Source organism: Desmodus rotundus, chromosome 9 (assembly GCF_022682495.2).
Source record: "Desmodus rotundus isolate HL8 chromosome 9, HLdesRot8A.1, whole genome shotgun sequence".
Classification (NCBI taxonomy): Eukaryota; Metazoa; Chordata; class Mammalia; order Chiroptera; family Phyllostomidae; genus Desmodus; species Desmodus rotundus.
The window spans coordinates 111753722-111890390 of record NC_071395.1 but is presented as its reverse complement, the minus strand read 5'-3'; the positions used below and the strand labels follow the sequence as shown (position 1 = coordinate 111890390).

General features: G+C 59.4%; 3 protein-coding genes and 1 long non-coding RNA gene across 11 annotated transcripts in view; 3 read left to right on the top strand and 1 right to left on the bottom strand.

The window, feature by feature from the left end:
- TIMP2 (TIMP metallopeptidase inhibitor 2) overlaps positions 1–18360 on the top strand; it is a 36710-nt gene extending 18350 nt beyond the window's left edge. For all 3 annotated transcript variants that reach the window (XM_053910395.2, XM_053910394.1, XM_024553757.4), the window contains 4 exons: positions 8575–8675; positions 9369–9477; positions 16639–16763; positions 18046–18360. In XM_053910395.2, coding sequence (XP_053766370.1) covers positions 8575–8675; positions 9369–9477; positions 16639–16763; positions 18046–18243 — 533 coding nt within the window. In that variant the 3' untranslated portion in view covers positions 18244–18360. The remainder of the gene's footprint in view (positions 1–8574; positions 8676–9368; positions 9478–16638; positions 16764–18045) is intronic.
- Positions 18361–27394: 9034 nt separating this feature from the next.
- On the top strand, positions 27395–58004 carry USP36 (ubiquitin specific peptidase 36). Of its 4 annotated transcripts, none has more exons than XM_024553756.4 (21): positions 27395–27505; positions 29608–29773; positions 31486–31747; positions 32279–32500; positions 37204–37314; positions 37953–38055; positions 42728–42795; positions 43328–43398; positions 43964–44046; positions 44921–45032; positions 46901–47041; positions 47434–47534; positions 48320–48458; positions 50223–50894; positions 51503–51633; positions 53417–53953; positions 54323–54534; positions 54785–54886; positions 55425–55540; positions 55868–56014; positions 56203–58004. In XM_024553756.4, the coding sequence occupies exons 3-20, from the start codon at positions 31495–31497 to the stop codon at positions 55997–55999; spliced, it is 3306 nt and encodes a 1101-aa protein (XP_024409524.2). In that variant the 5' UTR covers positions 27395–27505; positions 29608–29773; positions 31486–31494; the 3' UTR covers positions 56000–56014; positions 56203–58004. The 4 variants fall into 4 exon arrangements, with proteins under 4 accessions (XP_024409524.2, XP_045046105.2, XP_045046104.2 ...); XM_045190170.3 differs by lacking the exon at positions 27395–27505 and adding an exon at positions 28032–28073; XM_045190169.3 differs by lacking the exon at positions 27395–27505 and adding an exon at positions 28110–28727.
- A 10253-nt stretch (positions 58005–68257) lies between these two features.
- CYTH1 (cytohesin 1) lies at positions 68258–131366 on the top strand. 3 transcript variants are annotated; one of them, XM_053910741.2, is made up of 13 exons: positions 68258–68414; positions 116196–116278; positions 117251–117315; positions 118873–118939; positions 119126–119244; positions 119655–119735; positions 120569–120681; positions 121274–121422; positions 121780–121892; positions 126603–126681; positions 128234–128305; positions 128877–129031; positions 130464–131366. In XM_053910741.2, exons 1-13 carry the CDS (start codon positions 68393–68395, stop codon positions 130540–130542), a joined length of 1197 nt encoding a protein of 398 aa, XP_053766716.1. In that variant the 5' UTR covers positions 68258–68392; the 3' UTR covers positions 130543–131366. The 3 variants fall into 3 exon arrangements, with proteins under 3 accessions (XP_053766716.1, XP_024409523.2, XP_053766717.1); XM_024553755.4 differs by lacking the exon at positions 68258–68414 and adding an exon at positions 100755–101458 and having other exon boundaries at positions 121780–121891; positions 126605–126681; XM_053910742.2 differs by lacking the exon at positions 68258–68414 and adding an exon at positions 108235–108391.
- LOC139440296 (uncharacterized) lies at positions 93015–98921 on the bottom strand. Its single transcript, XR_011650425.1, has 3 exons — positions 97396–98921; positions 95780–95862; positions 93015–95201 (listed from the first exon to the last, which is right to left on the bottom strand). It is a non-coding gene; the product is annotated as an uncharacterized lncRNA (long non-coding RNA).
- Positions 131367–136669: the final 5303 nt, after the last annotated feature.

Here is a 136669-nt window from a genome sequence, read left to right as displayed (position 1 = left end):
TGTGTGCTCGCCCCCCCGCCCCCTGGCTCCGGGCCTGCTGCCCGAGGGGGTCGCCCTGTGTCCCCCACAGCAGGATGTGCGCTTCGGTGTAGACACGCACACGCCCTGCACTGTCTCGTTGGGTTTTACTTGGGTTTGAACCTTGTAAAGAGGAGGGGACGTGATGTTACGTGTGTCCTTTGGCAGCCCTCTGTGGGCCCAGCACTGTCCGTCTGTCCGTGTCACACCGGGCGCCCATTACTCCTTTTGCTGCGGCTGCATGTTGTCCTGTGGTGGTGCTGGCTTTTGGCTGATGCTCAGCCAGTGCGTTACAAGGCCACCTGCTGCTCCTGTCTGCCACTGCGGGGCCACCTCGGGCCAGGAGGTGCTGTGGGACCGCTGGATTCACAGCCGTGCCCACCGAGGACGCCAATGCCAAGCAACGAAGTCCTCCCAACTCGGCCTGGGAGCTGCAGGTGATGGACGGACCAGCCTGCCTTGGGGGGCTGTTCTCATGCCCCTCTGAGAATCCGTGCTTGTGGTCCATGTGTTCTGGGTGAGGAGTTGTCCCTTCTTGGCCGCCCTTGGGCTAAAAGTGGGTGTGGGGGACGGGCAGCGAGACATCGCGCAGGGTGACTCACCTCTGCCCGGACAGTCACACCTACACTGTCCCCTGGCAGGAGGACAAGGCACTGTGCCCTTTCCCACCTGCCCACAGAAGGCTGAGGGGGGACCGGGTGCTGCTTTGCCCAGGCCAGTGGCGTAGAGAATGAAACAGCCACCCAGGACCTGCCCCCCCTAAAACACGGCCCTCCAGGGGTTGTCACTGTGACTCTCGTCTCTGTGAGGGCCCCCCTTCGCTCCTGTTGGTCACTTGGGTGCGGCGGGACCGAGGTGCCGGGGCCCTGGGGAGCAGCACCTGGAAGATCTCCCCAGAGCTCTGGTGGCCTCGAGGACCCTGGACACGCAGCTGGGTGGGCCCTCGTCCCATGAAGCTCCTCTCAGGCCCTCCCCCACAGGCCTTCCTCCTGTGTCTTCTAGAGCTTTCCATGAGCGTTAGGCCTCTGCTTCCACATTTGGGGGCAGCTTCCCTCTTCCCGTCTCACTCTGCATTTATTAGAACCTTCCTTGTGCAGTCACTTCCTTGCAGCCCTGCTTTCGGCCCAGACTGTGGGGACTCAGGAAGGTGTCCGCGGCCTGTCTGGTGGCAGGTGGGTCGCACTGTCTGTCCAAGGTGTTTCTGGGGGACAGCAGCGTTGGCTGTGGGTGCTGCTGACGTCCAGGGTCCGTAGGCAGGTGCAGGCCACTGGTGTCCAGTGGGCGCCAGGATGGGAGCGTCAGGGACAGCAGTTCACCCCGTGATGGCAGGGCCTCTCCTGCACCTGCTGGGCTCACGGGCATCGTCTGTTTCGGGATGTGACCCTGCGTGCCGTGTGCTGCTCTGCAAGCTGTCACACCTGTCCCCTCCCCTGCCCGGCCAGGTGCACGGCCGTAGCGTATGGGGTGAAGTCTAGGATCTCAGAACTGTAAGATAACGGGAAAACAGGTTTTCAAAGTTGGGGGCCGTCCGTACTTCCGGGGAGCGGGAAGAGGCTGCCACCGTCTGTGCAGGCTTTCTCCCTGGTGGACACTGAGATTCCAGCCTTAGGTCCCCGTGTCTGCCTCCTGACTGAGGGACGCAGTGGACGGGGGTCAGCCCGCAGGCCGCAGGTCTCCGAATCCTCCACACCGTTGGTGCTGCTGGGTCTAAGCCGCGGGCCCAGCCCTCGGTGTCAGCCCTGCCGGAGGCCTCGGCCCTCTGGCCGCAGCGTGGGCTGGATGTGCTGCCCCTCGGTGTCCAGCAGTCCCCAGGCCCCAGCTCTCTGGGCCCCTCCCTCAGCCCGTGCGTGGGGAGAGTAGAGGGGCCTCAGGGTCATTCCTCCGTGCCTGTCCAGGCCCCTTCCTTGCCCCAGTGCGCTCCAGCTCCAGGCTCAGGGTTTGCAGGGCTGAGCTTGGCTGCCCCTCAGGCCTCGGAGGAGAAAGTGAGAGCGGCAGCCCCTCCACAAAGACGCCCTGTTCTCAGCAAATCCTCCCAGGACGGGGCGCATTTTTTTCAAATGATTCAGCAGCACGTGAATGGGAAGGGCTGAGCCCAAGGCTTTGGGACTGTGACCAAAGGTTCTGGCATGAGATCCCGCTGGGCCCGCACGGAGGGGGGAGGAGGGCACCCGGGCTGTTGTCAGGTCGTGCCAGGATCCGCGAGGGCAGCGAGGGCAGCGGGGGTGGAGCTGCTGCTCCACTCTGCAGAGCAGGCGCTTGGAGGAGACTGGCCCCTCCTGCTCCAGGTCGGGGGTGGGGAGCAAATGGACAGGAAATGGAGGTGGGAGAGCTGGTCTCCATGGAGACAGGCATCCAGTGGACAGCAGCTCACGTGTGCACTAGAATCTTGAACAGCACTAGGCAGGCCTGGCAAACCCCCAGGTACCAGGCGCATGGGCAGAGTGGTCCAGGGAGGGGCCGCACCCCCAACACCCAGCCTGCCCGGCCCTCAACCCCAAAACCCATCCACTCTGAGCCACACTGGCCAAGTCCTGCTTTTGCCCTGGAGAGGCACAGCCCTGCCCCTGCAGTGGGTACAGGGGCTGGTTCCTGGGGACGGAGGTTTGCAGGGACGGGAGGTGGGTCTGGTCTCTCACAGCCGCTGCTGCAGGGACACAGGAAGCCCTTGTCTCCCCGCAGCAGCACAGGGCTGTTTTTAATTACTGACAGCCCCCTTCTTTCCTCATTTCCCTAAAAGGAGCGGACTTGGAGGAGGTCTGCTCCACTGCTGACCGAGAGGGGCCCAGCACGGAGGCTGGGGGAGGCAGAGCTGAGTGCCCGGGGACAGCCCCCGGACCATGTCTACTGAGGGCACCTGGGAACGGGTGGGGGCTGGAGGGGTGAGTGGGGCTGGACACTCGCGCGGACTGCCAGGCCGGGAGCCCGCGCTGACAGCACTCGCTCCCTGTGACCTGTCCCAGGCTGCCCCACCGCTCCCGGTCTCCTCCTGCAGTTCAGGGGCGTGGCCGCACACCCGGGGTCAGGGCGGGTCTGTGCTCGCTGCTGTGCGGGGTCCCCTCTCTCAGCTGCCAGCCCCTCCAGTTGGCCAGGTCAGCCCACCCGCTCAGGGAGCAGGCTCAGTCCCGTTGGAAAGGGGCAAAGCTGGCTTTGCTGAGCCCCCAAAGCCCCCAGAGGTGCTGCAGTGGCCTGTGAGCAGAGACCCTCAGTAACCGCGGGGAGGGGCCCCTCCTCTCCGGTGGCATCCGTGGGAGCTGGTTGCAGGCTGGTGAGGACTCCGGTGGCGCTGTGGTTAGAGGGCACGAATGGCTATGCTCCCCTGCTTTGGAGGTGCAGACAGCTGTGTGGACCCTCTGGCCCCCAAGGACCCCAGCAGAGCTGGGCACCCTCAGGGAGCCCAGGGTCCCCCCCCCATGCTGGATCTCCTGTGGGAGAAAGTCGTTGCTTTCAGAAGCCCTCTGGACCAGTCAGCGGGTCATCGACCTGGGGTACAGAAACGGACCACAGGACGCACAGAGCACATCCTCATCATCGCAGCTCAGAAACGCGGGGTCCTTCTCTGCAGCCGGCAGCCCCTGTGAGTGACGCGGCTGCCCCTGCTTTCGAACCAAGGCCCTCGGTGCTCCAGGCCGCCGGTGGTTCAGTCGCGGCAGCAGGACGGCCCCCCGCACTCAGGCTGGCAGGGGCTTTGGCAAATGTTCCGGCCAGTTACAGGCGCCTCTGTCCCCCTCCCTGCTGTGAAGGGCATGCAGCGTGGGCCCTCGTTGGAGGGACCTCTGTGCATTTTCCAAAGGGCTGATACCAGGACCCAAGAGCACCCTGTTCCTGCCCACACGTGCCTCCCGGGTCCGAGCTGGATGCTGCAGGAGGGGGGCTGGGCGGGGCGGTGCCGGCACTGACACTGAGATGCTGCAGGCCAGCCCGGCCGGGCTGAGTCAGTGCACTCGCCAGGCTCAGATGACCCGGGACCTTCCGTGAGACGGATGTTTTTCCGAATCCTGGGGTTCTCGCACGTGGTCCAGGCAAACGGGTGATTTTTTCCTCCACCAGCAGCTGTGCTTCAGCAGGCCCTGGGGGCTGGGAGTCAGGCGTGCTGCGGGCCAGGGACAGGGCTGGGACTGTCTGGGAGTCACATGTCCACACCCACAGGCTCACCTGGCCTTGGGGTGGGAGTTCGTGCCTGCTGGGAAAGTCCCTCAGGGTAAACTGCAAATGTCACGCAGGGTCACCCCAAGAGCAGCTGGGCTGGGGCAGGACAATAAAGACACTTCAGTGAGCACGCACGGGCTGATCTTCTTCTCCGTGGCTCCATGGAGCTTCCCCAGACACGTAGGACTCGGCCATGGGGTGGGTGTTGGACGGGGGAGGGGACATGAGTCTCGGCCTGGGCTGGCCCAAGAAGCCACATCATGTTCTGGGGACACCCGAGGTTTCCAGCAAGGCCGCTCACTGTCCCCCTGCCCCTCAGGACAGCTGCTGGCAGTCTGGCCTCTGCGGGTTTTTCCCGGGGTGCTTGTCATCTCCCGCGGGCTAAACGTAGCCTGTATTCTTTGGACCGTCGTCCGCGGTCTTGACTTTCCACCCGCCCGTTCTTTTCCATCCCCGATCTGGCGGCTGCATAGGCGATTGTTTTTGCAGGCTGCTAGCTGGGGGAAGTGACTTCATGTGGTGTCCACGGCCCAGGGTGGGGGCGGGGTCTGTGGTTGCGTGTGCTTTGAATTGAGTGGACAAGCGTGCATTCCAGTAGCCGACATCTGGCGGTGAGTTCATCAGCCAGTGGGTCACCCTTGATCGCAAACCCAGATGTCGTGTTAGCGGCAGAAGGGAAAGAAGAAAAAAATCAGCAGCCCAGGGAGAGGCCGTGATTCCGGGGAGCAAAGTAGAACCCGAATCTGTACGAAGACTCTCCCTCCTCCTGCTCCCTCTGGCCCCTGCAGCGGGGTGGTGGGGCAGAGCAGGAGCCCATCTGCCCCACCCCCAGGCCCCAACACCAGACCCAACACATAGTAGGTGTTCAGCAGACATGTGCCTGGACCTGGCCTGGATTTTAATTTCTTCCCAGAAGGTCCTTCGGGTCCCTGTGCTCTTCCCCAGCCCTGTTCTATAAGTGGCCTGAGACCCAGCGAGGCCTCCGCCCCGGAGCTCCCAGGGACGCCGGTCACCTTGGGTGCAGGACACGCATGTTATTGGAGGGCTCTCCTTGCCTCCCTCCCGTCCCATCGCTGGCAGCTGGAAGCGGCACTGCTGTGTTCTGGTCCTTTGCCCATCGTCTTGCCCGGCTTGGGTGCTCCCAGGGTCTGACTGAAGAACCGCCCACACCTCCCTCCCTCCCTTCGGCCTTGGGACCACCGGTGCGGCCCGTGCTTGTCGGGTGTGCCCTTGAAAGGCAGCCCCATCCTGAGCTCTGAGTTCGGCATAGAAGACCATCCAGAAGGCAAGGGTCAGAGCTGGCTGGGGGCCAGCGTGACGCCGCCCCCGCCTGCCCTCGCTCCCCCATCAGCCGCCTCCCTTTACAGGTGGGATCCTTGGGCACAGCCTTGTGTCTGCGCCCCCCCCCCCAGAGTGCTGACCCCAGATGGCCAGTCCCTGGCACCGTCGGGACGGGAGTGTGGCCAACCCCCCGGCTTCGTGGCTAGAAGGTGTTGATGCATTTGGGGTGGGGTGGTTTCCCTAGAACTGGCCCTTCTCTGCCTGTCTCGATTCCCATTAGCTCTCATTTTGCAATGTGGGGAGGAGGTTCCCACCCAGAGTTCAGGGAGACCCCGAAGAATCTGAATTCTCGTTCCGCTTGGACCAGCTGAGTTGGAGGTCCTGCTGGCCCCTGCCCCCATTTCTGCAAGCCACTGGCAACCTCAGTGCCGGTTAGCAGTCTCGTGCCGGCCCCACAGGTCAGCCCTGGCCGCTGGACCCACAGCCTCTCCTGGGCCGACAATTTGCAGAAAGAAGGCATGTGGTCTGCAGCCCCAGAACTAAGCAGTACGTCCAGGAGCTGCGTCCAGCACAGACTTGGGGTTGAGTCAACCCCAGCGAGACCAGGACGGGGCCAGTGGGACACAGCTGTCACCCAGGGAGGGGGAGAGGTCTCCTCGGTCCCCTCGGTGCCCTCTGCAGTCTGTCCCATTCTGTCGGCCTGAACTAGATGTGGCCGTGTGTCAGGTCTGTGTCACACACACCACGAAGCCCGTCCTCGCCCCACCCAGCGAAGGCACCGGGGGTCGTGGCTGCCTTCCCTGGGACCACACACGCGTGGGGCCCCTTTCCCATGATCTCCCTGCCTGGGAGCGGAGGGGCCGCTGCAGGAGGAAGACGCACTGGGGCCTCCCGGCGGTCTGGCAGCTGATCTCGCCATGTTTCTGGTCACTGCGAGGTGTCTGTCGTGCGCCTGCTCTGCCCCACACAGCTGCAGGTCAGCGGGCCTCTGGGAGGCAGTTCCGGCGAGTCCCTGCTCAGCCGGCAGCACTGTCCCTTCTGCACCGGCGTCTCCTCTGGCTGCCCCCGGGTCGTTGGCATCGTGAGCTGGTGACGACGCCACAGGACACTTAGGGAAGTGACTCTCTGCTATGATGACGGGTTGGCAGGAACCCTGGCAGGTGCGGCATGGCGGCCACAAGGTGCAGGTTAGGCAGGTGGTGAGAGGGACCCCAGACCACCCTGCCCCGCTGCCGACCCGCCTGTTGCAGGTCCAGCACACGTTCCCTCACGTCTGGGCGGGAGCTGTCCTGGGCCTGCTTGGGGCGCCGGGGCCCTGGGCAGACAGGCAGACAGGTGCTCTCTGCGGGATGGCCCGGCGGGGTTTCCCAGGTGGGCAGGGGTCAGGGGACAAGGAAGGGCGATTCCAGCTGGGCCTTGAAGGATGCATAGCTGCTCTCCAGGCAGGGAGGAGGGGATGGCGCACACAAGAAAGCTGTGTGTCCAGAGGTGGGGACGCCCTGGGGCAGGTCCAGGCTTGGGGGAATATTGTGGACTGGTGGGACCGCAGAGCGGGGGCCACCGAGGCAGCTGACGTAGCGGTAGTGGGGCACCAGGCTGCAGAGCATTTCCTAGTTCAGACAGGGCAGCGAGCAGCTGATGTGGCTGTTTGAGCTGGAAGGGTCGGGGCTATGAAAAGACTCCTGCCTGGTGCTCGAATGGGAGAGGATGCGGGAAACGGGGTGACCTGCAGCCAAGAGCAGAGCCCTCTGTTCGGGGGTGGCCCACTGGGTGGTGGTTCCTAGATGTGACTTTGCAGGTCGGGCTCTGGCTTGGTCTGGGAAACAGGAACCTGTGGCCGGGACCGGTTGTGACTCAGCCCCAACAGAAGACACAAGACTGAGTTTGGCCTGGACAGGCATGGTGGGGCCCTGGCAGGGGCTCTGGTGCCAGGCCAAGGTTCGGAGGGCCCCTCTGGTGTCCAGGGCCATGGGCACAGACGAGGGACCCAGGTACCTGGGCCTCGCTGCTCTGTGGGGACCTGAGCTGCCTGCTGGGGCGGGGGGAGGGGGGAAGCTCCCTTCTGAGGGGAGCTGTCTGCTCCTTATTTCTAATTTCCGTCACATCCACAGCAAGGTGATCCTCCCCAGAGCGGCCCCACACAGTTGCAGCTTGCAGGGCGAGGCTTTTAAAGCCATTAGAGCAGTTTGTGGCCTCAGCTGATAAGCCTCTCAGTGGAAGGAGAGTGGCTGTGCCCAGTGACAGTGTCAGGTGACGGGGTGGAGCGTGGTCCCCGCCTCCGAGCTGGGAGGAAGCCCTGCAGTGCGGGGCTCCTGAGCGGCCGAGGGCACTTGGGGACATTCTGGGACCTTTCCAGTCTGACCTCTTCCCCTGTCCTTCGTCCTGCGTCCTGGCCCAGGATCGTCTTTCTTCCCTCTTGGCCTCCTTGCTGGGCACGTGTCCCTTAGGCCTGCCATGTGAGCATGAGCGCTCCCGCACCCAGCTCAGCGCCCTTTCCTTAAAATGCTCTGCCCCTTCTGTCACGCTCATGATGCTGCATTTGTTATTACGAAGACTGTCCGTAGGGCATTTCTCGGGGACACTTTTAGGACAGATTGGGGGACAGTGGAGCAGGGGAGACCTTTTAGATTCAAGCCCCCAGACCTCCACGGGGTGGGGCCTCTGGGAGGTGGCCCCTAGCCCTCTAGTTCAGCCTGGAAAGGCCTTTGCTGGTGGGTGGCAGATGGATGGCAGATGGGGGAGTCTAGGCATTCGAGCTCGTGACAGGGACCTGGGCTGATCTGTTTGCTCCCCTCCCCCCCAGCCACCATGGCGGGCACCTGGGAGAACATGGAAAGGCCCCAAGGCACTCAAACCCAAACCCCGCGGCCACAGAGGGCTTTGTTCCGATTGATGTCTGCCCCAAAACCGGCAGCGAGCCTAGGGATCCACTGGGCCCTTTGCTGAAGACTCCAGGAGCTAGGAGGCATCTCCGTGCCATCACTTGGACTGCCTGCTCGGCTCGTGTGGCATCCAGGGCTCTGCTGGGGCCCAGGTCCTCGTGCCCCTCGCCTCCTGCCCGTTCCCCGTCCTTTGAGCCAGGACGGGGTATGACAGCTCCGCTCACTTCCGCGTCTCTCTGCATTGCAGTGATCAGGGCCAAGGTGGTCGGCGAGAAGGAGGTGGGGTCGGGTAACGACATCTACGGCAACCCCATCAAGAGGATCGAGTACGAGATCAAGCAGATCAAGGTAAGGGGCCAAGCTGCTGGAGGGCGGGGAGTGAGGCTGGGTCCCCAGAGGTCGGACACTGTTCGGAAGTGTGCCCCCACCCCTGTCTTGGGGTGCTGCTGGATTCCTGGACAAAGTCCAGCCATCCTTGGAGCAGACAGTAAGGGCATCAGGCACAGGCTGATCAAGCGTCCCTTCGTCTGTACTTGCCTGACAGGCTGTGGGGGCGTGGTGTGGCCCCATCAGCTGGGGTAGTTCCGAAATGTGTTCCCTTCGTTTCGATGGGTAAAAAGCATGGCGTGCCCTCAGGTCCAGTCACCACGTCCGCTGTAGGTTCTACGGAACATTCTGTGATGCCCATCTGGGCCTGTGCTCTCACGGGGTGGGGTTCGAAGGCAGCCATCCTTCGTGTTGGGCACAGTCACTTGGAGACACACAAGCCCCTTGCAGAGGTTCTGAGGGGACCTTGTTGGTAGCATGGGGCACACAGGGGGTGCCCAAGAGGGGTCGGGTCCCTCTAGGCGGCAATGCCCCCAGCCTGCAGACAGCGCCACACTAAGCGGTGAGCCACTGCCAAGCATCGCTGTGCGGTCGGAATGGGTGTCTCCTGCCCATCTCTCGGTGCAGGTGGGGCCCCCACCCAATCCTGGGCAGAATCAACCCCGCTGGCTGCGCAGCCCCTTCTGCTTACCTTTCCTCATCCTCGTCCTCCAGATGTTCAAAGGACCCGACAAGGACATCGAGTTTATCTACACGGCCCCCTCCTCCGCCATCTGCGGGGTCTCCCTGGACGTCGGAGGAAAGAAGGAGTATCTCATTGCCGGTATGTGTGTGGGTGTGGACGCAGAGTGTTGCTGGAGGCCGTCCGGGGCGGGAGGTGTGGAGCAGGAGGAGCAGCCAGCGGGGAACCTCTGCGCCACCCTGCCTTTTCCCAGAACTCCTGGCGCACCCTCGCCTACCACCCCTCCCAGCCACGTTCCCCCACTGCAGTAGTGGGGCCGGGGGCTTGGCGGGAAGAAACAGTAACCGGTAGGAGATTTGAGCTCCGGTAGGGACAGAGGTGAGAGTTTTGCCTTTTGTTCCCGAAAGGGAGGCGGGAGGGAGAGCTGAGACCTTGTTTGAAAGCTGTGGGCGTCCTTATGAATCACCATGCCCATCACCACGCACGCCACTTTCCCGGCTCCTACGTTCGGCGTCTCTGTTTATTTTGTTATTGTGGTAAAATACACGTCACATAGAGTTGACCATTTTAACCGTCTTAAGTGCCCAGCTCAGTGGCATTAGGTGTCTTCACGTGGCTGTGCGACCGTCACCACCACCGTCTCCAGAACTTTATTTTCCCCAAACTGAAGCTCTGTCCCCGTGAAGCACCACTCACCGCCCCTCCCCCGGCCCCCAGCACCCACCACCTACTTTCTGTCTCCGTGAATCTGAGAATCTGACTCTTCTAGGTGGGATCATGTAGGGTTTGTCCTCTCGCATGTGGCAGTGTCACTCCAGGTCCCTCCGTGCTGCAGTGGGGGCTGGGATTCCTGCCTCTCTAAGGCGGAAGAGTGTTCCATTGTCTGGTGGCCCCCATGGGTTATTGTCGCATCTGCTTTGTTTATACCGGATTCTGAAACGAAAGCATTTCCCCTGGCTTTCTCCTACCCCTGCTGCCTGCCCCAGGCTGCCCCCGGGAGTGGGGCGGGGCTTACCTCAGCCTGCGGACCTTCTTCTCCTGGGGCTGTCCTGTGCTGGACACTGAGCTGTGTCCCTGGCCTCTACGCATTAACTGCTGTACTATCCTCCCTCTAGTTGTGGGGTCTCCAGACATCACCAAATGTCCCCTGGGGGGCAGAGCTGCCCGGACTCAAGACCTGCTGGTCCAGCAGAACTCCCAGGGATGGAAGAAATGCTCTGTGCTACCTTGCGTGGCAGCCACGTGTGGTCCCCCAGCCCACGCGTAGGGCTAGTACCCCTGAAGAGCTCAGCTCTAATTTGACTTTGTGTCCATTGGTTTAAGTGTCCTGCAAACAGCCTCATGTGGCTAGTGGCCTCCGGCCTGGCTAGCGCTGTGTTGGTCAGCAGGGACCACTCCTGCCCCCTCCCAGGGAGAGCGGGGGTCGGACCATAGCCTTACACAGAAGGAAGAGACAGGCGTCGTGTTTTGCTCCACAGCATAAGTGTAGTCATGTAAATGACCTCCAAACCCAAACCTCCACGACTTGAGGGATTTCCTTCTGTTTAGGTTGATTGTGCCTTTTTCCCCTTGCACTGAGAATATTCAAAATTCAGGGCCCCTAGGGCCTGCCCCTGTGCTTGGGCAGTGGGGACTCAGGACGTCCAGACAGCTGCACCTGGTCCCATGGCAGGGGAGGCGCAGGGGAAGAGATTAGGGAAGATGAGACCGGTTTTGTGTTTTGGCAAATGGAACATGAGTCGGTGCTTGGCGGGGGCAAAGAGGGATAGACCCTCACAGGTGCAGGGGCCAACCTTGGCCGTGCGCCTGCCCACCGGTTGCTGCAGGAGGGAGACTTCTGGGATGTGTCCTTGGGTCTTCCCTCCCTTCCTCCCTCCCCCCAGTGCTCACGTTCAGCGCCTGCCTCTGTGGTGGCTTTGTTGCTACATCAAGACCCTGGCTCCTCTCCTTTGGGATGATGGGAGGTTTTTCCTTCTTTCACGGGCACTCCTGAGCATCCCACATGTTCTGAGAGCTGCTTGCTAACAGTTTTCCTGAGAGAAAATCCACACACCATACAGTTCGCCCATTGGCGATGTGTGAGTCAGTGGTTTTGGCCTTGACGCAGGTGTGTGCCTGTCACCAGGCAAGAGGCATTGTGCCCTTCACTGTCGCCTGCCCAGCCCCCTCTCCCCACCCCCACCCCGGCTCTCAGCAGCCACCCACCCGAGTCCCGACTCCTCGGAGCCCCCTGTTGCAGACTTCACCCCGTGAGGTCACGTGGTGCACGGCCCCCTGTGTCTGGCTTCGGTCACTCCTCTGTGTTTAAAGTCCGGGCGCTCTGTATCAGGCGTCAGCACGTCACGCCTTTTTCTGGCCGGAGAACATGCCACCGATGTTGAGTGGGCACGCCACACTGCGTCTCCCCGTCATCACTCCGTGGACGGGGGGTGGTTTCCACCTCTCGGTGAGCGTGAACGGTGTCGCTATGGACACTTGTGCACGAGCCTTCGCGTGGACGTGTGTTTTCGTTCCTCCTGGGTGGATGCCTGGGGGCGGAATTGCGAGACATATGGCGACTGCGTTTAATCACTTGGGGGACGGCCAGGCTGCTTGCAGAGCAGCTGCCTTTCCGCTCCATCTTCCGGTCCCAGCAGCTACTATTTTTGTAAGAAAAGTGACATCCAGTGGAGAGTCAGGCACAGGGACAAAGTCGGGAGGCAGAGCTCTGACCCCCGACCCCTGCCACCGCTGGAATGCAGGAGGGGCAAAGGCAGGGGGCTGCTGGCGCGCCCGGCGCAGGTGCAGCGACCTCAGCATGTGCCTGAAACAGTGTGGGCGGAAATCAGCCTGCGTCTTATCACCACTTCTGTCTCCTCTTTTCTGCTTTCCGGTGTTGGCTCAGTTTGGCAAATTATGGCATCTATTACTCGCATGGTGAGAAAACTACGATCAGAGAAGAGGAAGGAGACAGAACTCCCACGGTGCTGGGGACTTGTTGCCGCAGCAAATCCAGGGCTCGGCTTCTCCTTGTCCTCTCTCTCTGTGCTGGTCAGTGAGGACCAGCCCCATGAAACCGCAGCCCCGGAGTCCTGCTCCGGCTCCTCACACTGCCCTCTAGGGGCTGTCTGGCCAAACTGCAGCGCTGCAGAAGCTCTGAAGGAGGGGGAGGGCTTGGGCTCCTGGGTGGTAAAGCGACCTCAGTCTGGCATCTACTACAGGCTTTACCGCCTGCCTGTGACTAGACATCGGAGTGCCCTTTTCCTGGCATTGACACTGTCTGCATGCCTTTCGCGCTGAGTCCGTTTAACCCTCACCACCCCTCTGAGGAAGGTGCTGGTACAATCCCGTTTACAGGTGGGAAGACTGAGGAGTGAGGTGCTGCGGCCGTGCGCCCCAGACACAGTGTGGGTGCTGAGCCCACTTCCACGCACCAATTGTTAGATTTCAGTTGACGTCGCGTTGGTAGCTTAAAATTGGCCTGGGCGGGAGCATTCACACCGTAGACGTCGGCATGCGCTGGGCCCTCTAGGTTCCCCTCCCGGGTGCCAGCTGGCGGGCATTCCTCCGCACACCTCTCGGCCTGGGTCTCGCAGCCGGGCGTGGTGCAGCCAGAAGCTAGTACCTGGTCCACCTGGCTGCGGGGTCTCCTACCCTCTGCCACCTTGTTCATTCGGTCTGGGTTGTCGCGGCCGCCCCACCCCACACCTGGCCAGGAGCCCTCTGCCTGCACGGCTCAGCAGAGCTCCACAGGGAGCGTGCAAAACTCCTGATGCACGGGCCGCACCGCACCCCAATTCCAGCAGCATCTCAGGGGTGGGACCTGGGCAGCAGCGTCTTTAAAGCTGTCCAGAAATGTGTGGTGTGCAGTCAGGACGGAGAGCCAGCTTCTAACAAGAACCTTCTCGGCTCCGGGTCGGAGGCCGAACTCCCGTTCCGCTGGGCCCGGAAGCCCTCAGTGCACACTAAGGAGGGCCACGCCCAGGCCTAGGCCCCGCACCTCCCTTACAGAGGCCACCACCTTCCTATTCGGGGTGCTCTCTGGTCGGTCAGACCTGCCTCTCGCCCAGAGGCCCTGATGACCCTGGCACTGCCCCTTACTCCCAGAGGTGGAGAGTTCAAATCCTCAGTCCCTTCGACCGGGCCCGAGGGCCGGGCGGCCCGGGAGATGGCCCCAGCATGCCGTGTCTGCCCTAGGTATGTGGCTCACGTCTGTCCCTGTCCCGCGTACCTCGGAGCCCGTGAGGGAACTGCAGGCCCGCCCGGAAAGTGCGGGTCCAGGACGAGTACTGAGGGCAGAGGTGGTGTCACTGCCTAGTGGTAACCCCTTTGCTGGGGGTCGCTTTGTTTTCTGTCTTTTGGGGGACGTGGTAGGAGAGGATCTGATTTGCTCAGTCCTTTGTCCGAAAGCGGGGTTTCTGTGTCCAAAAGAAGTGGTAAGAACCGAGCACAGAAAGCCTGACAATTTCCATTCATCTCTGTCACACGTCTGTGTCGTGGCTGTCCCCACACATGAACCTATGGGATTGTCCCCAGTTTGAATGGGAAGACAACTCATTATGCCCGGAAGTGTGGCGGCCATACTGGAGGCTCGCTACAGCCGAGCCATCCAAGCTGTGGCTGCGTGTGCCGCCCGAACTCAAGACGCTGGAAGATGCATTCACTTGATACCTGTGCTTGTGACCTCAGCCGGCTTCACGTGTAATATCAGAAGCCAGCAAGTGACATGGGATGCATTTCAGTTCCCTTTTTGGCCCCAAGGCACGGCCGAAGTTGCTGACTCACCCAGTCTGGAGGAAGCTTTCCAACCCAACTTCTTCCCCGGGCTCAGTGATGGCTCCCGGTCGAACCCCGCATGGAGTTTTCTAAAGCACAGGTTCTAAATCTTTTTCTCCCAGAGTCGGGACGGGCTAACCAGAAGTCACGGGGCTGGGGGTGACCGAGCAGCAGCCCGAGGCAGCCCACCCCCTCCGGGGCGATGAGTCACCTTCCCCTGGCGAGTTGGGCCGCCCTGTTCAGGCACTGTTAGAGAATCGGCCCTGTAATTTTCTTCTATAGCCCTCTCCTCCAAAAGGAAAAATAAACCTACCACCCTGAGTTACAGATTTTCATTAATTGCTGTTTGTATCCAAGAACGACTTCGCTTTCCTCCACGGCAGGCTTGAGTAGAATGCTGTAACAGATGGTCTCGTCCCGCACGCCCAGGCCAGTGTTAGTTACCTCTTCCGGAAGGGGTCTCCCTTTCACGTTCTGAGACGCTCCTGCACCTGTCCACAACCTCCAGAGTTCACCTGAGCCCAGCAACCAGGGCCGTTGAAAGGATACAGTTTGCACCCCATGCCCTCGACCTGCCTTTGCCTCCTGTCCACCGAAGCTTGAATTGGTGGTGAAAACCTCAAAAGGGAGAACCTCAGGTAGTGAAGCAAATTGTCGGAACAAATGCCACAGTTGTTGTCGGGGAACTTTTATTGAGCAATTACTATGTGCGAGGAGCTGAGAAAAGGATTGAGACCCAACCTTGACCCTGTGCTTATGATGTGAGGGAGCAAGACGCACGAAAGACAAGGGCCCACAGGACGTGGACACTGAGACCGGTCCGGGAGACAGTAGCCCTGACTCTGGGAGTTTGGGGCGGAGCCAGAAGTGGAGCCTGTGGATAAAGCAGGAGCAGGATAAAGCAGGAGCAGGCGGGGAGGGGCCGCGGTGCACTGCGGCTAGTCAGTGCTGGAAGAAACCAGGCCAGAGGAGTGAATTACCTGCCTTTTGCCGGTGGTGTGCCTTCCTTAGATACTCTAAACTCACAGGAAAAGGCCACAGGTCTAGGGAGGAAAAGTCAGGCATCTAATTTGGAAGCGTGAAGGCCACCGAACACTTCTCTGTTTCAGCTGTTAGGGCTCAGCCTCAGTGTTGCAGGAGCAGCCCTGCTTCTTGGTCCGTTTCTTCCCCCGCAGTGTCCTACGGAGTCCAAACGCATACACAAGGGAAGACAGAGCTCCTAAAGCTAAGGACCGGTGAAAACAGGCACATGCGTGAAGAGAGGGCTTCCCGCCCCCTGCCCGGTACTCGGTGGGGAGGTCAGGTCACAGCGCCCACTCCAGCCTCAAGCGAGCCGTCCGAGTTGCCCCTGGCACAGTTCCGCTACCCATGATGGGGACGCGGTCGTCTGGCCACTGTCCTGCCTCACAGAGTGCAGGTCTGTCAGCAGATTCTCCGTGGCCGGCGCCATGCCTGAGGTCACTGAGCTTGGTACAGCGGCGTGGTCGTGCCAGGGACTTGGGCTCAGCCTCTCAGGGAGCTGCGCAGCACGCTCTGCCAGGCGCCCTGCCCACGGCTGGGTGTTTGTGCTCCTGACAGGGTGCCGTGTGAGCAGGAGGGACGAGGTCCCCTGTCCCTTGTTAGGTTCTGTCATTGGCTGCTGTACTTGCCTGTCATTTCCTGTTGTGGGGCCAAGACCCTCAGCAGCGTGAACTCTTAATTCACGAAGGGGAGGGAGGGCGTCAGGAGCCTAAGGTCCGAGAGGCCAGCAGCAGCCCCTCCTCGTCCCGGGGAGGGGGCTCAGGGGAGGCTTCCGACTTCGTGGGGTCCCAGGCTTTTGCTGCTCGTCGTGGAAAACCCCAGCATTCCAAGTTCCACATCCAATGGAGGAAAAGCGCGTGGACAAATAGTTGCTGAAAAATAAAACAGGAGGCAGTGTCCTCAACCCACCTACGACGGGACCTTTGACGTCAGTGCGTGGGCAGGAGGGAAGACGGGAGGGACACGTCGCCACGATACCTTGTGTAGAGAGTAGGAGAGGTCTGCTTTTCAGTTCCCCGCCTCTTCTAGGTGTGCTGCAGGGAGCCCGCCTTCTTCCCCTCGGAATAAGGAATCCGTGGCGTCTTAGTCAGCTCGGGCTGCTGTGGTAAATACTACAGCCCGGGCGGCGTACACACATTCGTCCCCTCGCAGTGCGGGAGGCTGAAAGTCGAGGTCAGGGGGTTGGCAGGGTTGGTTCCCTCTGAGGCCCCTCTCCTGGGCGTGTAGACGGCCGTCCTCTCCCTGTGTCCCCGCACGGTCGTCCCTCTGTGTGTGCCTGCGTCCTGATCACCTCGTAAGGACTGGATTCGGGCCCGTCCATGTGACTTCATTTTAACAAATTCACCTCTTTAAAGACTCTGTCTGCACACACTGTCACCTCCTGAGCTGTTGGGGCCGGGGCTCCACTCTGCGAATCTGGGGGACACCACTCGGCCCTAGCACACGGTGTCGTTGGAACTGAGCCTCCCCCTGCCCAAGCCACGCCTGGTGCAGGACCTGAGCTCAGGGATCCCTGTCTCTCCTCAGGAAAGGCCGAGGGGGACGGCAAGATGCACGTCACTCTCTGTGACTTCATCGTGCCCTGGGACACCCTGAGCACCACTCAGAAGAAGAGCCTGAACCACAGGTACCAGATGGGCTGTGAGTGCAAGGTAAGCCGGCCCTCCTTCCGGGCTTCACCCCGTCCCCGCCGCCTCCAGGTGGGCTGCAGAGTTCGACCCCCGGCTCTCCAGGGCCTCTCAGTGTGCAGGGTCCCGACTCAACCAGGGCTATGGGGACGTGCGGCCTCCCCACCAGTGAGGTCATCTGGTGGGGATGGAGCCCTGAGGTGTCCCTCTGCTGAGGGGGGAGGGTTAAGGGGTGAGGGCAGTGTGGCCAGGGGCCCGGCGCTTCTAGGAAGGGGGGCCCTCTTGTGGAAGAAGTTTGTGGGGAAACTGTGGCCATGAGTATTTTCTACAATGGTGCAGGGGTGAAGCCTGTGCTGTGTAAGAGTCCCACCCGTCACCCTCTTGCCAACCCCCCGCCCCTTCCACGCACGGGTCCTTGTAAAGGTGGGGCCTGTGTGCCGAGTGCCAGAAACCCCAGCCCCCTTCTACAAAAGTGATCAAAAGCGGCCCAGTGAGGGCGTCACCAACACTCGTACAGGCGTGGAAGGTGAGCCATCCTGGGGTCACCCACCCTGCCTGCCGGCCCTGTCGCAGCACGCGCTGCTGGGGGCCAGGTGCCCCTCTGCATCACCGCGAGCGAGCGAGGGTCTCGGAGGTGCTGGGCCCTGTGCATGTGGCCCTCCTGCCTGCCCTTCGCTCATTCGAGGTGAGGATTCTGACTGACAGCTCTACGTACGTTGAGCAGATGCCCCTGCACCCAACACAAAATCAAAACCAAGTTCTTCTTCTTTACTTGGTCCTGGAGGTTTTGCCCTCCTGTAGACTCAGCTTCCTCAGCCCGAATGCTGCTTCCTGCCCCCACCCCCAGACCCCCACCCAAGCCCAGGTGGCCTTGGGAGCGAGACACAGCCTTTTCCCTCACCTGCCACCCTCTGCAGGAGACTTCAGGCCCTGCGTTGTTGTGACTGTTACTCTCACACTCCCAGGAGGGTGGGCACAGGTAACATCACTTTGCTGTGCTCAGAGAAGGTAGACCAGAAGGCCCACAGTGGAGGAGGACCTGCAGTGGCCAGGGTTGCACAGGCCCCCCTGGTGTCGCCTCCCCGCCCCACCTCAGGCAGGCCGCCTGCTGCTGTTTGGAGAGCGCAGCTCTGAGGAAAGGCTGTGGACGGAACAGGCTCCCTCCCGTCCCAGCTCCCCGCTGTCCTGTGGTCATCCACTCAACAAAGGGCCCCCGGCCACCTGCGCCAGGTGCTTTGCCGGGTCCGGGACACGCCCCCGAGCAGCCTCAGTCCCCCTGAGCCCCACTCTGCGCCCCTCTTCCTAGATCACGCGCTGCCCCGCGACCCCCTGCTACACCTCCTCCCTGGATGAGTGCCTGTGGATGGACTGGGTCACAGAGAAGAGCGTCAACGGGCACCAGGCCAAGTTCTTCGCCTGCATCAAGAGGAATGACGGCTCCTGCGCGTGGTACCGCGGAGCAGCGCCGCCCAAGCAGGGGTTCCTCGACATCGAGGACCCGTAAGCAGGCCGCGGCGCCCCCGTGGCCGACGGAAAAGCCTCCGAGAGTGCAGACTGGTCCAGCTCTGACGCCCCTTCCTGGAAGTAGCATGAATAAAGCAGTCACCCCAGTGGGTCTAAATCCGTGTCGTTCTCCGCCCCACCCCCACCCCTGCAAGTGCGGCTGTGGCTCTGGAGGGACAGGCCGGTCCCACACGGCACCGCCAGCCTGGGCTCCAAGCGTCTCAGTCTTGATCCCGGGCTGGGGGCAGGGGCAGGACACTGGCTTCCTCCCAGGCCCAGCCTTGGCACTGCACCAACGCTGAGCGGGTAGCACTTCAGGGGCTCCTCCCCGGCCGTCCGCCCCAGCATGGTCAGGGCTGAGCCTGGGAATGTGCATTCTGCAGAAACTTGAGGGTCGTTGAGAGACTGTGTAGCAGGCCTACCAGGTCCTTTCATCTGATAGGGGCGTGTCCCTCGTTTTCTGCAGCGTCCACACTGCTGGCCCTGGGGTGCCTCGCCCCGCCCCCTGGCTCCCTGAGCTGATCGGACTCCACATCTGGGACTCCTGTGTCCCAGGAGCAGCTTGTTCCCCGAGGGGCCCCAATCACTCTGATTACTCCACAGAATTCAGTGGGAGCCTCCCTCCGGGGCATGTGGCGATGTGGGCGTGACTGCTTCCACTTCAGCCAACTCATGGCAGCCCCCCCACCCCACCCACGCACACATTCCCCAACCCTTAGGGGGACGTGAGTCCTTCCATCCTGAGGACAGACTTGGCTGCCCTTGCGGCTTAGTCTTGAGCTGCTGAAGTCCCCTCACTCTGCCATCTGTGTCAGAGGTGGAGGCTTTGCAGGAGGCTTTGCAGGGCGCAGCCTGTGGCCTCTGCACCGCCCTGGGGACTTCAAAAGCCAGGTCCTGCTGTGTCTCCCCCCTGAGGTTCCATATGACCACCGCTTCCCCCCCAGACTGGCAGTCCCTGTGCCTGGATTTCTAGGTGGGAAGTTAGCTAGGTGTCCTGTGAAGTCCCAGCCTAGGAAGGACGAATTTTGGCGCAGGCAGCTTCGGTGAAACTCCTTTCCTCCTGGGCCCCCAGGACGCGGTTGCCGGCTTTAAGAGGCACCGATCTCGTTTTTTCTAAAGCTGGCTTCTCAAACAGCGTGTGGACCCACCCTGCAGGCACACCAGCCTCTGCTGGTGTTCCTTGCGGTACCAAGATGTCTCTGTTGAGAAACCTCATTCCTAGAGAACTAGGGAACCTGTTTGTTCCCCAAGAGCGGTTTTCAGATGCCGGCAAAGTGGGGGTTAACACGGGCAGACATTGCTCAGTAAGAATAAAGATAATCTTTTCGATCCTACCTGTTTTGTAAGGACCAGCTGTTCGGAGTGTATCGTGACTATCAGGCACGCACACACACCCACACGTCAGCACACACGCACACATCAGCACATGTGCACGCACACACAGATGTCAGCACACAGCACATATGCACACACGCACAGATGTCAGCGCGTGTGCACACACACACGCGCACACACACCACGAAACTGCGGCCCGCCTGCTGGCCTGCGAGGCTCCCCCCGCAAACTTCTTCCAAAGTCGCCACCTTCCAAGCCCTCCCTCTTCTGCAGGGACCCCACAGTGCCTGTGAGACCCCTGACCCCCAAGTGGCATGCAGCCCCGTGCCCAGCCGGGACCCGGTCAGTGTAGACCCCAATGACTCCCCTTCCCAGGGCAGACTAGGAGAAGAGCCGGGGACCAGTCTGTGTGGCTTCAGTGTGGACGGGAGCACCAGCCTCCGAGCCCTCCGAGCGCTCCAGCCGCCCCTCCTGTCGGCTTCCTGTACGGTGTTATCCTATGTAACATTTACTCCTGTTTCTGCCGACTTTTCCGATGTTTTGGTTGGTTTCTGACACCAGTTGTAATCATTCCTGTGCTGTGATTTTTATTACCCTTGGTAGGTGTTAGACTTGCACCTTTCCTTTGAGGTTTCTGCTCCTGGCAGCGTTGGCCCCAGAGTGGAAAGTGTGGCGCGGTCCCAGCCTAGGGCGGCGGTTCCTCCAGCTCTCGCCCGTAGTTCTTTGAGTTATCGTTGCTGTTTCCACCTCCCATCTTTTCTCTGGTTCAAGGTATTACAAAGACAAGGACCTCTGAGTCGGTTGGTTCTAAGAGACGGCCTTTGTAATTGAATCCACGCACTTCGGTCTGTTAGCCAGGCCGAGCAGGAAAAAAGGAAAGAGCCGAGAGGAAGTGCCCGGGGGCGGCCGAGGGACAAGGCCACTCAGACCCCGTCGCCATACGTGATCGCAGTGTCCACGCCGCGGAAGAAGGCTCTGCGCTCGGCGTTGTTCATGTACGCTCCATTCTGAGTGCCGCGCTCTCCTCCCTCCGTTGTCTTCATGCAAGCGACTCGAAATATTTACAATAAAGTTTACATTGTAGTTATTTTCAAATCTTTGCTTGATAAGTAATAAGCAATCCCGGACTTGCTGCCATAATTTAAAGCTTTGTTGATTTTGTTCGTTTTGTTTGGATTTTTTAAAAATCTGGGGCGATGTGTTTCTGCTGGAACAGCAAGTCTGAGACCTCCCTGTGCTGGGAACCGCGAGGGACGCCAGAGTCGGCAAGCAGACTGCGCGCGTCTCTGATGCTTTGTGTCATTCTGGAGTGGTCGCTTGGGCAGTGGACAATAAATAAACAGTATTATCGAAGTCTTGGCCCTCTCTGTGTGGCTGTGTCCGGCGTCCAGATCCGCTGCTTTCTAGCGGAACCTCTGTGCTCTGAGGCTCTGCCCTGGGGGACGGGCAGGGAAGTGTTCCTCCGGAGAGGAACAGGCCCTGGTGCCCAGAGGCCAGCCCAGGGTGCGGCAGAGACAAGCAGTCAGTGTGAACAGGACTTCCTTAAACTGGCAAACAATGGCATGGGGAGGGGCCCTTCATTCAGCACAGGTGTTTCTGTTCACACTCACACACACACACACACACACACACACCAGCAGAGCCCAGTACCCACCCTGTGTCTCCCACAGTGAGGATTCACACCTGTGCCTTCCCTCTGCACCGGCACCCCCACCCCACCCCCTGCCCAAGATTATGGGGCAGGGAAAGTTCCAGACATGGTACAGGTGCACCTCTAAATGTTTTAGCACATATGTCTAAAAATTAAGAACTTTTATAAACATCCCCTACGATTGCTGTCACACCTGAGAAATGAAGGAGAGCCCACGGCTGTCCTTGAACTCCTGGCTGGTCCTCTGAATGCTGCTCCGTCCTGTAGTGGTTTGAACGAGGCTCCACGAAGGGGCGCATGTGGCACCTGCCCCCTGGGGTTGCTCCTGTTCTGGGGCCCACCTCCCTCCCGCCCCCACTTTCCTCCTGTGCTGGGAGAGGTGGCCCCATCGTGATTTCAACTCGAACCAAGTGTCATATACTGCAAGCCGCCATGTGAAAATTCTTGAGTGATCTAGTTGCACCCCGGCCCACGGGCAGAATCTGTTCCTCCAGGGACTCCCCGAAGGCTGGGTTCCCGTTCTGTGCGGTCGGCCTAATCTGCGAGAACAGATTTACCGATGCCGTTCTGAAGCAGCAAAGAGTGAGCGGGACAGTGTCTGCCGGTGTCTGTGTCCCACGGCATCAACCGCCATCCACTTAATGTCACTGATGGCGAAATATTCCATTGTTTTCCCCACACGGTGACATATACGGAGGTGGGGGTGGGGTGGGTCTTAGCAAACCACACGCCGCGCCCTCTCGTTTATTTCATGTATTCAGGTCAAACGCGATTTTTTTCAGGTGGAACTTTGCAAACATACAAAAACATGAGAGAACGGCATAAAAGCTATGCACCCGTGATCCAGTGTCAACAATTACCCGAATTCTCTTGATCTTTGCAAACAGTGGGGATCAGTGTGGAGACCCACATATGGGGTGACCAGGTGGTTAGGGAGTCCGCCTGACGCTCCTTCCCACGCGGTTTTGCTCATTCTGTGAACGGGCGGTGACCGGGACGGGGGAGGACAGCCGAGGACAGCCGGCCCTCGGGTCAGAACACCTAACAGGGCCGGGGTGGGGGTGCCCAGGGGAGGGAGGGAGAGCCACCAGGACTCGGTAAAATACTGGGGAGTCTGGGGAGCACCGTCCTGTCCCCCTCGTTACTAATGGATGTGTTTACCTGATCGAACTTTGTCTTTAGAAAAGTCAGACCCAAACAGTGGCCCTCTGTGTCCTCTGCTGGGCTCAGTTTTGCGACAGGCACTTTGTTGTTGCCGTAGGTCTTGCGTTAAGACTTTGAAGTGGGCGACCAGGCCTCCCACCAGCCTCGGGTTCGAGCTTTGAGCCAACCCACAATGCCCCTGGTCACAGGCAGGTGCCTTGACCGTCTCGCGTGAAGGGCACGTGAAGGGCAGTGCTTTGACTTGGGAGATCATTTAGCTGTAACAGCAGATTTCCTCCTCCCAAAGCCAAGTTGATTGTGGGGGGGGGGGGGGAAACGACATTTCAGAAACATGAGCCAACCCTGCACACCTCCATGCAGAAACAACTGGGAGAAATATGTCTTTGCGATTAAGCAGAGCACAAACATGAGACATCAAAATCGAGCCTGCAGACGGGGGCAGGGCTGTCGGGCGGGGGTCACAGGGAGAAAGGGCAGTGTTAGGAGGACTCAAGGATGGGATCCAGGAGGGGCGCAGAGGCAGCACACTGCTTGCGTGACCCCGAAGTAAAGAAAGCCGAAGAGAGTGGTCTGTTTAGGCCAGTTGCGTCTTGCTTTGCCCCTTCAGGTGGAGTCAGGGGTGCGGGGAGGGCCAGGAGCAAGACCCCACCAAGGGAGCAGGTCAGAGACTCGGCCCCAGGTTGTGGTGGGGCACTGGTCACGCAGGCCGGCGCCCTCTGTCCAGCACACAGCACAGTCCCGACCCCCAGAAGGAAAGCCCCCGCCCAGCATCACAAACATGGAGGCCCATGAGCCGGGAATGGGTGCACCCTCTGGAAATCTAGGTTCCCGGACACCCACGTGGCAAGCAGGCTTCCCAAGGAGAGCAGTCTCGGGCCTGCTGGGGTAGCTTTTCTGCATGTGCAGGTCCTGCCCCTCTCCGTCCACGGCCTGGCCCCCCCACTCAGGAGACTCTGCCCCCAAACTCCACAGGCCGCTGCTGAGGAAATCGTCCCAATAGGTCTCAAAGGTCCAGGCGCTTTGAACGCTCACTACAAGTCGGGACTTGTGTTACGAGTTTGACACATGGCATCTCCTCGAGCCCTTGCTGACTCTGCTGAATCCGTCCTCTCGTCTCCCCCACTTGATAGACAAGGAAACCGAGCCATGGGAGGGAGTCACCTGGTTGTCCAGACAGGGGCCCTGCAGCTGGGATCTGAACCCAGGCAGAGGCAGACTCCTGGGCCCAGCTCTTCAGTAGCCCACCTTCCTGCCCTCCTTCCTCAGCGTGGCTAAGGACGACAGAGCCCCCTGTGGAGATGTGGCTCAGGTCACATGTCTTCCACCCAGTGGGGACACCTGCCTGACACTCACAAACAGGTGAATGAGATGCAGTGCTGGCCCTTAAGAGTCACGGTGGGAGAGGGAGAAGTCCAGAGAACATTCCCATTGAATGTCTAAGTGGCATGTGCAGGCCAGCCCAAAGCAGTACCAACCTAATGGCAGCGATGGAGGAAATCCAGGAAGACTTCTTGGAGGAGGTGCTGCCAGAGGTGGTGGCTGAAGGGTGGGTAGGAAAGGGAATTTTAGGCCAAAGACCAGCTTGAGCCTGGGGCAGACACAGCCTGATTGGGGTCTGGGGGGCACTTGGGATCCAGGGCAGGGCAGGGCAGGGAGTGGCTGGGGATGAGGGGAGAAAGGCAGGCAGGAGCCAGACCCCAGGGGCCATTAGAGACCAAGCTGAGGATCTGGGCTTTCACATCAGCATCCAGGGACACGGAAGTTTCAGACATGTGCAATGTGTTCAGATAGGCCTTTTGAATACGTTATTCCATTTAGCAGCTTGAGCAGTGAATTCGGCTAGTCTTGATAACGCAGGAGAGGATGGGGGGAGCTACAGCTGGACGAAAGGGAGGGAACGGTTTCAGGAATGTTTGAGAGGTGAAATGTGCAAAATGTGTTCATTGATGATTTACACGGCGGGTGAGGGAGAGAGGAGCCCCAAATGCTGGCCAGGTAGGTAGCTGCTGGGGTTTCTGTATCAGTCCAGGTCCAACCAGGAACACCCAAACCACCCTGGACAGCCTTTACAGTGGGGCTCGCGCGGGGGTGGCCACATCCTGATAAGTGACAAGGGGAATATTCTGAACTATACCGCAGCAGCCAGAGAATGAGAGAGAGGAGTGTTAGTCTGTTCCTGGCTGGGGACCAACTGACAGAGGCCCGGCCACACTCCTCCATCTGCTGGAACTTCAAACTAACGTCCAGGCGCCGTCCCTGCAGGCTTCCTTAGCCGGGTGCCCTCGAACTCCAGTACCCTCTGCTTGCTGTGCACACGGGGCTTTCCGGCCAGCTGCCCACAGCCGGCCCGCAGAGCAGACCTCCTTCTGCCGACTCTGCTGTCCCCGAGCTGGCTCCACTTCACCTCCTCCTACCCGTTTGCCTACCTTAGCCTGTCACCCAATTCTTTCAGCTGGCTCCATCTTCCTTCCTCCTCCCCCTGCTTCATGAGTAAGAACGCTTGTTTTTTCCACCTGGCCAGGCGGCTGGCAGCTTGCACTCCCTGCCCCGAGACCAGCCTTCTTTTTGGCTCAATAAAACTTTTCTCAGGACTTTTAGCTCTGGAAATTCAGTTCAGGGTTTTTTTGTTTGTTTGTTTGATTTTTGTTCTTTTGCTTAACAGAAGAAACTCCCTAAGAAGCCTACCAGGGCACACAGGAAGCTGTCAGCACCTCTAGGGTGGTGGGGCAGAGGCAGCGGCTGCCCCCTGGAGGTCAGGGAGGTGACTTGGGGAGAGGCTCGGGCCAGTGCCAGAAAAGCCATTCTCAGCAGAGGGGAAGGGATGGCCCTGCTTCTCCTTTCCTCTGCCCTCAGTGTTGCCAGTGTGCCCAAGCAGCCAGGCACCCTGGAAACTGGTTCACAAGGCAGCCTGGAAAGAGCTGCAAGGGGAAAGGATTTGGCTTGAGCGCCAGCACCACAGCCCATGTGGGCACAGGGCAGAAATGGAGCGGTGGTGTGGGAAGGGCGGGGCGGTGCTGTTTCTGGGCACCGTGAGTTTGAGGCGCTCCTGGGACTTCTGGGGGGATGTCCAGGAGGCACTTCCTGGACCCAATTCCAAAGACAGGGGCCAGAGGCCCGCCTCTGCCCGTTTGGAGCATGCCAGCCTGCCTCCCTCACTCGGGCCATAGCGATGGATGTGCTCTCACGGTAAGTGCTGCTGTTGCTTAAAAGAAACCTGCAAATGAGCTTCCAGAACGGTTGCTTCATTTTACCGGCCCAGCGGACTTACAGAGGGTCCACATGCTCCCCGTTCTCTCCAACATCCAGGCTTTTTATTTCAGCTGTTCTGGAGGGAGCGGAGCAGACCTCATGGTGGTTTTAACTTGCATTTTTCAGGTGACCTCTGGGCTTGAGCACCTTAGGGAGGACTTTCATGTGGGCCCATGTCAACGAAGCTCCAGAAGCTTCTACCCTGAAGGCCTCTATGAGGGAAGCTGAATATGTGGGAAGTGGAAGGCGGAGCAGGGCCAGAGGGTGGCTGGCCAAAGGCCCCTCCCGGCATCTAGGAAATAACATTCTCAAGCAGCCAGGCTACTTCCTTGTCATCTCATCTCATAAGAACTTCCAGGTTACCTCTGAGAGCGGGAGGTAAAGGTGTGAACTTGGAGCCTAACAAACACCTGGGTTTAAGCTCTCAGATCACACCACCGCTTGTTTGCTGGGATCTTGCACACTCAAGTTTTTGCATCCGTAAAATGGGAAACGGGAACCGTATCTTTTAGCAGGGTTGCCGGGAGGATTAAGTCTGACAGTGCTGGTAAAGAGGCCAGCTGGGTATTTGGCACAGAGGAGCTCGGCAATGGAAGTAAATGCCATCAGTTTTGTTACTAGAATTAAAGAGATGCTGAACGTTATCTTTATTTCAGAGGAGGAAACTGAGGCCCGCAGTTAAAGTGTCCAAAAAAAAAAAAAAAAGAATCCTAGTTAGGACAGAGTTAGAATAAAACCCCAATTACTCATTCCTGCCAGTTGCACCCTCTCCCACTCCCCCCACCCCAACCACTTGCCCCACACTTCTTAATCACTCACACATTGTATCAGGCCTGGAATAGGGAAAAATGCCTTTGTTTGAATCATTGTCTTAGGGCGCAGGGAGGATTCACACCGAGAATTCTCAGGGAACAGGCTCCTAAGGTTTTGCTTCTGCTCATTTGCTCTTTCAAAAAACACCAAGACCCACGTGTTACTACACGGTGCAGGCTGTTCCAAGGACACCCGTTCTCTCTCCGTCCCCACTCCCCACCTGAAAGACTACAAGAGGGACATGAGGACAGACACAGCAGATAGGGCTGTGTACTCAAGGTTCGCCTTTTGGGAAAAGCATTTTTTCCCACCCTTTGCTTCTCTGAGAATACCACCAGAGGTCAGGCTAGGAACTGCTCTCTCCACCTGCCCGAGGCCAACGAAACTGCTTCAAGGGAAAGGGATATTTTTAATACAATATTCAATATTGCAAAAGCAGTGCGTATTTGCAAACACTCAACCAAAGCCTTAAGCAGTCGTCACGGGACGACCTTTTGGAGGGAGGGGTATCAGGGAATTGCGCAGGGCTCGCAACCCCGCCTTTCCTGGGCCGGCTGTCCGCATCGCGCCGGCCTGTCTCGGTCCCTAAAGGCCCTAGTGAGGCCCGGCCCTCCATATCACTGCCTGAGAGCAGGAGAGCCTGAGGCGCAGCCGGCACACAGCCCCAGGTGTGCAAGTCCACGCGCCCCGCGCGCCGGACCCGGAAGTGAGAGCCTCGCGTGCTCTGCGGGAACTCGCCTAGCCGGGGGCGGGGCGCCTACACTGTGCGTACTTGCGTCATTGCGTAGATGGCGGGGCCGCAGGATGGAGAGGTGACGTTTCCGGCGCGTAGAAGCTGTAGGCGGGTCCAGCGAGTGGGGCCGAAGCCAGCCCCTCCTCTTAAAGCCCTCCCGGCCTTTTTGCGTTCTGCAGCGCTGGCAGCGAGCCGCGGTACCTTTAAGTAGCGCCGTGACACGTGTGTGAAGCGTTAAGGGCCCGGATGGTGAGTGTGCGGGGCCCGGGCGGAGCAGACGCCAGTGCCGCGGGCTGCAACGGGCTAGCGGAGAGCCGGGTAGGTTAGGGCCGAGTTTGGGCGGTGCGTTAATCGGGGGAAGGCTGCGCGTCCCCGCCTGGGAAGGGCTTCTGCCAGGCCTGCTGCGCTGGAACCTGCGGCCTGTCGCGGGCGTACCCGGGGGGCGATCCGGGGAAACGTGGGCGCGTGTCCGTGAGGGCTCCCGGATTCCTCGGGGAGGGTCCAGGGCTGCGCGGTCTGCGAGGGGCTCGGGGGTCCGCGAGGAAACGTGGGCGCGTGTCCGTGAGGGCTCCCGAGTCCACGGGCAGGGCCCGGGGCTGTACGGTCCGCAGGGAGGCCCTAGGTCCACTCTGCGGCCCCTCGCGAACCCCGAGCTGAGATGGAAGGGAGAGCTGCCCCATAGGAGCCCAGGCGGGCAGGAGGCAGTGGCCTGCGTCGCTGTGGGGCACAGTCGTTAGGCACAGAAGCATCCTTTACGCAGGATCTAGCCTTGCTCTGGAATGGCTTAAATCAAAATCGGGACAGAGCGTTCCGTTGGGCAGCAGAGCTGAGATCGTATTTGTTTCCCTTTAGTAAGCGTTATGGAGAAGGCTCATCCTTGGAGAAGGTAGGTAACCTTCCTCATGGTCATTGTCGCGGTCACGGGGCATGTGGGTGTTTAAAGTACCGTTGCTTGGATGGGGTACTGTTAGGTCTCCCCTGCGGTCTTAGCTAGAGTAGCATCCTCAGAAAGAGACTTTCTGTAAGGGATGAGAGAATCGACCTCGGAGGAGAGGGACACGCAGCTTGCCAGGCACTGGTGCTCTGCTGAAGAGCCCGGAGGCCCCCCTACCGGTGCCCCCAGGAGGCCCAGCCCGGTCCCTCCGAGGCCCCTCCCCGCCTGCACGTGGTTGACCCTGTGAGTCTCAGTAAGGTTGATCAGCGGTGGGAAAGCCAGTGCGCTTGCACTGAGCGGTGTTTGGTTTGAGGGCACTGTGCCTGAGCACCCCTGGGGCTGGAAAAGGATGAGGAGGAGTGGAGCCCTTCCTGGAGCGGGGGAAACCTGAGCGCATCTTTCCCCGGTTTGGAAACGTGTTCGTGGAGCCTGCACATCGGAGGGCATGCTGGTGATGAGGACATCTTTCTGTAGATTCCCACATCTCAGAAACCGTTTTTACCTTATCGCTCGCTGTGTCAGGTGAAGCTGATTGACATGGAGGTTGACCTTTCTGTCAGAACTGGAAAAACCATGTTTGTTCAAAATCTGACTCCACTGGGAGAGGTGGGCTATGGGATGGGTGCTCTTTAAGTGACTTATCTCGAGTTGATTGGATTGGGTCTCCCAGTTCTGTTCACCCTCTGGCTGCTCCTTTCCCAGATCCCAGACGTTCGACGAAGTGCTCGCCTGTCCCCGCTGTGGTGGGAGTCTTCACCGCAGCAGGGACACCGGAGGCGGTTTTCCTGTGTTTGGTGTTGATGAGCTTTTGCTCAGGGACGTCGGACAGGACGTATCTGAAATTTGCTGTGCAGTCCTGCGGGGACAGGAGAGGAGTCGGGGCCGGCCCTGCGAAGTAGTCATTGTTGACGCAGAGTACGGGGACACGGCATCCACTGGGCTGTTCTCTCCACGTGTGAATGTCCAGACATCTTCACACTTAAAAGTTTTAAAGTATCTCAATTTTCTGTGATCATAGTGATTGCAGGAGGTAATTAAAGGGAAAGTCCACACTGAGCAAAGAGAAAATTTGGCGATTCTTATTTTTCCTTGATTGGGTTTTTTGAGGGGTGGGGGTTCAGTGGTTCATGAAATCTGAAAGCTGGAGGTCATTCTCGATTGCCTCTTTCTCTTCAGAGTGCCGTTTAGACTGGAGCTGCCGGCAGATGTGGGGGTTTTGTTCCCTTGTCCCCTGGTCTTGTCACTAACACGAAAGTTTAAACGTAGAGCAAACTGTGTTTTCATAACATGCCGGTAACTAGTTTGTAGCTACTTGCGCAGTTCCCCTCCTGACTCTTCTAGATCCAGGCTGCCACTGTCGTCCAGCCCTAGGGCAGACTGTTCCCAGTTGGTGTTCGGCCTCCCTGCTCCGCACGGCACCTCTGAGTGGCGCTGATGAGACAGTGAGAGAGAGCCAGCCTCAGGAGGTGCTCTGTTTATCCCACAGGTTCTGACTCCCGTCCTGGACGGCCTGCTCTCGAAGCTTTGGTGATTTAACGAGCCAAAGACAAGGCGCACGCGCCACTTGCGGGCCCAGCCCCACACCCGCCCCGTCGGGCCCAGGACCTGACCCCATGCTGCAGCAGCAGAGTGCCCAAGTTCACACGCCGCAGGTGAGCCGCACAGGTTTCTGCATGTCTTTCCTTCCTGCGTGTGACCCAGCTGCCATCAGTCAGTGTGTGGACTCTTCCTCGATTCCCTCTGTGAGAAGTGCTTTTGTTTCCCCAAGTCAAAGAACTGGTGCTTGCTTTTTCAAAAGTAAGTTTTATGCCTGGGGCCAGGTGGCTCAGTTGGTTGGAGCGCCATCCTGTACACCAGAAGGCTGCGGGTTCGATCCCCAGGCAAGGCACATCTGGGAGGCAACTGATACATGTTTCTCTTTAACTCTCTCTCCCTCTCCCTCCCTTTTCCTCTCTCTCTCTAAAAGCAATAAAGAACTTGTCCTCAGGTAAGGATTAAAAAAAATGTTTAAAGAAATAAGTGTTACAAGTCTGTACTTTACAGACATTTTGATAGACAGAGAAACTTGACCCACGTGTGAAATCATGCTTCATAACGATAAATCGGACCGGTCCTTTCCCTGGAGCAGAGGTTGGGGCATACCCGACTCGTTGGTGCTGCTGTGGCCGGCAGGCCGCCGGGGACCTGAGGGAGTCACCATTCTGATGGGAGTGAACGGTGCAAGGGGCATGTTTCTCTAACTGTGGTTCGGGTGGTTCCGAGCTTCACCTAAGGTGTGAGGGGGGCGGCGGCGGGTGGGTGGGGAGAAGTGGTAGACACAGCGTAGCCGTCAGAGGCGATGGTTTCCTGTTTGTTACAGTTTCTGCGGCTGCCCCCCAGTGTCCGCCCTCACCCAGAGCTTGTTGTCCCACTAACGTCACACCCGCCTGGGGCACAGTTTTTGTCTCTGCAAGGACTGGGAGACTCGTGGAAGGCCTAGCGCTCATCCCTGGAGCGTATAGCCGGCCGCGTGCCAGAGCTCGGAGCCGCCGCCTCCACGTTGCTTACATTTAGGCGCCTTGTATCTGCTGTTGGGTCCCATCTCCGTGCCTTTTCTGCAGGTGACCCGCACAAGCCCTGTCCCCCCTGCTCGTCCGGGCATCATTGCAGGTGCTGCAGTGGCCGTGTCGAGCGGTGAAAAGAAGCAGGTGCAGTTAGGTCCTGCAGTCTGTCTTAGTTAACCTGAGCCGTGCGCGTAAAGTACCATCTCAGCACGAGAGCCACCTAAGCGTCACCGGGGCATTCTGCGTTCTCATGCTGAGCCTTCAGGATCTGGCGTGCATGCTATAACACAGCGCGTTGGGTAGGCGTGGCCTCCTTCCACGTGTTCAGTGGTCCCGTGTGGTCTGTGGCCTTTGATTCGGAGAGTGTGGATCTGGGCGGACAGGTGTGTCCCTCTGACTTGCCGTGTTAGCTCCTTGTCACATGGATTTGGGTGTGTGACCGAGGGTCTTACGAGAATTGGTGTCCCCTGGCTTTGGGCAGACACTAGGACCCCATGAGCACCTTTGGAGAGGAAGTCGCACCCGGCACAGTGTCTTGTGGGAGAGATGCGTGCGCCAAGGCGACCCAGGCTCTGGGCTCCCGTCTGTCTTGCACTGAGGGGGCGGCAGCTCATCCTTTTGAGAGGAGCCCCACGGGCTGCAGTGTCCATGTGGCTACTGATGGGCGCTCACATCTCACGTTCCCTTTGTAGGCTCGGCAGCACCCATGGGAAGCTTTCACGTGGCTGGTGTCCATAATGACCAGACAGGGGCTTTTCCAAGAAGTGCCTTGTCCCTGGGGCCCGGTCATTCATTGCTCTGTGTCCCTCTTGTCCCTGCAGTGACACACCATGCCAATCGTCGATAAGTTGAAGGAAGCCCTGAAACCCGGCCGCAAGGACTCGGCCGACGATGGGGAGCTGGGGAGGCTCCTGGCCTCCTCGGCCAAGAAGGTCCTTTTACAGAAGATCGAGTTTGAGCCCGCCAGCAAGAGCTTCTCCTATCAGCTAGAGTCCTTGAAGAGCAAATACGTGCTACTGAACCCCAAGACGGAGGGAGCCGGCCGCCACAGGAGTGCAGACGAGCCGCCGGCCAGGAGACAGGGTACAGACGCGTCGTTTGCTGGCGGAGAGGACACGCTGTGTGTTGACGAAGTGGGCGGACAAAACGTTGACCCAGCAGGAGGGGCCAGAGTGGAGTGTGGTCAGAGAGCTGTGGGCTTCGCATGCGGTCTGTGGATTGAGTTGCAGGAGTAATGATGTGGGGTTGGTCCGAGAGGGATCCGTGTCCTCCAATTTCCTGGGCACGTGTGTCTTTAACCAGGTCCAGCGGAGGCTTGGAAAAAGGAAAGAAGCGGGCGGGCCACGCAGGGCCAGGCCCCAACTCCTCCGGCCTGTCATCCTCTGCCTCCCTCCCTCAGTCGTGGGGGCCCTGAATTCCAGGCCCATGCAGGCTGCAGGGTCCGTGGGCCGGCCGGCCTTCTCCTGGGCCCTCTCGCCCTTCCAGGAGACGGGACGCTGGTCACCCCTCGCGGCAGGGTTCGGACAAGCGCGTGCTGGGTACGCGTCTGCAGCCTCTTCCTGCCGTCTGCTGCACCCAGACTGATGCCATCCCTCTTTTGTCCCCGTCTCTCAGGCAGCGAGCCTTCGTGTGACAGCGGTGGTGACGGTGTCCCCGCCCCTCAGAAAGTGCTCTTCCCGGTGGAGCGGCTGTCCCTGAAGTGGGAGCGCGCCCGCCGCGTGGGCGCTGGGCTCCACAACCTCGGCAACACGTGCTTCCTGAACTCGACCGTGCAGTGCCTGACCTACACGCCGCCGCTGGCCAACTACCTGCTGTCCCGGGAGCACTCGCGCAGCTGTGAGTAGCCGCCTGGGGGTGGGCTCTGAGTCCCCGGGGCCGCGGCCTGCTACTGCACAAACCCACGTGCGGGCGGCGCTGCCACGCAGGGCCTGAACTTAGGGGTGAAGTTCATTACGCCTAGTAACCGATGAAGACTGGACTTCGGTGTGCCCGCTGCGGACAGGCCGTGGGAGTGAGCCACACGCTCAGTGGGGGGCAGTGTTCTCCAGACTCCCCCGAACGGCGCTCCTCAGACAGAAAACAGGGTTTCCCAAAGGCACCCCCGCGTACAGGGGGCGGAGCAGCACAGTCATGGACAAATGTCCGTGCGAGAATGACACTGCTCTGCGTTCACACAGCTGTGCACCTCTTTCCGCTCCGCCCCGTACGTGTGCTCAGTTATTGCGTACGCTTCCGACCCTCGCGTTTTACCAGCCGAGAAATTAAACCGGTGGTTCAGAATCTTCCCATGAAGAAAGCCCCAGACTTATGTGGTTTATGGGTGAGTTTGTGAGGTTTTTGAGAATGAGGTTGTCTCAGCACTTCACACTCTCCCCCGGAGAGTGAAAAAGAGCAGGCTCACCGCTCATTGCATGAGGTTTTTACAGCGTGGAGACTGAAAACAAACCCTGGAGAAAAAGATTACAGTCTCCTCTTATTCAGGAACATAGATATCAAATTCACACAAAATACCAGCAAATTCAATAGCCTTTTAAGCACCAGGAGCAAAGTGTGTTTATCCTAGGAGGCAAGGGTGTTCCAGCACAGCGGGTCCTGGGGTCTAACTGGGGTGGGGTGGGTGCAGCACAGTGCGTGAAAGCACAGCGAGGGGCCACCTGCGGGGTCTGCCTCCAGCGCCGCGTCTGTGAGAACGCCGCCTGGCTGCCTAGAGCCTCCCGCGCCCCCTCTGCACAGCGGCCACGCCGTTCCCCTCGCAGTGCTGTTGTGGGCCCTGCCTGAACCGCGCAGGGTGCGCAGGGCCGGGCGGGGCGCACAGCGCCCACCATGTGAGTGGGCGCCCACGTCACCGTCTGAGTGACTCTTACCGTCTTAACAGATCGAGGGCAAAGTCACCCGAAAACAGAAGCCAAAAAAGTGTTCTGTGATAAAGCTCCCAGCCAAGTCCCAACGGAAGGGAGTCTTCCTTGGTAGAGGAAGACCCACAGGACGGCATCGAAGTAGGAAAATACTGGAAGCCGGCCCTTTAACCTGCGCAGGGAAGCAAGGGTGCTGCGGTCACCACTTCCGTCTGAGGTGGCTGGGCCGGGCCGGAGCAGTGACGGGGGAGAGAGGAGGAGTGACGCGGTTGTCGCGCTCCTGCCGAGGAGAGCGGAGGCGTCTACAGACAGATTGGAGAGTCAGCTGCCTGAGCAGGTCAGTGACATCGACACCCACAGAAGCAGTTGGGTTTCTCTGCACAGAGCACGTGGAAAAGTTGCTGGTATGAAACAATTTATAAAAGCCACGAAAACGACACACAGTGTCTAGACCTAAATTCACCGAGATGAACGTGGAACACCGTTACCGAAGGATGTCACGTGAGCACCTGTCTGCGCAGACGCAGGTGCGCAGAGAGGGCCCCGCTGGCGTGCAGGGGTTGGTTCTCCCGGCGAATGCAGCGGGCGTGGCTAACGGAGCTGCAGCTGGTTCTCAAATTCACACGGAAAAGAAAAGCGAAGGACCGAAGATCGCCACGACACTTCTGAAGCAGGATCCCAACTCCAAAGTCGTCTCGAGACAGTGGAGAAATGGTCATGTCGGGTCAGGGAGAGACTGACCCGTGGACCGGCACAGAGAGCCCAGAGGCCCGTATTTGGCAGACGTGGCGTTAACCTGCCAGTTTTCACATGCGCGTGTGTGTGTCTCCGTTTTAAATAAATAGAACTTCAGAAAAAACACTTGGGTTTACACGTGAAAAGAACAAAATAGAGTCCCCGTGTCACGGCGCACGCTTGCACAAAGGACCGGAAACCTGGCATCCAAAGTAAAATGCCGTGCTTCCGTGACAGCCGTGGGCGAACATTTCTGTGACCCTGGGCGGGGAGGTGTCACACTCGGGACTCAGTGCCAGCCACGACCGAAGACACTGGTACATTCCGCTGCCATCATGTTAAGAGCTTTTGTTCATGAAGAACACTTTAAAAGGCCAGCAGGGAGCCCTGGAGTGGGAGGCAAGACCTGGGAATCGACTAGGAGAAGACGATAAGTAATTTAGAGATAGATAAAAATCGTGGACAGGCACCTTCCAGAAGAGGGAACCCTTGGCCAAGAAGCCTCAGGGGAGATGCACGCCCTCGCCGGCCACCTACTGCCGATGGCCCCGGTGGGGCGCTGCGCCCAGTGGCAATGGCACAGGTGTGGGAGGCAGCTGGCTCCGGGGAGGGCTGGAGGGCGCGGATCAGGGAGACCCTCTGGGTCTTCCCGGGCTGAACGGGCACAACCCGGGCAGGTCCTCATCGGCCTCCAGTGAATGTGGTTTTGTTGTGCGTCATTTTGCTTGAAGTCTCCAAACCCGCGGGCCACGTTGAGGACCTCCTGTGCTTTGGGAAACAGCCTGACGTTGTCTTTCAAGCAGCGTGCTGCCTGGCAGGTCTGCAGAAAAGCGCCGCCACGGGGAAACCAGGAGCCCATGTAAACGGCAGTCTGTTGGGGGCCAGTGCGGGGGCTGGAGGGGCCAGGGTCCGCCCCCCGGGTGGTGGAAGGAGACCTCTCTGTGAGTGACCTGCCTCACCCTGAAGTGTTCATAACTGGGACTCCTGAGCTTTCTCAGGGTGCGACACAGTCAGACGCCACGGTGGGCCGGGCCTGGCCTTGCCCTCCTGAACAGGTGTGTGAGGGTTCTTCGAGGGTGCTGAGAAGTATTCCCTGGACCCGACAAGGCCCACTGGCCTTGGGGGGCCGCGTGCAGGTCCTGCTGTGGCAGAGCCCCCAGGAGGGCCACATCCTGTCCTCCGTCCACGCTTCCCAAGTCACGGCAGCGCACTGCGTCTTTCTGCACTGCTGAGGGAATGTCCGACCCGCGACCTGTGACGCTTGCTGTGTGTTACCAGGGGCTCGGGAAACCCTGTTGCAGGTGGCTCTGGCTGGAAGCGTGCCTCGGCCTACTTACGAGTGACGCTTTCCAGGCTGCAGTCGGCAGCATCTTACATAACGGGGAGAGACTCGGCTGCAGCCACGTCTGCAGCGGTGTCCGACCCGGGCCAGGGCTGGGGGCGGGCTCTTCGTTCGGCGCTTGCGGGGGCCTAGGGTCAAGTCACCTTCAGCGCCATGTGTGCTCTGCCTGAATTTGAGCCCCTCCACCGCTCTGGTTTTTGAAGTGAAGTAAGGAATGGGAGTGTTTGGAAGAGTCAGGGAAGCACTAGGAGGGGAAACAGAAGCCTCCCTTTAGGTAAAGGCGACCACATGCGCGGGGTTTTGATGTCCTTCCCAGAGGAGTCTTTGGTATAAATAGTGGCATACCTTACTTGTTAAAAATAAAACTTCTCGTGTTGTGGTGAACGCATGTATGTTGTGTCAGACATGCAAGTACATGCGGTCCATGTTAGAGTCACCACAGTCAAGTGCACAGCGGCATCAGATGCGTTCACACTGCTGTCCTCTCCAGAACTTTGTCATATTCCCAGACAGGAACTCTGTCCCCGTGAAGCTCTCCCTGCCCCCGCCTCTGCCCAGCCCCCGCCTCCGCCCAGCCCCTGGCACCCACCGTCTCCTTTGCCTCCGGGGACCTGGCCCCTCCAGGGACCTCGTGTGGGTGGGACCAGGCGGGATTGGCCCTTCTGTGTCTGGCGGGTGGCACTGAGCGCTGTGTCCTGCGGGCCCCTCCAGGGTGTAGTGGCTGTCGGGACCACTTCCTTCTCAGGGCCGAGGATTGTCCCCTGTGTGCCAGCTGAGGACTGTCACTGGTGTTGAGGCGGGTCTAGGGAACAGGCTAATCGGAGCTGCTGCCAGGCCGAGCGGCCGGTGGCTGTCGGCTCCGGCGTTAGGAGCGGGGTCTGCCTGCAGGGCCCGTGCGTGGGAGAGACAGCAGGGTCTTCGGTGCTGTAGGACGTGCTGCCCTTGGGGACAGGTCCCAGGCGCACACGGCCACAGGGCCGTCCGGGGTAGCACGGTTTGGGACAGTGGGGACAGGAGGGGCACGTTCCCTAGCCGGCGGGTGCCGGGCGCTGTGCTCGCCTGCTCTGGGAAGTTCTCCGGGGAGGGGCAGGGTAGCCTGCTGACCCTGTGACAGCTGGGAAGTGAGAGAAAACGTTTCCTAACTGCACCCCGAGCATCAGGCTTAGCCTTTGTGAGCACCATGTTTTTGGGTTATAAGACGCACCGGACCGTAAGAAGCACCTAGGTTCTAGAGAAGGAAAATAGGGAAAAACCCTGCTCCACCACCGCCACCCTCCCCCCAGCCCCCAGTGAGCCAGGTAAGCTGCATTTGGACTATAAGACAAGACGCACCCCCATTTTCCACCCAAATTGGGGGGGGGGTGCGTCTTATAGACTGAAAAATGCAGTCGATACACTAGGGAGCCCTGAGAAGGGCCCACCAGAGGTCAGCGGCGTGCACTCTCGGGGCGAGTGTGGGTTGCACCTCTGGTGGGTTGTGGCACCGGCACCCTCCCCGCACAGGCAACATGGGGCCTGGACCTCTGGCTCCCCGAAGCTCTCCCAGCTCCCTCTCTCTGTCATGGGGGACGGGGTGCCCTCACGTCACCACCTTGTCCCTCTCTCAGGCCACCAAGGAGGCTTCTGCATGCTGTGCGTCATGCAGAACCACATCGTCCAGGCCTTCGCCAACAGTGGCAACGCCATCAAGCCTGTGTCCTTCATCCGAGACCTGAGAAGTAAGTGGGGCCATACTCCTGCCCACTGGCTCCACGGCAGGGCCGGGAGGTGGAGGGAGGGGGTGGCACCCCGAGGCCTCACGGGACAGGGACTTGGTGGGCCTGGCTGGCTGTGCACAGTGAGGGTTGTGGTTTCCAGACTGCCGTGGCCAGAGTCTGTGGGAACAGCTTTAGAGTGGGGGTCAGCCAGGCTGGGGGTGGGGGACTGTGCATGGGCCAGTAAGCGGGAGGAGAGCTGGGCCATGGCGAGCAGGAGAGGCCTCCCCTGCTGGTGACCACATGCTGTCCAGGTCGGGTGTCCCTCCCACCTGGCGGAGCAGAGAGGTGGCTGGCATTGGAGACCCGCATAGGTTGCGGCGTTAATCCCTCGGTGTTGCACCGGCTCCAGGAACACTGGTTCATCGGTGGATTCTGAGTCTCAGTGCAGGGCGTCCCGTGGCATCTGCGCCTTCCGCTTGGTGCAGAGGGTCTAGGCCCCAGTGTCACTGCGGAAATCTCTGCCCAGGGAGCCGGGAGTGGCTGTCAGTGCACGGAGCTTGTCCCCTCCCCACCCTTTGCAGAGGCCTGCTGTGGGCTGTGGGTCAGCAGGGTGGCGGGCGCTCCCCCTCCTGTCTGACGGCCGCCTCTTCCCTCCGCAGAGATCGCCCGGCACTTCCGCTTCGGGAACCAGGAGGACGCGCACGAGTTCCTGCGGTACACTGTTGACGCCATGCAGAAGGCCTGCCTGGGCAGCTATGCCAAGTGCGTGCCTCCCTCGCCGCCCTTCCACGTCGCAGGTGCTACCGGCCCTCGGCCTCTCCCTGGGGTCTCTGCACCTGCTTGTACCCGTGTCCTCGACTTGCTGGAGCACAGCCAAGGGGCTGCACATGCTCCCCGGGGAAGGCCCCTCATGGCACCTGCCCCGAGCCCAGGGCGGGGTGGCCACACCTTGTCCCTATACCTCAGTGGAGGGGTGGCTTTAGCAGATCTTGGGTCCTTCACCTTGGAGGTTTCCCATCTTTTTGAGTCACCCCATTACTTTGGTACGGATGCCTTTATGAGAGCTGGGAAAGGTGCAGGAAGGGTTGCGGGTAGGACGTGGATACTTTTTGACACATCACCCTGCCCAGCGACGTTTCCTAACGACGACTTCAGGCCTTTTGTGAAACAGTCACTGTCACGGAGGCTTTTGTATTGCTCCTGGGCCTGCGGGTGCAGACAAGAGAGAACAGGCAGGAACCGTGTCCTGTTCCGTGGCCAGTGCCTGAGTCCAACTCTGGAGGCAGCGCTTGAGCTGGATGGTGTGTGTCCGTACTGTAGGGGGGGCACTGGGGAGCTGCCCCCAGGGGCCTTCCCACGCCCCTGGTGCTCTGCGCTCCTCTCCTGCAGCAGGAGGCCTCCCCGGGGAATGTGGCTGGGCAGGGAGGCCTGCAGAGGCAGGTGGGGTCAGGGTGTGACTTCCTGTTCTGCAGGGGGGTGCAGCACTTCTGTGCAGTGGGTGGAGCCACCTGGGAGCTCTTAGGACCACAACTAGCCCTGATCCCACACCAGGCACATGAGCCAGCCTCTCTGGAGGCGGGAGAATTGGGGAGGGATGAGGAGAAGGGTAGGATGGGTGATTTGGGGGTTTGGGCCGAGCACAGGGAGGAGTCCAGATTTGTGGTCCAGGCAGCAGGTGGATGTGGTGAGCCATGCACGGTGCAGGGCCCAGAATCAGGCAGGTGCCGCTGGGGCAATGGGAGTCCAGGCGTGGCCAGGCCCCATGCAGGGGGGCGGGACGCTTGCTGAGTGCCCATTGGTGAGGAAGCTTGTACGGGTCTGCAGTGAGAGAGAAATCGGGCACGGTGTGGACTCTGCGCAGAGTGACATGCGGTTCAGTGGGCAGGTCAAAGGGCCTTTCTGTTTTGTCACTTTGAACTTGCGAGCAGAGTGTTACATTTCTGCTTCTGGGGCTTCCTGGCGACTCCCCTGTGAACATTCCCGGTGTGGCTGTGATGAGGCGTGCCTGTGCGTCTGTGAGCCCCAGGCCGCCAATCCACTGTGCGTGTCCCCGGTCTCGGCTGGGTGGCTGTCCCCTGCGCCTCCCGGAGCTGCTGCTCTATACAGGCGGCGGTGGTGAGACGGTCTCAACCCCAGGGCTTCATGGAGAGTGGCGGTTGTCCGCGTCACGGGCGCCCTCCTGTGGCACAGGCAATGCTTCGAGTGGGCTTGGCCTCTGTCCCGTCAGGCACACAGCCCTGCCTCCGGCTGGCGGGCCGGGTGCGGTGCTCCTGGGACATGAGGTCTGGCTTGCCTGTGAGCCAGACTGGAAGCCTGCCTCCTCCATCGGCAGGTTCAGGCCCCTCGTGGGGATTGTCACGACTGAAGTCTGGTCTTGACGTGGCCATTTTGTTTTGCTTTACGGTAACTGCCTGGAGCATGTTGGCTGTTTCCTTCTTTCCCTGATTTGTCTCCGCTCGTGTGTTTCAAGCTCCCGTTTGGCATTTAGGAAGACCTGTTTACTCCTAATTCTCAGTCACCTGGTTTCTTATTTTGTTGGAACAGACAAGATTTGTCATGTTCCCCCCACACTGGGCCCTCCCTCTGCTTCCGGGTCTCAGCCCGCAGGCCCCCGCAGGCCAGGCTGCCCGGTCCAGCAGCCTGAGGCCGGTCCTAGCTCCTGGCCTCGGGATGTTACCATCTGATGTTTTGCTCGGAGGCCTTCAGGACCTGATTCTGTCCTTCACAGTCTGGTGGTTTCCCTAGGAACGGCTGGAGCCCATGGCTGCTGGCCACTTCTCCCGGATACCAGGCACCCGACCAGGGACAGAGGGTGACTGCTGGAGATTGGCTGGGACTGTGTGGATGGGAGAGTGTCCTCACTGGGCAGCTTGGTGGCTGGTGGCTGAGTGCCGCCCCTGCCCCCCCCATCAGCTCGGCCCTGGAGACACTCAGCAGCAAGCCACAATGCACCCCTGACCTGGCTTCTTTGCGAACTTTACACAGTCCGTCCTCTGTTGCCGGGGAAGGTGACCTTGCTCTGCTGGCATTGCCACTGATTGGAAAGCGACTCTTGCCTCGGGGACACATGCTGGGCCCAGTCTGGGGGTTTGTCCTTGTGTGCTCGTTCCGTCTCTGGTTTGACAGTGTGCAGGCTTGTCCAGGCCTCCAGGCCTCGCTGTCCGCCTGCCTGCACCGGCGCTCTGTCTTACAGCAGCCTGGCCCGGGTCACCGTCGGCCTCGCCACCGCCCATCCCTGGGCTGTCACCGGGACCTCTTTTCCACTGGGCCCCTTGTGCTTCAGCCCTCGTTTCTGAACTGATGGTTGTTCTTCCCACGTGTTTCCTGAGTTCCATTAACTTTTTCTTTAAGGAAAGATTTTATTTATTTGTTACTAGAGAAGGGAAGGCAGGGAGAAAGAGAGGGAGAGAAACATCAATGTGTGGTTGCCTCTCACGCACCCCCAACTGGGAACCTGGCCCGCCACCCAGGCATGTGCCCCGACTGGGAATAGAACTGGGGACCCCCTGGTTCGCAGGCCAGCGCTCAGTCCACTGAGCCATACCAGTCAGGGCTAACTTCCTCTTTTTTGCTTTTTTCATTTCTAGTTTTAAAATACCTTATTCTGGGTCATTTTTCATCTCCCCTAATGCTCGAGCCTCAGCTTGGGGTTTTGTGTTGCTCATTTCTTCTGCTTTGTGCTTGTTTTCTGGGGCTGGTTTTCATCCAATGAGGTGTTTGCTTCTGGTTTTTCAGGCTATTCCCATTTGTCCCGTGAATTCAGGGACGGGCCCAGCTGTTAGCCCAGGCGCCCCCTCCTGCCAGCCCGGGGAAGTGCACTCCATAGTGGAGGCAGTGGGCTGGATGGCAGCGTATTTTCATGGCTTTTCAGGCCCGAGTTCCCCTTTACTTTTCTGGCCCTTCACCACCCGGTTTCCTGGGGAGCCCTCCTGCCTGCCTCTGCCCGAGAGTCACCATCTCCAGGCCACCTCCACAGCCGCGTCCTGGTGCCCAGAGTCTCAGAGCCACGCACTCTGTGGGCTTCCGCAGTCCAGCGGGGGGCTTTGCTGCGGCAGGTCGGGCCCCCTCTGGTCTCTGTCTCTCCCTCACTCGCTTTTCTCTGGACCTGCCCTTGACCTGCATCGAGGCTGCAGTGGGATCGTAAGGCGGCTTGCTGGGCGCTGCATGCAGAGTCGGCGCTGTCTCTGCGTCAGGCTGTCCTGGGAGACGGTCCCGTGGCTCTCTCCACTCTCGCTCCAGCCCGCTTTGTCTGGCGACCTGTGGCAGCTGCCATCATGGGAGCCGCCCTGCGGCCGCTCGTGGCCTCGCTGGCCTTGCCAGTTGCTGGAGTTCAGTGTCCCTTCTTCTGGCGTGTGGTGGTGGTCGTAGGTGGCGGCCTTTCATTTCTCATTTCCTGACTTTGCCAGACGAGAATGTGGGGACTCTGCTGGTCTCCCTTGTGCTTTGGAGTTGTTCCTCAGTGAGCGTCCTGGGTCTGGCAGCCCTACCATCAGAGTCAGGTGCGCCAGACAGGAGACTGGGACGGGCGCCCTCGGCACGCTCCGCGGGTAGCGGGAGTCCGTGGTGAGTGCGTGCACCCATGCACATGCGTGTGCAGAGTCCTGGGCAGCTACGCACAGTGAGAGGAGCCCCAGCTAAGGAGTCCCAGAGAGGCCAGTGCCAGTGGAGGGGACACTTGTCCCAGTGGGGAGTGGCCACCCTGCGCTGCTGCCATGCTCCCTGGGCGGTCGCTAAAGCCCACTGCACCGGTGTCCCGGGAGTCGTGGTGGCTCTGAGGAACCGGGCGGGCGGGTTCAGTGGGCTGCCAGTGAGAGCCAGGAGCAGAGGCCAGATGTGGTGTGTTGCTTCCAGAACCTACCTCAGACGAACAGCGGCGGCATCCAGGTGCTGTGCTCTGTGTCCTATAGTTAGTAAGTGGGCTGGGGGATTCAAAGGCAGGTTTGCCCGACCCTGAGCCCACACCTGGGACTGCTGCCATCTTGCTGAGGGGGCGTCCGTGTGAGAATTTTGTCCCAGGAAAGAGGCTGGTATGGCCAGTCGAGGTGGAGGTGACCATCAGGGCTGAGGCGGGTGAGTGGACAGGTGGGAGGGGTAAGGTCACCTTCTGGAAGGACAGAGGGGATTCCGAAGGCTTAAGGGGGAGGGTGTGGGGAGCGGGCTGTGTGGCTCAGAGCAGCGTGGGGAGACCACCGGGCACTGCTGGGTCCCACTGAGACTCAGCCTCAGTGTGCCAGGCTCCAGGCCGTGCGGGGGGGGGGGGGGGGGCACCAGGCTCCTGGCCGTGGTGTGGGGCTCACACCAGGTTCTGGGCTGTGTGGGGAGTGTGCCAGGCCCAGGCTGAGCTGGTGAAAAGGTGGAAAGGGTATGGGCGGGGTGCAGGCTCTGCTTCACCACAGCCTGTCATTCTCCTGAAAGCTCATGGCCTCCTTCCCAGGTTGGACCGGCAGACGCAGGCTACTACCCTAGTCCATCAGATTTTTGGAGGCTATCTGAGATCGCGTGGTGAGTGGGGGCTTCCCTCTGCCGCTCCTGACTGAGGGCCAGAAAGCTAACCGGGGAGGGCTGAGAGCAGGTGCCTGGGCTGGGCTCTCTCCTGGTGGGCAGCCCCTGAGGCCTGGGGCCTGGACTCTGAGCTGCGCCCTGGCTCTGTGTTTTGCCTGACGGGCACACCACTCCTGGGAGAGGTTTGCAGCAAAACATCGAGTGCATGTGGAGTGAGGGCGGCGTGGTTTGTCCTCTGACTCCCTCAGTCCCTCAGGTGGGACCTTTGCCCTTCACTGGGCAGCGAGTGCCCACAGAGGCCATGGGTCAGCCCAGGCAGGGTCCTGTCTCTGGGCGGCACTGGGTTTGACATATGTCTCCTTGTGAACTCTGGGGGTCAGTGAGCTCTCTCCCCAGATGCCGGCATCTCAGGGCTGCTTGCTGATTGGACCTCCCAGTTCTAGGACTCTGACACCTGGCGGTAGTGGGTGGGGACACCTGGGGTGGCGGCGAGGCCGGCCTCAGCCTCCCACCCCTCTCTGTTCCGTGGCAGTGAAGTGCTTGGTGTGCAAGAGCGTCTCGGACACCTATGACCCCTACCTGGACGTGGCACTGGAGATCCGGGTACGGAGCGTGGTGGTGTGTGCGTGGGGCCCCAGACAGAGGGCAAACACCCCCAAACCACAGGCCCCCACAAGGGCGCGGGAGCCAAACAGACGAGGCAAGGATACTAGAGCCCTCGTGCCTCAGAGTAGGACGGCCGTTGTCACATCGTTCTCTGGCCTTTTTTCTGTGTGCTCCGCGCCCCCCCCCCCCCCCCCCCCCCCGTGTGAAAAGTAAACTGTGGTTGTGTCCTGAGGCGGGAAGGTGACCGAGCTGTGCCTGCAGCCAGCAGAGCTCCCGGCGGCCTGAGGCTCAGAGCAGACCCAGCCGTCAGGCTCCTGCCGCAGTCCTCTTCCATGGGGAGGGAAGGAGCACCGTCCCCCAGGGGGACAGCTGCCGCCCCCCCCCCTCCCCGTTCCTGGGCGAGGTGTTTGAGTCCCAGAGGCGGCAGCTCCAGGGCCAGTTTTTATGCGAGTGAAGTGCTGTGATTTGCCACCTCAGCCTGAAAAAGCCCTCGCATCTGGCGTTTCCGGAGGGGCCTTTTTCCTCTGATGTGCATTCTGGTCCTCATTTTCGTCCCCCTCAGCAAGCTGCAAACATTGTCCGTGCTCTGGAGCTGTTTGTGAAGCCAGATGTCCTGAGTGGGGAGAACGCCTACATGTGTGCCAAGTAAGTTCCATTTTGCTTGTGGCCAAAATACCAGGGCGGCCCGAGAGAAACGAAAGTCACCGGACCTGACCCTGCTGTGTGTCCCCTCCCCACTGCCCCTTGGAGGTGACCCGGCTTGTGCTGCTTGTGCCGTGTGCATGCCTTCCAACCCAAAGCCTCTCTGGAACGCAGATGAAGTGCTGGCCGCGGTCGCCATGGCTGACACTTCCACAGGGCTCCCGGGGCCATTCCAGGCACAGAGCAGGCCCTGGGCCGAGGACACTGGGGTGTAGAGGGGCATGCACGCAGCCACGTGCCACGGAGGCCACGCTACTGCCCACCTCCGAGGTGGCCTTGTTCCGCAGCTTCTAGTTCCCAAGTCTCCTTGGCACTTTCCCACTGCAGCAGGTGCAGCTCTGACCCCGCTCCGTCGGGGGTCACGCAGGCTCTGTGGGGGGGGATGTCGGTTACTCTGTATCTAGGTCGTTCAAAAGCTGTGAGGAATCAGTTCCTTAATTTTGCCTCTTGGGTTGATCACTCAGTGCCAGCACCCTGCCTGAGCCCCCACACCCGCCCCTGGCGCCCTGGGAGCTGTCTGTCCCTTTGCCCCGTCCTCGCCCCGGCATCTCCCCGCCTCTGGCTTCACGTGCAGGAAGGCCCTTCGTGACCGGCTGTCCCACCGCGACGCGAGCGCCCCTCATTCTCGTCTTCTGCCTAAAGTCCTTGCTCGTGCGTCTCCGCTCCTAGTGGAGGGGTGGGGTGCGCTTGTTTTTGCTGTCTATCCCTGGGGCAGCTGGGGTGGGTCTGTGTTAAGGGCTGCAGGAGGCACACGTGTCATTTAAGACGACCTGGGGTTGCAGCCAGAGGTGAGGACAGCCCCACTCCCCTCCCTCAGGTGCAAGAAGAAGGTGCCCGCCAGCAAGCGCTTCACCATCCACAGGACGTCCAACGTCTTGACCCTTTCCCTCAAGCGCTTCGCCAACTTCAGTGGCGGGAAGATCACCAAGGTGAGTGTCTGCTGAAGGCTCTGCGTCTGCCTGGCCGGCTCCAGCCGAGAGCCGTGAGCTCCGGTCTCCGCAACACGGCACCCAGGGAGCTGCATGGCTGCGAAATTCCCAGATGATTACTACACACGGTCAAGTTCAAGAACCACTGTCTTACTAGGTTTTTGTTCCCAACCTCTGCCTGTGCTTGGGATGTTCCTGATGTGGAAGGTCCAGGTCTCCTAAAGACTAAGTATGATGGCCCAGACTGGCCGTGGCTCAGTGGGTTGGGTGTCACCCAGCAAAGTGAAAGTCGCGGGTTCGATTCCCGGTCAGGGCACAGGCCTGGGTTGTCAGTTCAGTCCCCAGTCAGAGCGAGTGCCAGAGTCAACCGATTAATGTTTCTCTCCCTCTCTTCCTCCCTCCCTCTCTCCCCAGGAATAAATAAATAAAACATTGTTTTAAAAAGGAATAAATAACATGAACGATGACTGTGTAGTTCTGACCCTCCACGCCCTGTTTGTCTCTGAAACAGGTGTGCTTATGTGCTGTGGCCTTCGGGGAATGTAGAGTGAGGTTTGCCTTTTACACAGCGGCGTTTTAACACCTGTCCTGCCGCACGGAGGCTAGCGCTCTGTCCTCAGTTGTTGCAGCCCACTGCCCAGTTCGGGCCAGGTGCCTGTGTGAGCCTGTTTTCTCGGCGCGACCAGCATTGCCCTAACTGGCGTCCCGCACCAGGGTGATGGCGTACTTGGAGAGAGTGTTCTCAGCTCAGCTGAGGTTTGGAAATGCCAATAGTTCTTTTTAATTGCAGGCCCTCTCAGAGCCTTTGCGAAGCTCTGTAGCATTTTGACTCTCCCCGAGGGGAGTTTATTGTGAAGAATTGCCTAAACTTAACTGTGTGGGAAGTCGTTCGGTCGTTCGTTTTCCGAGTAGTTACAAACTCACTTGGCACTGTGCCCTGCTGGGCACAGAGTGGATGGGAGACAGTCTTGTGGATTTGCCCGAGGAGCTAGTGGGAGCAGTTTTCCGTCGGAGCACAGTTTGAGAAGTGCGGTGTGTTTGCCCTGGGGCCCCCGGCACTCGCGTGCCTAGGGTGTGTGCTGGCTTCTGAGGCTTGGAGTTGGGCAGTACCAGGAGAGCGAGGAGAACACAGACGCCGTGTTGGTTGGAAGAAGCTGGACGCACCGGGCACTTCTAGCTGGCTGAAGGTCACACAGGCAGGACGCGGCAGTGTTGGCAGGGGTCGGAGCGGGGCGGCCAGGGCGCTGAGGGACCTGTGGGGAGTCTTTGGGCTGATGACTCCTCTCGCATGACGGGAACGTGGGTCACAGGGCACGCGTGTTAGCTCTCACGGTACCGCACACGGCACGTGAACCTTGCTGCAGTAGGGGGGGGGTCTGTGCGTGTGCGCAGATGCACAGCGGGGTCTCCCTCCTGTCGTCTACCGAGAGGTAATGTGACAAAGACCTTCCTGCGAAAGATTGGCAGTTTCTGAAATGAACTTCGGCGTGATCTTTGTTCTGATCACTGGTAAAAATGTAACTTACTGCGGCCACTGGCTCTGTGGGGCCAGCACCTTCGTTCCTGAAGGCCCGGGCCCGCATCTCTCCTCCCTTCCCCAGCCCTGGTTCGGATCCTGTGGCGCGGGGCGGGGAGGGGGGGGGGGAGTCAGTTATTCATGTCGCTCAGGAATCCGGCACTCTCTGCCCCGTGTCTCTCAGTGTGGCATGAGGGAGCCCCCTGCCCCCCTGATGTGGCTGTGAGCCGAGCTGCCCCAGGTGGTGCAGCCAGCTGAGTCCGGCATTGTCCGCAGTGAGGACAGAGAGGGCGAGCAGGCTCTCCTGCTCGCTGGTGAGCTTTAATCGCCTCCTACTTGGCCTTTTGAACAGGACGTGGGCTATCCGGAATTCCTGAACGTCCGCCCGTACATGTCACAGAGCAGCGGCGAGCCTGTCCTGTACGGGCTGTATGCCGTCCTGGTGCACTCGGGCTACAGCTGCCACGCTGGCCACTACTACTGCTACGTGAAGGTCAGTGCGGCGCCCCGGGGAGGTGGGCAGGCACTGCCCAGCTCTGCAGCAGAGCTGGGCCCTGGTGTCACCTTTGTGCGGAGGGCACAGGCCCCGGCGACGTCTCGGGGAGGCCGAGCCTTGGTGGGAGATGCCCTGTCTACCAGGGCTGCCGAAATGCCCTATGGAAGGGAAAGCTCGGTCCCGGGCACCAGGCTGAAGGGGGCTCCGAGCCCACCGTGGGTCCCGTTCCAGCTGGACGAGCAGTTAGATGTTTTAGGACAGAATCATTGCTAGTCAGTCAGCACGTGGGTGTGTGTGGTGATCAACAGTAGCCTGTGTTTCCCTTTTTTAAAAGGGTTCTAAAATGCTTGGTTTTGGTTCTGTCTGCCCCACACCCTGTGCTGCTCCAGGCAAGCAACGGGCAGTGGTACCAGATGAACGACTCCCTGGTCCATTCCAGCAACATCAAGGTGGTTCTGAACCAGCAGGCCTACGTGCTCTTCTACCTGCGGTACGCATGCTCCGCCCCGCCCCCTCCGCCCGCCCCTCCGCCCTGCCTTGCACATGGGCCTCCCCAGCCTGGGGACTCCCCGCAGGCGGAGCCTGAGCGCCCCATCCTGCCAGCCATGCGCGTGACTGGTGTCCTGGCTGTTGAATGAAAGCCAGAGCCCCTGGGAAGGCCAAGCGGGGTTCTGCTGCCCCCACTGAGGTGACTGTGAATGGAATAGGGAAGTTACCTGTTCTCTTAGTGCCCCAAATCAGAGACACAGGCTGGCCAACACTTCCGCTGTGGGCAGAGTGATCGCAGTGGGCGGGGAAGCCGGTGCTGGGGGACAGAGGAGGCTCGGTTGTGGGGGGCTGCCGCAGAGCACCTTCGGAAGGTGCCTGTTCTGGGGGCTGGCTCTCACCGACCCGCGGGCTGGAAAGCGTGGAGACCGGAGGCGTTGCTGCGGCTCTGTGGGTGCTGCTGACTTCGGATGGAGCGTGTGGGGCGTGTCTGGCCCACTGGCAAACGGAGACTCCAGTCTGGAAGCTCCAGCTGATTTTCTCCTTGCTTCCAGGAGCCGGTGTCTGAGCTGCGTACAGCTGCACACGGGCTTGGGGGCCACGTGTGGTTTCATAGGCACATGTCAGGAAGGTCAAGGTTCTCTCTGGTTGTGTCTCTCACCAACCCCCCCCCCCTACTTTTTTTAACAGATTTGTAACCTTGACTGTCGTTTATCCCGACTCCTCCTCACAGTGACTTTCTGTCATGTGCTGTGTGAGGGAATCCGGCCTGTTTTCTCTCTCTGGCAGGATTCCGGGCTCCAAGAAGAGCCCCGAGGGCCCCATCTCCAGGGCAGGCTGCGCCCTCGCTGGCCGCCCCGGTGTCCTTCCAGACCACGGCAAGAAGAGTGTCAGCAATGGGACTGGCTCGTCCCCACTGCCTGGAAAGGTATTTCTTCAACGGCACGGGTTTGCCGGCAGATCGCCCCTGCCCCGCCTGTGCGGCTCAGGGGGGAGTGGGGACCAAGGTTTCGGGCGGGGGGGGGGCCTGGCCCGGTGGTTGGAGAGGCAGACTGTCTGCTTTCTCCATGTTCTCTCTTACGCTGGTTACCAGCTGACGCTGGCTGAGCAGGAGGAGGGGACAGTGATGACCCAGCAAATCGAGACGAAGTCACGGTGTGTCCCTGGCTTAGACCATGCAGAAGCACAGGGACAGGCTCGCTGGGCAAGCATCCGGAAGAAAATGTGGTTTTTCCTCCCTTTTCTTCTCTCGTTTAAAAATCTTCACTCGAGAACATGCTTATTGGTTTTTGGAGAAAGAGAAACATCGATTGGTTGCCTCCTGTAGGTGCCCCAACGGAGGACCAAACCTGCAATAGGCCTGTGCCTGACCAGGGATCAAACCCATAGCCCTTTGGGGTAGGGGACGGGCTCCAGCCAACGGGCCACCCCACCGGGCTGTCCTCACACTGCAGCACGGCGAGCGTGGGTGGTTTGTGCGGGTGCTAACTCCTGGTGTACTCCGCGGTTCTGTTAGGGGAACGCCCTTACTCCTAGGGATCCACCCAGATGTGCTCACAGGTAAAAAGGTACCATGTCTAAAATTCACTGAACCGGTTAGGAGAAATGCACACAGAGAGAGAGAATGCTAATGTGGCACAACGTTAGCAGTTAGGAAATACCTTTGCAGTTGTTTTTGTGTGTATTTGAAATTTTCTACTAAAAAAGCTGAGCTCAGTTTTACTAACAAAGTATCGAGTGACCTAAAGGACTCGTTCAGGTGACTTAAAATCACTCTGTCACCTGTGCAGAGGATACCAGTGTCGAGGGGAAGGGAGCCAAAGTTCAATCCCGCTGGCAAATGTGGGATTCCGTTCCTGACCGATCAGCCTGGGGTAATGACACCGGAAAAGAGCGGGTCTTTCGATTGTCCCTTCAAACAATAGTTTTAAGCACAGGCTCCACGAGACCTGGGGAGAGCTGGAGTGGGAGTGGGGCGGATTCAGGCCTGCGGGCGGGGTGGGGTGGGGTGCCTTTGAACTCCCAGCTGCTGGCTTAGAGGCGCTGTCGAGACTACCGTGAGTCTGTGAAGGGGAGGAGAGGTGCCTCCTGTGGTTTCGTTAACTTTGGTGACAACTGGGGAGGGGAGCTTGGCGAATTCTGGGTCCATGAGATGGGAGCAGGCAGACGCTGCAGTTGGCAGTAACTGGGGGCATCACGTGGGGCTCGGGCGAGACCGAATGGCTCCCCGTGCGGCCAGACCCTGGAAGGGAAGAGAGTGCGCCTTCATCGGTGGTTGCGTTCAGGTGATGGGACCTGGGGGATTTGTGTTCCTTTACGCTTTTTTTAACTTCTCGGGACTGTGGTGGAAACATACTGCTTCATAGTGAAGGTGATGATAAGGCGCACACTTATATAGAGACCACACTTACATAGAGAGCGCACTTATATAGAGGTGCACACTTATATAGAGGGCACACTTAGAGGCGCACACATATAGAGGGCACACTTACATAAAGAACACACTTATATAGAGAGCGCACTTATATAGAGGTGCATACCGTAAGTAAAGTAATTCAAAGAAGTATTGGTGGTGTCCCTGCGTGTCCATAAGTGTCGTCATGCTTGACACAGGGCCTGCAGCGGCCGGCCACCCGCTCCGGCCAGGAGAACGCTAGTGTCTGACCACGTCCCCCGCTTTGCTATCTTTCAGAGACTGGACCCAGTGACAATGAGGAAGCTGCAGCCCACCGAAGAGACGGGTGTGCCCGTGTCTAGAAATGGCACCCTGTCGGGCCTGAAGCCTCAGAATGGACATGTTCCTCCAAAGCCGCCCTTGGGGTCCCCTTCCCCCCGATTTTCCAAAATGCCCACACCCCAGCCGACCATTCTGGACGAGCCTGGAAAGAAAGTCAAGAAGTCGGCTCCCCTGCAGCCCCATCTCTCCCCGCCCCTCAAAACTTCTCAGGGGCTCCACGGTGCCAGCGCCCAGAGCGGCAGCAGGTGTGACAGCCACAGGCCAAGCTCCTGGGACAGCAGGGGCGCCAACCTCTCTACCTCACCCAAGCTGCCGGCCGCAGCCACTGTCAACGGGCACGGGCTTGGGGCCACCGCCCCCGACACGGGGGACTCTAGCAGTTCCAGCCCTGAGCACTCAGCCAGCAGCGACACTCCCCGGCCTCCCTCAGCCCCCCGGAGCGGAGCCACCTGCTTCTGTGATTCTCCGGGAAGGACCCCCGTGGCCAGCTCCCCCAGGGCACAGCCACCTGGTGACGATGGGAAGGTGGTGAAGCCACGGTCCCCCGTCTTGAGCAACGCCGCCATGGAGCCTGCCACCACCACGTCCCCTCCACCAGCTAAGAAGCTGGCCCTTTCTGCCAAGAAGGTGGGTGTGGGGGGGTCTCGCCGCTGGTAGCATCAGGAGGCTGTGGTTTGGGGAGCGGGACACTGGGCCCCTGGATCCAGGGAGCGGGCTGTTTGGGGCCTCCCCGGGCTGCTGCAAGTCAGAGGGGCGTCCCGGGATGAGGCAGGCTCAGAGCCCTTGAGTTCCCGCTATCACCGCCTGTGCGGGGACCCTGATGGGGTGCAGGGTGGGCGGCAGGCCTCCCCTCTGTCTGCAGAGGGAATGAGGAGCCACAGAGCGAGGGCCCGGGGGTGGGCCTCGTGGGGAGCGCCAAGCCTGGGGCATCCACAGGACAGGGCAGCGGCCCTGTGTGTGGCGCAGAGCTCCGTGGTGGGGCGGTTGTGCTCGGGTTTTTGTTGGAATTTCCTTCCTCTTTTCCTTTTTGTTTCTAACCAAAAACACTTCTGATTCTTCTTCTACCATCCCCCACCCCTCACGTCCCCCCTTTTTCTCCTTCCGTCCCCTCATGCTGCTTTCTGGACTCTTTCGTTTGTTTATTTTTTATTTGTTTATTTTACATTTGTTTCCCCTCCTCACTCACGGCAACCTTTTTTAGACCACCAAGTTTTCACTTATGTCAATAACTGCAGGCCAGCACCCTGCGGAGGGCCCCCGGCACTGATCGCCGTGCACCCCCCGTCCCACCGCCCTCTGACCTCACCTACCCCAGGGAAGCCACTCACCCCGCCGTTGCCTGCACCCGGCCTGTCGGTCCCACCAGGTAAGCACGGGTTTGGGCCCCCAGGGCCAGTGCCTCTCCCCACAGTTCCCTCGTGCTCCCTTGGCGGCTGGGAGCTGCAGGTGGCCGCCCACAGGAAGGCCAGCACTGGCGGCTGGACAGGTACAGGGTGCCATCTGCGCCCGCTTTGGGGCTCCACCTGGTCTGGGAGCTTCAGCTGCTCAGAGGCGGCGTGGTCTCTGCAGTCCTGGGTTTTGTACTTTTGTCTTCCTTTTCTGTCTGCCTGCCACACGCGTGTGCTGACTGGTGTGCTGGGGGTGGAACCGTCCTGTGTCCCCTCCCCCACCCCAGACAGTCCCCATAGGAGAGAAGGGCGGGAGCTCCAGACAGACCCCAAATGGACTCAGAGGCCTTTGCACTTGGTTCCCCGGCGCATCTCTGAGTGGGGCAGGGTCTGTCTGCTTGGCTCCCCAGAGCCTTCTCAGGTGGGGACCGTCCCTGGCACCATCTGCTTCGAGCTGGCATCTTGAGCAGGGGTCCAGTTCTGTGGGTGCTGCCGGGACTCCAGCCCCCAGGAGGCGCCCTCCCCGGAGGTTCAACTCAGCAGCGCTTGCCTTTGTCCTGGCGCGTGGAGTGGCGGGAAGCAGGGAGTCACGGGTGGAAGGCTGTCCGACCAGACTGCTGGAGGCCTTTGGCAGCTGGGAAGGGTGGGAGGGAGGGAGGGAGGGAGGCGGGGCGAGGCATGAGGTGGTTTGGGTGAGGTTAGTGTGGGCCCTGGGCACAGGTGTGCGCCCCACTTGCGGGGCGCTGTCTGGCCACATGCCCCCGCCCCGGCTCACACTTATGCACTGCTGTCCCTAGCACAGGGCTGTCTTTTAAAAAGATTTTACTTATTTATTGTCAGAGGGACGGGAAGGGAGGGGGAAGGGAGAGAAACATCAATGTGTGGAAGAAACATTGACCAGTTGCCTCTCTCATGGGCCCCCCGTTGGGGGCCTGGCCCACAACCCAGGCGTGTGCCCTGACTGGGGATCGACCCGGTGACCACAGGCTGGCGCACAATCCACTGAGCCACTCCAGCCGGGGCCCTAGCACGTTGCAAAAATACTTAAGGCATTCATTGGGTATTCTGTCTTTGACTTTGACCCCCAAAAGCACAGGAAAGTAAGACACAGTGCAGTTCGTGTGGCCACCACAGTTAGTTCTGGTTTAGATAGTGACGATAATGACCCTGCTTCCTCGGTGACCTTGTGAGACAGGTGGTCTGGCCAGTCACTGACAGGTGAGGAAGCCTCCAGGTGGAAAGCTAGCCTTTCCCGGGTCCCATCGACAGCAAGACGGGGGCCGGAGTCGCACCCACCTGGCGCTAGGGCTGCCGTCCCTGCTGTGCGCCCCGCCCTCGAGGTCGGTTTCCCCGGTTCGGGCCCAGTGTTTCGGGAGACAGTCGTAGTTGAGGACGTGCAGGCCCGTGCTGGCCTTCCTCAGCGGGCTCCCTGCCTGTGCCCGACCATCTCGAGATTTGGGGGTTGGAAATTCATTGCTTAGCAAAGCTTTTCCCTGACGTACTGGCACTGAAACCTGAAAACACTGGAGGTTGCAAAGATACTCGGAGCAGCTCGGTGGCGAGAAACTACGAGGTGCGCAGCGAGGTGCACGAGCTTTGGCGTCCGGTAGACCCGGACTGCGTCACTCGCCTGTCTTCTCTAGCTCACTGGGGTCCACTGGGCGGCCTCTGCTGGAGGGCGGGGCTGAGGGCGGACTGCGTCTCAGAATATCTGTGTCCACAGCCTGACCGTGCTCATAGGTCTGTTCCACCTGCTCCCAGGTCACCCAGCCATCTGAAGCCACCCCTCGGCCCCCACTCGGCGACACTGCCCAGCAGCCCTGAGCCTCTCGGGATGCCTGCCTCTGCTCCCCTGCCTCGGGCCAACGGGGGCTTCCAGGCCCCTCCACACCAGCTGCCGGAGGCCCACAAGTCCCCCCAGAGCCTCTCTAAGAAGAAGAAAAGGAACCGCCTGGGCGAGGCCCAGGGGCAGGGCTCAGAGATGGGGAAGGCAGTGGTGGCCCCTCCTGGGAAAAGGAGGAGGAGGAAGAGGAAGCGCCCAGAGGACTCGGACACCTGTCCCCCGCAGGAGGGGCAGCACTGGAGCCCTGAGCGAAGGAAGGAGGGTCGGGCAGAGCCGCCTGTGGCGAGACTGGAGGGAGAGGGTGGACAGCAGCCAGGGAATGGCCATGGCCTCGCGAACGGCTGGCAAGCGGGATGCAGGACAGGCAGCCCCAACATGAGCAAGAAGAGGAGGTGGAAGGGAGTGGAAGGGAGTGGTGGCGGGGCCTGCCTCCACCAGGACCTGCCTTGGCCCAGGTGAGAGCACGGAGCGAGACAGCCCTGCCTTCCCGCCAACAAAGCCCCGCCCACGCCCGGGTGGGTGTGATCCGTAGACGCAGCATGCTGACCCTTGGTGCCTGGGCGGCACTGTGGGTAGGGTAGTCACCCAACCCTGGCCCGCTGGCTCTGTGGCCACGTCTCCCAGTTGGCACGACTCACCTCAGTCAGACTCTCCAGCATCCTTATGCTTGGCTGTGGCATGGACGGCCAGCAGGCTTTGTCCTGCAAGCCATGTTCGGGTGGCACTCCATGGGGTGACTGCAGGGTGGAGGCACGAGCGGTTGGGGGAGGAGGGAGTGTCACCCTCATTTCACTGGGAGCTGACGGTCACCTCTGGCTTCCCAGGAGCAGCTCTCCCTCGAAGGCCGCTGAGCCAGAGACCACTGCAGCATCTCCGAGGAAAAAGAAAAAGAGAAAAGGAAAGCCGCAGTCTCGGCAGGAAGTAGCAGAGAAGGAGCACCCCGAAGGCTGGGGGGGCGAGAGGCAGAGGGGCCCTGCCGTCCCTGGGAGCAGCCCCGTGCCTGCTGTCAACGGCCAGGGTCCTGGGGACCTCACAGGTTTGTGCACTGGGTGGGAAGGGGCACTGGGGTGAGGGCTGCGAGCAGGTCTACGCTTTGGAGAGGCAGGTGCTGCGGGCTGTCACCTCCTAGGGATCTGAGGGCCCAGCCCATTGTGGGGTGGGGGAGCCAGCCGTCAGACCTGCCTCCAGTCTGCTGTCACCAGTGAGCTCTGGGGACTGCTCCGAGTGCAAGGGGTGGGTCTTTCCCTGTGGGGCCTCAGCACACATCCAAGTGCCTCTGCTCACAGGGCTGCGACTGGCCCCTCTGCTGTCCTGCAGCGGAGAGCGCGGCGGCGACGTGCTCCAGGAGCTGCTCGGGTGCTCGTCGGACCAGGCCTACGGGAAGAAAGGTGCTCTTTGGGGACTGGACCTCGGGTGTGCTGTGCATAGGGGGTCCGAGGGACCCTGTGAGCGCACGAGCCATGTGGCCTCACAGGAGGAAAGGGGCCGAGCATTCTCTGCCCCACAGCCGCTGCGCAGGGTGGAGAGCCGGTCCCTGCGGGGGCTTTGTCTGTGGAAGGGTTCCCAGCGGCTTCTCCCTGGGCCCAGGGTGGGAGAGTGCAGACCGTGCACCATGCCTAGGGGTGGGGGAGGGGGACGAAGCCCTCCGAGGGAGAACGTGAGGTCTTTGTTTCTCCGATGAGGGCAGGGGTTTAAACACAAGCACACTCCGTTGGGGGGGGAGGTCCCTGTGGGGACAGACACTGAGACTTTGGGCGGCGGGCACGAAGCACAGTAAGCAGGTGGCGGGTCGCAGAGCTGTGCATGCGAGACCGATGGCGCTCACTCACCCGCATCTCCCTGGGAAATTCGGCTTTTGGAAAAGACCGGGAAGGGGTCGGGGTAGCGGGAAACCCAGCGGTGCCGACCTGCGTGTGTCTGTCGCAGTGCTGACCTGGGATGGTGCGGTGTCAGCTGTCAGTCTGGACGCCATTCGAGACAGCAGGCTGGCCCGCGCCTCCACGGTGACCGACAGCTGGGATGAGGAGTTCGACCGCGGGAAGGTGGGTCTGACCATGGCTGCATGCCAGCGCCCTGGGGGCTCGGGGCGGGGAGGGCTCGGCCTTTTGGGCGGTCGGAAGTGGCCGAGGGCCAGACTGGAGCCTGGTACCTGGGTCACGTGCTGCTCGGCCACTGTAAGCGGGCAGCCCCTAGGTCCCCAGTCGCTCTGTCCCCTCATCAGTGACGTGGGGCTCGCTGGGCTCCCACAGGCCACGCGAGGAGGGAGTCTGTCTGTCACAGCACTCAGTGAGTCTTGTCTCACACAGTAGCCCCTGGGACCGGGAGACAGCCGTTTGAGGTAATCGTAACATCTGTGCTTCTCAATGTAGGAAAAGAAAATTAAAAAGTTCAAGAGAGAGAAGAAGAGAAACTTCAACGCCTTCCAGAAGCTTCAGAATAGAAGGAACTTTTGGTCTGTGACTCACCCAGCCAAGGCTGCCAGCCTCAGCTATCGCCGCTGACTTGCTGCTGTCAAGGTGGGTCAATTTGGGGTATGAGTGAGTGTGTGCACGCAAGTGAGTGCTTGTGTGTGTGCTGGGGGCACAGCAGTGTGGTTTCCAGCTCCGTCTGAGGCCCCGCGTGGCCCCCTGCTGGACGCATGGGAGGGTGCGTGCAGGGACAGCCCCGTGTCCTTTCTCAGAAGCACTGCTTGCCTGCCCCACAGACTCGTGAAGACGGGCCTCCGTTCCTGGGAACTGTCCCACCTGTGGATTCCGTGGGCTGGGTCACCGGGAGCTGCTTCAGGAGGACGCACACAGAGGCTCCAGCCTCTGTGGTCAGGACCTCTGGTGGCACGACACGCCCCGCCTGCAATGAAGCACGCAGCCACGCATAGGGCAGGCGGCAGCACCGCGGGGAGCCTGTTGGGGCATCTGGTCCGGGCCATGGGGGAGAGGCAGGGAGGATGGCCACCATGCTCTGCTCCTGGTGGCTGTTGCTGCCCTCCCTGTCCCTTCGGCAGGGCTCTGTATGCCTTACCTGTCCACTGCGGAAAGCCAGCCTGAGCCTGGCCCTCCAGCGCATCTGTCCCTTGCAGGGAGCTGGACCCTGTCCCAGGAAAGGAGCAGGCTTCTGTTTGGGGCAGGCTGGGGGTTCGAACCGCCATGCCGACGCGTCTGCTCACCTGGCTGCTGCTTGCTCCAAGGGCCTTTCCCGAACCTTCCCTGCAGCTGCCGCAGCCGCGGGTCTTTATCCAGGTGGTGGTCTTGGGGTGGAATCCTCCTTCACTGCTTACCATGAACCCGTCACTGTGACCGAGCCTGCGGCTTCTGTCAGCAGTGTGCGCCCTTTCCCCGACAGGAGGGTGCCGGCCTCATTCGCTCGGTTTCGCGAGTGCTTTTGAGTTTAGGGGGTTGTGTGACTCCCGGGGAACGCCTCCTTAGCTTGCTCAGGCTGTGCCTGCGAACTTGCAAATTAATGAGAACGGGGAATCCCCGGCTTCTGTTTCCTCTCCTTTCTCCGGGACACGTCGTGCGTGGTGCTGGACCGCGGGCCGCATGGACCCATCCTCACGGCCGTCCTCCTCGGCCCGGGGCTGACCGGTCCCCTGGTGCGGCCCAGCACCCGCCCCTCCCCACAGCCTTGCCTTTGCTGTGGGGTATTTAAAAAGCGTTAGGTTTTTTATACATGAAGCGTGTTTGCTTTTTCATGGGGGCAGTTCTTTTTGAAAAGGTGGGGAGGAGGACAGGGCCAGCCTGGCCGGGGGCGCTTCCGGCCCCGGGGGAGGACGAGCAGGGCTGTGCGGCACCACCGGGAGCCTCAGCCCTTTCTCAGAGGCCTGGCCTCTGCCTGTCAGCCCAGCTTGGTTGGAGACGGCCCTGTGCTTTGTCATCTGCCCCTCCCTCTGGGGCAGGTGCCTTTGCGGGCGGGCTCTGTCCCTCTGGAGGTGCAGGCTTTTGTTCTGTGGGAGCCGACTCCCCAGCCTTGTTGCTCTGCGGAGTTGGGTGTGGAGAAGAAAAGTTCTGTTGCCTCCTAGACCTGGTCCCTGTGCTTCCCCACCCTCCTCTGGGATCAGCCCCTTCCTCCTCGGCTGCGTCACTGCAAAACCTTTTCCTGAGGAAACGTGCTCGTTATCCCGTGGGCCGTGCCGAGCCCCGGCCTTGACTTTCCACAGCCGTATCACCGTATCACCGTCAGAGGCGAGCCCGCCCCTCCCGCCTCGTCATCGGCCCAGAGAACCAGTCCCAACTGTGGATGACACAGACATGTGTGAACATATGTGTAAATACCTAGAGCTTTTATAATCGCAGCCACTCAATCAACTCAGGATCTGGGTTTCATTTAACTTTGAGTTTAGAGTGGGGGCCGGGGTCTGTGGGAGGGGCCTCCTCTCCCAAGGCCCCTGTCCCCTCACCCGCCTCGGTGTGCAGGTCTGTGCCCCCCACGCTCCGCGCCTTCGCTCCAGGGGCCGAGGAGCCCCCGATGTGGCCAAGATCTCGGTGCAATAAAATACCGAGTTTTTGTGAGTCCTGCCCGTGTCTGTTTCTTTTCCTTTGATTTTTAAAAAGGTGCATGCCAGCCCCAAACTGTCCTCCCCGGTTGCAATGACTGGTGGGCTTCTGCATGTCCCCCGGCCTGTCTGTGAATGGGGGAGGGGCAGTGCCTGCGGCTCTCCAGTGGGAAAGTTTAAGCAGCTCCGAGTCAATAGAGGGGAACGAAGAGATTTGTTCAGTGTACGAGTGACACACTCGCTGAAGTTTAAGGAGACAGGACCCCCGGGAGGGGCTCGCTAAGGTGGGCTGCTTGCAGCAGCGCTGTGCTGAGGGAACGAGCGGTATCGTTCCACCAAGGGCCTTGGATTTCCTTCTACCGAAACCAGTTTCAATTTCGGCAGCAAACACAGGAAGAAATAATAGGTTTCTCAAAGCTGCACGTGTCCCTCGTGATTGGCAAGAGTGACACAGCCCCCAGCGCAGCTCCTCCTGCCTGGCCTGTGTGATGGGGCAGGGGTGGCGGGGTGGCTGGCGCCCACCTATCCGCCCTGCTTTGCTAGGACAGCCCAGCCCCTTGGGGCTCGGGGCAGGTGGAGACGACTTGGTTTTCGTGCAGACTGGAACGTTCTGGCCACACAGGAACCAAACTTGGACTCGCGTGGAACTTGCAGCGCTGGTCAGGCGAGGCCGTCTGCCACGCGGGAGGGTCAGGGTCCGGCTGGGATCGCACGTCTGGGAGGTCGGGTGGGGCCAGCAGGAGCAGCGCCTGCGAGTGGGTGACCCAGGACAGCCAGGCTTTCAGAGCGACACGTGCCAGGACAACAGCTGTTACCCCAGTCCAGCGGCCTCTTCCCTTTGGTGACTCCCCACCCTCAAACACAAGGACTCACTTTGTCACCGGGGGTGTGACCAGACAGCTCCAAATGAAGACAGCAGAGTGAGAAGCTGCTGTGTGAGGGGAAGCGGCACAGGACCTGGGCCAGAGCAGTCACGGCGGGGCGGGGTGGGTCCTGCACCTGACCGGGTCATCCAGGCGGATCCTAGCTCTTTGTGTCCTGTTTTCCAAAGTGCTGGGACAGGGTACAGACCCAGGGGGACTACGCCAAGTTCCTCCCAGATGGCCTGTGGTTCCAGGCCAGGACCAGGTTTCGGGTGTGGCCGTGGGGGCGAGGGGATGCTTGGAAGTGTGCAGAGCTGCGGGGAGGCGCCAGCCAGGCCAGGCTCACTCGAGCGACCCTGTTTGTGGCCGGAGCAAAGGCACAGACAGGCGTGTTTTGGTTGATAATTTGGCTCGGACCACATCGTGCAGCCTCTGTTGAGATACGGTGAGTTCCTGCTTTATTTTCAGCAGGGCTGTTCGGGGCCAATTTGCTTTTCAGCGTCTGAGGCCCATGGTGGCATGCAGGAAGGCTTGGGAGGTGGCGTTAGAGTGGAGAAGCCAGGTGGGGGTGACCTGTCAAACCGGCTGGCGGACACGCGTTCCAGGCTGCAGCTACGACAGGCACTGCTGGCGCAGGCTGTGGCCGTGGAGGCCAGGCCCCCGATTCCCCAGGTGTAGAACCAAGGGAGAGGGAGAGGGGGAGCAGGTAGGATGGAAAGGTCAGGGCTGGGTGAGGCGGCCTCCAGCCTGGGCAAGGCTTGAGCGGCAGGGTCAAGTAGCACCAGAGAGGCAGAGGACGGCCTCCTCTGGTGTCAGGGCACTGGGTGTATGACGGATTCCAAGGTAGTAATGCAGCCACGCCCAAGGCGTTTGAATGTTGCATCACTGGCAACCCAGGCAGAACCACAGGTATGAGCAGCCCATGACTGTGAGCTCGGAGTTTCTGATGAAGAAAAAGGCCAGCCCTGGCTGGTGTGGCTCAGCAGATTGAGTGCCGGCCTGCGAACCAAAGGGTCACTGGTTCAATTCCCAGTCAGGGCATATGCCTGGGTTGTGGGCCAGGTCCCCAGGAGGGGGCATGCGGGGCGGTGAGGGGGGCAACAAGGTCAAAGTATCTCTCGTACATTGCTGTTTCCCTCTCTCCCTCCCTCCCTTCCCCTCCCACTAAAAGTAAATAAATAAAATCTTTAAAACATAGAAAGTCCAGGCGTCTGGACACCCAGGGAGCCAGCTGGGCCTTCATCTAGCTCTGGGCCCCACGTCAGGGCGTCGGGGCCCCTGTAGCAGAGAATGTGACCTTCAGTGAAGTGCGGGAGGTGCAGTGGCGTGAGGAAGGCCAGGGGCAAGTCCCTGCCGAGCCCTGTGGCCTGGTCAGCCCCGGGGTAGACAGCACACAGGTAAGACGGTGTAGCCAGGCAGTGGCCCTCTCCTTGGCGGCTGTGAGGGGAGAGACGGTGCTGGCACTTGGTCGGTGCTTGGCATTGTGGGTTTCCCTTGAGCTTGGGGACCTCGTGGCCAGTCCCCTGCACTGGCCCCTCCCTCAGCCCACGCTGGGCTCCACCCCACCCCCAGACATTCTGATTCAGCAGGCCCGGCAGGGCCCGGGAATGTGCATTTCTAACATGTTCCCAGTGGGTGGAGACCCTGCTCCTGGTGGGGTGTCACTCACAGGGAGTCGTCAGAGGGGGAGGGAGCTTGGGAAGGAAATCCAGTGTATGGATTATCCCCCTCGGCCCTGGGTGGGGACCTCCCCTGTAGACCTGGAAGAGGTGGCCCCTGTCGGGCTGGTCCCCCACCTGAGCTCTTGGCCCGCTTCCTTGGGGGGCCTAGCTCAGGGGTGCTCCTGTCCGTCTCTGTCCCCCTGCCTTCTTTCCCGAGCCTGTTCGAGTGTCTGCCACCCTGAAAAAGCCGCCTTGTTTTTGTGTCCCCTCCCAGCCACCCTGTCCCTTGACTCAGCCTCAGTGCAGTCCTTCCCTAGCATTCTCAGCCCGCCCCAGTGACCTCATCACTCCACCCAGTGACCCAAGTCCCAGATCTGACGGGCGTGGGCCTGAAAATTCCTTTCAGGATGTGACGCTGTTCACCGCCCTGTCCCGGAAGGGCTCTTCTCTTTCTGTCCCTTACATGCTGCACCCACAGTCTGCGAGGACGTGCACAGGTGGGCAGGACCCATCAGCACACCCTGCTGACCTGTCAGTGTGTCCTCCTCGCACATGTGTGGCCTGCTCAGGGCCCCTTGTTTGTCCGTCCCCCCGGCCCCTGTGTCCTGCTCCTCTTGTGTCCCTCTGTGGCTGGGACCCCACATGTCAGTGATGAGAGTCTCATCTTTGTACCTGGTTCTCTCAAAACCCCCTGTCTTTCCTGCCCCACCACCTGGCTCCTGGTCTGAGTCGCTGGCCTGGTCCTCCCGGGCTCGAGCAGCCTTCTCACCGGTTCTCTGACCCCAGTGACCCCGCTCTCCGCTCCGCTGTCCTGGCGCCCGGACCATCTGTGAAGACAAGAAACCCCAATCAAAGTGTGCCCTGACGTAAGCTTCCCCACCGCCTGTCCGTGTACAGCCCGTGGCGTTTGGCGAGGTGGACCCCTCTGCCTCTTCTGCCGTGAATGCCCCTGAAGGCCTCTGGGCAGCCGTCCGGCACGATGTCCTGCCACCCTTGGCAGGCGCCCGGGAATGGAGGACAGAGACCCCGGCCTGGTGCCAGGTGAGGAGCATGTCTGCTCTGGACACAGCCGCGGCTCCTCGAGGAGCAGCTGCGGCCTACTGCTCTGCTGTACGCGGACGAAGGCGGAGCCCGGCCGGCCATGGGGTCAGGACTTCCTGGGGACAGAGCGCCAGGCTGGGAGTGAAGGCCTGCTTTCCTGTCGTGGAGCCACCTTGACTTAGCCATAGGCACTTGGGTCGGTCACACCACCTCTGTGGCGGCGGCGTCCTCCGTAGCGGTCACAGAAGGGCGGTCCCTTCAGCAGGTTGTAGGTGTTTAAGTGGCTTCTTACCGTGGCTGGCCCCAGAGCGGGGCAAGTACCTGCTAGGAACTGCGTGCAAGAAATGCACGTGTGTTCCCGTAACCTCGGGCTTCCTCATGGCTGTGTGTGAGGTGAATGTGTCCCCCACGTCGACCTGTGCTGGCCATTCAGATTGCAGAAATGCACCTTCGTGGGGCTGTTTGCTCCTACGGTATTAGAAATGATCCGTAATCATTTTCTGTCCTTTTTCTCCCCTCTACAGGCATTAGCCTGCTGGTTTCTGACCACGGTTGGACACCTCCCACTGGCAGGGACCATTGGGCACAGTCCCCGCAGGGCTCAGGGCTCACAGGCGCCCAGGAAACCTTTGCTGAACGAGCAAACTGGAAAAGCTGGGTAAGGCAGTGGCTTTGGACTCTGCTCAGAAAACGCGCTCCCCCACCCAGCCCCCGCATCAGTGACACTGCCTTGGAAATTCTCCTTGCTGCAGCTGTCCCTGACGTCGCCGCCTCTGAGCCAGACCCCACGACACCCCCCGCCCTTGTTTTCTTTCCGCTCCTCTGTTTGAAGTGAGCCTGCGCTGCGTGGCTCCTGGCCAGCTGTCTGTCGGGTGGCATGGGAACAGTTGGTGACAGCTGGCTACAATCAAGTTCCATTACAAACAGATTTTAAGTGCCACTCACACACGGAAGAAATTGCAAGCTTTAGCAAAAGAAAATCTGGGGGCTTTCAACGCAAGACAATGCCCCAAACCCGGCCTGTGTCAGCGATTCGGTTTGTGGTGTCTTCTTGCTCACGAGAAGCACCCTTTCTTTCCCTGGGCGCCACTGCCCCCCAGGGTGCAGCCTGCAGACCCGTGGGTCCAGCAAGGGCGCTCCCAGGCCTGCTGGTACTTACCAAGGGCACCTGCGTCAAACGCCTGCCTGACCCTGTGGTCGGCCCGCTGCACCTGGGCTTGGAGAAGAGGCGCTGCCCTGCCTTGTCACTCTCTCACCTTGGTTGGGCAGGTGGCGGCTGGCAGGCCCGGTGGAGACATTCTTCTGGGAAGCAGGAGTCACCTGGAGGAATGTGTCAGCCCTGCCGGTCTCAGCAGCACATGGACCTGACTTCCTCCACATTTGCCCTCCATGCTTCTTTCCCTCATCCGTTCGTCGTCCTCGGGGAGTGGGGGCATGTCTCTCGGTGCTCCTGCACCAGGGGACCTGTCCTTCTTCCCTTTCTCCCCAGGACCTCCAGCTGTGCCTCCCACTTGGCATGCCCCCTCCGTCCCTGATCCTGATGGGGGAGGAGAAAGGCAAGAAATGAAAACATTTGTTCTAGAGAAAGGAACCAGATACAAAGTGGCATGATTGAGACTACAAAGGAAACAGTGAAGTACTCTCACACACAATCCGGCACCTAAGTTCTCTCTACAATGTTTATTTTAAAATTAATTTATAATAGTAATACAGGCATACGGCTATAGAATTTAAAAGTCACGTATCTCCCGGAGCTTCTCTGACAAAGTCCCGCAGATTGAGTGGCTTAGAACAACAGGAATGGCCCTGGCAGTTATGGCCTAGTGGGTTGAGCAAGGCCCCGCAAAGCCTAAGGTCACTTGTTTGATTCCCAGTCAGGGCACGTGGCTGGGTTGTGGGCCTCGTCCCAGTTGGGGTGCCTGCAAGAGACAACCAAAGGGACCGATCAATGTTTCTCTCACACGTCAGTGTTTCTGTCCCTCTCTTTCTCCCTCCCTTCCCCCCTAAAATAAATAAGACCTTTTTAAAAAGTAAGTAAATATCAGCAGGAATGCTTCTCTCTGAGTTCTGGAGGCCCTCGGTCTGAAACCCAGGTGTGGGTGGGGCCAGACTCCTTCTGGAGATTCTAGGGGAGCATCCTTCCTGCTTCTTCCAGCTTCTGGTGACTCATGTGTCCCTTGGCTTGTGGCTGCACCACTCCAGTCTCCGCCTATATCTTCACATGAGCACCTTCTCTGTTCCTGTGTCCTAATCTCTTCTTTCTAAACTTTTTGTTTATTGATTTTTAGAGAGAGAGAGAAACATTGATATGATACTCCACTTATTGATGCATTCATTGGTTGCTTCATGTAGGTGCCGTGACTGGGGATCGAACCTGCAACCTTGGTGTATCGGACGATGCTCTAACCAACTGAGCTACCCAGCCAGGGCCCTAATCTCCTCTGCTTATAAGGACACCAGTGGTTGACTTAGGGCCACCTTCATGATCTCATCTGAACTTGATCACATTGGCCAAGACCCTGTTTCCAAATAAGATCACAATTCACAGTTACTGGGGGTTTGGGCTTCAACCTATCTTTTGTGGGGGACAATTCAACCCCTGACCTTGTGGAAGGTCAGGTAATGAAGTCTCTCCAGATCCTGTTTCCCTGGCAACGGCTCACTTTGCAGAGGCAGTGTGGGTACAAGTCCCTTCTGACCCCTGCTAGAGACAGTCCATGCTTGTCCCCAAGGGTGGAAGCCCCTCGGGGGCGGGGCTTTCCTGCTGCCCTCTTTGTCACTGTGTCCACAGCCCCTCAAACAGTGCCTGGCACCCCCCAACCGATATTTTTCGAGTGGCTGAATATACAATTATGAATGCGTCGATGTAAGAATGCCCAAACCTGGGGAGAAGTTTTATAAGATTTCAAATGCTTCCCAGAGTAACAGTTTTGCAGCTTCCTTTTTGCATTTGAAAGTAAGGAGGGAAGTAAGGAAGATCCCTTGGAGGAGGGGGGGGAGCAGGGTGGGGATGGCGCTACAGGACAGTTCCAATTAGGTGCTCTCTTGAAGGGGTATTACCTGGAGGGGTATTAGTCTGGCATTTCAAAGGCGTGTCAGCTCAGGATGGGCAGGGCTTCGTGAAAACCTTTCCCTGAGGAAGTTGTGGGCCTGGGTGTGACCACCCAACGTGACCCGCCCAGTTAGGAATTTACGACCAGATCACCCTTTGAGGTTTTTTTCCATAGATGCCCTTTTCCTTTTTCATCCACAAATGTATATGACACATATAGGAATTTTTATTACAAATGGAAACATATTACATACCACCATTCTGTCCTTGATTTTTTCACTGAATACGGCTTGGGAACCTTCTCATTTTGGTAGATATTGGGTTGGCCAAAAAGTTCATTTGTTTTTTTTTTCCATACAGTGGCTCTAGTAGCGCTTAGTTGTCTTTAACTTCATTTGAAACAATTTTGTTAGATTGTATTGTGACTGCTGTCATATCAGTGTGCATTTGAAACAAAACATCAAAATTGGTGAGTTTGTGTGTACCATTTTAATATTGAAGACGGAAGAAAATATGCAACACTTTCAGCATAGTATGCTTTATTATTTCAAGAGAGGTAAAAACGCACCGCAACACAAAAAGTAAATGTACGATTTGTGTAGCGCACGGAGAAGAAGCTGCGACCGATCGGGCGTGTCAGAAGCGGTTTGCAAAGTTTCGTGCTGGAGATTTCTCGTTGGACGATGCTCCACCACTGGTCAGGGACAGCAGTTGAAGTTGATAGCGATCCAATGAAGACATTAATTGAGAACAATCAACGTTATATCATGCAGGAGATAGCCGACATACTCAAAGTGTCTAAATCAATAAGTTACTGGTGAAAATGAAAAACGTGTCTTTTGTTTTACGGAAAAAAACGTACGGACTTTGGGGCCACCCGACGTACAAGCCTGTGAGTGCTCCCTGGTGGGACCGAGGTGGTTTCTGAAGAAGTTGGAGACACTGCAGTGTAACAAGCACAGGAAAAAAATACACATTGGGTTACCTCTGCTTAAAAGACTTCCTCCATGACTCCAACGTTGGAGATTATGTAAGGCAGGGATGGCGGAAGGGAGGCACCAACTTAACAAAAACAGGTGTTAGGTGGATCAGCTGCACAGAACAAGAGACCACAGTGAGGCCTGCGGGGAGCCCTGAGCCATCTCCAGGGTTTTCTGAAGGACGGTGATACAGTAGAGGGGAGGGGCCTGGGTTGGAAGCGGTGACTACAGTTAGGTTCCAGATCCTCGCCTGGGCGCCTCCGGTGCCTCCAGCTCCCTACACAGCCAACATAAGCATTCTCCTTGTTACGTGCGATGGACCCTGGGTTCCTTTGCATTTATTCTCTCTCCCCCTCCTCCGAAGGTGGTTGGTGCCTGCAGCTCCTGGAGAGCCAGGACCTGTGGGTTGAAGGCACTGTTGTCATGAAATAATGTTAGTTCAGGGAATTTGTAAGCAGTCGAGTATCAGGCTCACAGAGGGTCCCTCCCTGTCCTAATCCACGGGGTTGGGAGTTCAGAGAACAAATTGAAAGGGATGAGAGTGACAATTAACATGTTATCTTTCTTTCCTGAGTTTTGGTCACGGAGCAAGAGTTCTGGTGGCCAGAGACACCGGCCTGCCATTAAGGGAAGAAAGCTGGCTGGGGAAGGCTGTGAACTTTCTGTGAACGCTGGGACAGAGAGAGGTAAAGGGAGCTCACGGCAAACTTTGGGGCGTCTCTGCTCCACTGCCATGAAGAGAGACTCGCCAGGCAAAAGGGGGCAATTCTGAGGGCACCCCAGCCCAGGCTGGTATGAATGAAATGCCATCGGAGCCTTGTGCACGTGGCACCAAAACGTGAGGACGCGGGGCCACAATGTGACTCCCTGCTCGCATGTCACCTATAAAACTCGACAGTCTGGTGCAATGAGTGAAGATGAAACCCATAAATCCCCCAGAATCAATCTTTTCAGGAGAAGGGTGACATCTATACAAGGGAAGGGTCTAATTTCTGGAATTATTTGAAAGCGGCATGGGGTTGGGGTGGGGGACTGTGCCCAAGAAAATAGAGACCATCTTAGACTTTGCGGTGAGTCAGTTGCTGAGTTTGAGAGGGGGCTGTCTGGGAGTGGACCACTTTCTTAGCCTCCGGACAGGTGAGCCGGAGCTGCACCCCCGACAGGACGTCAAGACTAGGGCTCCTTGCCCTGACCGAGTGGCTCAGTTAGTTGGAACTCGGTTAGATAAGGAAAATTGAGACAAGACTACAAAGTATGAAGGCAGTGGACTGGTGACAACTGTCGTTATGCTGAGGTTCAGGCCGTAGAAATAAAGGAATCCAAAGGCTGCAGGTTTGACTCCTGGTCAGGGCACATGCCTAGGCTGCAGGTCTGGGCGTGTAGGGAAGCAGCTGATTGATGTTTCTCTCTCTCTCTCTCAAACCAATACACATATCCTCAGGTGAGGACTTAAAACAAAAGGTTAGGGTTCCTTAGGCTGATGTGTTGGAACCCATCTCTTCTAACAGAAACAGTATCAGCTGTGCAGAAGTCCCATGGAAGACTGCGGCCGACCTGTCCTTTCGGAGATCTGTTCTGGGTGGGAGCCCGGAGTTTGTGGGCAGAGGCTGCGTTTTGTGGGTGGGAAACAGGTCCAGGGGGTTGAGGGGTGGCCCAGGTCACAAGGCAAAGTAGAGCGGGTCTGGAAGGAAAGCACAGCGCTGCCTTGCTCGTTTATTTTCTCCATGGGGGTCAAGGACTTTCTTTTGTTGTCTTGAACAAGTCCCATGAGGCCCCTTTTAGGGTTGGCCAGAGAAGAAATAGCTTTCTGCTCACGTGCGTCTCACCTCCCCCTGATGGAGAGCCCTGCGACATTGGAGAGGCCCTGTGACATTGCCAGGGCTTGGGCCAAGCTCAACTGCAGCGGCCCAGTGCAGGCAAATGGAACACACAGCCAACAGTCTAGAAACGTGAGCACTGAAGAGGTGCGTGGGTCAGGGTCCCTAAAGCCCTGGAATGCTGGGAGATAAGGAAAATGCATACCATAACAGGAAGTAATGAAGCCAGTGGACTGGTGACAAGAGTCATTATGTTAAGGTTCAGGCCACAGACATAAAGGAATCCAAGTGCTCTGCGGCCTCTTGCAGAGACCCAGCCCTCCCGGGGCAAGCTGGGGCCGGCCGGACCTGCGCAGTTGACGTCAGCCAGGACCACCCTGTCCTTCAGTGGCCGCACACGACCTCGGCCTCTGTGCGCAGCTGGGCTGCGGGCTACGGGCCTGGATGGGTGCGCCACGCCGAGGTCCTGCAAGGCCCTTGCGAAACGCGAAACCCGAAACCTGCTGGGGCCGCGGGATGGCGGGGCGGGGCGGGGCTTCGGGCCCGGGGTCGAGGCCTGGGCGGGAGCGCGGGCGCAGGCGCGGGCTGGGAGGCGGCCGCGAGAAGGGAAGTGCGCGGGTGAGCGGGGGGCGGGGCTTCGGACCCAGGGGCGGGGCCTGGGGCGCGCGTGCGCAGGCGCGTGCCAGGGGGTCTGTCGCGTGCCGGGGGTCCAGAGGGCGGGGATGAGGGGGAGTGCGCGCGGGGGCTACGGGGCGGGGCGGTAGGCTCGGGGGCGGGGCCTGGGCGCGCGTGCGCAGGCTCCGGCCGGGAGGCGGCCGCGTGCCGGGGGTGCGGGCGCAGGCGGCGGCGGGCGGGGCGCCCAGCGGGTGGCGCGGGGCCGGGGGCGGGGCTCGGATCCTGGAGCTTGGCTGAAGCGAGCGAGGCCAGGAGCGGCGGGACGCGAGGGGCGAGCGGAGATCCCGGCGCGGAGCCTGGCACCGGCACCGGCGCCATGGAAGAGGACGACAGCTACGGTCAGTACTGCCTGCGGCCCGTCCGGCGGACGCCCCCTCCCTCACTCCCTTCCTTCCCCGGCCCGGCGGCGCCTCGGGCGGCTCGCGTTTCCCGGGGACGGTGGTGAGGGACGGGAGTCTGGGGGCCGGACCGGCTGAGGAGCCGCCGGGGGCCGGAAGGCTGAGGGGCGCTCGGATCTCCGGGGAGGCGGCCGGAGGTCGCGGGGCCGGAGTCGCCGGGGTCGTAGTGTCTGGGTCGCCGGCCGCTGTCACCCAGCGCAGGCCTGGCAGTGCCTCCGCGAGCGTTGAGGCTCCCCTGCGCCCCCGTGTGCGCTCTCCGTAGTTTCCGGCCCTTTTTGGTATTCGCAAGTTGTGTGCCCCGGTCCCTGTCTTTGTCTGAAACGAAAAGGAGAAAACAGCAAACCACCCCGGAGTGGACAGACTTCACCCGGGACGTTTCTGCGGCCGAGTTGCCGGGCGGTAGGGTGCTGTCGAGGGCCGGGACTGCGGCCCCTGGCCGCCCGCGAGGTCCGGGTTAATTATTGCTGACCTCGTTAAGTGGCAACACGGCTGCTGATCCAGAAACGCGTGCCGGGGATGCCTGACGGTGCGGGGACGGGGACCCAAGTTTGCGTTCTCGTCGGTGCTCACGGACAGCGAAAACTTGAGAACGGAGAGTTTCCAGCTTTCCTCCCGCTAACCTCACCCTAGAATCTGCTGGCCAGCAGGGAGCGGTGCCCTCCCAACAATGGCTTGAAATGCTAGGCGTTTCAAAAGGTTATTTGGAGTGCTCTAGTGAATTTTAACATTTTATTCATAAGGAAATTCAGAAGAAAGGCACACGGAACAGTGGTGAACTCTTATGGTTTGCTAGCGGAGAACAGATAGATACGGCAGGATTCGAAATGCTTCTGTGGCCGCAGGGAACCGGGTCCAGTGGCTGACGCGGCTTATTGACCAGTCAGGCGCTGAGAAACTGTTGACTGGTGAAGAGGTGGGTTTATCACCTGCACCTTGACCCTGAGCCACAGACAGGGGGCCTCGCAGCTGCTTGCCAGACCCAGGCACGGCCTGAGGTCCATGCGCATCCGGGATGGGTGCCCATCAGATGTCCCCTAGTTACCTTCCAAGTAAAAGCCACGTGTGCTTTTCTTTGTGATCGAAAAAACCCCAAAGAACCCCAAACCCTCTGGCTGGTTCTGGAGGATTTCTTCCCCTCCCCTCTCTTTCTGCCTCTGAAAAGCCTTGTTCAGCGTTTTCTTCTTTCTTGTCTGCTATTTTCTCGACCTTCTCTCGCCATTTGATCCCTCTCAGACCCAGGGTCCTGCCAGGCTTTCTTCTTGCCCCCTCCTGGTGTTCGCACTCGCCTGCCCGGGCAGGAAGCGGTTGGTGTGGTCGATTCAGCACGGCGAGGGCTTGGCCACCAGGCGTGACCTGAATGTGCTGAGGAAGGGGTCGCTGGAAGCAGGGTGTGCTCGCTTCCTGTGGCGGCTGCCACAGATCAGCAGGGACGCGGGGGCTCAAAGCCACATCGGTCGTTGTTTCGCAGCGTGGAGGTCAAGTCCCAATTCGCCTCACTGGGCCACAGTCTAGGTGTTGGCAGGGCTGTGTGCCTCTCTGGAGGTTCCAGGGGACATCCGTTTCCGTGCCTTCCGCGGCGTCTGGAGGCGGCGGGCGCTCCTTGGCTGGTGGCCTCCTTCCGTCTTCAGAGCCAGCGCGAAGTGTTGTCTCCTGCCTTCCTGACCTCCCCCTTCTTACCAGGGTTGCGTCAGCCCGCCCGGGAGTCCAGCCTGAGGGTCCGCCGCCTTCATTCTGCCCCGGTTGTGATCGCCCCTTCGCCACGTGGGGTACCAGACTCGCAGGCCCTGGGAGTAGCACATGGTGCCTTTGGGGGCAGTTACTCCACCGAGCACAGATCAGGATGGGGCAAAGTTTATTCTTCTCTCTATAAAGTCATCTTCTTTGTGTTTTGAAGGAACCAGAAGGGTTGAATTAGAGGATTCCCCACCCATGGGGCTCATCACACAGAACGTCCCTCGTAGTTTTAAGGTGGCCGTACGGAGAATGAGATTGAGTCCTTCAAGGTGGGCCTCGGTTTCCAGAACTGCCCGACTCCCTCAGAGGTTTTACAGGGAGGTTCCTTTGAGACATACGGCGGCTACTCAGACCCCGCATTTCAAAAGGAAATGTCTGCTACGCACTCAGAAAGCACCTAAAGCGCCCCTGTGGTTCGGGGGTCAGCCTAGGACACGGCCACAGGTTTTCCGTTCGGTCTGGGGACAGGGTTGTGATCTCCTAGCTGCCACTTGGTGTCAGACACGCTCAGAACGTAACCCATTTGTACTATTCTAGAGAAAGCAAGTCTTAGAGGGCCCCTGCCCAAAGGAAACCCCCGCAGCAGGAGGGAAGGCTGGGCTCGCCTCCCTGGAGCCGCTGTGGCCCCGGCTGCCCCCGGGCTCGGAACCCTTCCTGCTGCGGACGCCCTGGAACCGCGAGGTGTTCCTTCGGGGGGCCCCGGGCAGGTGATGGGGTCCCACCACACACCTAGGGGGACGTGCTCTTGCCTGCAGACAAGACGTGCGGGGCTGGGGGTCAGACAAGTCATTTTAAAGTGTGTCTGTCTTTGAAAAATGTGGAATTAGTGGTTTTCTAAAAGCTTAATTGACATTTTAAGAGAGCCGTTCACGCTGCTTGTGGCTGATTGGTCTTTATCCCCCAGCCTGTCTCTGAACTCCGGAAAGATTTGGGAGTTTAGGGTCACGTTGCCTCCTTGTTAGATCGCTGTACTTCCTGGACTTCGCTCCCGGAAGGAAGAGGCGCTGTGCCTTCGTAGGGTGCCCTGTGTGCCGCGAGGCCCTGTGACTCAGTTCCTCTTGCTGACTCTGAACTTGAGTGGAGATTTTTAAGCTGCAGTTGGCTGGTTGACTGCTTCTGGCGTCCTCCGCTTTCGCCGGTTCTCACAGGCCTCCGGCCCCAGGCGTCCTGCGCCCGAGGTCGCCTGTCCCTGAGGACTGGAGTGAGGCGGAGAGTGGCAGGGCCGAGCAGTAGCGACATCCAGGTGTTAGTGGCCGCGGCCCTGTATCCCAGCGGTGACAGCACAGTCCAGTGTGAGCACGGGTCTTCACTTGAAGTTGCAGAGCTGTTCGAGGCTTCTACCTCCTGAACACAGCGTCGCCTCCTCTGGCCTTTCATTAGCTTTTTGTCGGACTCATCTCTGCGCTGTGAGGGAGGGTTGCCCTTTGAGAGACGCACTTCCAGCCCTGGCCGGCTGCTCATTGGTTTGGAGCACCGTCCCGTCCTGTCCACCAAAAGGTTGTGGGTTCGATCCCCAGTCAGGGCAGGTTCCCGGTTGTGGGTTCAGTTCCAGTCGGGGCGCATACAGGAGGCCACCAATTGTGTTTCTCACATCGGTGTTTCTCGCTCTCGCTCTCTCTCTGTCTCTGTCCCTGGCTCTCTCGCTCTCCCTCTTCCCTTCCTGTCTCTCACGTGAGTATTGAAAAGAGAGAGCTCCCGTGGGAGGGAGTGGACATGAGACCCTAACAGGGCGCACACCTCCCGTGGGGCCAGGTGCTGCCTCGGGCTGCTGGGTGAGGGCTCTGGCGCCCGGGGAAGCTGTTGGCACCTGTCGGTGCCTCCCGAGCAGGACCCAACGGCAGCCGCCCAGTGCTGCTGAGGGGGCCGGCCACGGAGCCGGGCTCCCATGGCAAAAGTTCAGCTCGGCCGCTCAGTGGGCTTGTGCGCTCATCTGCATCCCTCCGTCCCAAACCGAGCAGGAACACTTTCTGCCCGTGTGTGACCTGAGGCCAAGCTCGCTGCCCTGGGTCTTCCCTGATACCGACGACTGGCATTCTCCAGCGGAATTACGCACGTGATGGTTTGTCGTTATTGAGAAGAACACAGTTCTGTGAAGTCAGGGCTTTCTCAGAAAACCTGGAGCACGAGATTACCGTAGTCACAGTTCGCGCCGGACGGAGGTCTCCTGGGGGACATTAACGTGTGAGAGGCTGTCAACATTGGAAGAACTCTCGATGCGTGCTGCCCGCTTGCTTTCTAAAGGGCTGTACCCGTCGCCCTGTGCTGAGCGACACGTGGGGGCGCGTGCTCCACTGTCGCTGCAGACGTGTCCCTGGTGAGAACCGGCGTCTGAGAGCTTCCACGACAAAAACACGCTAAATGGTTACGAAACGGCACCACATTAAACTGGATTCTCAGCTAGGTCGGGAAGGCTTCTTTGCGTGTGTGTGTAATGGTGACCGGGTCATTCGTGCGGGATGATGGTTTGGTGTTTTACTTAACTGAGATGAACTCTTTTTATGGCCTCTGTCAAGTGTTTTTCTCACTCATGTTAAGCGTGGGGAAAATATATGTTCATTCTGACTGGGGTTTGGGTCAGATTTTGACCAATTGTATTGGGTTGGCCAAAAAGTCTGTTTGGTTTTTCCCGTAAAATAAAAGACACATTTTTCATTTTCACCAATGACTTTATTGATTTGGTTATTTTGAGCATGTCGCTGTCTCCTGCTATTGGCTTCCAGTCGGGGGAGGCCGGGGTGCTGCTGATCATCTGCCAATGCAGGAGACAGCCCCGCGGCAAAGGATCATTTGGCCCCAACGTCCCTGGTACCAGGACACTTCACAAACCACTTTTGCCACGTTCCATCAGTCTCAGCGCCTTCTCCACTCACTGCACAAACCTTTTGCGTTTCAGTTGCATTTTTACTTTTCTTGAAACAGTAAAGCACAATACGCCAAAACATTGTATATTTTCTTCCATCTTCTGTATTAAAATGGCCACTGAAGCCCTGGCTAGTGCAGCTCAGTGGATTGAGCGTGGGCTGTGAACCAAAGGGTCGCCAGTTCGATTCCCAGTCAGGGCACATGCCTGGGTTGCAGGCCAGGTCCCCAGTAGGGGGTGCGTGAGAGGCAACCACGCATTGATATTTCTCTCCCTCTATTTCTCCCTCCCTTCCCTTCTCTCTAAAAATAAATAAGATCTTTAAAAAAATTTAAAAAATGGCTACATAAAAATTCACCAATTTTGATAAGTTTTTAAAAAATGCACACTGATAAGACAGTTTTGTCACACTACAATCTAACAAAACTGTTTCGAACGAAGTGAAAGGCAACGAGGAGCCACTAGGGCCATCGTGCGGAAAAGCGGAACGGGTGTTGTGGCCATGCCAGCGGGAGCCACTTCATACCTTCCTTCAGCTTTTGTCGTGAAGAGTGCAGCTCTCTCCACCGGCACACTGCACTGGCTTCGGGCAGGCACAAGCGTTTCCTCTGGAGGGGAGGCTGCGAGGGAGTGGCTCTCACTGGTCCGGGGCCTCACCGCCAGTGCGGCAGTTCCTGGGCCGCCGGGTCTGAAGGCTCGTAGCTGCTGCTTTCTAAATGTCCCCGGTGTCCCTCAGAACGGTCTTGCCAAAGAGGGTTTCCTCATATATCCCACGCGTCCAAGGTCAGGGGACGTTCTGTAACCAGGGGAGTGCCTTCTGGTTCAAAGGTGACAGCAGGTGAACACGTAGGCCGCTCGGCAGAGGAGGAGGGAGGGGCCAGGTGAGGCAGAGGCTGGCTGAGTCTCCCCTCCTGAGGGCCCTCGCCCCTTCTGTCCACCCCACCCCCAGATCAAAGGCCTGGGCAGCGGGCTCCCGAGAGAGCACTCGGCTGAGCCGTCGTTGCTCCATTGCCTCACGCTTTCCGATGGTCCCTCGAGTTACCGTTGCTTAGTTTCGTTTGCAGTAACGGAGGCCTGGAGGAGGTGGAAAATTATTTAGAAACAGTCAAGAGGCGAGTCCACATCCTCCGAAACTGCTGTGGTGGTGTTTTGCTTCTCTCGGAGCGTTGGCTAGGACGGCGCAGTACAGGCTGACGGCCGTAGGGGCTCCCGGCGCTCCTGCCCGCCCAGGGTGGTGTCATACTGGCCCTCTGGCCATGGGGAAGTGGCCGTCAGCCGCTGTGCGAGGCCGGACCCCCTTAGCAGAGGGTCGGGGTACCGCCGTCCTCGTGTGAGTCTTACGTGGGCCACTTCTTCTGTCTTCGGGAAGGTTTCCTTTCGGAAGCAGGCCTCTCGTCGTCCCAGTCCCACTGTGGTGGTTGGTGCTGGCGTGAGCGCTGGAATCCGTTTGGTGCTATCAGTCACTCCCCTGCAGCAGCGCCCTCGCAGGGTCGTGGACAGCGTGGGCGACCCCCGCGCACCAGCAGCCCCGAGTCATGGATGCTCTGAGCCTAGAAGGCAGGTTGTGCGCGGAGGCCTCGTGGCCAGAGGGAGCAGGCCTGCCTAGCGCTGGGTGGAGCCGGCGTGGGCAGAGGACGGCTCACCGACGAGCTGGGGCTGGGAAGAGGGGTTGGTGCCAATGAGGTGAATGTGGCAGAGATAGCTTCAGGCCAGAGAGTGGGCAGAGGCCAGCCGGCCCTGGGAGCTGCGGGCCGCCTTCGCTCTCCGCTCCAGGCTCCTCCAGGCTTCCCTGTGACTTTTTCCTTTTTAACTTTGAGCACCGTCACCGTTTGCTTGTCACCGCAGTTATCCAGGCTTGAAAAACACATTCGGTTCCTTTCCCCTTCTTGCCGTCTGTGTTGTTTTCCACCTCTCAGATGTGTCTGTCTGTCCAGCCCGTCAGGGCACCTGCCTGAGGCTGGGCTTTGGAGAGCTTTGCAATCCAGGCCCTGCTTTCAAGAAGCTCCCGGTGTAGGGGCTGACACGCAGGAGGACTGCCAGATGGCTCGGCGAGGGCGGAGGGAGCGGGAGGACCCCCGTGTTCAGCGCTTTTCGAGTGAAATACATTTTTGCACAAACTGCCTATTGAGGCCAGAGGGGAGGAGTGTGCAGGGCAGGCGCTACCATGGAACTGTCCCTGCAGTCGCCGTGGTGACCTGCTGGCCAGCACCGGACTCAGGCTGACGTCCTTCCACCATCTCCAGGTAAGGAGCCGGAGACCTCGAGACTGGTGTTTGTGGAGGTGACCTGGCAGGTCGGTGGAGAGACGTCAGAACTGACCCTTGGGCTCCAGTCTGTGCTTGATCACCGCGCCATCCTGCCTGCTCTTCCCACCCTGTCTCCTCGCTGCTGTAGGCTTGTGCGCCTTCCTCCTGGAATCGGGCTCCAGAATCCACGTCTTGATAGCGTTTGGACAGTTTTGGGTTCGAACCCGTGCTGCAGGCCACAAACAGATTGATTGAAAGAGCCCATTGTTGATCTTAGGGTTGAGATCGGAGGGCTGTGCAGGCTCCTGCCGAGAAGCCAGTTCTCTGTCCCTGGCCTGGGGGGCCGTACTGGGAAAACTGGGGCAAGTGCTGAGGTCACGGAGTTGTGCAGCCTGGCCCTGACGGCCCCAGAGGCAGGACTCGGGTGGCGCTGGGGCAGCCAGGATTTGCGCAAGCAGTCCAGGTGGCCAGGCGCAGGTGAGCGTCCGCGACCGTGCCTCTCACGCCCCCTCATTGCAGCGTGTCCCTCAGCCACGCACAGCAACCTTTCCACCTGTGGAGGTGAGCCGGGAAGGGCCTTTGGAGGAAGAAGCTTGGTGATGGGGAGGGGCAGCACGGGGGCAGAAGAGGGTTTCTTCAGGGGGTCAGAGCGTGTTCGGGGTCTTCCCACCCCAGGCTGTGGCCGCGGCCTTGTCTCCTCGCAGGAGAGACGGCTTTTTTTTTACACAGACTATTACATTGTGTACTTTTATTTTATTTGTAAACATTTTATTTATTTGTTTCTTAGAGAGATGGTAAGGGAGGGAGAGAGGGGGAGAGAAAGATCGAGGTGGGAGACGTCGATTGGCTGCATGCGCCCCAACTCGGGACCGGGCCCGTGGCCCAGGCGTGTGCCCTGACCAGGAAATCCAACCGGCGACTTGCACTTTGCCGGACGATGCTCAGCCAAGTGAGCCTCGCTGGCCAGGGCAGGAGAGGCTGCTTAAGAACAGGGCCCCATCCAGGTGACAGCGCCTTGGTGGGGCCGGGCCCAGACCCCTGACCGTTCGGGGAGAGCGCTGCTTCAGGACTGTTGGAGGGAGCCCCACACGCCAGCCTGCAGTCCCTTGGCCACTGTCAGCCCAGCTGTAGATGCACCTGCAAGGCGCCTGCAGTTTGGGGGCCTGGGACACGCCTCCTGCCTTTATGTGGGGCCACCCTGCCGGGGTGACACCTGCCGTTACAGTGGAGGAGGAGGGTGGCTTCTCAGCCTGGCGGCCTCTTCTGCACCACCGATGGGCCTTCAGCCTGTGCAGTAACCTGGGCCGAGACTTCTGCGGGTTTCTCTCTGCGTTCAGACAGAGCATGGAGGAAATGAAACCCTGGAAAGCCCCTGGGATTGGAATGGAAAGATTACTTTTGCATTTATAGTGTCCCAGTAGAATCAGGGATGCCACCCTGGATGGTGGTCTTACTCCAGAAAGAACCCCCTCTCTGGTAGATCCGTGGTGCACAGGAGGGGCTGCCGATGCCTCAGGGAGGCCCCAGGGAGCTGCCCCTCATAGAGCTCCGCCCCCACCCCCAGCTTACGTCTCCCCCCACAAGCTTCTCTCTAGCCGTTCACTGAGTACTTGTCAACTCGCATCCTCGTGGCTAACCCTCTCTTACCAGCCTTTGCCCAGATGCCCACTCTTCCCACACCTCACCCGATTGCCCAATTAATTACGCAGCCTGGGTGCCCCCCCCTCGCTTGCCCCCATCCCTGCTGGACCCCCCGGCACTCACTGCCTTTGGTGCATATGTTCCTCACCCGTGGAGGCTCTCTGGCAGCTGAAATGGGAAGCTCCCAGAGGCAGAGGTCTGGTCTCTCATTGTCAGAGGTGTGCCAGCGGGTCCCCATTGTAGGCTGAGTTCGTGAATGAGTGACCCTGACCCCTGCCTCCATCTGGTTTTGTATGGGAGTGAAGGTCATCGAAATCGCTAGCATCCGCCTGTGACTGGTGAGTTGCATTTGGAATTGGAAGGTGTTCCTCTTGCCTCCCAGGTACGGTGCCCGATTTCAGTCTTCTGTCGTCTGTGGCTCATTTGGGGCTTGGTTTTGCTGCTCTGTTTGAAGTAATGACCAGTGGGAAGTTCCTCAGTATTGACTTACTGGGTGGGTTATGGGGACACTCTCTATGCATTGAGAGTTTCAGTACAAATCTTTAAAAAGGGATATTAGAAGAAAAATTGGGTTATTCTGTTCCTGAAAGGTGAGTGTGGTGAAGAAACGCGTTGGCAGGGGCTCATGCGGCCCACGGCAGGTGCTCTGCGGTGCGGGTCCGCGTTTCGTTCCGGGAGTACTGAGGGGTTTGGCGAGGGCATGTGTCTTAAAGGAATTTAAAAATGGTAATGGCTTTTCTTGTGATTACAAAGACCAGGAAAGCTGTGCCTCTCACAGAACGCGGCTTTGACTTGAGGTCTTTTCTGGATGTTCTGGAGTAGTTTCTCACGGCTGCTGCGACAGTCACACAAGTTTAGTGGCTTACAAGGACACACATTTATTACTTTACTGTCCCGGCGTCACGAGTCTGCGGGGGCCTCGCAGCGAGACCGTGCTGTGGCCGGCGGCTCCTTCGGCTCTGGGGGCAGTCCGTGCCCTTGCCGTTCCCACCTGCCAGGCCCTACCCACGCCTCTTGGCTTGTGGTCCCATTACATCTGTGAAGCGGGCAGTGGCTGGTCGCATCTCTGTCCCATCTCGTCACTCTGACACTGGCTGTCCTGCCTTCCTTTTCCATGGTTAAGAACGCTGCGCTCATGTAGGAGCCACCGCCCAGCCCAGGGTAATTTCCCGTCTCTGGGTCAGCTGACTGCAGCTTTGATTCCATCTGCAGCCTTAGTTCCCCTTGGCCATGTCGCAAAGCAGGTCCATGTGGTCCAGGAGGAGCACGTGGACACCTCCGCATCCACGCTGCTGCTTCTGTGCCCAGGGCGCTCCCGCCCTCCCGGGATCAGCGGCGAGACCTCGGTGCGCGTCTCTTTCTCCTTGGGGAAATGTCCCCGTGGGCAGTGAGGGTTATGGTATTGGCCCAGCCTTGTTCTCGTTTTGGTAGGCGTTTCTGGTGCTAGAAGAGCGCTCCGCCCGTGGAGGCAGGGTGGCAGCGCTGTGACCCCGCATGCGTCCGTACCTCTGCAGCCCACGGTCACCAGCCCACCCACACCGACTGTGTCGTTCTGTCGTCGGGCCAGAGGTGCGGGTGCTCCTTGCCCATCTTAGAAATGCTTTTGTACTTCCTCTGGTGGCAGAGGGCATGTACCCTTGTTTCAGGTGATGGAAGCGTCCCTGAGCCCCTAGCTGGGCTGGAGGGGCGGGGCTGGAGGGCAGGGCTGGAGGGGCGGGGCTGGAGGGCAGGGCTAGAGGGGCGGGGCTGGAGGGGCAGGGCTGGAACACACAGGCCCCAGGGGACTTGGCTGCACTTGCAGACCAGCAGCCTGGAGAAAAGCAGAGCCTCAGATCAGCTTGGACTCAGAAGGCTGGGAAGTGCGGCTGTCCTGGGACACGCGCTGCAGCATCGCCACCAGAGCCCGGTGACACACGTGTGCTGCAGTCACCTCCTGGGAGTGGGCACACGCGTGTGCTGTAGCACCGCTGCTTGTGAACAGGGGCACGGGGGCACTTTAACATTGCCCCTGGCTGCGAGGGTGTGAGCTGTGGCTTTGCCAAGGGGGTCGGAACTGGGGGACCACTCGGTGTTCTCCAGGAAGAGGCGGGGTGGCCCACCGCTGTATATTTACGTCGCAGGAAGTTCGGTGCCCCTTTGGGCAGCAGGGGAGCTGCCTCTGTGGGCATGCAGGATGGCCATGTGATGCCGAGTGAAAACCAGGTTGTTCATAAGCCCTGTGTATTAAAAATGCACGTGTTGTATTTTAGCTGACATCGGTGCGGGAAAAGAAGAACCTCTGTACGCTTTCTAAGAATTCCCTCACGGTGAAACCGAGGCTGAACTGTGGGCCAGGAGGGGCAGCAGGGAGAGGGGATGGGCCAGGCCGTTTTAGTTTTTACGGACGGGTGTGGAAGACGCAGAGAAAAGCAGAGTCTTTGTGGTAATCAATAAAAATTAGGGTGGCTCCATAATGCTTGTATTTGGGATGAATTTTGATTTCGAGACGTGATGTCATCAGACTTATTTGATATCTGTGTAGAATTACTTTTTATTTCTGTTTAAAAATCTTAAGACTCGTAGTGGATTTTCGTTTGCTTCAGAAAAGGCATTTTAAACTAGTAAAATGCCACTGTGTTCTCTGTTAAACTGTGAAAAGCCTAGTGATTTGGATGGGAGGCCAGGGTCACACATGCAAATCTGTGAAAGACCCGGGCACTTCGCAGGCCCGCGGGGTCCCGTCTGCAGCTGGAGTTGCCGGGTGCCCCAGGCAGACGGACTACAGAAGCGGCTTGTTTACTGTCCCCCCCGAAGCCTGCAGTCCAGACAGTTGCGGCCCGGATGGCCGTTCCCATCCTTGACTAATCTGCAGGCACACCTGGGGGAGGTTTTTAAGACGCAGTTTGTTCTGGGGCCCCGCTCTAGCTGTGCCTCGTGAACCGGGATCCTCCCGGGGAGGCCCCAAGGAGGAAGGAATGGAGGGGGGAATGCACACGTTATTTTCCAAGCCCCTGAATCTGAGAAGCCCCCGTGTGGAAAACCCGTCTCAGGACCTCACGCTGCCCTCCTCGGGGTCCCGGCGCATGGCCCTGGCCTCGGCTGGCCTGGCCGGAGAGGGTCCCCTTCGTGTCCTGGGTCCCTGGTGTGAAGTGACGGCCTGATGCTGTGCGTCCAGGGCTGTAGGAAGAGCTGGCTGCCTGTTACATCCTTTCTTCCGGCTGTACCAGGCTGAGTGATGTGGTTTCACTTTGGGCCATTCAGAATCCCCTTAGAGGGTTTTGCACTTTCAAGCAGAGGTTTTGAAGTAGAGGCTCAGCAGATCAGAGAAGCAAAAAATAACCAGGCTTGGGTTTTTTTTTAACGCCTATTATAGCTACCAAGTTTATCTACTTCCCCTCTTCTGGGTCCCAGTCTATGCGGTGTATTTGTTCCTTTCATTTATTTTATTTTACTTTAAGATTTTATTTATTTATTTTTAGAGAGAGGGGAAGGGAAGGAGAAAGAGAGGGAGAGAAACATCAATGTGTGGTTGCCTCTCGCGCACCCCTACTGGGGACCTGGCCCACAACCTGGGCGTGTTCCCGGACTGGGAATCGAACCAGCGACCCTTTGATTCTCAGGCCCACACTCAATCCACTGAGCCACACCAGCCAGGGCTACTGTTTGTTCCTTTGAGAACACACCTTCTCTCATTCGGCTCTGGTATCAGGCAGCCCGGACGGTGCCATCTCGAGCCCTGGTCTGGACAGCAGAGGAGTGACCAAGAGGACCCGTCCCTGTCCCATTTGGGACAGGGGCTGCCAGGCACAGACCTGTGAAGAGCTGAGGCCCAGCCACCACCCCAAGGTATCTTCTGAGGAGCTTTCAGTCTGTCCTCTAGGGCCGCGGGAGGTAGTCTGAAAATTAAGTCACTTTAAGCAACGGTGGTGCTGGGATTGGCTACAATTGTGTGTGTCTTCACTTCAGCACTTGAAAAAGTTGTTACTGCGGAAAATTGCAAACACATGCAAAGCCGGGGGAGTGTGTAACAAAGCCCCGTGGGGCCAGAACCGTGAACATTTCTGTGTAATTTCCTCTCGGTTTTTTTCTGTACCTATTCCCACATGTTCACCCGCCATAAGCTCTTTCTGGATATTATTGGGTTAATGAATAGGTTAAAAAATTTTTTCAACTTCAGGATTAAAAAATAAGCTTAAAAAATAGCCCCAGCCGTTCTTTGGAATACTTTGTAGGTTGTTCAAGTGTATGTGTTTCTTAGCCATTGGGATGTGAACGTGGACAGTGTCCCTCCCAGTGGCACCTGGGAGGGAAGGAGCCCGTCCTCCTCATGGGAGGGGCAGGCAGTGGCCGGCTCACCGCGGCTCCAAGGGGCTGGGGCAGGGGCTGGCTCTCACCGGGTCAGAACCAGGCTGGTGACGACACGCAGTGCAGCAGAGCGCGGCTTCCCCCACCCCCAGTCCCACGGGTGACAGGAAAGGGCCCAGACGGTGGCCAAGCTTGGACAGTTTGGTCTACAGTGTGGAGTCGAGGACTGGAACTGGCACCTTTTATAGGGGAGGCCTCCCGGCCCCTCCCCGGGGAGCCCACAGGCTGTGCTGCGGTCTCTTTGGCTGGCTGATGTGACAGGTGTGTGGGGGAGCTGGGGCCCCCGCGGCCCGTCTCTGCCAAGCGAGGCCCGAGGCCCGAGGCGGGGCGGGTGCGCCGTAGTTAATGGTTACTTGGAAGTTTCCTTCATTCCTGTAACAGACAACCCTGTAACGTTGTTGGTGGTGACAGTTTGCACACATATCTGATTTTCTCACACCGGTTCCTGGGAGAGGAATCCCTGGGTCAGTGAGGTCAGCCTCTCTGTTTTCAGTCTTGATATGTACTACTAAATGGCCTTCCAGAGAGTTCTGTCCGCTCACATTTCACACCAGTATACATGATAGTTGTTAATTTGCCCTTCCCGACATTGAACTGTTTTTGAAAACTGTTGGCTTTTTCATGTAACTTGACTGTGCTTTCCTCTCCCTCCTCCCAGCGTTGGTGGGGCGGGCTTGGGCAGGCCTGCGGCCTCGCCTAGTGCCCTTTACGTCAGCTTCTCCCCCGGTCATTTTAATTCACTTACTTAGCTGACGTTCCTCGAATGCCCCTGAGGCCCGGACACTCTCTGGGTCTCGGCTGAGAGCTGCCCCAGTTCTCAGGGACCTTCCATTCCGGATGGAAGGACAACCTGGCCCTCCCCGGAGGCAGAGCTGGCTTCTCTGTGCAGTGTGGGCTCCACCCCCCGCCCCCCCCCCGCGCACCCCCCCCCCCCCCCCCCCCCCCCCCCCCCCCGCTGAGCCCAGGCCAGCGATCTTCCGAGCTCCAGCTCCCGTGAAGTGAGGACGCACCTGCTGCCGCCTGGTGGCTTGCTGAGGTCCGATTGCTGCCGCGTTTGTCGGGCACGGGCCCTGCTTGGGCTTCGTGTTCCAAACTTCTCGGCGTGCGCACGTCCCCTTGCAGTGAGTGAGGCCTTTGTGTGGACATCTGCATCCCCAAAATGTGTCAGAGACGTTGGCAGTGAGCCCACACAAACCGTGACTTAGTTCTGCAAAGGTGGGTTTGGGCTGCTTTCTGTCAGACAGGGAGGCAGGTTCGTGCCGGCCGGGACTTCCTGGCTGAGCGGAGCGCAGGCCTCGCCCGCGGCCTCGGGCTGCTGCTGCGGCCCTTTGCCCGCCACGCTGCCGCAGGCTGTCATGGGTCAGCCACGGCTCTTAGTCTGGCTGCTCCGGCCTTGGACCCACGACCTGTCTTCTCTACCGAAGGGCACAGAACTGGGGTGACGACGCGTCAGACCTGCCTCTGGGCCCCCTGGGAAGGGTCCAGCGAGGTGCCTCCTGCACACCCGCTGGGGGTCACCACGCAGCAGGGGCCCGGGCAGTGGCAGCCGCAGCGGCCGTCCTCCATAGGCACAAGGGCTGCAGGGAGCGTCCACGGCAACCTGAGACGCCAGCACTGACCTTTAAAGGTCACGAGTGGTGATGAGCTGGTTGTCTGTCTGTCTGGTAGCCGCACAGGTTGCAGGTTCCCCCTTCCTGTGGTTTTAAAAAGTAGCCACGTGAAGGTATAATTTGCGCCCAGTGAACTGTGTCCCTCTCAGGTGTCCGGTTCGCTGGGCTCTCCTCCGTGGGTCTGTGCCCCTGCCCATTTGCAGCCCAGCCCAGCCCAGCCCAGCCCAGCCCAGCCCGCGGGTCAGTCGTGTTTCCCCGGATCTTGTACGAACGGGACCCTACAGAGGGCGCTCCGCACGCAGTGTTGGAGGTCACCGTGGGGCCGTCAGTCGCGCCTCTGTTCTGCTGAGGGGTGCTCCACGGTGGGGTGCTCCACGTCTCTCGGTCAGCCCTCCTGGCACGCCAGCGTCACTGTGTGCAGTTTGCGGTCATCATGTGGACGCTGTCACTTCCCTTGGGTGGTGCCCGTGAGAGGAATGCCAGGTCGTACGGTTTTTCTTTCCCCTTGAAAGTGTTTTATTGTGTGTTCAGTGTAATGGAGGGAATAAGGAGCGGTGTGGACAGGTGGTTTGTAACTAGTTTTAAGATAAGTCTTAGAAAAGCTTTTATTAAATGTAAGCATAATATGTGAGTTTGTTAAAGAATGTTTTTAATATGTTATCGTTCTGCATCAGTCAAAAAAAATCTGGCTTTACCTGAAAAAAAAAGGGGGACATAAAACTTGAAACAGTCACAAACCGAATGAAAAAAGTGTTTCTATTCTTCCAGTAAAAAATCACAGTTTCGTACTTCCTTAAAACCGGGAGGATGCTTCGTGCACAAATTGACAAGCACGGATGCGCGTGGGTGCGCAAGTCCGCCTGGGAGCACTGTGGGACTCGGGCGACCGTGTGGCGGCCGTCCGCAGAGTTCCACCGGCTTCCAGGCCACCGCTCAGGGGTCCCCTCTGTCTGGATGAGCTTCCCGGGGAGCTCGTGGCTGTCGCCCGTGCCGTTCACGAGACAAACACATCAGGGCAGGGCCTGGACCGCCGCTCTGCCCCCCAGGGTGGGGAGTGGGGCGCAGCCCTTGCTGCCCACTTGCCTGGTGGCCCCGCCGGCACACAAAGCGGGGAGTTTCCTTTAAGGGGGGGGCGCTTAGTATTCTGTTAGAAAAAGGGGCTGCCCTAGAACACAGTTTCAGGGCAGCTCTGTCATCGAGGGGCTGTTGGAGTTGGAGCTACTGAGTGTGTGGTCTTCGGCTGTGGGAGCGCCGTGTTCATCGAGGGCGGGGGGCTTTGGCCCCCAGTGAGTCAGATGGCAGGGGCTGAAGAGGTCAGCTCGGTTCGCATGGGGAGTGCCGGTCTTTCTGTGACTGCGGTACAGGAAGCCCCTCAGTGCCTTCGCGGGCGCTGCCTTAGCTGCGGGTACTGCCTGGCAGGGCCAGGCTACCTGCTGCGGGGCTCCCTGGGTGGTTCCCTCGGCGCTTGGGGTGTGGCGGGATGCCCTCAGGCCCAAGACACTCTGGCCCCTGTGCCCGTGCGGACGTGGCAGAAACAACTGGGACAGACAGAGTGGCCTTTGGGGCAGAAGTGTGCTAACCCTGAGCAGACCCGGCTTCCCGGCGTGTTCTTGGCGGTCTCGTTTCCCAGCCGAGATCACACATGCCCTTCGTCAGGACTGCCTTGTGCTGGACAGCAGGAAGTGTCATGCCTGCAGTGCCACCTATGGGCCGCGTCCAACCAGGCTTCTGGGGGTCAGGGCCCAGCTCACGCCCCGCAGCCGCGTGCGACATCACGTGCGCGTGCCCAGTCGGAGTTGCGGGCCGAGCCCGTGCTTCTGCAGAGTTCTCATTGTTGTCCTTCCTGCGGGCAGCACTGGGGCCTCGCGCCCGGCAACCAGACAGTTGATGACACCCCCTCCCGTTAGGCACTTTCCGGGCGGCTGCTGTGGAAGCCCTCACGACGTGCATGGCAAAGCCCTCTCCATGGCGGGGGGAGAGTGGTACCTGGAACTTCTTCCTGCCCGTCCACGCTCCAGACTGCGGCGTGGAGGACGGGTCGGAAAGCAGATGGAGGCCACCCTCCCCTCTGTGACTGGTGACGGAGGGAGACAGAGTCCTCTGACCGCAGGCACTGGGGACAGGTTGCTCCCGGTTTCGTCCCTGGTAATGGGGTCTTTTGAACGTTTGGGATGGTCGCTTGGTGTAGCCAATAGCTTGACGTACTGCTGGTCCCCGTTGTTCGTGGGTCCGTGTCTGGGAGTTTGTCTGCTCACTACCCTTGGTTCATAACCCCAAGTCAGCACAAAGTGCTTTTGCAGCCGTGTGCAAACATGCGTGCGCAGGGCAGGGGCTCCGTGGGGCCCTGCCTTCTCCCTGGGGCCCTGCTGCCGTGAACAAGGGGCCTTCAGCGCGTTGCTCAGTGCCACACTTCTGCGCTTCCTGCCGGCGGTCAGGCTGTGAAAATGGCCCTGGCACCGGAGGACTGAGCCGTGCCCCACGCAGAAAGCCATGTCAGGGGTGAGTTCGATGTCCGTGAGCCGGCAGTGGGACGAACAGGGTGTCCTTAAGTAGAAGTACCCCTGGGGCGACCTTGGGTCCGGCCGGCTGAGGAAATGTCGAGGGGCCCAGCCCATGGGGCCCAGCCCACACTCCTTCTGGAGCACGGGTTCAGACTTCGCCGCCTCAGCCTCTTTCTGGGACAGGACCCCCGGCCCCAGGCTTCAGGCTCCCAGAGCCCTCTGCGCCACCTGCCCTGCCCCGTGCCTGAAGGTCTCCCACGGTACCGTCCCTGCCACCAGGCCCACGTCCCAAGAGCGACGCGTCCCTCCCGGCAGGCGCAGGCCAGGTGCTGGGATGTCACCCGATCTCTCCTGTCTCCTGTTGGCCACAGCCGGTACACCAGTGGTGTCGCCCTTTCTACCTGCAAGCGCGCTCTGAAGCCCCCTTCCTGCCCTGTGCGCCCAAGTCACTCTCACCCCCTTTGGGAGTTTCTGCTGGCTGTGGACAGCTGGTCCCTTCCCGGCCTGACCCAGAGCAGACAGGCCGAGTCGTGGTTCCCACGGCCAGTGTTTGGTACTGTCATGGGAGCGCTGGCATTTCTCTGGGCGGCGGCAGCTTCCGTGATTGAGAACCACTTCCAAGCCCGGTGGGGGTGTCTTAGGGACAGCAGCCATCTGAATGATGGTTTGAGTAGGAGCTTGAAGGGGGCATTGAAGGAACGCCCTTTTAGGAATACCAGTGACAAACCTATCAGGACGGCGTTTGGCCCTGCCTTTGCCTCCCTCATGCGGCCCCACTGTGACGCTCGGGCCTGGCCTGGCCTCCCCCAGATCCTGGCACGTGACGGCGTCCTCTCCACGGCGCAGCTTGCTCTCTGTCAGCAGAGTGCAGGGGAGGGTGCGGTGCCCGATTTTGTAACGCTGGTCTTGTGGTTTGACAGAGGAAGGGAGCGCTGTGCAGTTAGTAAGGGAGGAGGGAGGAAGCTGTGCATCCTGTGCACCTGCGGGGACAGCCGCAGGGACGACCGCCTGTCCTCACTGCTGTCCCAGGACTCCGCGCTCAGAGCCCATGGAGGCAGCTCTTCCGTGTTCAGCGAAGGCTGGGGTTTTTTTTCTAAGAATTCCTGATTGCATTTGGTTTAGTAGTGCGCACTCGATACTAATTTAACTACCCCCCCGCCCCTGTTAATTTTGTATTCCCAGTAGTGATAGTACCAGAGAGACCGTATCCAGAAGCAGCCGTATTTACAATAGATGCCGCTGACTGAGACACGTCACTTCAGCTCGGTTCAGGAGTGAGCCTCAGTGGTCACTCAGGCACCACGGCCCCCGCAAAACTGCGCAGGCTCATTCGACCTTTAAACATTGTCCGTGTGACCCAGGCAGGGCTGGAGCACTCCACTCATCCCCGGCGGGGTGACGAGGGCTCCTGCTGAGCTGACGCCATACCTGACAAGCCTGCTCTGTGGTCACCTGCACGCTTGCAGAGCTGGCTGGGCTGGCACTGGGCGCCCTTGAGCACGGCCCGGTGCGCGGAATCACGGCTTGTTCAGGGCTGAGGTCGCCGTCAGTCCGAGTCACCACCTCCAGCTAGTTCACGGTGCGCGGGGCGTGTTGGGTGGGTGGGTTAAAAGATTGCGCACCGCACAAAAATACACGTGCACGCTCGTGATAACAGCATTACCGTAATAGCCAAACGTGCACCCCTGGTCAGTGCGGGCGGGCGGGCGCGGACCGTGTGGGTGAGCACCGCGGCTGGTGCGGCCCGGCTTTCCGGGCGGGCGATGAGAACAGTGTAGAGGTAGGCAGTGGTGACAGTGGCAAGCCCTGCAGAACTAAAAACCACTGGATTGTGCACTTCCAGAAAGCGGAGCTTGTGGTTTGTAAATCATATCTCAATTTTTAAAAATTCTTCCTTTTGGGAAATTTAACATCCGACACAGTTTTCATAGTAAAGAAATCTTTGAACTACAAAGTCGTCACAGGAGTGGTGGAACCGGCACCGAAACCAGCACCGGTTCCATCTGCTCGTTCACATTCGGAAGAACTGCATGATTTCAGCCCCCTATTAAAAACCTAATATTTAAATAGGTCTTTTAAATAACAAGCGCAAACATTTGCTATCTGGGAGCGAAGGAAAACACCACAGAACTAAAAGGGTTATAGTGAGAAGCGGCCCCGCTGGGGGCCCCTCTCCAGAGGCAGCCATGCTGCATGGTTCAGCTGCTGCACGTGTGTCTCGGGGTCCACAGGACGTGCCCCAGCTTCCTGGCCACCATGCTCACACACGGTCTCTGGGCACGCCCGAGCCGTGCTCTATAACCACACTGTCTTTCCTGTACAGTTCTTTGTGTTTCCTGGAGCTGGTGTAATTGCCTCCGTTTGTCCTTTGCCTGGTGGTTTTCTTTGAAATCAGCCGTTGCTCTCTAAACTACTCCACCTCTGCCTGGAGCTAGTCTGTGATGCTTGCTGTGTGCCTCAACACGCCAGTCAGCTGTCTCCCCTGGCTGTGCCCGCCTTTTCTGCTCAAAGGGAGGTTGTGGCTGTCAGGCCCGCTGTTTGGACTTCCCTGCAGTCACGCTGGGGCTGCCCCTCTGTTGGGTCTCCTGCTCCTTCGTCCGAGTTTTTCTGGTCTGGGTTTACCTTGAGTTTGCAGGAGCACGTCTGAGAAAGCATCCGAGGAAAGGGGGTTGGAGGGCCTGTGTTCGGAGTCAGCGGGTCAGAGCCTGTCTCAGTCTGCCCCTGATGCTTTCTCCTGGGTTTGGCAGAAGGTTCTTCCAGTGAGGTTTCCTTCTAACTTTGGAGGCTTTTTTTTTGCTCACCATTATGTCCATGAAATTTATCTTACTTCACCTCATGTAGCCATAGTCTGTGCTTCATCGTTCGGATAGGCTACGACTTATAAAATCGGTTCCACTTTTGGTGGGCATGTAGGTGGTTTCCAGTGCGGAGCGGTTGCCACAGTTCCTGCTGCGACTGTTCAGTCGTGTTTCCTGGTATTCTGTGCGCATGCACCCCCGGCAGCATTTATAGAAAAAGAAGTCTGCTTTTTCCTCCGCTGGTCTTTGCCCGCTGTGTCGTATGTCAAGTGGGTACGTCTGTGCAGGGCTGTCACTGAGTCCTCAGTTGTCCCGTTGGTCTGCCCCAGGCCAGTAGCACACTATGCTATAGTCCCTAAACCAGCGGGGCCTGCTGGGCTGTGCTTTGCACTGGCCTTGAATCAGTGGGTCATCGGGGAAACAACCGGGTCTTTAGTCCGCAGAGTCAGGAGTGCAGTCTCTCCCTCCGTTCATTTAGGGCCTCTTGAGTCTTTCAGTAACAGTAACATTTAAAATTTTTTCCATAAAACTCTTGCACATTGTTGATAGATTTGTTACTGGGCACTTCAGTTGCTGTTGTTTGTTAACGTACTGAAATGCACTGGGTTTTATATATTTATTTTGTAACCAGAAGCCTTGTTAAACTCCTTACTGACTCTAACCATTCTTTCACCTGCCCTGTGTGGACACTGGAACCCATCGTGATAACGACGGTTTCACTCCCTCCCCTTTCCAGCCCTCTTCATGCCCTGCCGAGTTGGCCAGGGCCACAGGGCCGAGCGCCCCTGGCTGAGACAGGCTGGGCTCGCGGGGAGTGGCTGAGAGCGGGCGCCTCTCCCTTCGTTTCTTGAAGGGAAAGCTCTGGACCTTGCCCCCCAATGGACAGACAGCATTTATTGTGAGTTCCTCGTCAATACCCTTTACCGTGTGGGGAAAAAAAAAAAAGCTTTTGTTTCTAATTTGCCAAGAAATTGTGTTTCAGTCTTCAGTGGACATTGGTTCTTCCAGTCCTCTCCCTTCCTGCACACGTGTGACACTGGTTCCAGAAGACACAGCCACACAGTGAGCTGGCCATGCCACGCGCCGGCTGGTCTGCGCGCCACGCCGCGCCCCGCACGGCTGGCACTCCAAACACACGGCCCACCGGGCTCCGAGACCCCCGCACGCAGAGCGCGTGCCACTTGCTGGTTACTCGTCCTGCCGGTTATCTGTGTGGAGGGCGGTTTTTAGATGTATTGGGTTAAATAAAACATACTGTTAAAGCTAATTTTACCTGTTGTTTTTGTTGTTTAGTGTCTGTTAGAAAATTTTAAATAACATGTCATATGTTATATACGTGTACACCTAGATCCATTTGTTTTTTTTTAAATATAGAATGACAAAAAGTATAAATATGTAAAGCCATATACTTCTCATACTCGTATATGCATATATGTAAATTTTAGTAGTTAAAAAATTTTCACCCTCACCTAAGGACGTGAGAGGACAGAGGGAGAGAAACGTCCGTCGGCCGCGTCTTGTACGCACCCCGCCTGGATGAACCCTCAGCCCGGCCCTGCGCCCGGACCGGGGACCAAACTCCAGACCATCGATGGATGGGATGACGCTCCAACCTACTGAGCCACGCCGGCCAGGCTCGCGTGTATATTTTAAAGTGAATATTTTTTAGTTTTTTGGGGGAAGGAACACTACTTCCCAAGCAGGGAAGTCATAAAAGAAAAAACAGTTGACAGACTTGACTTCATATAAATGAACTTAATACATAAGTACTTATGTATTATTTTTGCGTGACAAAAGCTCATAACAAAGTGAAGACAGGCAGCATAGTTGTAGAAAATATTTGTAGCACTTGCGAGCAAAAGATTATTACCTAAGGTCCAGGAAGAGTTGAACGAACCAGTGAAAAGACAGACAGCCTGACGGCAGGACAGAGGGTGTGGGTCTTCCACGGAGCAGACACAGCTTCCCAGGGAGCTCCCTGTTCAGTCTTCTGGACAGACAGGGAGACAGACAGGACAGCAGCCACCAGCTTAGAAGACGCTGGTTGGGGAAGGGGTGTGGGGACCCTCATGTGCGGGAGTCGCTAGTGCAGGCACCCGCAGGGCACACCCGGTGGCCGGGTCTCCATGTCTGAATACCCTTCTCCCCTGAAAGGGCCCAGGGACTCTGGGGAAATGGTGATTTCAGCGCTGGGGTCGGAAACAATGCAAACTGAGTGTGCCCGGGAAATCTCGTGAGGGCAGGAAGCGAGGAAGTGCTGGGAGAGGATGGGGATGGGCCGAGAGCCGCTGGAGCCAGCTTGAGGAAGTCCACCGCCAGGGCCACTGAAAGGGGCGGGCAAGAATGGCAACGAGGAGCGGGCACCCGTGCCTGAGAACACGACTCACTTTTTGTGCCATTCTTGCCCCAAATGCACAACCTCTCAAATTAGGAGAAAACTGCAGGCCAGTCCAGGTTGGGGAACATCCTACAAAGTAAATGACCAGCACCCTGCCAAGTGTCAAGGCCACCACACAGTGGCCCCAGGAACTGGCACGCTCAGAAGTGACTAAGGGGACAGGCCAGCAAAGTGCAGTGGGGTCTCCGGGCTTGGACTGTGGACCGGAATCCAGGGGTGTTGGTGAGAGAGCTGATGCTGCCCGCTGGGGTGGCCGGGCCGCTTTCTGCTGGTGTGTCAGTGCTCATTTCCTGGTCTCAGCGACTGTCCTTGGCTTATGTAAGCTGGTAACCTTAGGGGAAGTTGGGGGAACTCCGTGTTTTGGCAATTTTTCCGCAAGTCTAAAATCATCCAAAATAAGTAAGTGCCCACACCCATGGACTCTGTGACTCAGCTTTTCTGAGTCCCTTCCTCGCACAGGTGCCCGGACAGGCACAGAGACTGTGACAGCAGAGGGCCGTCAACCCCTTGGAGGCCCTCCGCAGGGGGCCGGAGTACGGCACAGACTTGCTGCGGGCACGTCCCAGGTTTAGAAGTCCGGTGGACCCGGATGCTCTGACACGGGGAAAGCTCGGAGACATGTTCATTGAAAAGCAGTACCGTGTGGAAGAATGAATGGTGTGGGACCTTGGCAATGCAAGCAGCCCAAAAGGACTCTAGTTTTGAGTGCTGCATGTGTTCAGCTGCCTCCCTCCACCCCAGACTGCAGGGACCGGTGTTTCTTCTGCGACTGGAAGACAAGCAGAGAGCGAGTATGGTGTGTTCTGCCTGCAATGAGATCATGCTTGTGTGTTAGAAAAACAACTCAGGGTGATCATTTAGTATTTATACTTTATTTCATAATCTGGTTTCTTTTTTTTTTTTTGAGATTGTATTTATTTATTTTAGAGAGAGAGGGGAAAGGAGGGAGAAAGAGGGAGAGAAACATCAGTGTGCGGTTCCCTCTCGCGCCCCCTACTGGGGACCTGGCCTGCAATCCAGGCCTGTGCCCTGACTGGGAATCGAACAGGCGATCTTTTGGTTTTCAGGCTGGTGCTCAATCCACTGAGCCACACCAACCAGGGCAAGCCATTTACTTTGATAAAAATAAACGAAAAGACCGGAATTTAGCCTTTAGGAAAAATTTTCTTACTGCTTCACATTTGTGGTTCTTTAAACTCGTTTCGGTGGAGAGGGGTTGTCATTAGGCAATTTCAGAGCGAAGGGACATCGCCAGTGACGCTGTGCCCGCTCTGTGTATCTGGACAGAGCATGCATCCCGGTGGGGTGGCAGTCACGGGGCACAGGTCTAGGGGTCCCGTGACAGCGCTGAGGGTGCACGCCCACTGGGAAGAGCTCTGCTGGGCTCCCGCCACTCTCCCCGTGTCCTTGGCTTTCTGCGTCGAGAGATGGGCATGAGGGTGACGGTCGGAGTGGTCCCCTGCTCCGATTGTGTTGAGGCCTAAGAGCTTCTGTGTGTCTGTGAAAGTAGCTGTTTCTTTGAAAACGACACCGCTTTCGAGGCGCCTGCGTGACGGTGGTGTGGTGGCACGCGTCCCGGCGGGCAGTGTGGCCGGCCTCACCAGGCTGACCCAGAGCTCTGTGGGTCTGGTGCTTGTTGGCCCTGCCTGTTGTTCTACCCTGAGCCTGCATCTCCTAGGTCTCTCTGTTTGTGCCGATGGCGTCCCAGGTTGGTCTCCTGGCTGGGGAGAGACTGAAGCCCAGCTGTCACGGATACTTTTTCTATGACTTTTAGTATAAAATTACTTTCAAAGACAGCAGGATAACTGGGCTGAGTATTTTCTCAGTGGAGGAGAGGGAGGTGGGGGCCAGACCCCTGGGAGGGTGGGACGCCGCTGTGAGAGAACAGAAATGCCAATGGGCCGTGTGGGTGGAGTGATAGGAGGGCCTTGTGTGGTGAGGCTCTGTTGGAAAGCACCCCACCCCTCCCACACAGGGCCCAGCACCCCGAGGGGCAGTCTCCACTGCCTGCAGGATCCCGGCCGCACAGGGGTGTCTGAATCTCCCAGACCTCCTACATGGAAGACCCACCACACTGTGGGTCTTCTCCAAAGGCACTTGCGTCTGGACTGTGCCCCTCACCCCCACCCCCACCCCAGGACCTGGCGTTCGTTGTCTTCCTCCAGCTGCGGGCCTCCCAGCCTCAGATTCTCGCCGCTCACGTGCCCTGTGGCAGCCACGTGAGTGCGGCCATGACCCGGTCCTCCCACACACCGGCTCGCATGGCGCTTGCCACGGCTCACCAGGCAGGGTGTAGACTGAACACGGTGGAAGGCAGAGTAATCAGCATGGACATCTTTTTAAAAAATTTTATTCATTCAGTTTTAGGAAGGGGAAGGGAGGAAGAAAGCGAGGGAGAGAAGCTTTGATGTGTGAGAGAGACATTGATCAGTTGCCTCTCACACCCCCCCAACCTGGGGCCTGTCCTGTAACCCAGCACGTGCCCTGACTGGGAATTGAACCAGCCACCTTTTGGTTTGCAGGCTGACGCTCAGTCCACTGGGCTGCACCAGCCAGGGCAGCGTGGGCATTTGTTAAAGTGGTGAGTAATGTGTGTGTGAACACCAGCTGGAAAACGGGAGCACGGGCAGTCTCAGTGTGTTAGGCCCCGCAGGTTGGAAGTGAGAGACCCAGGGTTGCCGGTGATGGGACTTGCTCCTAAGACAACACAGCTGGCAGCGGGAGGTGCGGGGCCTCCAGGTCCCCAGCCGGGATCTCTTCCTGGGAAAACGGCCTTGGTGACCAAACCGCGTAGATGCTGCGTGGCCTGTTTCACTGGTCCCCATGGGCAGGGCAAGGAAGAGAATACGCATGTGTTTCGTGCACCGCAGGGTTTGAGAGGGGGAAGCCTGTCCACTGCGCACAGTCTTTCTGGGTTCTTTTTTTTTGTGGTGGTGGGGGTCACATTCTCAACGATGCCCGCTCAGACCACCATGTCCCAGGCTTCCGTGACCCTCCCTCCTGCACGTGCACCCAGGCCTCTGTCTGTCCCCGTGCTCCCACTGCCTGGACCGCTGGCCTGTCCACCACTCTCTGTGCTGGGCTGTTGCCTGGTCCAGAGCAGCCCGTGTGTGTGGGCAGCGGGCACAGTGACTTTAATGGGAACAAAGCCTCTTCAGCAAATGCGTGCAGCCCCCTCCTGCTCCCTGCACGAGGACACTCCAGAGGCACTTGGATGTAGTGGCGGAAGTGGCTAATCACAAACCTTTTTAGAAACCATCTCTTTGAATGGTCAGCAGAGGGCAGCACAGGTCGACTGTATCACATCCACTACTTTTGACGTTTTTTATAAGGGCATTAAAACTATTGTAACTGCTTTTGGGTACGGTGTGAAGCTTTTCACGACTTGGGGTTTCTTCTTATTCCTCAAGCAGGTTGTGTCTCCGTCTCTGTGGAGAAAGATGCCTGTTGGCGTTGGGAACGTGGCACATTCAGACTTTCTAAAGCACATGCAGCACGTTTCCGGGTGTCCCTGGGACCGTGGTGATGGTGACGATGGCTGCCGAGGGGCATCCCTCAGCCAGCGTTCCCTGGGGACAGCGCTCCCTCTGCCCACTCGTAGACAGACGACCTCGTCCCCAGACAGATGTGCCCGCAGCGCAAGGGTCCTCTGGGCATCCGATGGGCCAGTCAGCGCCCTTCTCAGCATAAACGCGTCTCAACTCAAGCCCAGCGCGCTCTGTGGCAGTGATACGGCTTTTCATGGACAGTAGGGTCATAGACTGTGGAGAATTGCACCTTTTCATTCTTACCTTTTTCTTAGAAAAGTTGGTGACTTCTTTCAAAAATGAAATTCAAATTGTGTACATAAAATAAAGGGGAAAGAGGCATGGTTTGGACTTTGGGGTTTTGGGGTTGATCTCTAATTGAGTTTGACTTCTTCTTTTGATGATGAAAGTGGTGACAGTTCTGCCCCACAAAGGCACACGTGAGCACACGCAGTCAGAAGTCCCGTCGCCGGCTGTGCCAGGCACAGGGCAGACGGGCACACGTCGCGGATTCTTCATTTGAGCTCTTGGTGGCACGGGCATGCTTCTGTGTCCCCGAGTCTTTCCTCCCGGACCCGCTCTGTGTGGGCTTTGTCACCTCCCAGCACAACTGGCGGGTGCACCTGGGGCCTGCAGGTCCCTGCGTGCTGTGTGCCCCAGGCCCTCTCCCACGAGCAGCTTGTAAGGGGAGATCTAAGCCTGGGAGTGGGGGGCATCAGGAAGCACAGTGATGTGCCCCCAATTCCCAGGGAGGCTGCGAGGCATGGGCCCTCTGAGGATGGAGATGCAGGCGGGGCTCAGCGCTGGTGGGAAGTGGAGAGCGTTGCTGTGAGTGGCGAGTGGGGCTCAGGGCTGTGCTCTAGCCCGGCAGCGAGGCAGCTTCTCTTCTAGTTCTGGCCAAACGCAGCGGCTTGGTTTCTCCAGGAGTGTGTGAAGGCGTGGAGTGAGTGGAAGCCCAGGAGCTTCCCATCCTTTCTCTCTGGCTGACTCCCCACATGCTACTGGCCAGTTTCTAGCCCACGAAGCCCCAGGGAGGAGACTGGAGGACACCTTCTTTTGGTCATTAGCCTAAAAAAAGGGCTTGCGGTTATTGCTCTATTGTTTTATGATGACACCTGCCCCTCGTGGGCCACGGCCACCACCCAGAGCTTCTCATCGGTGTGCCTCCGCCTCTCCGTCACCGGTCGGGGGCAGCCTACGCTTGTGAGATGGTTAGGAATAACCTGGGTGTTAACGAGAGAACAAGGCAAACCGGAGAAGCAATTTGGGAAACCCAGTCATGGAAGATGTAGAAGAGAGCTTTGAAGACTATATACTTACAATCTCAGATACTTGTCGATGGAACAAGAATAGGGTGCTATCAAAACAGAGTACTCAGGGATTAAGAGTGGGTTCTTGCAAATTCAAAATAGCAGAAGTAAAACATTTCGTGGAAAGGTTAGAAGAGAGACTAGAGAATTATCTTAGTTTGGGCTGCCATGAAGAGTAGCATGGACTGGGTGGTGCGAACATTCACTTCTCGGAGTGTGACGGCTGTCCCCTTGCCCTGGCCGCACGTGGTGGGAAGAGACCACGTTAGCCCTCTGGCGTTTTCTTACCAGGGCGCTGGTCCCTTCTCCGGGGCTCCACCCTCACCTCCGACTCACCTCCTGAAGGCTCCACTTCCACCAGGTGGGCGGTTCAGCACAGGAGTTTTGAGGAGAAGCATTCAGTGTTGTAAGAATATTTCCTAGAAGGTAGCTCAAAAGGAGATAAGAGTAGAAATGACAGGTAAGAAAAAAATAAATGATCCGCATTGGAGATCCAGTGTCTAACGAATAGAAGGTCAACAAAAAAATGAGAACTGAAAGAAAGAAGGTAGGAAATTACTAGAGAACGATAAAACTTGAGGACTGGGGCTACCTAACGGCTAACATAACCTACGGAAAAAGACTCAACCTCACACCCTTACTAGGACATGTCCCAACATCGAGGGAGGAGGCGAGGTTCCCACAGCTGTCTGGGGCCAGAGGGTCACATGGAAACCCTGGGGCCCGAGCGGCACCGTCTCTAACAGCAGTGCCGGGCCGGAAAACTGTGTCTCCGTGGTTCCGAGGACAGTGATTTCATCGTGGACTTCCATACCCAGCTGAGAGCCAGGAGGGAAGGAAGGGTCACGGGTTCAGACATGCACAGTCCACAACAACACGGCCCCACCACCCTGGCTCTGTTGGGCAGTAGAGGGTGTGCTCCACCCGAGTCAGCACGTGGGCCAGAACCAGAGAAGGCCGCGCCAGGGATGGGGATTCTCGGGGCACTTGGAGGGAGAGCCGGCGCGGGGCAGCGAGCCCTGGCCACAGTGGGCATGGGGGGGTGGGGGCCGTCTGGAGAGCGGATCACGCGGTCTGCTGGCCCCGTGGGCGGTGTTACCCTTGGTAGCCAGCGTGGCCACCAGCCGGTAACAGAGAGGACTGGGTGAGCAGGACAGCAAAAGCCACGACTGCCTCCGTGGTGGCTTGGACCCCAGTGCCTGCTTAGCTGCGGTGTGGGCAGTGTTTACGGAAATGCCCAGACAGAAACGTGTACGGGAGCGTGCCCGCGGGTGTGCGTGCCCGCGGGTGTGCGTGCGCGCGCTCGGTCGCGTGGGGGGGTGGGGGGGGCACAGCCTAATCTCTGTCTCCGAGGCCCGCAGCGCTGACAGCGGATGGCGTGAGCCTGTTCCTGAGAAACGCTGGGCTGGTTTGCAGAAGCAGAAGCTGAGGGAGCTTCCTCTGCGGGGCAGGACCCGAGGGCGGGGTGGGCCCGGGCAGGAAACTGTGGTTTTCAGGCTCAAGCTGTGGGTGCTGCTCTCTTTTCATTGGCTGTTGCTGTGTTGTTTTGCTTAAAGGCTAACCCGGGCACAAGCAGTGAGAGCTAAGGGTCCGGGGGCAGAAGGGTCAGGTTGAGGGGGGAGCCTTGAGACCTGGGTGAGGAGCTGAGGCTCGGTTAGCAGATGAAGCGGCAGCTCCCAGCGTCCGCACTCGGTGCAGCCCCTGCCTGCCATCTGCTGGAGAGCGACAGGGCAGCGAGGTCCAGGGCTTGCCCTCCCCCCACCCCCCCACCCCCCGCCCCCACTGGAGCTGCTGGCTGTGGCCTCTCCCGTCAGCCCCCTCGTCCTGCAGGCCTGGCTTGGAGGACGGCTGCACCATCCGGCCGACCCTGGGGGCTCTGTCGCTGCCCTTGGCCTCCCCAAACCCCGTCCTCGCTTTCAGAGATGATCCCTGTCCTAACTGTCCAGACCCACTTGGAGCGCATCTCTCTCCTTGGGGTGATGACCGCTGAGGCGTCACGCTGCGAGAGCCTTCGGCGGAATGTCGCGTGTGTTCCTGTCAGTTTGCTTCCTGTGGGTCCTAAGCCGCTGCGTGCCTGTGCGTTGGGGTGAAGGGTTAAGGCTAAGTAAGGTATGTTGCTGATTGGAAATAAAAAGTGTCTTGAGTTAAAACACCTGCCTCCAAGCAGCGTTGTGTGGGACTCTGTCCGAATGGCTGTGGTGTCGCCCGCCCCCCACCGTGGGTGTGGCGCCCGTCCTGTCCCCTCCTCTCGTCAGGCACCGCTCCGAGGCCTGGAGCCTGAGCTGGCCTGTGACTCATTGTTGCTTTTCCTGGTGATTTCAAAGTGTCCTTTGAACCTCTGCACGGCTTCCGTCTGAGCAGCTTCCTTCCCTTCCCTGTGCTCGGCGGGGCCCGGGCTGCAGGCGCACTGGGGAGCCTCGATGACTGGCTCTGTGCAGGGCGGCCCGCTCTGTGCCTGGTGGCTGACGTCATCCTGAGTAGCACCCACTTCCAGACTCAGACAGGCCCGCATTCGGGTGACGAGCCACACAGTCACCGCCCCGCGAGCGAACGCGCAGCCCAGGGCCGCGGACTTCTGTTTGCGGGGGTTGAGGCATCGCCGTTCGTTCCTCACCCCCTCCTTAGACAAGCAGTGTGGTGCGGCAGTAGCTTTGGCACCGTGGAAACCACACCGAAGACTGGCTTGGGCCAGGTGTGCCCGCCCCGCTCCCAGGGTGAAGGCCTAAGCAGCAGCTCTTCTGCCAGCGGCTTGCAGGAGCCAGACGGAGCCCTGGCTGGAAGGCTGGCGGTGGGGTGGCGCCGCGCACAGACAGGAAGGGTGGCCATTTAGGGTCCCTGTGGTGAGCATGTGAACTGGGCGGCGTGGCAGGAGCGCAGCAGTGAGTGGGGCAGCAGAGACGAGTGTCACTGGCCGGAGGAGCTGAGCGGGGACGGGCTGCAAGTGGACAGAGCGATGGGGCTGTGAGGCAGAGGTGGCACGTGGAGTGGGGTGGGGCCTGTTCCCGAAGCCTCGTGCTCCCCCCACCCAGTTTGAAGCTTCGGGCTCTTCCACGACCCTCTCATCCCCCAGTGGACTCCATGGCAAGTCCTGGGCTCTGCCTTAAAGTGGACAGAGCGGGAGTCTGACCACTGCCGGCGCAGGGCGCCCGGCTGTTCCCAGGGTGGCTGTACCAGCCTCCCGAGGGCTCCATGCGCCCGTCCTCCTGCCCACAGCCTGCTGTTCCTCAGCAGCTGGGGAAGTCCAAGCCTCCACTTTGGGCCGGACCCTGGCAGCCACCACCCAGCTCACCCACCATGGAAACCAGAGTCCTTAAAACAGCCTCCCAGGCCCCGGTTGGCCCTCCCCATCCTCCTCACTCACCCCTCCACCTCACCGTGTTATCTCTGTGCCGGCCACGCTGTCCTCCTGGCTGTCCTCCGTTGCTGATTGTAAATAAAAAGTGTCTTGAGTTAAAACACCTGCCTCCAAGCAGTGTTGTGTGGGAGCTCTGTTCCTGACCACGCCACCCCCACCCTGCTCCCAGGTAGCCTCTGTCATCCGACATCCTATCCAGTGGGTTTACTGCTCGCTCCCCTGCTCTCCCAGCTCCCGATGGCGCGTGCAGGCCACAAGGGTGGTGCGGGCTCCCTGCCGTGTCTCCAGGACTCGGCACCCAGGGTGCCCGAGAAGGCCGACTGAAGCCAGCGAGGACAGGATTGGGGATTTGACTGGCACGTTGCAGCCTCTTTGAGACAAGAGATAGCACAACTGACACTAAAATAAATGGTAGGTTGTGAGAAAAATATTTGCAGCGTATACAGTAGGAGCCTCCAAATCAGTAAGGAAAGATAGCTGGTTGGAAAATGGGTGAAGGATGTGAGCACGCAATTCACAAAAGAGGAAATACCTCTTCTTTAATTTAGAAAAGATGTTCGGCATCTCGCTCAGCAGGCCGTGCAAACTTTGGGCAGTGAGAAGCCGTCGTCCCCCTCAGACTGGCAGGAGCAAAGGGCCTCCTGTGGGCCGCACGGGCCTTCGGCGGCGTCTGTCGGAGCAGGAACGCTCCGCCCCTTGCCAGTCTGCAGACGGTGGCAGTGACCGCAGGCCCCGGCCGCGGTGCTGGAGGGCGGAGTTGCTGACGTGGAAATCTTAAACCTGGGCTTCGAGATGGGGCAGGATGAGGCTTCTCCTGGGGCTTTCCCTGGCGGGAGGATGGGAAGGAGGAAGCATGACTGTGACGCCAGCGTACGGGATTCAAAGTAAAGAGTCGGGCTTACGTCAGTACCTCCACGAAACAGAGTGGTTTTAAAAATACCGGGGCGGGCAGAGGAGGCCTACAGTTGTAACACAAATAAACCGTAACCCAAGAACAAACTCGGTTTTCGTGCTCACAGCTGTAACCCTCCTTTCCCCCCCACTCCTGTCCAGGTGTGTACAGTTATTATCTGGCAAGGAGGAAGAGGGTGGCTCAACTCCGTGCCCTTGAGGTGCCGGTGGCACCTGCAGAGGGCGGCTGGAGGTGGTGCTCCAGGGTCTTGCTGCAGATCTGCTGTTTCTGCTGCAGTGAGGACCCCGGACAGCAGGAGGGGACCCAGCCCAGGACAGCTGGTTCAGGCCCCCACAGGCCTGCTTCAGGAGTTAGCATTGCAACCAGGACCAATGCGGGGGGCCACCGGGGCGTGGGCCCTGCAGCCATACACAGGTTCGAATGCCAGGCCAGCTGTGTGGTGTCCCTGAGTCTCAGCGTCCTTATCTGGGAAGGGGCTGGAGGTAGTGACACTCGCCCCACGGGGCGCTGTCCGGGTTGCTGAGCTGGGCCAGGCCAGGCCGACCAGAGTGAGCAGCTCTCGAGGGCTCTTGACGCGGTGATGCCGCTGCTGGCTGTCCCTGGTGAGTGGCCGTGTGGGAAACTGCATGTAGGCCCAGCAGTTCTGCTTCTAGGGGTGTCTGCTAAGGAAGTGATGAGAGATGAGACTGGTGGAAGCCGAAGCTACTTACAAGACTCACCACGGGGCGGGGGGGGGCTGGAATGTTACATCCTCGTCGTGAATCACGAACAGGGTGCCGGACGGCAAGTGCTTGTGATGGGTGCCAGGAGCTGGTTGTGAAACGGCTGTGAAACAGCCAGTGCCCTCTCTGTGTGTCCACGCATGTTTATCTTTCTGTGCGTCTCTCTGTGTGGGTCTGTGTACTGATCTCGAGATAAATACATCTAGTGGGAGACACACACCTCATAATTATACCTGAGCGACGTTGGCGGGGGAGAGTGTAAACACACCGAAAGGCTGGCAGAACCGGTTGTCCCGGGTGGCAGGGTGAGGGTGCCCCGTGCTGCTGTGGCCCGGTCTCCGCATCAGGCGTGTGTGCAGACTGTGCGGAGAAGCGCCCTGCGTGGCGGAGCGCACCAGACCGGAGAGTGAGGATACAACTGAGCTCACGTGGGGAGTGCGGCCCTCAGCTTTTCTCTTGCGTCTGTAAAGTGCGCCTTCCGCCTCCTGCCTGTGACCTTATCACGCTGATCCGGGGTTATGATTTCTTAGTCATTCTCTCAGGAAACGTGCTGTGTTGCCCCGTGGTGAGGACGGGGTTTTCCGAGACTCCCTTCTGAGAAAGAACCCGAGAGTGGAAAGCTGCTGTGGTCGCCTCTGAGGAAGACAGAGCGCAGCTGTGAGCCTCCCGGCCTCCAGCCTGAGGCCGCTGGTCGCTGGCCCGGAGGAGGGGGTGACGCCTGGGGACCTACTTGAGCTTGACTTCAGGAACTGGGTGGTGGCTGTGAGCAGAGCAACGAGTGACGAGTGACGCTGCGGGAGGCTGGCAGCTGATTGGTGCGGGAGTGCAGCCAGCGACTTCCTGGGCTGGGGAAGCAGGCTGAGCTGTTCTGGTGGCCAGACAAGACCGCCCACAGGTGCTCCCGGCCCCACCCAGCCCCACCTCCCGGGGAACTTCTCTGAGCTCCCCTGGGAAGAACCAACCGAGTATTCGGGGTCCTGCGGTGACCGGGGGAAAGATGGTCCTAAAGACTGAAGAGGAGGACGGTGAGTCCGGTCCCGGCCTGGGTGCGCAGGTTGGGGTCTCCGTCTCTCTCGGTCAGTGCATGAAACCCTGTGCCCACGGCTTCACTGCCTTCCGGGAAGAGTAACAGCCCAGCCCGCTGTGTCTCACTGTTCTCCGGAGGACGGCTGGAGAGCACCTTAGTGATCAGAGGCTGAGGCTCGTGTGTGTGTGTGTGCGTGTGTGTGTGTAAACCAGAGAAACCCCCAGAGAAGCTCTGCCTCGGCGATGGCGCCTGGACTTCCCGCACCAGAGCAGCAATTGTCAGAATCTCTGGGAGTCGCGCATCTGTCCAGAGCGAACTCGGCACTGAGGGGTGAAGACGTAGAGACCAGGAGGAGGCGCTGTGAGGTTCAGGGTGGTTGGTGTCCGTTTTCTGAGACACAGGGTCACGAAGGGGGCGCCCGTAGTTGACTGGGTCGGGGTCTTATCCTGGGGGCAGAGACCGTCTGCCCCTCTTCCATCCCCACACCCACAGGTAAACGGTGACGCCGTGAGGAAAAGGGTGACAGACTCTGTGGCTTATAAGTCCCAAAAGGTTCTGCAGAAGAGCCCCCTGAGCACGCCGGTCAGGGCTCCCCGCCCTGCTGGGCTCACGGGGACGTGTGTGTGGTTACTGCAGGGGCCCCCCCGCCCGAGGCCCCGGTGTAGGGCACAGCCGTGCACGCCGGCCGGGAGCCAGCAGTGAGGGAGCGAGTGCGTTCAGCTTAGACATCAGGCTGCGTGCGTCTCGGCGTGGATCCTGCGGTGGTTACAGCAGACTGGGGGTTTCTCTTGTGTTTTTCCTTATCGGGTTCACTACAAACCACATCTTACAGCTGCCCCTCCCGTTTCCCCTCTGGACGGTTTGGGACCGTGTCTGGGTGACTCGGAGAGCTGCCCCATGTGCGACAGGCTTCGGGCAGGGCCAGATGCGTGCGTACAGGGACAGCACTCGACGGGCAGTAACCCAGGCAGTTCCAGGTTGGGGTGAGCGTCCACATGGGCGGTGTTGTAGCTGGAAGGTGAGTCCATAAGTAGCCAAGGTCTCTAGTTCAAATGGGAACACGTTTGGCCCTGGCCGGTGTGGCTCAGGTGGTTGCAGCATCGTCCAGTAGAAAGAAGTGTCGCAGGTTCGATCCCGGTCAGGGCGTGTGTGAGAGGCAGCAGCAGCTTGGTGTTTCTCTCTCACGTGGATGGTTCTCTCTCTCTGTCTCTCCTCCCCCCCCCCCCCCCCCCCCCCCCCCGTCTCCTCTCTCTGAAATCAGTAAGCATGTCCTGGGGGGAGAGGATCAAAATACTTAATTAATTAGTTAGTTAATTTTAGAGAGTGGGGACACTTCTGAGAGTGGAAGAGGACACCACACACTTGTCACTGATGGTGCTGGGACAGTGGGTGTGCCCAGCCTGGCCTGGGCAGACAGTAGCCGCTGTGACTGTCCCCTTCCACGTGAGCCTGGCTCCGACCCCGCGAGGAGGTGCTGCTTCATGGTCATTTCAGAGTCTCAGCCAGGGCCCGTGCCGTTGGCTTCCAGCCGCCCTAGAGACTAGAGACCAGCGGATGCGGCGTCAGCCCTCCGTGTGTGCTGGGTTCGGTGGCCGGGGCAGGGCGCCACTTCAGCCGGGTGTGCAGACCCGAGTGCGGGGCAGGGTTAGTGACGGCACTTCTGCTTTGACTAAGGGGCCATTTTCCCCCCGGGGGTGTTCGTGCCTTCTGCCCTTCACGCAGTACTGAAGGCGATGCCTGCGCGCTGAGATGAGGCGCACACACAGCCGTCCTCGGCAGGTGCCCGAGATCCAGCAGGGGAGGGTGGGAGGCCTGAGCGTCAGCCATGTGCTCCACACACAGCGGCTTTTCCTAGATTTGTTCCCGGGGGAAGGGGCTTAAAGGAGTCAAACCCTGTCCTGCTGCCCTTGCCTCTGCCCCTCCCCGGGCACTCGCTCATCTCTCACCCCAGGGGCCCCCAGGTGTCTGAGTGAGGGCTGGCCCTGCACTGCCGTCCTCGCTGCCCTGAGGCGGTTTCAGCTAGGCCTTCCTCCCTTTTTAACGTTTAGTCCCTTTGCTTGGCCTTGGAACCTCCTCTTTGTGGGGAATCCAGGCTCCTTGCTGTGTGGGACTCCGGACCTCAAGGAACATGCTAGACTCTCTTCTGCGTGCCGCCCCAGCCCCTGCGCGTCCTGGACCCTGCCCCGACCGGGGCACGTAGCCACTTCCCCGCCTCCCCGCCTCCCTCCACACGTGCGTCCCGCCAGGCTCTGCTTCTCCCTTTGGGGCATCTGTTTGCCACCCTTCAAGTCCTGGCCCAGTGGCCTGGAGGCCCCAGCGGGAGCAGGCACCCGAGCGTTTGAAGCCCAGCCCCCAGCACAGCTGGGCCTGTGCGCGGCTGGGTGAGCGCCCAGGGAGCCGACGGGAGCGGCCTGTGACAGTCAGAGCGAGGGACGCGCTGAGGGCCGCAGCCGGGGCCGGGCGGGCACGGGCTCTGCCTGTTCGCAGCGTGCCCTGGGCACGTTATTTGTGCCCACGGTTGGGCTTGGTTGTGAAGTTCTAATGAGCCCAGGAACGAAAGCGCGCCTGCAGCTGAAAGCCGCGTGGGGATGGAACAGTGTTACTTGCAGGGAGATGCTCCTAAGAGAGCCCCGGGCCGTGCCGCCCTGCCAGGACCCTGGGTGTCCGGGCGGCCTCTACAGCACGGCCCCCGTGCTGACCCCCACCCCCACCCCATCCTGGCGGCGTTCTGTGCGGTCTTGCCCGCTCACGTGGGCCGGGCTGCTGCGGCCGAACTGGGTGTTGACAGGACAAGTCAGGCGCTGCAGCTGTAAACTCATGTTCCCACAGACAGTTCCCACGCCCTTTCTGATGGGCTGAGTTTGTGTTTTGCAGACTCCAGAGTGGTTAGGTCTTTATTTTTAAGCAGGAGCGCCTGGTGCACGAAGCGCACGTCACAGCAGAGCGGCCGTCACCGTGGCTGTGGCGGGTTCTGAAGGGGCCTCGCTCTGGTCTGAATTCCCCAGGCTGTCCTGTGCAGCCGGTGCCTGTGGCGCTGGACAGAGGGTCAGAGCCTCCCTTCCCCTGGTGAGGAAGGCGGGCAGAGAGAGGCAGGGTCCCACCACTTGTCCTGGGCTCTCTGCAGCCTCCCTGGCTCTCTTGTTACGGGCTATGGCCGGTGGGCAGGTAGGCCGGGGAGGTGGCAGGGGTGGCTGTGTGTGGGGGCTGGCTCTTGGACAGAGGCAGGGGGGTCGGCAGGCACAGGTCCGGGCCACGAGAGCCCTGTCAGCTGCAGAACATCACTGCAGCAAGGACGAGGCAGGGGCCATGGATCTGGGCAGGAGGCACCCAGACCTAGGAAATGGGACTCCTGCCAGCTGTGGTGGTCCCGCCCTCCCTGTGGCTCTTCTGGAAGGTTCTCAGAAGTGCGTTAGTGGAGGCGGCTGACGGCACCTGCCTGCAGTTTGCTGCTGGCTCCCTCAAAGGCGGAACCTAGGACTTGGAGAGATGTTTAGCAGTGTCTGTTCTTCACGTCTCTCTCAAACTCGACAACCCTCCAAAGGCACCTTTCCTGAAGTTGCCTTGTCCTCATCTGCTCAGCTGAGACGTCCTTTGTAGAGAAGGACTCATAGGCCTTCCCCTGTGTACCTCGTGAAGAGCTTCGGCTTTGGCGGATTCAGGTGGGTGTCATCTCGCAGCTGGGACCCTCGCTAACGGGGCCACAGAACGTCTTACAAGTGACCGGGTAGAGCCAGTCAGCTCTGCTGGAGAGCCTGTGGCAGGCTCCCGGAGGCACATCAGTCAACCAGGAAGTGAAGTTAAAGTGCACGGTTAAGACATGACGATCTCATGACCTCCCGTGTTCCCCCGAGCACATGCTGGACTTAGATATGTAGGTCTCGGGGACGCACTGACCCGGGAAGGCGGAGGCAGGGAAGTCAGGCCCTGCTGGCCCCCCGAGCGGCCGGGCTCAGGGTCGCCCAGCAGGCTCCATCGTCTCTTGAAGGACTTCCTGACTTGGGGGTGTTCTTCCTCACTCCGCAGAGAAGCTGTGGAGGCCCAGCTTCCGGCCTGTAGAGCCCCCGTGCCTCTTCCTACATCTCGCCCCTTCCCGGCTCTGTCTCTGCTCCTCTGTGTCTCCTCTGAGAGTCCAGGGTTCTGACCCAGAGGCCCCAGGGGGAACCCACACAGGGCGGCAACCGGCACAGGACAGAACCCACCTGTGTCCCTTCCACGGTGTTGAGTGGCTGGTGACACGTCTGTGTTTTTTCTGAATGCAGATTTCAGCGTGGTCGTGGGTCCTCATACAGCTGACCTTTGAGCAGCGTGGGGTTGGGGCGCTGAACCCGCAGAGTCAAAAACCCACATACGACTTTCGACTCCTCCCAAACTTACGTTGCCCCTGTGGATCCAGGGGGGTTGGTTCCAGGGCGCCCTGCAGACACCACACCCTGAGGACGCTCAGGTCCCTGAATGAAACGGTGCAGATCAGGGCGGACAGTCGGCTCTCCGCTCCCACGGACGGACTCCCAGCCGCAGGCTGGAAGCTGGGGGCGTCGAGGAGAAGAGCCTGCCTGTGAGGGGGCCGCACGGCTTGAACCGTGTTGTGTCAGGGCTGGGTGTGTGCAGAGGGTCCACGATGAAGGTCAGAGCCTCCGCTTGCTCCCTGTCTCGGACGAGGACCCCTGTTGGTGGCTTCAGGTGCGTCCTCGGGAGCTGGGCCCTGACCAACACGGGTGCCCTGCGCCTGTCCCCTACCTTCCTGTTGTGCCCCTGCGACTTAGGGACCTTCCCCGGTCAGCATGCCCAGGCCACCCCATTCTTTTCAGGGACCACGTTGTAGAAGCGGTGCTCAGTGTCTGCAGCCGCGCAGGTTCCCAAGTGGCGTCGCTGACTGCAGGGTCTGTGCGTGCTCAGGCACCGCCCAGCGGTCTGCTGCGGACCCGCGCCCGGGCGGGTTTCCGCCAGACTGGTGGGAGCCCGTGTGGCACGTGTGCTTTAAGCGTGTCTCGTGTGTGGCCACGGGCGTGGCTCTGCCCCGGCTGCTCTGCCGTCTTTGTCCTGCTGGTCTTCTCAGGGCCGCCCGTCTCCGGGAGTCGAAGGCGAACCCGTCCCACGCTTTCTCGTCCTGGGGTCGTCCTGGTGTTTTGCCTGTCGCTCACGGGACTTCGTGTTCCGTTCAGAGACTCTTGTCCGGCTGGCTGAGGCTGTGACCTGGTCATCTATTTCTCACTGCAGAGTTTTCACGGCTTATTTTGTTACATTACAATCCTTGATTCGTCCAGAATTAGTTTTTGTTATAAGGTGGGCTAGTGCCCCTCCCAGGTGGGTAGCTAGTTGCCCCGCCACTACTGACTAATATTCTTTTTCTTTCTATTTTTATGACAGTGTATTAACTGATTTAAGGAGCCACCTACATGCCGCCATGTTTGTTGAAAACTTGTATCCTCTTGCAGCGTAAAACAAAGATTTTGTAAATGATTTCAGGGAGTTTCTCACGCACGGACTCACAGTGGTTCTTTCAGAGGAGAACTGCCGTTCTGACACCAGCCGGAGTCATTCCTGTGTGGCTGCTGCTTAAGGACGGGGTCCGCGCGGCAGAGCCCGGGTGTCCGGGCCCGGCGCAGGAGGCAGGGGCCGCCTCGCTGTGGCTTCCTGCGGAGAGGAGACGAGGAGACGGGAGTCAAGGGAAGGCCATGGCACTTCCAGTTTCTTCCCGTTTTTTGTTGTTTATCCAGAGCCACTGTCCTTAGCCAGGGCAGTTTGCCCTCCAGGGGACATTTGTCACACCTGGGGGTTGGGCAGCAGTGCTACTGGCAGCCAGTGGGCAGAGCCAGGATGCCAATTGACACGGACCCCCAGCTGTCCAGGGAGTCAGGTCGAAGAGACCCTGTCTGGCTGGTGTAGTGACCCAGCCTGCACCTATCTTCTGGCCTCCCTGGGACTTACGGTACAAGCCTTGCCCCTTCCTGTCTCTCCCGGACAGCGAGCGGCACTGGTCCTCAGAGTGCTCCACAGACAGCTGCCCCGCTTGTCCCGGCACTCGTGCGCGTGGGGGTGCGCACCTGCGGGACCCGCGTCTCGGGGCCTGGGTCCCCAAACCACATCTGTGTTCTCGGTGCCACTCGCCCCTCCCAAGACCGACAGCCTGGCTCTCAGCCTGTCGTCATGCTTCTTGCACCCCGCTCTCATCCTGTAGCGCCCTGGAACCAGTGCCAGCGCGTGGGGACAGTGGCTGGCATGTGCCCTGAGTGGGAGGCACGCCCTTCTGGGGAACGGGCCAGAGCATCTGCTTGGAGAGCGGGGCCCGAGGCCTGGGAGCACAGGAGGCAGGGGACCGTGTGAAGCAGCCTGCTCAGGTCACTGCCCGCGGAAGGAGGTGGCCTTGTGCTTAGGGGTGGCCTGCTCTCCGTAGACCTGTCTGTCCGCCCGTGCAGTGAGGGCGGCTTCGTAAGCGAGGGTTAACGTCTCCGGAGAAGCAGCCTTCAGGGCCGAGCTGCTGAGAGAGAGGAGCCTGTGAGCAAACGCGGGCGGCTCGTCCCCGCCCCTGCAGGAGGCCCTCGCTGGGGAGCGTGGGGAGCCGGAGGAGGGGCGGCTGCAACTGCCTTCGCAGCAGTGAGCCTGCGAGGGGCCGAGGAGCTCAGGCTCTGCGTGTCGGCCTGGCGACGGCCCCGCACACCGCCTCTCTGGACACGCCAGCGTCCCTGCCGGCATCGGCTACAGCTCCACGGCTTCTGCTTGGCTTCTCCCTCCCGCCGCCTCCACCCTGGCTGCGCAGGCACACATGCTCTGCCTGCTCCGTCCCTCCCTCCCCCGGGGGCGCCGGGGGCGCCCAGGAGCTAGGGGCTGTGGGGCCGTGGCGCCAGTCCACCATGGGCTCTGAAGCGGACAGCTGCACCCTGCCCAGGCTTTGACGTTGCTGCCGGGCTGCAGGAGGGAGGACTCGCCCCGGGTAAGAGGCGGGTGGGTGGCGCGGGGAGCCCTCGGTGTGGGGCCTCATGTCCAGCGAGGGGACGCCGTTCCTCTGCTCCCTGCTACCCGCGCCCCTGGAGCCCGGCCCAGCTGCCGTGGGCAGGGGCCGGTCTCAGTGCGGTGCCTAGGGTCTCGTGTTCTGCTCTCGCCTCTGAGGGTTTTTCCGCGAGCTCCTCTGAGAGATGTGGAAGCATGCAGTGTGGTTTCTTCCAGGCCTGAGGTTTAGGAACAAGCTGATACCCCATGTCCATCCGCGGGCCTCTGGTCCTGCTTGGGGGTTAGATGTAGGGCCACAGAACTGGAGGAGTCTGTCATTCCTTACAGACTTGGGGCCTTTGCCTGGGTGTGGGGCGCCCTTCCGAACAGTGCACATAGAAGAGAATGTCGAGAGCAAGTTTAATGTGGCCCCAGGGATTCGTCCCAGCCGTGAGGCCGAGGGGCCGTGTCAGCGTGCGGAAGCAGCCAGCGTTTTGCGAAGGGCCAGCATGCACGTGGGTTTTAGGAACCAGGGAAAAGTGAGAGAGGACCGACTTCCTGACACCCCCCGCGCCTCTCCTTGGGGCATGCAGGGGTGTGGTGGCACAGCTGTGCTGCGTGACAGCGGGCACAGCTGGCACAGGCCTGCCGGGGCCTCTGGGGGAGGGGGAGGGTGGGCACAGAGGGCTTGGTTTCGGCGGGGCAGGGAATGTGGACTTTCCTGAGGGCCGGGGGCTCTGCCGAGGTCCCAGGGAGCCGGAAGTGGAGCAGGTCTTCCCCGGGGAGCTGGGTCCCGTTGGCTCTGCGCTCCTACGGTCCTTCCAGGGGCCGCTTCGCAGCGCCAGGAAGACGGGGCTGTGGAGGCCGGCCGTGGCGCCCGTGCGGCACCGCCAGGTTTTAGAAAAGGGTGAGCTTCTTAAAAATGGCCATTTTCTTGTTTAGTTTTTATTGGAAGCAGATATGTAAACTTTGCTTTCCTAAACCAAACTTTTAGGATACAATTTTATGACTTAGTTTCTTTTGCTGCCTTGAAATTTGGCTTCATTTCCCATTGGTTAGCTGGTTAAATCAGAACGTTACACCAACTAAGTCTTCGAGTTGTAGCGCTTTCTGTGGAAGGCAAAGGATAAAATGCTGGGCTTTTATGAGACCGCCTGTGGAGCTCTGTCACCGACACGCCCCTATTTGAGAAGGCGGGGGTGGGGACTGGAGTGGGGGCAGCGGGTCCCTGAGGCCACAGAGAGGATGAGTATCCCTGTCCCACCTGGCAGCTCTGGGCGGGGCGAGCAGCCTGAGTCCCCGGGGGGGAGTGCTCAGCAGGGCTTTCCTGAGAAAGGCGCAAGATGGTGGTGAAGTCCTCAATGTTCTCACGTCCAGGTGGGACCCCGGGGGTTGTCGTGTGGGAGAATCCAAGCCGGAGGGTCTGAACACGCTCGTTGCAGGCTGCTGGACGCACCTCTCCCGACGGCCAGGCCGGATCTGGTCGCACGCACGTGTCTAATGTCGCTCAGGCCGTGCGCTGCTGGTGAGACATTTCTGCGGAGGCCTCCGCACAGAATTCAAACAGCAGCTCCTCGGAGAGGAGCCGATGTGAGCAGAAGCCAGGAGTCGGGACGTGGCCACTCAGTCCCCGTAGAACGGCAGGACAGCGCCACTGGAAGCCCACTGCTTCGGCACGGAACACACACCGCCGCCCACCAGTCCCCAGACTCCTTTCACCTACGGAGTCAGACGCTGTCCCAGGAACCAGCAGCTCCCCGGCTGCCCCCAGCGCCCTCGCCCATCTGTCTGTGACTCTCTGGCAGGTGGGACCACACGGGACTCGCTCTTTGGGCCTGTCACACTCCTCGTAATGGCCTCAAGGCCCCTTCATGTGTCTGCAGGGTCAGGACCTGCTTCCTTCCCGAGGCCGAACCCCAGGGTGGTCAGCTTTGGAAAGGATCACTCTGGCTTTGAGTTATCAGGAAAGACCGGTCATTCGTTTCCCAAAGTAGGCAGACGTTGGGGACCCATCCATTCTGTCGGCGGCACGTGTCACCAAGTTTGGGCTCCGGTCACACCCCTCTGCGTGTCCCTTGCCCCTGCCGCCTGCTCTGGTCTGGATGGCCAGCCCCAGGGCTTCCGCGAAAGCAGCGTGGCCTTTCGCGTCACGGACCTCTGTGTCACCTTTACCCGAGAGGCCCCTGTGAGGTGGTTACGGGCCTGTCCCTGTTGTAGGGTCTGACCCCACCCTCGCCCCGTCAGCACGGATCCAGGGTTTGTGGAAGTTTGCTGAACATCCCTACGTTCCCGAAACCTTTCTAGTCCTTCGAATTTTCATTGTGAGTCACTGGGCTTTCCTGGAAGACAAGGTGACTTACCCTCAGGGCAGGGCAGGGGGCAGTGATGTAACCGCGACCAGGCCTGTGGTCAGGGTGTCAAGCCTCGTGACCAGCGCTCGCTGGGCTGGGACTTCTGTTCTGACGGGCCACCTGATGTCCCAGTCTTTGGGGGGAGGACGCCGCCTCTGCTGCATGGGTAGTTTCCCAGCTTTGCACTTCTGAACCCAGAGCTGTTTGCCAATGCCGTCGTCCCCTCCAGAGCCAGAGGGTGTCTGCTCACTGCACTGGGCCGTGCTGCCCGGGTTGGTGGGCGGGCGGGTTGGCCCCGAGCTACATCCGGCTCTCAGCCTCCTCGGACATGGCTCCATACGGGGGTCGTGCCTCCTGGGCCCAGCGGGGGCTGGTGGGGGGTGAGCCAGGCGGCTCTCGTTTGTCTCCCCCCTCCACTGGGGCGAGGGCGGGCCTTCTGGGCTGTCATCCTCACTTCGGGCTGGTTTCAGGCTGGACCCTTAGCCTTTTCCAGGAGGGCTACGAGGAGGGGGATGGTTGATGATCACGGTGGGAAAGGAAGGCCGGTGTGTCTTTGAAGCAGGGCAGAGGGTCCCACTGTGGCCAGGTGGCCTCTGGTGCCTTGCCCTAGCGCCACCGCTGACTCGCTCAGGTCCCTGCGATGGGGCACAGACAGTGTGGTCCGCCTGGGTGGGCAGTAGCCTGTGCTCCTGCGTTTTCACGTGGGCTTCCCGGCAGGTCACAGGGCACTGCCCACGGCACTGCTGGCCGCCCTGTTTGTGGGCCAGTGCCTCCGGCCAGGAGGATGGGCCCTGTCTCTTTAAGACAGCCCTCCTTCGTATGCACTGTGGGGGGAGGGGGGACACATTTCAGCCCTGGGTTCCTGCCCACTGGTAAAATCTGCAGAGCAACATTTAAATACAGAAACAAATAGAAGCTTCCCTTGTGAGGCTTTTCTATTCACAGCCCAGCACAGTGGCCCCTTGTTGTGGGCACTTTAATCTCCTTCATTAAATCGGAGCCCTGCGAGGGAACGGTGGGGGGCCGACAGCAGCCCTCCCTGTGCCCTGAGCGGGACACCTTGTAAACGAGCTCCCGGGGCCTGGGGCCCCTCCGGCTCTGCTCCGCGTCCTCTGTGCGTGGGCTGCTGCCCCCCGCCGTTGCATTCTTTGAGAGAGAAGAGGGCTCAGCTGCCTTCCCGGCACAGAAGCGTGGCTGCAGCACGTGGCGGTCGTCAGGGGAGGGGGTGTTGGCTGCTCTGCCGTCAGGCCGCACACCATCTTCCGCAGTTCAACCCTCACAGCCACACGGGAGCCCCGGCCTGGTTGGACGCCCTTCCCGGGGTCCCCGTGCTCTCCCCGGGCTGAGGGCAGAGTGGATGCGTCCATCCTCCTGCAGTCGCCGGGGTCCCTCAGACAGCCGCTGGGGCCGCAGGGCACTCCCACCAGCCCCCAGCCCGAGCTCGTGCGCTTGGTCTGGGAGGGGGTCCCCTTGGGGGCGGTGTGAGAAGGAAGGGGCGGTGCTGCATCAGAGAGCTGAAGCAGAGGAAGACGCGTCTGTTAAAATACTGGAATTTTTCTCATCTCAGAGCAAAATTCCATTAGCAAGATGAGATCTAACAACCTATGACATCTGCTTTTTTAAAAGCAGTTTCAGATGATTCTTTTGAACCTGAAGGGAAGCAGCACCGCGCTCCTGCGGTGACCACCTGCGGGAGGAGACGCAGTCGGCCGACTGTGGTTGGGGTCAGGGGCCCGCGTCCCGACTGTTCTCGTGGCGGATTGGCCAGGGCCTCTTTCCGTCCGACCGCTGGGCCGTCGCAGGCCTGTCTCCCCTGGTGACCGCAGGTTAACGTTCCCGCTTCCATCTGAAAGTGCAGCAGCGCCCCAGTGCGCTGTTCAGGCCGGCGGCCGGAAGCTCATCTGCCGTGTCCTCACCCTCAGACCCGCTCCCCAGGAGCAGCCGATGCTCGCTTACTTCCCTGGCTGTCGCGCCCCTGGCAGGTGCTGCCAAGGCCGCCTTCAGCGTCGCCTTCCGTGTCCTCCCATCACGGGTCACCCTGGCAAAGTCGGAGGTCGGTGCCTGATTCCCCCACACACGCCGTTCCCTCCTTTGCTCACAACTGTAGGTTCCTTTACTTTCTGCTTGGAAACTCACGCCTACATCTCCACCCTGGTTTTCAGTCTGCGATCTCGTACCTCTCCCACCTCCCCTGCAAGAGGAAGCCCTGGGGCCCTACTTGCCCTCCGGTGGCTGCCGGCCTCACACCTCTGCCCACTTTTCTTCCACCGGGATGAGGTCACAGTCAGGGACGTCCTGTTTGCTCTGTGACCCCGGCAGCCTCTGAGCCTCTGGTTGACCCTGGAGTTACCTTGCACACAGCACACGAGGAGCACCACCTGCTGATGGCCTGGAGCCTGGGCCCCCTGGGAGCCTCCTCTGCAGGGAGCTGTCCCTGCCCCAGAGCGGCCTCTCCCTTACCTTGCTCCCGTGCCGCTCGAGCCTTTGTGCCGGGACCCCCTTCGATGCCGGTGTTCCTTTCTGTGCCCCGTCACGGCCAGCGCTCTGTTCCCTCGCGGTCCTCTGGTCATGGGTTGGGGTGTCGCACCATGTCAGCCTGTTGGGAGAGGACCCCAGGGTGTGCGTGCAAGATCGGCCTCCGGAGTCCTGGGGTCTGAAGGGGGTCCCATCCGCCCTCCTGCCTGGCCGAGACTCAGTCTAGGGCCCGTGGTTTTGGTGTCGGGCTCTGACAGTGCCCCTGCCACGCCTGTGCACACCGTCTTCCAGTCGCCGCCGGCCCCCAGCCAGGTGCGGCCGTCTCTGGACGTCCCGAGGAGGTCTCGGGCGACTCGTGGCTCAGCTTCTGCATCGGCTGTGAGTCTCTGGGAGGGGAGGAAAGCCACCTCTTACACGGAATGAATCAATCGACTTTGTATTTTCAGTTTGCCTCTGTTTTCAAGTCTTTTCTTTTTGCTCTTTGTTCGGTGGGAGTGCCTCAGCTTTATCTGTTACTGACCTTATTTTGGGAGGAGGCTGGAGGGGCCAAACATGTTTAATTTCCAAGAGCTTACTCTTTTCTCTATTCCCCCTTTTCAGAGTTTCCTGCCCTTTTAACAGTTCCGTTGTTTCCTTCACTCTCCCTGTTCCCCAGGGTGGGTTTTCAGGTCCTCGCACTGGGGCTATGCAGCCACCTGCCAGGTGAGAGTAGGCAGCAGCCCCAGGGGACTCCGCACCGGGGCCTCCTGGACTGGGAGGACTTAGGCTGGTGTCAGGGGCGGGACAGGCAGTGGCCGGGCTCCTAGCTGCCCCGTGGGGGCTCCGCAGCCGGCTCCCAGGCTAGCTGCTCCCTCACAGGCCGGCCCTGCCCTTTTGTTCTGGCCTGGGAACTCCCTGCGTGGACCAAGGAAACTCCGTTCCTCGGTTTCTCGGGGTGCACGGGGTCCTGGTGCACAGGCGTCTCATGCGTTGGTTCTGCTTTTCAGCAGCCTCCTTGTGAGGGCCTTCGTCTTGCCCCTGGCCGGGGCGGACTCTCTGATCAAGCCTGGTCTGAAGCTTCAAAATCAAAGCCCTGCTATTCATTCCCTGTGGAATCGCTACTAAAAAGGAAGTATTGCCTCAGAATTTCACAACCACGTTATGCTAGAACGAGTTCTTGTCTTCTAGAACCTCCGGAAATTAGCTTCTTTCGGGAACACCCGGTCTCAATGGACGAGAAGCCCTCCTGGCCTGTGAAGTGCAAAAGCACCAGCGTGAACGAGGAGTGCTTTTCCCCAGGACGGGTGTGACTGTGGCGGGCGTGTGGTTTCTCCCAGGGGGGGCTTGCTCTGATACGGCTGATGAGCACATCAGCTGTTGGTCTGACTTTGTCCTGAGGCCACGTGGGGACACTCACACCTGAGTTTTCAAGGCCAAGCGCAGCAGGGCGCAGCCTGGGCTGGACTGCGACCGTCTGCTGGGGCCTGAATCCTGAGTGGCGCTGTCTGCCAGCCTGAATGCAGAGCGAGGCCTCAGACCGCAGGGCCCTGCCCCGTCGGGCCGCAGCGCCGTCCGTGGGCTGCAGCCCCTGTTCTGGCACTCGGAGCCGAGCAAGAGAAACACTGTGGAGCTCACTGTGAGCGGGTGTTGGCTTTGACACCGCCGTGCGTGGGGGGATGGATTGTGGTGTCAGATGCATCCCGTGGGCCTTGGGGTGTAGAAGACACTTGGCTGGAGAAAGGTGAGGAAAAGCTGGATAAGAAAATCGACCCAGGCAGTGGACTTCACTGTGGCCTGTTGTTTCTGCCCCTGTTGTCATCTCACATGGCGTGTATGGGATGTTTGGGGGAGGCACTGCCCTTTGGCTGGAGGGGACGCGGTCTGGGGGACGCTGGCTGGGTGCCTTGGTGGCCCTCAGGAGAGCGGCCCCAGCTCGGTCTGCCCGGGTGGGACGGGCAAGCACAAGTGTGCTGGTCCTTTCTGGTGGCCCCTGTGGGGTCAACTAAAGTGGCAGGTTTTACTGACAAGTTAGAAGTTCAGTGTGAGAGCAGTCCAGAGTATCAACTAGGAGAGACAGCTGCTCCCTGCAAAGTCAGGTGTGCACAGAGCACACCTCAAGCCGCGTTCCAGTGCCGGTCTCCTAGCTGCACGTGGCCCTTGGCCCCACAGCATAGGCACACTGAGCTCTAACCCGTTCAGACACCTGCCCAGAGGACAGGAGCACCCACACACTGCCCAGCGCCAGGGGCATGGTGCCGTGCTTTGGCCCTGAAGGGATGGAGCCAACATTTTGAGGTTCCTGCTCAGCACCAGACGGGGCTCAGGCACTTAAACCACACCCTTGCACTCCGTCCGCCCAGAGCTGGTGCGGGGGTGTGGCTCCCCCACTTCGCTGGTGACGCAGTGTGGCCCGAACCAAACAGGCACAGTGGCTGTGCAGTGAGCTGCCTGGTGTGTAGTGGGCACGGGCCGGGCCTGCCTGATGCCAGTGCTTCCCATTCCCAAGCGCCCGCGGCTCCCAGCAGGGTCAGAGGGCAGGAGCTCCTTTTAAAACGCCGTTCGGACCACATAGAAGGTGTGAGGCATCGAGGACGATCCCCGGAGTTCAGCACTGTTCTCAGTGTGGGGCGTATCCTTCCAGGTTTTTCCTCTGTGCACGCACAGTCCCTCCCCCGCCCCTCCGGGGAGGCACACAGCCTTCGTGCTCTGCAGTGGTCTGTCCCCTCGCCACCTGAGGTGTCACAGATGGCAGTCCACGCTGGGGTTGGACTCGGGGAGAGAGCCGAGGTCAGAGAGGTTGGTTAACCAGCCCCTGTCTGGCCCTGCGCCCAGCCCGGTTTCCCCCTCGCCCCCTGGCGGAGGCCGAGGCAGGGCAGGTGCTCCTTCCCCGGCTCTGCCCCGCGCCCCAGCTCCTCTTCCTCTGATGTGTCCAGTGGCTTCTGGATTTTACTTGCTTTTTGGGGAGATGAAAACTTTCTTCTAACATTTTCTCCTTTCGTGTAGTTCCCAGTGACCTGACTGCAGAGGAGCGTCAGGAGCTGGAGAACATTCGGCGGAGGAAGCAGGAGCTGCTGGCCGACATTCAGGTAGGAGGTGCCAGGTGCCATTGGGGCAGGCGTCCTTTGCACAGGGTGAGGGGGTGAGAGTCGTTGTTGGGGCTCAGAGAGGTTCCTGGTCCGTGAGCGCCACCAGCTGGTCAGGGGTCAGAGCCAGCGTGGCCCTGGTGCCGCCACTTGCTGGGTGAACAGCGTCAGAGACCTGAGTTTTGGCTCCTTGCACTTCAGTTTCTTTATCTGGAGGGTCGATGAAAACACCTGCGGACAGGCGGCCACAGGGCCAGTGAGTTCACGGTGGAACAGGACTTGGCGGGGCTGCTGGTCGCTTGGAGACGCGTCGTCAGCCATAAATGCCGATTGGGGCTTTTCTGGGTTCCTTTGCGTGGCCAGCAGGCTTTGTGGGATGCAAGTCACCAGAGCCACTAGCTGGTTCTTTTCCCCGAGGCAGCAGGTGTTCCTCTAGGGTTCTCCGTGAAATATTTGGGAGCTTGGGTGGGCAGGAGGGGTGGCGCCCCGTGCTGCAGCGTGCAGAGGGAGCTCGGAGCTGCTTCGGTGCTGGCTTCCGGGCCCTGCGGCCACGTGCCCTAATGCCTCGACTGCTGTGTCCCGGGTGGACGCTGCGAGAGTGTGGCCCCTCGTGGCCCCAACATGTGAGGGAGGGAGGGAGGGAGGGAGGCGGGAAGCAGGCCCGGGCTGGCATTCTGTCTCTGTGGCTGCTTGGCAGCTGTGTTGACCTGTGGGCACCTCGGGGGCGGGCAGATGTCTGCCGGGCCTCCTGGGGGTCAGGAGGTGCCTCTCAACTTGGTGTTCCCTCGCATGCTTACTGTTGGGAGGGGGTCAACATTTGTGCACCAGAAGAATTTTCCAAAATGTTTTAGATCTTCTTGTTCGTCTTATTTTATTTCATTTTGCTTTTCATTGGAAGGGGCTTTGGGGGCTTTCAGAGGCTTTAACCTGAGGCACACCTTCCTCTCTGGTGACCCTGCGCTGTGTGCTTTGCAGAGGCTGAAGGATGAGATAGCAGAAGTGGCTAACGAAATCGAGAACCTGGGGTCCACGGAAGAGAGGTGAGTCTGTCACTCCGGTGCTTTCAGAAGTGCGTCTTCTGCCCTGTTTCCTCACGAGCACAGACGGAGCCATCCTTGCCATCTGCCTCCCTTCCATGCGGGGCTGGTGGCTGAGAGGCATCTGAGGTGGCAGGCAGGTTGGACTGGCCCACGAGGGAGGTCGCGGCACCTCCCGCACCCTCGGTGCTGTGGGGACCGCTGGCTCCTGCACGTCGCTCTGCACCGTGTCTGGAAGCTGGGCTGTGGCGCAAGCTGGTTCCGGCCCCCGCTGCTGGGGGAGCAGGGCGCGGGGCAGCAAAGGGGCAGTGCCGTGACGACGCGCCGCAGCGGTTTCCTTCTGACTGCGTGGGGCTGGGGGCTTGGAGAGCTGAGTTTCGCATGGGGCTCCCGGACCATTTGCTGACTGCTGAATGTGGGGGTGGGGGGGCTGCCTCCGGTTCACACGTGTCTCTGGGTTTCCGAGCCTGGCTCCGGGTCGGGCCTCCGAGGCTGTTGGCACTGCTGCTGCTGCTGCTGCTGCTGGCGCGTGTGGGCGGGGCCATCGGCGAGGGCAGCTGTCTGTCCCGCCAGCAGTGGCAGCTCCTCGCTTTGGGTCGGTATTGTCAGTGTTGGGGTGCAGCTTTCCTTTCGTTTCTAAAGACTTGCACCTTAAAATAAATGAATACATTGGAGTTCATCAACATTTAAAATGTCTGCCCTCATGAAGATGCTGTTAAAATACATGAACAGGCAAGCTGCAGATGAGGAAGGAGATGTTTGCAACACCTGTACTCGAGGATTTGTATCCAGAGTGTATAGTATATAAAGAACACATGCAGTTAAAAGTAGACAGCCCGAGTAAAACATGGGCAAAACTCTTGCAAAAACCCTTGGTAAGAGGACCCCTATGTACGGTAGACCCGTGAAAAATGCCCACCTTCACTAGTCACGAGGAGACGCAGCTGCACCTCCCACGAGATGCCGCCCCGCACCCCGGGGCAGAGCAGCCTGTGGGCCCCGTGTTGGGGAGGCCGGTGAGAACCAGGCAGACGCTGTGTAGTGCCCAGCAGTGCCATCCGGGCACCTCCCTTGAGAGACAGGAGGCCCGCCCACAGGCGGGCTTGTGCGGAACGTTTGTGGCGTTCTCACTTAAAGTCGCCAGAATAGCAAGGTCGCCCAGTGTCTGCCAACAGGTGGGGGGGACAGACAGGGAGGGGACAGGCTGCTAACACACAGCATCCCCTTCCGGGGCGAGGAGACTGTTCAAAAGCTGGCTTGTGGGGCAGTTGCCCACTGTAGTCAGCTTACGAAATGCCGTTCCAGGGCACACAGAGATGGGGGTAGGTGACGTACGTCACAAGTTAATACGGTGTAAAGCGCCTGTGCAAGAAAACGCCAGGAGTGGAAGGGGTGCCTGAGCGTGGGCCCTTCCCCAGCCGCACCCGAGTGCGCCCGTGCCTCCCTGGGCAGGCCTCTCAGAAGCCCCTACTTCACTGCACGCACGTGGGAGCTGTGTCAGTCTTCCAAACCCTCCTGGCAGCCCGGAGCCCTGAAGTGGCTGTGGCGGTTGTTTTGCAGGAAGAACATGCAGAGGAACAAACAGGTGGCCATGGGCAGGAAAAAATTTAACATGGACCCGAAGAAGGTAAGCAAAGAGGACGCATCGAGCCGCGGGCTTGGGCTGGGGCCGTTGGTCTCGGCTCATGTGATGCACGGCCCCCGTCAGCACCTCTGTGCCCAGAGCCCCCACACCTGTCTCCCGTGCCCTTCGTCTTCCTTTCTGGGTGTTTCTGGGGTGAGCGTCATCAGCGTCTTCGCTGTGTTTTTCCAGGGGATCCAGTTCCTCATAGAGAACGACCTGCTGAAGAACACCTGCGAAGACATCGCCCAGTTCTTGTATAAGGGCGAGGGCCTCAACAAGACGGCCATCGGCGACTACCTGGGGGAGAGGTGAGGCCTGCGGGCGCTGGGAGGCGGAACAGCTCATCAGGGGTCACACAGGAAAGCTTCAGAATGCTGAATTATTCTGCCTCTTCTTTTTTAGATTTTACTTACTTTTAGAGAGGTGAAGGGAGGGAGGGAGGGAGATAAGTAGGCCGGCGCTCAGTCCGCTGAGCCACGCCAGCCAGAGCCAGAACGCTGAATTCTTCATGAGAGTTTGTCTGAGGCAGCAGCACCCACACCGGCGGCGCGGCCCTGGGGACAGCAGCCGGAGTGTGGGCAGACGGGCCTTCTGCCGGGTGGGGTCCCGAGCCCACGGGACTTGGCGTGGGAAACCGCCCGGCGGGAGCTGGGGCGAGCTTGGATTCTCAGTGCCTGACACGCGCCTCCCCCGCCCCGCGCCTTGCTTTTCTTGACAGAGACGACTTTAACATCCAGGTGCTTCATGCGTTCGTGGGCCTGCACGAGTTCACCGACCTCAACCTTGTCCAGGCCTTGCGGTGAGTGCAGTGGGGCGAGCGTCTGCGCAGGCGGGAGGGCAGGTCTGGGTTGTGTCTGCCCCTTGGGCCATTCCGGGCCGTTGCAGCTGTGGGTTACTCCCGCCCTCTGCACCGGCCTGAAACAAGCCAGGCGCTCCGCAGGCCCCAGGCGGCAGTGAGTGGGGGCTCGCGGCCCGAGCGTGGACTGTGCAGAGCTCTTCCGGGAGCTTTTCACTTCATGCTCTGGAATCGGGTGTGTGTTTAAATTCTGAAGTCCTTTCTGATGTTTAGTTTAGAACATGCTTCGATTTCTGGCTCCAGACTAGGAAGTAGGTGGTTGTGCACGTCAGTCTAGAAGGAAAGTAAACTTCAATTTTTCACTGAATGTGTGACCTTGTGCCCTCGGGGAAACTGCGGTTCCTTCCGTGCTGTGCCTGCTGCTGGTGTGGGTGGCGGCGCCGGTCCACGCTGTAGCTCAGACGGCAGACGTGGCTTGGACCGGCCCTGCTGGCCGCGGGTCTCCGCTTTGGTGGATGGGTCTCGTTTTCTGAAATGCAGAGTTTATTTAAGGTGCGCCTCATCCGTATTTCAGTTTTGTGTATTTTTCGGAGGAGGAAAGCCATTCTTTTGACTAGGAAGACTCATTTTTCACTTTTCCTTAAACACCGTGCCTTTGACCGGGAGAGTGGTGGTGAGGAGCGGTGAGCTTGCATCTGAGCAGAGCCGCTGTCACAGCAGCCTGGCGCCGCGGGTGTCCCTGTGCCCTTGGGTAGAAAGTCACCGCAAGAGTAAACGAGTCAGGGAGGGGCACACCGTGTCCCCAGCCCTGTGACACAGCCACCTTGGTCACACAGGCAGTTCCTGTGGAGCTTCCGGCTGCCGGGGGAGGCTCAGAAGATCGACCGGATGATGGAGGCGTTCGCCCAGCGGTACTGCCAGTGCAACCCCGGGGTGTTCCAGTCCACAGGTAGGCGGCCGGCACGGTGGCCCCGCGGGCGTTCCACCGGGAGAGGGTGGGCCTGTGCCTGGGAAGGTCCACTCAGAGGCATTTACAGTAGCAGGAGTGAGGGAACAACCCAAAGCCCAGCCCTAAGGAGTGGAACGTAATTTGTGGTATCTTTAAGTTATGTGACTTAAAGCTCACGTTCTTAAAGAGTTTTTATTGATACAGGGGGATGCTAATAAGATTAGCAAAAAGCAGGATTCAAAACCGTGCGTCTGTTCCAATTCCAGTTTGGCGACCGCGTGCCAGTGAGGTGCGCGGGGACAGGGCGTGAGAAGCGGGGTGCCGGGTTCTGGGCACCTCGTGTTTTCTTTTTCCGACACTCTGTGGTTGTCCCAGTTTTCTGCAGCGTGCCGTTCTGTTAGGATCTGAGAAAGCGAGCCCCTTCACGCCCCGGACGCTGGTTTTGTCACCTCGCTCTCTCCCGCAGCTGCGCGGGGCTGCCCAGTGACAGCGGGTCCCGCCCGTGGACGTGTTCCCAGCTCTGGACCTCGATTGTGCTGGGCACTTGCTGTTCTCCCGTGGACGTTTCTGATCGTCTCTCTGCTTCTTCTAGACACTTGCTATGTCCTCTCGTTTGCCATCATCATGCTGAACACCAGCCTGCACAACCCCAACGTCAAAGACAAGCCCACTGTGGAGAGGTTCATCGCCATGAACCGGGGCATCAACGACGGCGGAGACCTGCCCGAGGAGCTGCTCCGGGTGAGCATGCGCTGGCCCCTCTCTCGCTGGGGCGTGTGCGTCCCATCTGGAAGTGGGTGGTGCGGCCCACCGGGGAATCAGAACGGGAGTGGGCTTACAAACCTGAAGCTGAAGGCGGGACTGGAGGTCGGGCTGCTTTCTTTCCTTCCTGGATTGTCCATCAGGCCTCTTATTTGTTCTGAAGGCGGGAGCTCCATTTCCCCGTCCTTAGTGCCGGCCTCGCCAGGCCTGTGCCGACTGCAGCACAGATCGCTCGTTGTTGGGGGTAGAGGCGGTGGGGGGGGGGGGGGCAGGGGAGGGAGGAAAGGTGCCAAGGTGCCTCTGGAGCCAGAGACATGCAGGGTTTCTCTCCCCCAGAACCTCTACGAGAGCATAAAAAACGAGCCCTTTAAAATCCCCGAAGATGATGGGAACGACCTCACTCACACTTTCTTCAACCCGGACCGGGAAGGCTGGCTCCTGAAGCTCGGTAGGTGGCGCCCTCGGTAGGGGTGAGGGCCCCCACGAGGACACTTAGAGCAGGTGTGCCCACACTGTGGGGGGACTTCGGTGTGAGTTCACACTGTTGCCACAAGCTCCACCTCCAGAAAGGAAGTGAAAGCCAGCAGTGCCCCCAGGGACGCTAGAGACTGGGACAGACTTCACTCCGCTATGGAAATTACCCGCGTGCATTTGCACGCCACACGTCCGCTCTGGAAGTGATGGCCCGGTCCTCTTCCCTTCCTGCCCCTCCCCCTCTCCCTCGCTGTGCAGGGCCCGCTGCATCCATCTCTCTACTTCCCATCACACAGGTGTGCACCCTGCGCCCGCCCCACCCCCAGTGCACCATCATGCTCCACCTCTGCCTCCTGCAGGCCGTGTGCATGGCAAACCTCGAGCCCGGCTGCCGCGCGACCCGCACGCAGCCCCTCCTCCCCCCCTTCCCAGGCCCAGTCAGCCCTGCCGGTGGTTCTGTTCGCCCCAAAAGATCATGAGGTCCTCGCCCACGGGCAGAAGCGAGCTTGTCGGGCTGAGACTTGCGCCATGCAGGTGTTCGAGGAACCAAGAGGAAGAGTGTAGTGGGGTTTCTGTGACGGCCCGGCCCACACACGTGGCAGCCCTGCACTCCCTGGGCGCACGGTGGCAGTCTTTCGGCCACCGAGAGAGTTTTGCTTCGGCTTTTTGTGGCGTGAGCCCCGCGTCGTCAGGGCGCTGACCATCCCGGGCCTGCGCCGCTTCAGCTGCTTGGCAGGGCTTAGAGCCCTGCCCTTGGCTGTGACTGACACGGCAGGGAAGTGCTGGCAGGCCAGCCGTCCTCTGACTCCTCCAGATGGCAGTGGGGTTTGCATTTCCTGTGGGAGGGCAGCCTGGGTCCCTGTGTTTACACCTGGTGACCTAGCCCGTCCGTTTTTAAAGCGCTGCCTCACCGATGAGGATTTTTACACTCTTGAAGTAGCCGAGATTCCGTCTGTATTTAAGCCGGTAGAATCCAAATTGCTGACCGCAGGGGTGGCCGCGGTGTGCTCCGTGTCTTCAGCGCCAAGTGGCTGGAGTTTAAGGGGGGCCCGCTGGAAACTGAACAAGCGCACCGGGTTTGCAGCGACACCACCCCCGGCAAAGCCCGTGGGCGCGCCCGTGTGGAGGGCAGCGCACTTGCATGGGCAGCCCGAGGCTACAACTAGAACAGCACAGAGACCGTCTTGGTTCTTGCACCAGGACGTGCAAGTTCATGAGATTTCCCATATTTTTAAACAGAATTTAACTAAGCGTGGGACCCGATTTTTCGATTGCTGCATTCCTTCCCAACCCCCCACCGAACCATCCTCAGGTTGTGTCTGCCTAGAGCCCTCACACCTGCACTGCGCAGGGCAGGGACCCCTGAAGCATGGGTGTGTCCTGGGCACACAACAGCCACAGGCTGTGCACTCCAGTGTACACACACTTTAAAAAGGGGTGGCTAGCTGATGAAAGACTGGGACTATTCCCCAAAGGAGTCGTCCTGCGAATGAATAAAGGGCAGCTTTGTGAGAACTCAGCTGTGGCATCCTTGGGGCCAGGTTCTCCAGCACCTGAGACACCCTGCCTTGACCCTTGACTCGGTGGGCTGTGGCTGATAAGCCCCTCCCTTGAGGCCAGACAGGCGGCCCCTCCCTGCAGCCCCGCCCCAGGCAGAGGGGAGTGACTAATGCATTGCACTTTGAGACTGAGGAGCTGGGTTGAATTTCTTTGTTTTAATTTTCTTTTCTCCCTCATTTGTATGTTTCCATGATTTTGGCTCTCCTTTTCCCCGCCCCAAACTCCAGGAGGTATGTACCCCTCCCCCGCTCGCTCGCCCTGCCCAGGCCTCTGTGATGCTGCAGCTGCTGCTTCCATTATTTTTGGTCGTTTTCTTTTCAATTGCTGGTGGTGGTGTTACTGCTGCTTCTAACTTCCTGTACAGTCCCTAAGGAACTGGCCGGGCCCAGGGCTGCTGTCGCCGCTTCCCGTTCAGGTGCGCGCAGCAGCCAGACAGCAAGGTGCCAGGCTGAGAATACACGCCCTCGTGCAGCAGCATGAGGGGGCACGGACAGGCCCACCCAGCTGTCTCGCGGCTCCTGGCCAGGGAACACGCTCCGTTGCGTGCGTTTCGGTGACACCCATGAACTGAGAAGTAATCTCCAAAGTGGAGAAGAGGAGGGAGGTGTTTTGACTCCTGAAGCCGTGCGCTTCTGACCCGCGGTGAGCGGGAAGGTCTGGGCTGCGCGGCCTAGGAGACGCTGACCTTCGCATGAAAAGGGAAACGGTGCTTCCTAAGCTGAAAGCAGGTCGAAGTAGAACTTTTTTTTAAAAAAGACAAAAATCAAAAATTCCTCCTCGAAGTCCCTTTGCTTCATTTCCTGGGTGTTAGGGAGGGCATTCAGACCTCAGCCAAGTTTGGTGTCTTGTTTTTGTCCCTCCTCTTTTTCAACGAGTCGCGGTCAGCCACCCCAAATCAGCCTTAGTCACGTTGTCGAGATCCACTCTGCAGTCGCTGATTTGGGGACGTGGGGTTTCTCAGGCGAGGAGCTCCTCAGCTGTCGGCTGAAGCCCGACGTGGGCAGAACTGCCCAGAAAAAGAGCCCTCCCGAAATGGTGACGTGCATTAAAGCATTTGGGGACCGCAGGCTGTTCAGCTCCAAAGGCCTTTGGCCTTTCCACCTCAGGCCCAAGGACCCTGAGGGGGAGGTGGCCCTGTGAGTTCCACAGGGACTGTCCTAGGCGCGCAGCGACCTGTCTGCTTGCTTCCTGTCTGTGTTTCCTGCCCCACGGAAGCGCGGCTCTGGGGCCACAGCACTGCTTCTGGGGGAGGCTCCGTAGCGCCGCAGGCGGTTGGGACGGCCGCGCTTCCTCAGCAGGAAGAGGGTGCCCAGCTCTGCTTTTCCTGCTAGACTCCCTCCCATCCTGCTTTGGCATTGACCTCTCCCATGACTTCCTGAGCCCCAGGCTCCCTGGTGGCCCTGCCCTCTAGGGGAGTTCGTGGTCACCAGAGAGGGGCGAGGTGTCCTGGGGGCTGAGCCCTGGGTGGGGATGGAGGCCCAAGAGGTGCAAGAGCCGAGTTCTCGACTCCAAAATGGGGAGTGGGGTTCTTCTTATATCCAAATGGCTCCAATTCTAAGTACATTCCTTGTCTCCTTTCTCCTCATTCATTTTGATTCTGCCCAGCCTCCCCCCTTTTCCACATGCATGTCCTGTTTCCATCCATGGTTTCACTAACCCATGCCTTCGGGGAGCGGGGGCTCGTGCTTGCAGAGACCGCCACCCTGCTGCGGGGAGAGAGTCAGTCTGCCTGACGCCAGCCCGGCCCGCGGGGGCTGCACGTGCGTGCTGTGCACACCCCTTCCATAGCCAGGGTCAGTGCCAGGGAGGACCTTGGCCTTGACGGTCCACCTCTGAACCTCCCCAAGAGTTCAGGCAGGGAGTGCTCCGCATGTCGCGGCTGGGACCGACACCTCACCCTTCACTGCCTGACGCTGCTCGTGGTGCCCCCTCAGCCGTCCCTTTCGGGGGTGAGCACGCAGGCATGTCTGGCAGCTGGAAGTGCGCCCTTCAGAACCGCCCGCTCTTTGGGATGAGGCAGGAGAGAAGGCATGACCGAGGTCCCACTTGGATGGACAGCCCCGCTGGTCCTTGCTCTCTGTGGATATTGCAGAAGTGGTCCCCTCTGTAGGCTGAGGCTTAGTCAGAGAGCCCGCACTGTCCCGGGTAGTACGACGCCCTTCCAGGATGCGCCGTGCGCCCGGCCTGAGGACCTCGGCATGCAAAGCTTTCCCCCGACCCGCTGCACGGGGAGGAAAGGAAGGGTTGTGACTGAGGGCAGGGTGCTTTCGTTGGAGCAGGTCACGGTCAGGCTGCCTCCTCGGCGTCCATCTTGCCGCAGCCTCAGGCCCCGCTGTGCTTTCTCTTCAGTTGAGAACGGTTTCAGGAGGACTCAGGGAAGTGTCTCTGGCTCACAGCCGCCACTCAGCGCTCAGGTGGCCCCTCATTTGGCTGTCCCTGCTACCAGTTCCCGGGGACAGGCCCAGGGTGCAGAAGGCTCCTGAGCGGGCCCCTGCTCCCAGTAAGTCCTCCCTGAGGCAGGACTCTGGGGACGTCCTGGCTTTAGGACCCTGGCCCAGCAGCTGAAAGCCAGGGCGGATGCACTGCGCCCAGGAAGGCGCAGTCACACGTTCCAAGAAAGCTGTGGGCTTGACGGTGACAGGTTGACAGTGTCCTTCCCCCCGCTTCTGCCCTGGCCCCTCCAATGACACGGCTCCACGTGGCGGGGCTGGCGGGGCAGCAGTGTGGCCCGGACCGGGGGGCTGGCCCTCTCCCCCCTTTCTCTGTTTGCTTGCCCATTTCCACCCCACCAAGAGAGGCTCTCCGGCCACGTCCGATGTCCCGGCGCGCCCCTAGCGTCCTGGGTCCCCTCATCACAGCCCTGCTCGCCTGCTGTCATCCGCTTCCCGGGTCGTGTCCAGGGACCGCCTGACTTGCTTGCTCTGCTCATACCCACAGACTCACCCCGTGAAAGGCGCTTCTGTCTGGCTCTGTGTCTTGTTACTGATGTAAACTCTGCCGTGGTCTCCGTGACCGCTCCCCCCGGTGCCCTGCCCTCGCTTCCGCCCCTCGTCCAGAGGGGAGCTGCGTGCCACGGGCCCGCCCTGCCCCATGCCCCCACCAATACGCGTCTCTCTCTGCTCTGCAGGCGGAAGGGTAAAGACCTGGAAGAGGCGCTGGTTCATTCTAACTGACAACTGCCTTTACTACTTCGAATACACAACGGTGAGTGTCCGCTGCTTGGCCTCAGGCCGGGGTGGGCTCAGGCTCCACTTCTGAGGCGGTGGGAGGACCTCAGGCTTGTCTGCATCGCCGGGGATGGGAGGAGGGTTTAGGGGAGGAGAAGGAGTAAGGCCCCAGAACTGGGAGCCCTGAAGGTGTGGAGTGTCTTGCCCACGTCCAGACTGAGCCTGGGCCCGGAGAAGGCAGGAGACAGTGGGCGCACATGGCTGTAGAAATGGGCTTCAGAGCTGGTGAGAAGGAGTGGACTGGATCAGTTGCCAAGAAAGAGTCTGTGGCCTGTCGAAGGGAGGTGACACTGTGCGAGATGTGGGGAATTCAGATGTCCCGGGGCAGCGGAGATGCTGAATCTCTGGATTCAGGAGGGCCGGCCGCGGGAAGAGTGTGTGACCGAGGTGAGGGAGGGGTGCAGTGGGGGCCCCTGGAGGCCGTGTGGAGCTGCGACACTGGAGTTCCTCGAGCTGGAAGCCGTGTTGGGTTTTGTGCGTTGGGAAAGGACGCAGGTATGTGTTCCGTCTGAGTCCCTTTGCAAGAAGAGCCCATGAGGATAAAGCCTCCCTAGCACCTCTGTGGGGCCCCCGCTGGCCGAGCGCGTGGAGGGGTTGGTGGCCGGCCCGTGTTATAGATTGTACCCCTGAGGCCTCTATAATGTTATTAGCCAGTGCCACCCCAATAAGTTCAATAAAATAACAGCATAAATAAAACAATTAGAGAAAAAGTAATGGAGATGGAGGACAGATAAAAACAATCCCAATACCAGAATGATCGCACCTGCAAAGTAGGAGCTTATTGGCCTGCAAAGGAGGGAAAACTGTAATCTGCAGGGCAGAAGAGAGTGTGTGTTCCGGGCACATTTGCAGGGGAAGCTGGCACCATGGCTCAGACCGGCTGAACTGTTGAGCTTGGAACTAAGTCTGTGGCCATGGCTGGCTGGACATCAGGGACAAGGAGGTTGGGACCAGTGTCTGGTGTGTGTGTAGGTACCTGTGTGGTAGTGATCCTGTGAGCCAGGGAGCCCTGGAGGAGGGGCAGCAGTTGAGATGCCCTTTTGGACCCTGGTGGCATTTGTCAGGCGGGCACTTTCTCTTGGAGGAGGAGTCGGCAGGAGGTAATGAACAGGGGATAATGACCTGTGATGCAGCTGTGGTCCCTGGCATCGGGGCACTTAGGACCAGACTCAGGTCTTTGGGGATAGCTGACTCGGAACTGAGGCTTAAAAGACGAGTAGGGGCCGGCAGGGAGGTGGGCGTTTTCTGTCTGAAGGGCTCACCTGTCCTGCACCGAGGGCCAGTTGCGGCTCTCCTGGGCATCTCTCGGACCCCTGGGCGTGCTCCTTGCAAAGGCCTTTGATGATGGAGACGCAGGTGTGGTACCTCGACAGTACTCTGCGTTTCCTCGAGCTGTTTTTGTTTGGGAGCATCGGTGCGGGCCCAGCCGAGTGGCGAGGAGGTGGGAGGAGGCAGGTGGTCTGGGGAGAGTTGCGTCGGTGTGCGGTGAGCGCACACACCGAGCCCTGAGGTCTCTCCGACTCTTGTAGGACAAGGAGCCCCGGGGAATCATCCCTTTAGAGAATCTGAGCATCCGGGAGGTGGAGGACTCCAAAAAGCCAGTGAGTATTTTTGGTGAGATACTTGGGACGAGAGGGATGAGTGTGACAGTTCTTTGCAAAAGAATTACAGTACAAAGGTTTACTTAAAAAAAACAAACCAGAGTGTGCCATGATGCCTCGAATTCGGTGTTTAAGCCAAGGGCGAGGCCCTAAGCAACCTGTCGTTCTGTCTGCCTGCTGAGCACCACTTACAGACCGTCACACCGAAGGGGCAGAACTGGCCTCCTGAGTAGGCAGCCCCGGCAGCCTCACGATCAGGCTCCCTGTCTGAGGAGCATCGTGCCTACTTAAGCGTCTTCCCCACATCCTGGAGCATCGTGGTCTCGCTGGCTGGGTTCTCCCCGTCGTCACGTGTAGCCCACGGAGCTCGCTTACGCTGGCAGGTGTCTCTGCCGATAAGCTGTTGGCACACAGTTCTCGTTCTGCTCACTTCCAGGCCCTGCCTTCCGGCAGGGTGCGCGCTGCTTGCGTTTTTGGGAGGACGTGGGAGGGTCTGTGGGAATGTGAGTGCCGTTCGTGCTTGGTCAGCAGCTCTCTCAGCCCTCAGTCACCGCCCCTCTCTGGTTCTCAGAACTGCTTCGAGCTGTACATCCCGGACAACAAGGACCAGGTCATCAAGGCCTGCAAGACAGAGGCCGACGGGCGCGTGGTGGAGGGGAACCACACTGTGTACCGGATCTCTGCCCCGACGCCCGAGGAGAAGGGCGAGTGGATCAAGTGCATCAGGTGCGTGCCGCCAGCGCCGCGGGGCCGCTGGCCCCTCAGACGCCGTCCTCTGTTGGGGGACACTGCCAGCCCCTCTCCCGCTCCTCGTGGGAAAACTCCAGGGAGTGCCGGCTGGCAACTCGCAGGTTACTTTCCAGCGGCTCTGCACTCTTGACCATTAGAGCCTCAGATCTGGGTGTCCCAAGCGTACCCCACAGGCCCAGGAGGGGAGCGGGGGGCAGGGGCAGGGGCAGGAGCCCTTGTCCCCACTCGGGAAGCAGGTCTCGTCTGCCCAGCGGCAGCCCCGCCCAGCGGCAGCGGCAGTCATTGTGTTCTGTCGTTCCCGAACCTGGGAGGCGCTGCGGGCCCAGGCCCAGCTCCTGCGTCGGTGTCCCGCAGCGTGAGGATATGGGGGGCAATGTCTCGGCAGGGCAATCCTGCACCGCATTTGCCCGGGGCGTCGGGGCGGCCTTTCCAGGTTGCCACTGAGCCCCACACGCACACCCGCTCATCTCTCCCCACTGGCTCCCCAGCCAGCAGACTCTCCCCAGCTGTTCCCTCAGCGTCTCCCCTGGAGGCCGGGAGGCTGCACTGACCACATGGCCCCAGGCCCTGCAGTGCTTGTGTTGCCCCTTGAGGCCACAGCTTGCTCCCGAGGGGGCCCAGTGTCCTGCAGTTCGTGTTCTGCTGTGGGACCCTCTCCTACAACCAGTGCCATCATTCAGCCAGCTAAGCAGTGAGCGAACCACAGCCCCTCATAACCCGAGAGGTCCCCTCAGGACACGCTCCGGGTACCGCCCAGTCCTGGTGTCCCCAGGGAGCCCTGGAGACGTTCAGGAAACCACGTCACTGGGGGATAGGTCCCAGTCCTCTCGCAGGAGCTGGCGGTCGCCTGGGCCGTGGGTGGCCTGTGAACAGCCCACACCTGGAGCTTTGCTTCTCCCGAAACGCAGAGCTGGCTTCAGAATGTTTGGACAGCAGCTTGCCTGACAGTTGAGGTGCACGGTCCCCGCCCTGGGCTGGTTCCCTGGGGCTGGTGCTCACAGCGGCCTGGTGATAGCACGAGGGCCTGGTCCCAGGCCCCCACCCCCACTTGAGGGGTGGTGGTGTGGGGACTCCGAAGGGACGAGGTGCGGCCGGGGCAGCCACCTGCAAGCTCGTGTGCCTGGTGTATCGGTGCTGCTCCCGTCGGACGCCAGCTGCCGCCCAGCCCGTGCTTTCCCGGGGTAGACCACCACTGGAAGCGTGTGTCATTCTCTGTCCCTGTCCTGTCACCTGACCGTGTGACTCTCAGGCCATTGTGCGGTCACAGTGAAGGTTGGCGCCATGGACTGGGCCTTTACGGGGGCGCCGGAGCGGGCAAGGCCTGGGCACAGCACCACAGGGCAGCCGCTCGCAGGGTCTCAGTGGTCCCGTCCCTTAGCCTCTCCCTGTCTCCCTTTCTGTATTCCAGGGCGGCCATCAGCAGGGACCCTTTCTACGAGATGCTGGCTGCGAGGAAGAAGAAGGTGTCCTCCACGAAGAGACACTGAGCTGTGCGCGGAGGGGCGCGGGGTCCCCCTGAGCAGGAGCACCTGTGGGGCGCCGCCCTGGACTCCTAGAGACTTGCTTCAGCTTTTGCCATGTTCTTAAGTGGGAGATGGGCAGGCAGCTCCCCCTGGGAACGAGGGACCTGGCGTCGCTGCGGTGGGTGGCGCCTTCTCTCTGCAAGGACAGAGCTCCTGTCGCAGAGCAGCTGTGCGGGTCCATGCTTGGCGCCGGTGGCCGAGCTGGGGTGAGGTCACCACCGCTCGGTGCTTCCCCAGGGGGAAGCGGCGGCCCTGCCCCAGAAGTCCCTGGGTCTCTGCAGTGCTACAGGCTGAGAGCGGCATGGAAAAGAAGCCACGTTCTATAAAGATATATTTTTGTTTTTTAAAAAGAGAACCGTAGCAGAGCCTTCACACGCACCCCGCCCGTCTGCTGTGGGAGGCTGCTCCCGGCAGCTCTAAGGGTGCTGGCCCTGGGCCCCACGGGGCAGTGTGCGCCCCTGTGCTCCGGGGAGCTGTGGGCGCCTCGGAGGGCAGGGAGGGCTGGGGGGCAGCAAGGACTTGGACCTGACACAGGGTCTGCGGCGGGGACAGAGCCTGCTGGACACGTGTTGCTCTTCTCTCAGAATTCTCACCTGGTGGGCTTTAGAACAGAAAGCACTTTTCTGAGCTAAATACCTAGTAACCAAAACTGTGAGGCAGGTGGCCCAGCAGAGGCTCGGGTGGCCTGACTGTTCCTTCTCTGGTTTAGCTTCCCGCTCCCCAAGCTCCAGTCCTCGTTTTAGAGGAAGGAGGGGTCTTCCTGCTCACCTAGGGCTTCAGCTTTTTCTGCCTCAGCACCCACTTCCCTGGCCCTTCCCCCACCATGTCTCTGGTGGTGACCTCAAGGGGAGGGGTCTCACCTGCTTGGTGGGGACAGGTGGGGCAGCGGGTGGGAAGGCCGGCCTAGGCTATGGCTTCAGCTTCGCTGTCCCTTCAGACATGTGAGTGGGCCCTGCCCTCTGCCCTGCGGTGTGTGGGGAGCCAGGAAACAGCCTCGTCCTGCTGTGCTCTCAGGGACTCTCAGGGCGCTCCTGTCACCTGCCCAGGCCGGACCCCCAAACAAGGGGGCGGTGGGCTAGCTATCTCCCCAGGCAGTGGGCCAGCTCCCCACCTTTACGGTAGGCTGGCATCTCTGGAAGTAGCTTTCCTGAAAGGGACTGGTGGGGAGTGTCCCGGGGACTCTCTGGGGTCCCTCTCCCCTTCATGCAGGTCCTACCTGGAGTAGCTTGAGGTGTTTTTACGTGGGCCCAGGCTGGAAGCCCGAGCTCTCTGGGCGGTGTCGGAGCCGCGGCCCGGAGGAGAGGGCCTGGTCAGTGTTAGTCTATTTATCAGAGGTGTACATTATCCGTGTATAGTTTTTCTCCTTTTAGATTATTTTGTATTTGTTTAAAAAAAGTTTTGTCAAAATATAAAGAAATGGCTGAAAGCAAAGCTGTTGACAGGGTTTTTAAAGAAGTATAATTATTATTCCAGGTTTTTTTCGGTTGGGTTTTTTGCCTTGTAAACTGGCACCAAGGGGCTGCAGCAAATAAACTCCAATCTGCCCAAAGCACGTGGTTGCCTATGGACTCTGTCCTGGGGGGGTTGGGGGGGGCTGGGCAGGCTGGCTCCCATCTGAAGTCGTGATGGTGTGGGGAGTTTTAGAGGAAGGGAGGGAGAACGAGAGGTTGAGAAACATCCATGTGTGGTTGCCTCTCAAGTGCCCACCACTGAGGACCTGGCCTGCAACCCAGGCATGTGTCCTGGCTGGGAATCGAACCGGCGACCCTTTGGTTCACAGGCTGGTGCTCCACCCACTGAGCCACGCCAGCCAGGGCTGCCCCCTTTTAAAGAAAAAACAAGTGTCACCCATCCAACTTCAAGTTAAGATTAAGAAATGTGCCTTCAGCCGATGCGCTTCGCACACGTTTCGGTTTCCGGCCGGGCCTGCGCAGTGCCAGGGAGGCGTCACAGGGAGACGGCGCAAAGTAGAGCAGACCCTCCTCGTGGTGCAGGGGGCTGGGGGCTGGGCAGCCCTGGTCTGCCGTCCCTCCCAACAGCAGCAGGTTCCCCTCTCTGCTTCCGGCTGCAAGCCCCCAGCCCTGGGCCTGTCTTCCCTCCGGCGACCTCTGCAGTTCACCTGGATGACAGACCATTGGATGCCCTCCCTTTCGACGCCAAGCTTAACTACATTTCTTTCTGGTTTCCTCCCGTCTTTGGAAGAAGGGACTCCTTCCTTGCCGGCCTCCCTTGGGTCTTTGCCAGGTATCCTCTCATGCGTACCCTTAAATCTCCTTCCCCGCTGATTCCTTCAGGCTACAGAAGGGTCCAAGTCTCCTTTGCAAAAGAGCTCTCTCAGCACAGGAACAAGACCGGATGTCCCCTCCTGCCCCTTGCATCCAGAACTTTCTTGAAGGTTCTCGCTGGGGCGATCAGGCGAGAAAAAGAGAAACAGCTTCCAGGTAGGAAAGGAAGAAGTAAAACCAAGTTATTTACTGATGATATTACCCCATATTTATGAAATCCTACAGAATCCACAAAAAACCTATTAGAACTAATGAATGAGTTCAGCAGGGTTGCAGGATACGAGATCGATATACGAAGTCCCTTTTTTCAACTCAGGAGCAATGAACAATCCAAAAATGGAGACAGTTTCATTTACACTACCACTAGAGAATCAGCTACTTAGGAATCAGTTTTGTGTTTTTTAAGTCCAAGGTGTACGCAGAACTATTGTACAAACATGATAGAAAGAAGTTAAAGAGGCCTCACACGGCACGACCCAGTATTCATGGACTGGGAGACGACAGTACTCCCCGAATGCATCTGTGGACTCGACACAGTCCCCACGCAAGTCCCAGCTGGCTCTTTTGTAGCAATGGACGACACCTGCCCTGAAACCCGTGTGAAAAGGCAAGGGGTCAGGAAGAGCCAAAACCGTCTTGAAAAAGAATTGAAGTTGGAGGACTCACACTTCCTGATTTCAAAACTCACCGCAGCCAAGAGAGTGCTGCTGGCCAGGGACAGACAGACAGACCGGTGGAACAGAGCGGAGAGGCCGGAAGTCAGCCTGCATGTTTACGGGCAGTTGCTTGCAGGCCACAGTTCCCAGGGGAAGAATGGTCTTCAGCCAACAGTGTTGGGGTAGCTACACATTCACAGGCAACAAGGATGAAGTTGGACCCTACCTCCCACCACCTGCGATGGTCAACGTGGACCAAAACCTGGGTATCAGAGAGCCCGGACAATAAAACGGGGAGAAAACGGATAGGAATCTTCACGACCTTGGATCGGGCAGTGCTTGCTTTTAGATGTGACACCCACCCAACTGCCAGCAACCAAGAAAACTTTCTGAAAAGGGTAAATTGGACTCATCAAAATTAAACATGTTTGTGCTTTAAAGTCTACTGTCGGGAAAGTGGATAACCCCAGGGTAAGAGGAAAACATTTGCGAACCCTTTGTTAGGTAGGAGTCTGGCGGGCAGCATCCATGGAGAACTCTTAGAACCCAACAATAAGAAGGCGTTTCTCCAGACAAGACGTACCGGTGGCCGGCGAGCACCTGAAAACATGCTCAACGTCATCAGTCACCGGGAAATGGAAATCAGAACCGCCGTGAGGTACCGCCCACTGGGATGACTGTCACCAGAGAGACACAAGCATTCGCAAAGGGGAGCGACGGGAGCCTCCGAAGCTGGTGCGCTCGCTGTGGAGGGTTCGGCAGCTCCTCAGGAAGCTCAGTGTGGAGGCGCCGTGTGGCGCAGCAGCCCTGCCCCAGGCGTGTGCCCAAGAGAACTGAAAATGCACCCCCGCAAAGACTTGCTCTTGAGTGTCTATAGCAGTGTCCCTTACCACAGCGAAAATGTGGAAACCACCCGAGCGTCGTCAGCTGATGCTCGGGCTAAGGGACTTTGTCCTCTGCACGCGTGGGATGTTACGCAGCCATAGCAAGGCGTGGAGTCCTGATTGGGCCCACAAGGGGCTAAACCTCAAAAACTCGCTCAGTGACAGAAGCCAGACGCAAAAGTCCACGTGTTGTGTGATTCCGTTCATACGAAATGCTTGAAAAGGCGAACCGTGGAGACAGAAAGTAGACAGGTGGTCGTCAGGGGCTGAGAAGCTGGGGAGGGTGGGAGGGACCGCTGTTGGGCGCAGTTTCTTTCGGGGTGTTGGAGATATTCTGGAGTTGGGGGGTCATGTAACACTGAGTACACTCAGAATATCGTGCACGGCACACTTCGGGGGTGAATTCCGTGATGAGAGAATTACAGCTCAATTCTGCAACAGACGCCATCACTTCCAAGGGTCTCGCTGGTTCTCAAAGTGCAGCTCCCAGATCGGCAGTGGGAACACGAAGTATCAGCCCCTGGCCCCGCCAACCGAATTAGAATCTCGTGCCAGGCCTGACATCGTTTGCCGAGTTCTGCGGGTACTTCCGACACTCGCAGACGTTGAGAACATTACCTTCAACCACAGCTCTGCTTCCTTCCCTGCACGGCTGGGCCGTGTGTGCGAGAGCGGGCTTTACTGAAGCGTAATCACGTGCCCTGTGTGTTGCACACACAGGGTGCACAACCCGGTGGCTTTGCTGTGCTCACGCAGTTGTTCCGTCGTGAGCACAGGCTGGCATGTCGGTGCACACGCGGTCACACACACATGCACCAGGTGCCAGAGCGTGTCCCGCGCAGGAGACGGGAAGGGTTACAGCCGGGACTGCCCTTGTCCCCACCCCGGATCCGCTCTCAGGTCTCCCTGCGCCTTTCGGGAAACTTGCCTGTCTGCTCCTGCCAGGCTTTGGTGACATTCAGCCAAGACAAATCTGGCCTGTAGTACAGGGGACAGGGGGACAGAGAGGATGGATGACACGTGACCCAAATACTCTACCGCAGTAGAAGTCAGAAGTTACAAGGTCATTCCTTTCTTTAAAGAGGAAGTTCACAAATAACACAGGAACCAACCTTTAAAAATCGCCAGAACAACCCAGTGCCGGGCTGTGCACACTTGCTCTCGTGCCCTTCGAGAGCCACGCCGTGTTTTCACTGTAGGAGTCCGCACGGGGGACTTGCCGACACACGAGGCATTCCAGACACGCAGGGTGGCTTCCTGGGGTGGCTCCGGGGTGTGGCTGCGGCCATCGCGCCGTGTCCCACTCCGGCCTCTCACCAGGACAGAAAGGAACAGCTGCGGGCCCAGAAGGCAATGTCGACCTTACAGCTCCGTCCGCTGGGGTCAAGCTTCCTGATGGGTCGATGAGGCAGAACGGCCCTTTCCCAAATTGTCCTGGGAGCAGACGTCACAGTTTCACATTCTGTCCCCTCTCCTCCCTACCAGGTTGTGCTGGGGGCCCAAGGTTTGGGGGACACCCTCTGGCCACCTGAGGGCACTGCCAGAGAATGACTTTTCACAGGAATGGGTGGTAACAGATGACGTGGAAATGAGGTCACAGGTCCCGTCGCTGTCTTTATGACGATGACAACGTGATTCTGGGAAACTCAGGCAGAGACAGGGAAGTGGCCCAGCGTTCCAGAGGCTCCTGGTGTCCCTTGATGCATCACCATGGCAGGGCCACCTGTGACCGCGGGTGGCTCCACCTGCACGCCCCACCTGCCAGGATGAACAACAGAGCAGACCCTCCTGTAACCGAGAGACTTCAGTCCATGTGAGCTCGTCCCTTGTAACAAAGGTCCTACGTGAACACAAGATGTCAATAACAGGAAAACCTAGGGACAGGGGCGGGGTGCCAGGTGGGAGAGGTATGTGGGAACTGTGTTCTTTCCCCTCGATTTTCCTATGAACCTAAAACTGCTCCACAAAATAAAGTCTGTGAAAGGGGGTCCCCCGAGGGGCTGACCCAGCGGCGCTGGGTGACCTGGGAAATCAGATTCCAAACCTGGCTGCACCAATGACTAAATGGGTGGTCCCGACAGAGCGCCCCGTGTCCGGGAGCCCCAGGTCCTGCCGGGTCCTGGGAAACGGTCAGCCCTGCCTCATCTACACCAGTTAGCACAGTGCTTCGACCAGCTGGCCAGTGTGCCTGGGGCTTTCCTGGAAGCCACCCTCGGAAAGAAACGCAGAAGACAGAGGGACGGCTGAGATCCAGGTCCTGATGGGT

What these genes read in the sequence shown, in the direction of transcription:
- USP36 (XM_024553756.4), top strand. Translation starts at nt 31,495, where the DNA reads ATGCCAATCGTCGATAAGTTGAAGGAAGCCCTGAAACCCGGCCGCAAG. An exon ending in TGCCTGGGCAGCTATGCCAA is followed by an intron (nt 38,056 to 42,727) that starts GTGCGTGCCTCC and finishes CCTCCTTCCCAG; the next exon opens with GTTGGACCGGCAGACGCAGG. An exon ending in ACGTGGCACTGGAGATCCGG is followed by an intron (nt 43,399 to 43,963) that starts GTACGGAGCGTG and finishes CGTCCCCCTCAG; the next exon opens with CAAGCTGCAAACATTGTCCG.
- CYTH1 (XM_024553755.4), top strand. Translation starts at nt 101,431, where the DNA reads ATGGTCCTAAAGACTGAAGAGGAGGACG. An exon ending in AACCTTGTCCAGGCCTTGCG is followed by an intron (nt 119,736 to 120,568) that starts GTGAGTGCAGTG and finishes TTGGTCACACAG; the next exon opens with GCAGTTCCTGTGGAGCTTCC. An exon ending in GAGTGGATCAAGTGCATCAG is followed by an intron (nt 129,032 to 130,463) that starts GTGCGTGCCGCC and finishes TCTGTATTCCAG; the next exon opens with GGCGGCCATCAGCAGGGACC.